General features: G+C 36.6%; 2 protein-coding genes across 2 annotated transcripts; both read right to left on the reverse strand.

Annotated features, from left to right (window-relative positions):
- Positions 1 to 21,224: 21,224 nt before the first annotated feature.
- Positions 21,225 to 57,750, reverse strand: LOC131159613 (patatin-like protein 1). Its single transcript, XM_058114652.1, has 7 exons — positions 57,707 to 57,750; positions 51,215 to 51,308; positions 50,924 to 51,105; positions 50,631 to 50,817; positions 22,146 to 22,307; positions 21,711 to 22,013; positions 21,225 to 21,404 (listed from the first exon to the last, which is right to left on the reverse strand). Exons 1-7 carry the CDS (start codon positions 57,748 to 57,750, stop codon positions 21,225 to 21,227), a joined length of 1,152 nt encoding a protein of 383 aa, XP_057970635.1.
- Positions 57,751 to 70,109: 12,359 nt separating this feature from the next.
- On the reverse strand, positions 70,110 to 92,776 carry LOC131151626 (patatin-like protein 1). The gene is made up of 7 exons (XM_058102938.1): positions 92,636 to 92,776; positions 92,345 to 92,526; positions 92,052 to 92,238; positions 71,239 to 71,400; positions 70,804 to 71,106; positions 70,322 to 70,497; positions 70,110 to 70,185 (listed from the first exon to the last, which is right to left on the reverse strand). The coding sequence occupies exons 1-7, from the start codon at positions 92,774 to 92,776 to the stop codon at positions 70,110 to 70,112; spliced, it is 1,227 nt and encodes a 408-aa protein (XP_057958921.1).
- Positions 92,777 to 144,179: the final 51,403 nt, after the last annotated feature.

The following is a 144,179-nucleotide window of genomic DNA, read 5'->3' on the forward strand; positions in this document are numbered from 1 at the left end:
CTCTTCATCACGACATCCTCATCTCCTTCAAGGTCATCCACTCTCACAAAGAGAGTCCAAAGTCTCCCTAGTGAAATCCAGGGCAATATTTTTTTCCATTCCATTAAAAAAATGAAACATCAAAATAATTTAGGGACTAGTATATTCTTCTTTTCAATTATGGTTTGGTCGACGCTCCATTAAAGTAGCTTGACTGGCACCCACTCTATCCTTATCTCAATGGCCTTTGGGTCCCACTTTGTCCTACATAAATTTCCCCAAAAGAGGCCTTCCTTCTCCTTTGGTATTTAGCCAGATCGTATCGTATTGGTATGGTCTTGCACAAGCCATGGACATATGCCTTTATTGCAAACCAAAGCCAAATGCCCTAAGAGTATATTTACCTGAAGGACTGGTTCCTTTTCTTCAAAACCGAAGAACGATGGGTTAGTTGGTTCAATTTCATGATAGGATTCTTACATATACTGGTCACCTTCAATCTTTGAGATAAGGCCCAAACTTAGGGAAAGGAGAGATATGTCAATATCTTCCCCATAAGTGGAAGGATAAAAAGTTTAAAAGAAAATACATTTGCAAATCCTCACTTATCAACATCTCATTGGGTTGAAACTAGGAAGAGCATGTGTTATTTCAATAATATTGACCCAGATAAACTACCATAGGACTTGTTCAACCCAGTGCACAACAAGGACGACGGAAGAACCAAGACATAAAACTTAAATAACAAACAGACTAGCGTTGTATTATGTGGACTAAACAAGTAATAATGGAACCATTGACGACCTGGAAGTTATGACCCTCTATCTAGTAGAGGATGAAGAAGTGTACAAAGCGAGATAAGGTCACTAAGATGTCGCGACAACACTGACTCATCTCTATTATTAACTTTTAATGTATTGTTATTGAAAGCTTTATCTTTTACTAAACTATCATTGTAAGCTTTATCAAAAGCCACACTAAAAAAGAAGGTTTAGATTTATGCCACATGTTTTGTAAGGAGTAAGATTAAAGAATGTGCCATAGTAAATGCCACAACATATTCCCTTACTCTACTCTATATAAAGGGTCCTCTAGTTTTCTAGAGTTTTCTAGCGTGTTTTGGTGGCTTTCTAGTCGAAAGGATCATTTAAGTCTATCAATATAGGTCATAGTTACTTGAACCATCATAAATTTCTCGTGTCTTTGTTTGTGTGTTTTAGTCAGGTGTTTGCATAAATAGTCTCATATATCATCTTTATTATTATACTTGAAATAAATTAAAACTTAGTCAAAATTTTATCACCCGATTCAACCCCACACATTGGCACCTATCAACTAGAAAAATTCCAAAACCATTAGGTATGTTTGCAGCAATATAATACATTAACCACCTTGGACTAAGACCAAAAAAAAGCTATGATGGAAAAATAATAATTTTGTTTAGCCCTATAATTGTAATATATATACCATCTTATTGGCATTAATATTTACAATCAAATTGATTTAGTGCATATTATACATTTGTTTAATTCGAGAATTCAATATACAATGGAATTTTGTCTAGTTCAATTATTTTATATCTTAAGAAGCTGTGGATTTGGATACGATGTAATATAAAATTATATTAAAATTTATTTAAACCCACTCAAATAAAAATCTAAGATGGGAACTCCAACATGTAGTGTTAATGTCCTCCACAAATAACTTGAAGAATCTAATTTACATTAAAAAATTAGTAGGCAAATACAAAATTATCATTAAATAACGAAATTAAAGAAATGATTAGCAAGTGGGCAAAGTAGGAATGAGAAACTAGAAGGTTGAAAAAAAAAATCAAGACATTATATTTCTAGAAGAAGCGACTAAAAAAATTATAGAAACCAAAAAAGGAAAAATAAGAACTTGAAGTTTGCAGTTTGAGAAATGGCTTAGAAATTTGCTTCTTCACCTCTTCACACACACACACACACACACACACAACATAAGAATTGTGGTGTGAAAATAGTAGAATTTTGCAATGAATAAGAATTTAATTTTTTAATCGTCACATTAAGTTTAATGAACCAATCAGTGTCAACTTAAGTTTATTTTATTTTGTTTTATTTTTTATTTTTCAATAAATTTTTTACCGACAAATTTAAGTAGTGAACCACTGATTGATCTAATTTAAATATGCAAGTTAACAACCAAATAGAATTTAGCTAAAAAAATTTAAAAATCGAAAAATTTTAAAAAGTAAGGATTTAGGAATTTAATTTTTTTAACTGCCACATTAAATTTTATTATTAATCAAACTTAATGGACAGATTAAAGTTAACTTCATTTATTTTTTTTTGCCAAGACATTTAAATAGTGAACCATTGGATTTCAGGATGTAATTTACAACCAATTAATTTTGCTAAAATCCAAAAATTTGAGAATTTAGGGTTGGGAATTCGGAGCCTCAACATTCTTCCCTTTTGATATTACTAGCATATGTATGAGAATTTAGGATTTAAAAATTTAATATTTTAATTGACACATTAAATTTCATTGTTCTTTAAGAAAAGGTAAATGCATTAGAAAAGAAAGGAACAAGTCTTGAACTTCCAAGAGAATACAACTCATAGAAAGTAGAATAAATCATCGTAAGGCCAACCTGCAGCCCCACTACTTGAACATTGGATATGCAAGCTTGCCTCAAAATTAAAGCCTACTAGGAGCTGTTAGGACCTTGTGAGCATCCAGAAGAGAATGACACCAAGAATTTTACGTGGTTCGGTCAAGAATGATCTACGTCCACGGAGCACACACTAACTATTCAATAACTCTCTCTCTCTCTCTCTCTCTCTTCCTCCCTTCTTCCTCTCAGCTCTCTCTACACTCTCTATGCTCTCTCTGCACTGCTGTGCTGTGCTGTGCTATATGTCTCACTTTCCACAGCCTCTTTATATAGGCTTGGATTTTACATTATAATTAAATGCGAATAAATACAAATTAATCAGATTTAATCACAAATTGGAAGTTAAAAGAAGAGATTAAATGGAGAATAAATTCCATGCGTTTTTTGACTCATCTCAACGCGTCTCCAGCTGTGTTTCTGGCTCCATCTCTAACAATCTCCCACTTGGAGATAGAGACACTTTCTCAACCAGTATCATGAATAAATGATGTGCTCATAATATGTGTCTTCAAGCATGAAGACCAACTGAAGTTGAACACAACTTCAGCTTCTCTGTAGTCACCACTTTAGTTAACATATCTGCCGGATTTTTGTTACCTTGGATTTTTTCAAGTATCAACACACCGTCCTCTATCAAAGATCCGACGAAGTGGTAACACAATCCAATATGCTTAGTTTTGGAATGAAATGCTGAATTCTTTGCTAGATGTATCGCACTCTGACTGTCACTGTACAAACATTCCTTTCCTGCTTTAATCCAAGCTCCGTTAACGAACCCTGAAGCCAAATCATCTCTTTACTGGCTTCTGTCACTACTACATACTCAGCTTCTGTAGTAGATAAGGCAACAATCTTTTGTATCTGCGACATCCAACTAACAGCTGTTGTGCCAACAATGAACACGTATCCTGTGGTGCTCCTGCGGTGATCTATTTCACCAGCAAAATCAGCATCTACATACCCTTTGACTTTCAAGTCTCCTTTGCCAAAACATAAGCACTTATCAATAGTGCCTCTGAGGTACTTGAAGATCCACTTCACTGCTTCCCAGTGGGTCTTCTCTGGATTAGACATGAATTTACTAACTGCTCCCACTGCTTGGCCAATGTTCGGTCTGGTACAAACCATGACATACATGAGACTTCCAATGGCTGAGGTGTAAGGAACCTTAGCCATGAAGTCCTTCTCTTCATCTGTCTTGGGAACCTGATCCTTGGAGAGGCGAAAGTGTCTTGCCAAAGGTGTATTTACTGCTTTGGCGTTGCTCATGTTAAACCTCTGTAGAACACGGCTAATGTACTTCGACTGGGATAACTGCAATATTCCCTGTCGCTTATCTCTGGAGATTCGCATCCCAAGTATCTGTTTCGCTGAGCCTAAGTCCTTCATGTCAAATTCCATTGACAATTGCTGCTTCAATTTTCTGATCTCTTCTATATCTGGTCCTGCGATCAACATGTCATCCACATATAACAACAGAATGATATAGCTATACTGATACCTCTTGAAGTAGCAACAGTGGTCGGCGTTACACTTTATAAAATCATTCCTGTGCATAAAGCCGTCAAATTTCTGGTACCATTGTCTGGGAGCTTGTTTGAGACCGTACAAGCTCTTTTTCAACCTGCACACTAGATTCTCTCTACCTTTATCTGAGAATCCTTCTGGTTGATGCATATAGATTTCCTCATCAAGATCACAGTGAAGAAACGCCGTCTTCACATCTAACTGTTTAGGATGTAAACCCTCTGAGGCAGCAATACTTAGAACAGATCTGATGGTTGTCAGCTTCACAACTGGTGCAAAAATGTCAGTGTAGTCAATTCCTTCCTTCTGCTCGAAGCCTTTAACTACCAACCGAGCCTTGTACCTCTTGGAGCCGTCATGCTCCTTTTTGATTCTATAAATCCATTTGTTGTGAAGAGCCTTCTTATCATTGGGCAACTTAGCTAGTTCCCATGTTTTGTTGGAGTTAAGAGACTTTATCTCATCCTTTATTGCAAGCTCCCACTTGCTCGCATCTCCTGCCTGACATGCTTCAACATAACATTCAGGTTCTTCTCCATCTGTAAGAAGTAAATGGTTTACATACCTCCTGTTTGGTATGTGTTGCCGAGAAGATCTCCTAATTTTTGGTGCTGGAGTAGGAGGTGGTGGTGCAACAATCTGCTCCACATGTTCCTCTGACTGAGGAATCTTGGTAGTTTGCTGAGGATTTTCTATGTTCTGCTAACGTGTCCTTACACCTTCTAAAACGTCATCCACATCTACAAAGGTTGTTTCAGACTCTGTAGACTCAGTTGTGTGTCTATCCTTGTACATCATCTTTTCATCAAAAATCACATCTCTGCTTCTGATCACCTTTTTGTTTTCATCATCCCAAATGTGATATCCAAATTCATCTCCACCATAACCGATGAAAGTGCATTTCCGGGATTTCGGATCCAACTTATTCCTGACATGATCATGTACATATACGACACAACCAAAAACTTTCAAATATGAAAGTCTTACCTCTTTGTTACTCCAAACTTCTTCAGGTAGACTATAGTTCAATGGTACTGAAGGACTTCTATTGATCAAATAAGTTGCTGTGTTGATTGCTTTTGCCCAAAACATTTTTGGCAGGCCTGACTGCATACGCATGCTTCTGGATTTCTCTGTCAACGCTCTGTTCATCCGCTCTACTATGCCGTTGTGTTGAGGCGTACCTAGCACAGTTCTTTCCATTATGATACCATGCTCATAGCAGAATTTTTTGAACTCGGTGTCAACATACTCTCCACCGTTATCTGTTCTCAGCTTTTTGATTTTCAAACCAGTTTCGTTTTCTACCATCGCTTTCCAAATTCTAAAAGCATTAAAAACATCAGATTTATACTTCAGGATGTAAACCCATACCTTCCGTGAATGATCATCAATAAACGTGACGAAGTAATGCTTTACTCCTATAGACGAAATGGTTGTTGGTCCCCATACATTTGAATGGACTAGCCCAAGTCTTTCTTTTTTCAGGGTACTGATATTTTTATGAAAACTAACTCTCTTCTGTTTCCCAAATAAGAAATCCTCACAAATGTCAATCTGCACCGACTGTAAATCACTCAACTTACCCTTTGAGTGCATTACCTTAAGTCCCTTCTCACTCAGGTGTCTGAGTCGTTGATGCCATAAGTTGCTATCATCATTTTCTATAGCAACTGTAATAGACAAACATGTATCAGAAGTTATATAAAGAGTACCACTTTTCTTACCTCGAGCAATTGTGAATGCACCCTTCGAAATCTTCCATTCATCACCCATGAAAGATGTGTTATAGCCTTCATCTGCCAATTGACCGACTGAGATCAAATTCTTCCTCAAGTCTGGAATATACCTGACATCCTTCAGCTTCCATACTGACCCGTTTATATTGATCTTCATAACTCCCTTGCTGATTACGTCGCAAGGTTGATCATTGCCCAGATAAACTTTACCGAAATTACCTGATGTATATCCCTCCAAGCAATCTCTGCTGCAAGTGGCATGAAATCAGGTTCCGGAGTCTATGACCCAAGACTCCTGCTTGCTCTCCAAAGAGCAGATTAACATCTCATCATTCTTGGAAGTAATATTTGCTTCTGTCTTTGCCCTCATCTTGAATTCTTTCTTTTGACTCCTACACTGGTTCCTGTAATGACCAGTCTTTCCAAGGTTCCAGCACTCAATAGCTTTAGTGCTCTGAGAACCTGTGTCCTGAGTACCTTTGGGATTTCTCGGCCTAGATCTGCCGCGGTTGTTTGATCGTCCATGCCTGTTTCCTCTGCCATGATTCTCCATGTTCAAGGCTTAACTCAAATTGGAGCTATGGTTCGGCTGCATTCTTATTTCCTCCATCAAAATCATGCTGACGACCTCATCGTATACAAGCTTCGATTTTCCTATGGAGCTACTGATGGTAGTGACGACACCATTCCAATTTTTAGGCAACTGACTGAGAATCAGTAGAGTCCGAATCTCATTATCAAACGTTATCCTGACTGAGGCGAGTTGATCAGACAACTCATTGAAGTTATTCAGATGCCTGCTGAAACTCTCACCTACAGACATATTCATCATAAATATTCTTTTCATGAGATGTACCTTGTTTGCGACTAAAGGCTGCTCGTACATATTTGAGAGCGCATCCATCAGAGACTTAGTGGATGTTATATGCTTGATATTGAACGCCACAAATTTCGACAATGTCATTCTGATGGCTCCGAGGGCTTTTTGATCAAGCAACTCCCACTCGTCCTCATTCATGGATGTTGGCTTACCCTTCAAGGGTAAGTGCAATTCCTTCCCAAACAAAAAGTCTTTTATCTGCATCTTCCAAAAAACAGAAATTGTTCCCATTGAACATTTCAATTTTTGAGCTCTTTTCATTTGAAATCTCGATTTACTAATCTAGAGATGGAATTAGCTCAAATGGATAGCACGGATGGATCCAGAATGATTGAAAACCCTAGAAATGGTTCGAGTTGCTCGAAAAACGGACCCAAAACGACCCTGAAAAGCTCAGTCAAAGTTTTCAGTCAAAACCAGTCAAACTGATGACGTGGCGTTGACGTGGCATCTGCTGAAGTGACAGTGGGGTCCACCTATTGACATGGCGGTGGGCTCGACCTACTGAAATGGCAGTGGAGTCCACCTACGACGTGGCGTTGACGTGGCTGTGGGACCCACTTGATGATGCGGCGCCTCTACCACGTGGCACTCTTGCTGACGTGGCCCAGCTAATGCGTGCACTGTATGAGCGTTGACGTGGCGCTGAGGTTAGGCCCGGGTAAGGAACCGGATCTCGGGTTCACCCGGATCTGAGTCACCTGCAGGGTCGGTTCGGGTTCTCTTTGGGTCGGGTTGAGGCAGAACAGGCGAAGAAGACGCGTGCGGTGCGTGTAGCACGTGAGGAGATGTTCGCTGGCGCATAGACTGCGCGTGAAGAGGCATCTTGCTCCAACAAGGAGCATGGGGGCTTGTCTAAACTCCGTTCGAGCTCCGGCGGGCACACTTCTCTTCGTCTCGGCGAGAATAATACGACGGTGGCCTCAAAAACACAGTTTTGATCTACTGGACAGAGTTCTGAATTTCTGGATTACTTCCGATCTGGATTTTCTGCTCCAATTGGGCTCTGATACCACTTGTTAGGACCCTGTGAGCATCCAGAAGAGAATGACACCAAGAATTTTACATGGTTCAGTCAAGAACTCGCTGGAAAAATGTTACAATTCTCTCTCTCTCTCTCTCTCTCTCTCTCTCTTTTCCTCCCTTCTTCCTCTCAGCTCTCTCTGCACTCTCTGTGCTCTCTCTGCACTCTCTGTTCTCTCTCTGCACTGTTGTGCTGTGCTGTGCTATATGTCTCACTTTCCACAGCCTCTTTATATAGGCTTGGATTTTACATTATAATTAAATGCGAATAAATACAAATTAATCAGATTTAATCACAAATTAGAAGTTAAAAGAAAAGATTAAATGGAAAATAAATTCCACGCGTTTTTTGACTCATCTCGACGAGTCTCCAGCTGTGTTTCTGGCTCCATCTCTAACAGGAGCCACCTTGATATGAGAAAAAAACATACAAAAGTCATCCTCACCCCCCGCAGAAGTCCAAAACGATAGACGTGAACTCTTCCCAGTTCAACGAGTTGAGACTAATTTTAGTCCGACTCCATTGGTGCAAATTTGACAAACAATTGTGTGAAACTAGAGAGACGTTGGAGTATTTATCCCAAAATATTCTCCCATTCATCTCATTCTATATTTCCCAACAAATGGCCACTGGGATCGCAAGTTTGAATTTCTAAGAAACCCCTTGATCTTGGAATAGTTTCAAGCGCAAAATAATGAAGACAACTCTTTAGGCATGACCTAATGAAAGTTCAACATTTGCCAAATTGTAGCCCAAATTTGTCTTCTGAAGGAGTAATGTAGGAAGAGATGATCCACTTTTTCATTTTCCTTCTTACATAGTAAATACATAAAAGCCAACATCCACATTTTTTATTTTTTATTTTTTATCACAAATTATTAGCTATAAAGATTTTGTTTTTAATTGCCAACCAAGAAAAGACACTGATCTTCAAAGGGATGAAGGGGTTCCACAAGTTTTAAAAGGAACAATTATCTTAATGTGAGAGTTTGATCTTATGAGAGAGGCAGTTGTACAAACTAGCCACTAAGAAGATCTGAGAACTGGAAAGGTCCCATATATATGCACGTGTCTGACTCCTTCCTATCAATATGAATATCGTATAAAAATCTGAATAACTTGATCATTTGATTGACTTCCTTACCTCTAACTTGGCTAACAAAGGACATATCCCAAAAAATGTTGTCATTGGAGACGCACATAACCTTAGCCACTTTAACTTCCTTCTAGCGAGCTAAACAAAAAAGATTCGGGTAAAGCTCTTTAAGAGATGATTTTGCAGCCCAATTGTCCAGCCAAAATTTTGTTTTTATCTTGCCTTCGATCTTAATCATGTGTGATCTTAGATTGATGTCTTTGGCTTGACAAAAATTTTCCACAAAGCCCCAACCTTGGTTGTCTAAAGGCACTGCTAGAGACCAGACAACATTGTTGTATCTGTATTTGATGCATATCACCGATTTACAAAGAACCTTGTCCTCCCTGCAAAATCTCCATAACCATTTCCCTATTAAAGCTTTGTTCATAAGCTCCAACCTTTTCATGCCCAATCCACCTTCAATTTTTAGTTGTGTAACCAAGTTCCAATTTGCAAGGGGCTATTTAAATTTCTCCGCTGAGCCTTTCGATAAGAAATTCCTCTGCAGCTTCTCTAACACATGTATACCTTTCTTTGGCATAGGTAATGAAATAGATGGGTTGATTGGAAATAACTAAATTAATAAGATTCAATTTACCTCCCATTGAAAGAAATTTTGTTTTACAAGTTTCCAGCTTGCGCTCCATTTTTTCCATGATTGGATACCAAATACATGGAGAGCTTGTTTTGACCTCAAAAGGGAGACCCAGGTATGAAGTGGGTAAAGAGCCCAATTTGCAATTTAGAATTTTGGCGATCTAATTAGTGCCATTTATTTCTCCGATCAGAAAGATGAGGCTCTTGGATAGATTGAATTTTAAACCTGTGACTGCTTCAAACCATATAAAATGGCTTGTAAATTCTTGAATTTAGATAAAGAGTTACTGCAAAAAAATCAAAGCGTCATATGCAAAGTAAAAGATGAGATACAATGATGGAATCTAAATGATTGTGAATGCTTACTCCCTTCAAAAGGTTTCTGCCAATTTCTTTGGTGATCAATTGCGAAAGCACCTTTATGACAATAACAAAGAGAAAAGGGGACAAAGGATCACCCTGCCTAAGGAGCCTAGAACTTTGAAAAATCCAGTAGGCTTTCCATTGACCAATATCGAGAAGGAAGCTATGGAGATGCACCATTTTTTCCATCTCCTCTATTTTGATCCCAACCCCATGATTTTCAAGATGTGGATAAGGTTGCTCCAATTCACATGATCAGATGCCTTTTCCAGATCAAGTTTGCAAATTAAGCTTCCACATTATTCCTCCTAAAAAAATCTATGCTTTCATTTGCAAGAAGGGATGCATCTAGAATTTATCTTCCTGTGATGAAAGCCAATTGCTAGTTGGATATGATCAAAGGTAGGATTTCTTTAAGTTTGCTCAAGAGAACCTTCACAAGAATTTTATAGAAGATGTCGACAAGACTAATGGCTCTGTAATCCTTAATATTCTCTGCCTCTCCTTTCTTTGGAATAATTATAATAAAATTGGCATTCAAGCTCCTTTTGAATCTTCCATTTGCATAGATTTCTTAAAAACCTGGGAGGAAGTCAAATTTCTTAATTTCCCAACACTTATGAATTAGGGCTACTATGAACCCATCCAGTCCAAGAGATTTGTCTACATTCATATAATTAATGACACTCCGAATTTAAGCCTCTGAGAAAGGGCTTTCAAGGTGCTTTCTACTGCTTTCAGGCAAGGTAGCAAAACCTTCAGCCTTCAATTTAGGTCGATTCCCAAGTGAAAGGTTCTTGGAGTATATCCTATAAAAATTTTGAGGCCTATTGGAATTGGTGTATTCCCAAGAGGGAGGGGGAGGGGTGAATTGGGTATTAAAAATTTCTTAGGTCAAATTTAAATCCACAAACAATATTTCATAGCTTAGGATCTTTCTATGCAATCCCAATTACCACAAAAATAAATTGAGCATATAATCAAAACGAAAAAAGCAGATATAGCATACTCAATATTTCTTAATCATTCATAAAATTTAAAACATGCACACATTCATAATAAATTTTACTATAAGCATACATGTGCAGGAATTTAAGCACGGAAAAAAATTAGTACAGGGAAAGAGAAAAGGACACAAAATATGATATCGAGGTTCGGCCAATACTGTTTACGTCCTTGCCTCAAGCTCACAAGTAAGATGATTCACTAAATGCTCACTTAATGGGTGGAACGATACCGATTACAGCCTCTCTTCCAAGGGGCGAGGTATACCCCTAACTCAAATTAGCGGAGCCAACCAATACACCTTACAGGGTGGTACACCTAATTCTCCTAACTGGGTTTGAACCAATCCAGTGCTCTCCTAACCAAGTTTGAGCAATTCGGGACTTTTCATAGGGTAAGTCTCCCTCTTCCGACCACACGTTGGGAATACAACATATATAAATATTTTCTACAAATAGGATGCTTCTACTACAAGTAGATGATGTACAATTTGAAGCACAAATGCACTTACAGATGATATGAAATTAAAGCTCAATGTGAGTATGTGTATTTTTCACTCAAAAATATTTCTTAATAAAAACCGATTGTAAAAAATAATTTTCTCACTAACAAAGAGTAAAGCAAAGATATTAAAAAAAAATAAAAATGCTTAGGGTACTCTTTTCAATATTCTAAGAATTTTCCTAAAACTAGTTTTTTCAAATAAAGCTTAGGGGATGCAAGGGCTTGTGCTCGAAAGATTTTTGCAAATGAAAGCAAATGAATGTGCAAAAGATTCACAAGCCTATAAAAACTTTCTCCAAAAAAATATTATCAAGAATGATTTTCAAAATTAAGGGTTTGATTGAGAGTAAATGCTTTTGGATAAATGAAATGCCCAAAATAAATAATTCTTTCAACAACTCTTAAGTGCAATGATTTTGCAAATGGAAGTAGTGTGAGAAAAAAATTAATCTCTCTAAAAAGAATTTTTCAAAGAAAAACAGAGAGAGTATGAAATTTTTAGCTTGAAAATGAAAGAATGGGAGTATAAAAATTTGAGAGAATTTCATAGTTTAATCTCTTGCTAATTATGTTTATCAAGGGGGTATATATAGAGTTGAGCAAAAATATGACTATTAGGGACACGCTAGTCATTTTTAAATTGTTTAATTAAAATTTTAAGCCGGTTTAGCACTTAAAAATGGTTTGACCCGAGAGGTTTGGTCGACCTAGGCACGGGTTGGTTGATCGAACCAGAGGCGGCACGGAACCCTTCGTGGGTTTGATTGACTGTGACAAAAGGCTGGTCGGCCACTCATAAGATTCGGTTGACCGTGGTTATTTTGAACTAAAAGACAGGTCAAAATGGGTCGGTCGACTAAGCCTTGGTCAACAAGTTGACACCGGGAAAATAGTGATTCGGTCGACCAATGGATTATAACACAAGATTGGTCGGTCGACTGAGGGCATAAAAAGTTACTATTTTGCCTTTAATTTGACCCAAAAAATCCAGCGTCGGTCGACCAAAGGTCGACCGAAGTCTTTATCAAGTTCATTAGTCCCTAGGGTTTGTCTATGGTCATTTGAACTTTCATTCATACCATGCATGCCACGCATTATTATAGACTAAAAATATAAAACTAAATTCTGTTACAATCAAATCAAATGTCTTCTTGTCTTTTGCTTTTTCGTCTTCTATGGAATGCGCCAGGTTGTATAAACTTCAAGTTCCTCCTCGCTTCCATGACCCTCTTCCATGTGTGTATTTTGAATTATTAACCTTTTCAAGTACTAGGCACACACATTAGTTTCAAGTGCTTTGTCAGCATCAAAATAGGAATCAAACTCAAAAGGTCAACAAGGCCTTTGATTTGATATCTTTAAGCTCTGTACAACCTTATTCTTTATAGTAAGCCTTGAAATAAAGTTCTTCCTTCTGTGCAAAGAAGCCACATCGTGAAAATAGCTTGTGTTCTTGTCTCCTTCCTTTAGCCATAACTCTTAGGATTTAAGTCTCAATAAAGCTTCTTAATAGTCCAATAATTGGAGAATATTTTTGTAGGCCTCTTATTTCAAGGCTTTATCTTGGTTGTATAAAGGGCATTTTTTTGCTTGATTGTTCCAAAAGTCTAACTCATTTAGTAAAACTTCTTTCTTCTACAACTCGTTAACTAAGTGTTCCTTTCTCCACTGCTTTAACTGAACGTTCAGAGCCTTCAATTTTTGAGCCAACACAAAAGTTGCCAAACCCTGAAATTCGAGAGACCCCCACCATTATTCAATCTTTCTTGCAAAAACTTCTATCATAAGTCAACTATTATCAAATCTGAATTAGGCTTTTCCTAATTTATTGCCTCCACAATCTAGCAATACAAGATTATGATCTAAAGTGCATCTAGTAAGAGTTTTTTGAAACATGTGAGGAAATTTAACCAGTCATTTGGTTGTAATGAGAAATCTATTTAGCCTTGACATAATTGGGATCTCATGGTTGTTGGACCAGGTGAGATCAGCCCCATTGAGGGGTAGATCCACTAAGTCCCACTTTGAGATGAAATTAGAGAAGGTGCTCATTGACTTATAAATTTTGGTACATCTCAAATCTTTTTTTTTCGGGAAATCTAATCTCATTATAGTCTCCACACACACACCATGTAAAGTTTAGCTTTTCCTTTACAAACAATAATTCAAGCAAGAAATTAGACTTATCCTATTTGCAAAGAAGCACTTATACTGTTGAGAGGAGCCAACCTCGACCCGTACGTGCATTCTAAAAAATTATAGAGATAGAAAAATTGTTGCTAATAGCATCCTAGTGCAAAAAATAATTTCTATGCTATCAAAATACTTCTAGGGCTCCATTTGGGCTTAAGCATTTCCACTCCATTTTCTTTAGCTTCCATACTGATTTCAATGTATTCTTTTCTACACTTTCCATTTTTGCTTCCTGAAAAAAAAAAAAGAAAAATGATGTCCAACATCCAAATCCCAACATTTGCTTAATCCTGCTTCTTGTAACTCTACAATTAAGACCCCTAACATTCCAACATATTATTTTGGGATACATGGATTGTTTTCAAGGGTATCTTGGGATACTCTTCCAGCTTCAATGCAGGTGAGTAAATTTTGTAGTTCTGCGTTGCAATCCTCTTAAACACAATCACCTTCATTGCTTTTTTTAAGGCCCTATCAATTACCCACCCATCGTTTCCTACTGGTTCGTTATTGAGCCTGAAACTAGAGAGGTCCACAAAATGTCCACAATTCCATTCATATAAATGACTTACCTAGCCGAAAGCTGAGTCTTTTGGGCTATCATTTCATGTCAGTAAATGGGGTGGGCTGGTTTCTTGAACCTTTAGATTCAAATTTGAATTTGAGTTTTTAGATGATAGAATGACAACTCGGCTGCCAAACCCCTTTTCCCGAGAGGGTTTGGAATTGTGTGAGATGATTCACTCCTTCTTGCTAATCCCTTCCAAATTTCTCCTAAGTTACCATGGTTCTCATACAACACCTCTTATTCTACATGCTCAATGAACAAACCAACCCATCTAAAAATTCAAACTCTGCACATACTGTAGGGTACTAACTAGTTTCTTCAAAAAATATATAAACTACCATAATAAATTCTAACAAATTATTGATAACAACAGATGAGAAATTGACAGCCTACAAGAATGTTTAAATTATTTCCCTAAAAGAATTGTTGACTTCTTGAGTCCGATCTCTGTTTTGATGTTGATAAAACACTCGTATCTCATGTGTGTATTTAGTGTTTTTGAATACGTTTATGATTCAGCACACACATGAGGTAAAAGAGAAATGGAAGTCCGAAAAACTTAAAGAACAAATTGTCCGGTGCATTCCATGAAAAACCAGAAGAACAAAAGAACAAGAAGAAGACATGATTTAATTTGTAAATGCATTTATTTTTTTATTATTTGGTCTGTAATAATGCACGTATTTGCATGATATGGATAAAATACTCAGAATGACCATAGACAGACCCTAGGGACCAACACACTTTACAGAAAACCTTTTCCTAAAAGACTAAAATCATACAAAAGGTTTAAAAATAATTTAGGGTCAACTTTAGGGCAAAAATAAACTTCGGTCGACCGACGTTGGTTTTTTGGGCTTAAAAAGCTCGGTCGACCGAATTCTTGGCAGTATAAATGCCTTGGTCGACCAAACCAATCCCGATCAATCAAAACCCTGGCGTTATAATTGCCATGGTCGACCGAACCGTTCGAAAGTCAACATTTTGACTTCGCACGGTCGACCGTTCAATTTTGAACGCATCTTCCACGGTTGATGGAACCAACACGTGTCTGACCCCCAACTGTTCGATCAACCAAATGTTTAGTTCATTTTGGCCATAGTCCACCGAATCTAGAAGAGTAGCCAACCAAACTTGTCTTGGTTGACCAAACCCATGAAGGGGTTCAAAATCGCTTTAAGACGGTCGACTAATCTGTAGTTCAAAATTGACATGATCGACCGAACTTAGCAATATGGTCCACCGAACCTCTCGGGTTCCAAATATTTTAAGGGCTTAAATGTAATTAAATTTTAATTAAATAATTTTAAAAATACCCAGTGTGTCCCCAATGGTCATAATTTTTACAAACTCTATATATACCCCATCATAAGCCAAGATTAGTAACTTTGATTAGTTCCAAAATTCTCTCAAATATTTTTTAATCAAAGTTCCCCCATTTGAAATTCTATTTCAAAAATTCCTTTTGGGGCTAAATTTTTATACTCTCCAAACTCTCTTTCATTTTTTCTTGAAAATTATTTTCTACACAAGAGTATTTTTATTTGGGCATTTATTTCATTCAAGAGTTTTACTCTCTCTTGCTTGCATGTTTGGGAAACATTTTTGAGAGTAAAGTTTTGGGATTTCTCCACATATTGCCCTGGTAAATATTTTTTTGGAGAAATATATCCTTGCTTTGATTTGCACATAAAGTTTTAAATGCTTGTATTTTGTTTTGTGTGTGCAAAGCTTTCGAAAGTAAAAACCTAGACTCTCCTATTTATTATTGCAAATATTTTTAGGGAAATATTTGATTTAAGGTTTAAATCTTTGAGGTCCTCATCATACATATGATTTTCAAAGATTACAAAAATTATTTTGAAAGCACCTTTACTCTACTGAGCATATTTCATATCATAAGAGAGTGCATGTTTTATGAGTTTAAAAGTGTACATCCTGGCTTATTGTTTGAATCATGTAATATATACAAAAATATTTTTAATGTATCAGTTAGGTTCAGTGAGGAATTGAACTAAGGAGTCTCATCCTCGTAAGTGAGACCGGTTGGGTTTAGCCTGGTAAATTGAATTGGGAAGTCTCAGCCCCGTAAGTGAGACAAGTTGGACTCAACCTTATAATTGAGCTGAGCTTTACCTCACCTGTAAGGAGAGGTTGTAACGGTTTCTGCTCCGTCCGTTTAAGTTAGCAGGGATAGTGGAATCCTTGGGGGGTATGCCCAAAGTGGGGATGTAGGTTGGTTTGGCTGAACCTCGATAACAAATATCGTCTGTTGTTCTCTCTCTCTCTCTCTCTCTCTCTCTCTCTCTCTCTCTCACATTTAATGACTGTACTTTAAATTTCCATATGTGTATGCTTGTTTATTCATAGTTCTAATTATTTGCATGCACACTTTTATTTAAATGAGTTATGCTTCACGTATATGTTTGAACATATAGCTTTATCATTTTTCATACACGCTATTATATTGAATGTGATATGATTTGTGGTGAATCAGCGAAATGCGTAAAATTGGCCAAAATGTTTTTGAAACCCAGTTCACCCCCTTCTTAGGATTACACAAATTCCAACAAGAATAAAGGATCATTTTTATTACATTTATTTACGCATGGATTTTTTTTCAAAACCCAGGGTTTGCAGAAGAAGAAGAAGAAGAAGAAGAAGAAGAAGAAGGAGGAGGAGGAGAAGAAGAAGAAGAAGGAGGAGGAGGAGGAAAGAAGAAGAAGAAGAAGAAGAAGAAGAAGAAGAAGGAGGAGGAGGAGCCAACGACATCGGCGGCGGCGGCGGCGGCGGAGGTGGGAAGAGGGAAGAACGGCGGAGGGGGTGGGATCAAGGAAGAAAGGAGGCGAGGGGTGGGAGGAGTGTTCGGTGTGTAGGGAGGAGGAGGGAAGAGGAGAGAATGGGGGAAAATGGGGGAAATCCGCGCAGGGTTAGGGATTTAACATTTTAGAGTATTAGTGACAATTTTAAAACCGTCACTAATACTTTGACAAACAGTCACTAATAGGTAAATAAATTTTTTTATATATTTTTTAATAAATAAAATACTATTAGTGGCAATTCTAATAAACTGTCATTAATAATGGACTATTAGTGATGATTTCTCTAAACTGTCACTAATTTCCATTTACAATCGAACATAAAAATTTTGTACTAATGACCAGTCTTGCAAAAAAATACTACTGCAATGTAACCTTGACAATAACTACATCACCCAAGCCCCATCGGCTTAAGAGCTATACAATTTAGTCAGCAAAATTCCAAACATAACAAATGTCAAACAAGTAGAACTTATGGTAAAACACCATCAAACTTCTAAACAAATATCAACAAACATGCCACAAGTAAATTTACCTATAGAATATTATTCTGTGAGATTTGTGCCCAATTGATCTCCTAAATGCTATTAATTCACCGAGAAAAAAATTGAAGTATAATTGAGGCAAAGGGGGGACAGAACAATACTAAACAATTGAATTGAGATAATCCTTTTATATTCTTATCGAATCATACCACCATGAATGGCACCCCTTTGGGGATCTTGAATCGACATATAAAAGTTAAGAGGATAATTTCTTCTCGGTAAGACTGCGCAGAGACGAGTCCTCTGTCCTTGGTAACCTCTTGACCTTTCTCCCTGTCAATAAGTGCATTATTAGTGACGATTTATGAGAACCGTCACTAGCTAATATGTAATAACCTGAACCGTGACATATGGGTTTAAATAATTAATAGAGGGGTGACAATTGGAATTTGAGGAGGCTTCGTTGACGAAGCCAGATCTCATTGACGAAGGCCTTGTATGTCTCGTTGACGAAGTGCAGAGGCTCATCAATGAGGAGAAGCCGAGAGATTTTAGAAAACTGGGAATCTTAGGCTCATCGACGAGGTCACCATTTCATGGACGAACTGTCTATATGACCTCGTCGACGAGGGCGGCTGAGTCAAGGGCTATAAATATCAATTTCTATTACTTCTCAACTAAGAAATCTAAATATCCTCTCTCTATCTCTCTAGGAACTCTCCATACACTTCCTCTCTCTAGATTTCTTTGCCATTTATTGTCTGATTCGATGATCCAAAGTTATCACGAGGATCAGTGAAGGATTCTCTACAAGTTCTGCGGATCGGAAACTCGTTTCAGAGATTTTTGGGTTTAAACATAAAATCAAAGTAAGGCTCGATTTTCATTTCCATTCCAGTAATTTTGTAGAGAATGGAGTCGTGAGTATATTCTGTACTGTTGGTTGTAGGTTTTGGAACTCGGTTTGCTGTTTAGGGGCCTTAGAGTTTGGAATTTGCCATTTAGGGGAAAGGTAAGGGGAATCTATTTATGTCGGTTATTTTCGAAATCGGACTTGGTAGAACTATGGTTCACGGTCTTGTTTGTGTTTTGGCTACTCATTTGGGGGGATCTAATGTGGAAAACTATGAATTTTTCATGATTACAATTTTGGGAAAAAGAGGGCGGCGAGCTGCATCCCTGGTTTTGTTGAAAACCGAATGTATATGTTGATTTGTACTGTGTTATAGGGATGACCGTGCCTTCACTTGTTTAAACTATATGTGTTTGGAAAATCATGATTTTAGATTACCAAATGGGTGTGGTTTGTTTGGTTATATGAGCAAGCATGTTTATATTGTGTTTGGTTGAAATGCGAGTAGGAACGGGGTTCTGAATTTGTTGTAGGTACTGAGAGTGTCTGGCTCTATATCTGAGGGCATATGAAATCATTGGCCATGTTTGGAAAGAGTGTTTGACTCTATATCCAAGGGCGTGAGCCTTACTGAGTGATCATCGAAGGGTGTGGATCCACCAGTTTAGTGCCGATACAATGCCATGGGAGTCTGGAACTAGCCATGTGCCGGTGGTGTCATGTTTGCAGGTTTGCTATGAGCCAACGCCGTATGTCGTGGGCCGGCTTCAAGCCGAAGGGTGTGATGACACCGGGATTGCTTGATCATGTGTGTGCGCATGTATGCACTGTTGTGAAATTAGTACTGAAACTGCATTTAACTATATATGTGTTGCGTCATGATAATATTCAAATGCCACACACCGATATAACCTGTATTCTTTCTTACTGAGAGGTGTCTCACCCCTGCTGTATGTACATATTTTTCAGGTCCTTCGAGTAACCGGAACTAACGTTCTTATGTTGGGAACATAGTGGCTGGTGTACCGCGGATAACGCTTGGGAAGTGCTAGGAAAACATTAATTACCTTGTATTTTTCATGCAAGACTCAACCTGCACATAAACTCGGAAAACATTAATTACCTTGTATTTTTCATTATCAAAAAATGAGATAGGACTCAAAAAGTCAACAAATAAAATATAATGGGAAAAACTTTAAGCTACTCTCCAAAAATCAATACACAACAAATGTGAGCGTGGGAGAGAGTTTAGCTCGCAAAAATGAATGTGAAGAACAAAATGATTTCCCTAAAAAATATGTGATTGAATGAGTATGAGAAAGAGATTTTAGCACTCTGCTTGTAAAAAATGGGAGTATGAAAGATTTAGCACAATAAATTTTCAAAGAAAAAATTTTCTAATCTATATGCTAATCTCATGCTAATTATGACAAATAAGAGGGTATATATAGAGTTAAGCAAAAATATAACCATTGGGGATATACATGGTATTTTTGAAATTGTTTAATTATGTTTAATGCAAATTAACCTTGATTTACTGCGGTAAAAATTTCACCAACCCAAGAGGTTTGGTCGACCATATTCAAGGTTCGATCGACCATGGCCATTTTGAACTGGAGATATGGTCGACCGTCTTAAGGTGATTTCCAACCCTTCGTAGGTTCGGTCGACCAAGGCAAGTTTTAAACTAATGGTTCAGTCGACCAAGTTGTTGGGGGTCAGACATGTGTCAGTTCGGTCGACTGTGGAAGACACGTTCATTTCAAAACGGTCGACCGTAAAGTTAACATTTTGACTTTTGGTCAGTTCAGTCAATAGAGGCTTTTATATAGCTTAGGGTTCGGTCGACCGAGACCGCTTACAATGTGTATTTAAGTCCTGTTTTTGTCTCTGTGCTTCATCAACCCGGTGTAAATAAGCAAAAGACATTTTAGGCTATATGGGTGATGATTCGTATGGTCATTCTAAGGCCTCTTGAACATATATACCCTATCATGCATGACATGCAAATATTATAGACCGTTATTAGAGACCATTATTAGTCCTGTTTACATGCTAAATACACACATAAGTTCACTGTATTTCATCAACATCAAAACAGAGATCAGACAAACAAGTCAACAGGTCTCTTGGAAAGTTCTACACAACCTATTCCATTGGAGCAAACTTCTTCCCTCCTTTGGAACACTGCAGTGGATAGATTTGCATTCCATCCTCTCTCTTGACAGCTAAAAGCTAGAGATAAGTTTCCAACTTTTGTTTATGTGCATGCCTTCGTTTAACTTGAAGGCTACTATTGTTTGTTCTGGCTCAAATCCTTTGCTTGAGCCTTTTACATTCATTTTCATTTGATTGGAATGGAATCTTAATTTTTTTTTTTTTAAATTCATACAAAATCAAATCTAAATTCTAAAATTAATACTCTTAAACATAAAGTAAGTGGAATTATGAGCTTAATGTTGACCTATCTACATCGAATGCTAAAACAATGTAATTGAATGCATTCAATCGTATCATGATTTCATTATGATCACTTATTTGATAATTAATTGTTCACGTTATTCAAGTGAAAAATACCAAACTCGATACACACATGCATATGTAAATTTATTTCGGCAAATAAATTGAAATATATTCGAAGGCAACGCGTGGACAATGAAGATGGAGCAGCAACTTCAAATTAGCTAGAACCATCACCAAGCTGCAGGGACTTCACTTCCCTGTGTCTCTTTTCAGCAGAAAGCAGCTTTGCAAACCTAAAAGTGTTAAGAAGAATATAAATCACTTTTAATTAGTGCTAATTATAGTTAAATTAAATGACAATCAACATCACTATTCTATTGCAATGCATGTACGTATAGATGGTGCGTAATTATATATTTGGTACGTTACTTTCTCAGTGCTTCTGCATTGGTGCCTCCATTCTCAACTGGTTCATAATGGTCCGTCTCAAAATTCACCCTCGAAACTGGTTTGTTTAGCAGCCTCTCGCCCACCTTTACAAGGTTCTCCAGATTCTCCTCTGTGGCTACATCCATTGAAGCCAGTGTCCCACTTAATGTGTCATCCTGCACGTTCCCCAAAATGCATGCATGCATGCAAATATATAAATAAAAGAAAGAAATTCATTTTTCAGTATTAAAAATAAAAAAATTATTCTAATCTGATAAAAAATTAATAAAAATCAAATCCTAAAGATGTATAAAACTAAAATCTTGTTCATTAATTTGCTATAATTTTTATTTTGTTTCTCATTTTTCTGGATAACCAAATATGAAAAAGGTGAAATCCTTCTTCTTTTTTTTCCTAATATTTTTCAGATTTTAAACGAATAATTAGGCAATATTGATTAATTAGAAGGATCAAGAAAATACATCGATTCTTAAGTTATTATCCTCAGAACGAAGAGCTTTAAAAACAACACTGTTGTGGTAGTCCACCATTTCAGCACTTGATTGGGTGAAAACATCTATCAATGGCGTGGAATGATCGTTGTACAGCCACCCCAAGCATCCCCATTTCGTTGCCATTTTGGCACTATACTTGAGATCCTTCTTTGACGAGCCCGTCCCTATGGAGATTACTAGGAAACGATGATAATCCATTGGCTTCATTGGGAAGAAATCTGGGTTATTCTTGAATGCCTGTTTGGTTACTTCCGTAATGGCAACTAATGTCTGCAAAATTTTATATTCATATATAGTGATGAGTCTGATATGATGCATGCATGCATTACGTACGTACTTCCAAAAATAACTACCAATATGATCAAACTAATTAACTATCTTTCGTAGTTAAAAGCAATTTACCGGATTATTAGCAGCAACGCCGCCATCAATAAGATTGAATTGCTTGAAGTTTCCATGTTGGTCTTGATTTTCGAAGAAATGGGCAGGAAGATAAGTGGGTGCTGCTGATGTGCCTATGCATATATCTGATAGGCGAGCATCTACCAATGGATTGGCTGCTGCCTGCATCATGTGGAAATTTTAAAATCATTATGTTGTTCGTATAAAACGAAGCTCACTTTTAAAATCCTTTGGGATTTGTACCTGTTAAAATAAATGTTGTATTACTCTTCCATAATGGTAAGTCTTTCAAATTTTATGGTAAAGTTATTGAAGTTCGTGGAGCCATCTAATAAGTTAACAGTGACAACTCCATTACTTTTAAGGGACAGTAAAATCAAGAAATTAATTAAAATGCATGTCGTCTTCAATCACTTTGCATCTTTTCTCAAACCTAGCTCCAGTTGGGTCCATACCCAATTACATTTGTATATTTAATGTAAGTGACAGATAAGATAAGGAAAAAGAAGTCAAGAGCAGCCGCTCCTTCAATATTTTTGGCGCCGACTACTGCTCCTTCAATCTTTTCAGCACCGGCTGTCCATATTGTGTGTGTGTGAGTGCGCGCGCGCGCGTGCGAGAGGAAAGATTGTAATAGAAGTCTATGTAAACAAGAGTGTGTGTGTGTGCCGTGAGTGGCTAGGCAGAGAGAAGATTGAGAGTTGAGTGAATCTGAGTCTGTATCTCTTCCTTCTTTGTTTTTAAGTAATTGTGAATCTCTCTCCCCAAGTAGTGTTTGGATGTAGGAAAAAATTTGCCGAACCATGTAACCCCAATATCAATAATTTTCTTTTGTGTGCTTGTTTATTTAAAGTTTGTGGACCAATAATCCCAACAACTCCTACCCTATTTTATCTGTTTTCAGGACCAACCCTAATACAAAAACAAGTGCAAACCAGAAGAAAATACTAACAATTTGATGATATTTGTGAGAACTTAAGCAAAAGGACATGATGCTATCTCTTTCTGGTTCAAACACTTAGAATAACTTTTTGATCCACAATTATTGTTGTTGTTGTTGTTGTTGTTATTATTATTATTATTATTATTATTATTATTATTATTATAGTAGAGATCCATAAGCCCAATATCTAGTCCAACATATCTATGAAAGCCCCCCAGAGAGCATATAATATAATCCTCCCTTGGAATAATTTCAAAGTATGTATGCATGGTGTGTTGGAGATATGGAATGGATCTTAATCTTACCAAACACACTCTTGAGGTTCTCTCAAGGAAACATTAGGCGCTTTATGGTTGTAAAAAATATGAAATAGGAAAGCAAAAGGCTTGTAAGACATGTTAACATATTGAAACATCCGTGAAGTTCAGCAGCTAACACGTAGAGTTGCAGTTTTAAGCTGATTCATAGATAAGACCATTGAGAGATTCTCTCTATTTATTTATTTAATATGCTCAAAGAGATCTTAGAATTTAGGCTAATAGTATCGAAGTGTCTTTAAGGAACTCAAAAACTTTCCTTAGTTCTCCGCCCCACTGGCTAAGCTTGGACTTGGTGAATGTATTTGCCTATACATATGGTAGTTTTATTCTTTGTTGTTAGTTTAGTTTTAATTAGGGAATAGGAGCTTTAGCATATGTTGGCCGCCTATTAAGAGGTCTATAGTAGTGATATTAATTAATGAGTGGAGAAAGTAGCCTATGCCTTCATTGTAAATTGAAACCCAATTTTGAACCCCGCACCATTGTATATTGAATTATAGTACCTACAAAAAAAAGTGTTGTAGTAGCCCAAAACATTGGCAAGATAGTTACTTGTACTTTGGATTTGAAATGAATTTTGTGTGTAGCACAAGCCTAGGCCAACAACATAAAATTAGGTCTTTGCTAACTTCCCAGCAGCGTGCACCATCCTATACAAGCTGGCAGCCTGCCTCAATGTCATCATACCCTCCACGATAGATGAGCATACCATCACGTCGGGGATGAAGATACAAAGCTGGGATAGCAAACTGTGTTGAAAAATTCATCTCGAGAAGTCTACATGTGCTCAGCAAAGTCTGAACGTCATCTTCATGTGCCACCCCATTAATTCTTCTCACCTGCTAGCTCGCTAACTATTTTGGCCATTCTGAACGCACTGATGCAATCGATTTTGGCAAAAAAGAGTCTCCAAGTTGCTATTTTATAATGGATAATAATTTATCTAAGTTTGGCATGGAGAAATATGAGGGCTGAAACAATTTTAGTTTATGGGAAAGCATACTTAAGGATATCTTGGTTCAACATGACTTGATCAAGTTGCTAATTGGAAAGAAGCTAGCTAATATCAAGTATGGTGCTTGGACAGGAATGGAAATGAAAACAGTTAGAAATATTCGTTTATGTTTGTCAAATGAAGTTAAATATTTCTGTGTTAGATGAATTATCACTTGTTGAGTTATAGAAGAAACTAAAATAGGAATACATAACAAAACCACTAACAAACAACTATTTCTGAAGAAAAAACTCTATTAGCTAAGAATAGAGGCAGGAGTCAATATTTTTTATTACATAAATGACTATAACAAGATCATGACCCAATTAATGAGTCTTGGTGTAAAAGTTGAAGAAGAAGATAAAACTCTTCTTCTCCTAGAATCTCTACGACCTTCTTATGATAGTCTTGTTACGGCGTTGCTTGTTGGGAAGGAAACCTTGAAATTAGAAGAAATGATGGCTTTGCTACATGATACAGACATCCTGAGAAAGCCAATCGTTAACTCCCAAGGGCGCGCCTTGGTCACACAAGGTGAGAAACTGACTAGGGTTAGAAACAAAAATAGAAATTTTTCTCATAGCTGTAGAAGATCAAGAAGCAGACGGTTCGAATCAAGAGCTTTAGGAAATTCCAACAACTCTCAGAGCAAAAGGCAGATTCTAGTATTGGAATTATGGCAAGACTGGACACTACAAAAATCAATGTCGATCCCAGAAGAAGGAGCCATAAAATAATACTAAATAAAATGTTGCCTCTTCTTTAGGAGAAGGAGATGTCTTGCTATGCTCTTTGAAAAGAAATGGAAAGTATTGGGCATTAGACTTCGGAACCTCATTTAACGCGACAGGCAATAAAGAAATGTTTGATAGGTATATACTTGGTAACCTTGGCAATGTTCATCTTGGTGTTGGCAAACCTTATGAAATTGCAGGAAAATGAGTAGTAAAAATAAATTTGGCAAGTACCGCTTAGAGGTTGACTGATGTCAGATATATATTCCAGATCTCAAGAAAAATTTAATCTTTATTGGACAGCTTGCAAGTGAAGGTTAGACTACAACCTTCTGTGGCAACAGTTGGAAAATTTCCATAGGCACAATGACATACTTGTGCAGTAAGAAAACATATACTTTTTATATGACCATAGATAATTGTGTGTCAATTTCAGTTGCTACAAGAAAAGAAGATTCAAACTTATGGCACTAAAGACTCAATCACCTGAGTGAAAAAGACTTAAAAATCATGAACTCAGAGGGAAAGATACTAGGTCTCCAGTAAGCTAATATCGACCAATGCGAGAGATGCATCCTCAGCAAATAGAAAAGAGTCAGTTTTCAGACAAGCAACAAAACTCCAAAGAAATAAAAATTGGAGTTGGTGCACACTGACGTTTGGGGATTGAGCCTAGTCTCATCCATTGGCGAAAAATCCTATTTCGTCATCTTCATTGATGACCATTCCAGGAAGGTATGAGTTTATTTCTTGAGACATAAATATGAAGTGTATGATATTTTCAGGGAATGGAAGGCCATGGTGGAAAATGAAACAGACTTGAAAATCAAAAAGTTGAGATCAGACAATAGTGGTGAATATGAAGACAAAGAATTCAAGAAGTTTTTCGACGAGCATAGGATCAGACTTGAAAGAATCCTGTCAGGTACACCCTAGCACAATGGAATAATAGAACGAATGAACATAACCTTGATTGAGAAAGCTAGAAGCATGCAATTACAAGCAGGTTTACCAAAGCAGTTTTGGGCAGAAGCGATTAGCACAACTGCTTATCTAATCAACCGAAGACCATTAGTATTATTGCAGTTCCAATTACTAGAAGAGGTATGAGGCAAAAAAGAGGTAAAACGTTCACATTTTAAAATTTTCAATTGTGTTGCTTATGTGCATATTAGTGATCAGGCTAGGGGTAGGCTTGACCCGAAATATCAAAAGTGCACACTCATTAGATATGGTGAAGATGAGTTTTGTTACTGCATCTGGGATGACCAAAAAAAGAAAATAATCAGAAGGCGAGATGTTGTTTTAATGAAAAGTTTGTGTCCAAAGAAGCAACATCATCAAGTAATCGCACAAAATGATCCCGATATTGTAGAGTTGGATGATACCACTGATAGCAATATGGCACAACATACAATTGCTAATTCGTAGACAGAGGAATCTATCATAGAGGGGTGCACTGAAGCTCCATAGATCCCTACTCTGACCTCGACTCTAGTACTTAGGCGGTCTTCCTAGCCTCATAATATATATTGAATAGGAGATATTTGGTTTACTTATTACTAACTAATGCAGGAGATCAATAGTGCTATGATGAAGTATATGCGGTGGATGAGGCTAGCTAGTGGGAACTTTCTATGAAAGATGAGATGAAATCTCTCACTGACAACAGTACTTGGGAGCTAGCTAGGTTACCTAAGGGAAAAGAAGCTCTTCAAAACAACTAAGTATACCATATAGAAGAAGAGCATGATGGTTCAAGAATATACAAAGCAAGTGTGACGCTGAGATTTTCCTATCGTTTTTTTTTTTACAATAATAAACAATAATCAATCATCTAACAAATATCTCTAATTCCATGACAACAATGTCAACCCGGTCCATAGTGGAATACCGGGGATATATCTGTTCATAAATACACACTATCCATGCGGCAGAATACATAAAGTGTTAGAGTCCCATATACAATACCAGAGTGCTATAACCTCCATACATATACATATACATCCTCAAAAATCCATAAAATACTCTAGGGGTCATACAAAACATACCTAACTCGAAATCACTTACCCTGAATACTAAAGTACTGGATCTCCTCTACCTCGGAACTCACTCCGCTTGTCTGACTTGATTCCCTCTAATGTTTAAATTCTGGGTAAGACACCTCTCAGTAAGATGGAATAAATTATTGACATCGTTTGGAAACATGAGTTTTGATATATCATAACACATTCGTTTAAATAATTATATCAAGTGAGAAAAACATATAGATATGTATTCATATTTATATATATAAACATAATTTCATATGCTTTCGTTTCTTATATTCAGGTTCTAACTCATGAGTATCCACCAGTATATAACATAATGCGTCTATAACTCATGGTTGTTCATTTTTCATTTCATTTCTCATATTCATATTTTAGCTTATGAGTATCCACCAGTATATAACACTACACGTTTGTAACTCATGGTTGTTCATATTTTATTTCACTTTTCATAAACATGTTCTAACTTATGAACATCCACCAATATATAACACGACATTTCTATAACTCATGGTTGTTTATCATATCTGTAACATAATTATTGCATCTATAATGAGGAACCATCCTAAGGACATTCATGTCACATCATCATGTATTCACCCCACAAGATCGGGTTGTGTGGCTCGAAGGAAGGACCTAACCATGGTTGGCCTACTAGGTTAGATCAAAACTGTACACCTCTATAGTACAATTGGCCTACCCAATCCTGGTCCGGACCTTAGGGGGCAACTCTATTCTACACAAGCCTAATCGACTATCTCTACTACACTCTATCTAAGACGTGTGGTTGCACTAGCACATATGCTAACAATGGTACCGTACTCTCTGTATATCACTGATCCATCAAGGTTTGCATTTCCATATTTCTGTATTCATATTTCATCTTGTTTGTATATCTCATATCATCATTTTTCAGTGTAATCATATATTTCAGTATAAATCACATCCCTAGTATAAAATTGTTATTCCATATTCCTTATGTCACACAATTTTTACTGATAATTATAATATAATAATCACAGGGAAAATACTCATATTATAGTTTTTCCAAAACCATATATCTTGTTCTCATTTTTTGCATACTTTAAGTCAAACAGTTAATTTCCCAAAAATATATGTTATAATTTATTCCCCTTGCCTGCTTGCTGAGAGGGTACCTGCTACGATCTCTAAACCCATGCCCACGGCGTTCGGAGCTCAAAACCTTGAAATCATTTTCCCCCAGTTCAATCAACTCAACCCCAGAATTATAATCATTTAAACATCCCTAGGCCCATACACTCCATTTAATAAATTAAATTCTAAGAAGATAACATAGTTATCATCCTTACCTCAACTTTGTAGTGGTACCTAGAAACCTCAAAATACAAAACTGCTCCAATCAAATGGCGGAGAATCGTCGCGGGGATCCTGAAATGACATTTTCCAACTGATTCGGGCTTGATTCGAGAGAGAAATCGAAGCGAGAAGGAGGAAGGGTCACAACCCTAGAGAGGGAAGGAGAGAAATATGATATTCTCCTGAAAATGTGACTTGAATTCTTTATAGCCCATTGATCTGCAGCAAAACCATCTATGGTTTTCCTGAAACTGTCGACGGTTTTCTGGCCTCTCACCAAACCATCAATGGTTTGGTCTACAGCAAACCATCTTCCATCTTTTCTTTGTTTTTCTTATTATTTAAATTTTTTGAGTCTCTACATCCTCCCCTCCCTACAAAAATTTTATCCTCAAAATTTGCTATCTATCACTAGTGTAGTGACCTGAAAGTTATTGTTCAATTTCTCTGATACCATTTGTAATATCCTAAAAATTTCATATTACAATAATAACCGATTAGGACAGCGGAGCTTGTTGAATGCCAATTACCAGAGTGCTAAATTATCCCAATATAACAATATCTTCTATTACCTCACAAATTAAATTCCTACTGCTCAGAAGTCATTAAAAAAAATAAAATAATTCAATTCTAAATAAGACCTTCTAACCTGACATAAACACAAACCTTGTAAGCTAGTAAATTTGCTTACATTTGCAATAACTATGAAATCTAAACCGAGTTCCACCCATGCTTCACTGCACTACTATGATTACTGCTATCCTTCATGCGAATCTGTAAAATGTTAGAATTCTCTTGGGGTGAGTCATCCCCTTCTAAGACGGAAAGGATTATTATCAATGTGTGACAGTTGAGTTTTATGTGACAAAATATATATATATATCCACTGATTACTAAACTTTACCTGAACTATCATTAATGTTGTAGTCGCACTTTATATATCTGAGAATACATATTTCCTTTTTAAAACATATTTTACCACAATATTTAATCTGTGTTCATAAATCTATGTACGTGGTTAAATAACTGTAATTCAGTATAAAATCATATTTCTATATGTATTCATACTTAGTATAGAATCATATTTCTGTATATATAATCATAACCCTATATAACAATATTGCACCATAATGCTGCATAAAATTATCGTAACACAATTCTATAATAATCTTTCATAACATAATACTGTATAGCTCTGTCTTATCATTATACTATATAGAATTGTCATATCATAATATTGTTTAGAATTGTCATATCATAACTTTATAATAATCTAATATACATATCCTCATGCTGACCTATATACGAGAAGGATAACCTCATGCTAGCCTATATACAAGGAGTGACTTTGCTATACTCATCCTCATGCTGACTCGTATACGCGGAAGATACAACCTCATGCTGGCCTGTATACGAGGAGGAACTCTGCTATACATATCCTTATGCTGACCTGTACATGAGGAGGATAACCTCATACTGTACTGTATACTAGAAGGGACTCTACTATACTTATCCTCATGCTGACTCAAATACGAGGAGGATACAACCTCATGCTGGCCCATATATGAGGAGGGACTCTTCTATACACATCCTTATGCTGACCTGTATACGAGGAGGATAACCTCATACTGGCTCATATACTAGGAGGGACTTTGCTATACTCATCCTCATGCTGACCCGTATACGAGGAGGATACAACCTTATATTGACTCGTATATAAGGAGAGATTCTGGTATACTCATCTACATAACTCTATATACATTGTCTTTCATAACTGATCATGGCATAAAGCCGGCTGAACTGACACAACTCTTGGCCTGCTCAATTGACATACCATAATTTCCATATTTCATGATTTCACAATACCCACAACTCTATTTATCTATATACTCTTAACCCTGTATAAAACACAATCTAATATATATATATTCATGATTCTGTATAAAATCACATCTCTAGGTAAAACTTTCATGTCATAATACTGTATGAATCTAAACTTTACTGTTCAAATCCGTAAAATATTCTAACAAGTTTAGTTATGTTATATCACATTTATTTACTCATGTAACACAACTTGAGTGATATTTCATGTATAATAAAATACCTGGAATAACTATACTCTTCTGCTAAAAATAATCATATACCCAAAACCAAAAACCAAAACCAAAAACACTCAGTGCCCTACACTGTACAAGTCATTAGACATACACTGTCATTTACTTTTACTCTTATTAGTTCAATTCTAAGGTTCTGCTGAACAAGTATGGATAATTATGACGCATCTTATCCTCCAATTCCTATGAAACTTCTTCAACTGCGTGATTGCGCCAGAGTACTTTTACTAGTGGAATCCTTTTTATTTTTTTGCATAATTCCTGTTCCTTTCGATCCAGAATCTGCACTGGCACTTCTTTATATGATAGAGTATCCTTAGGCTCTAGTGCCTTATAATTGATCACATGGGACGGATCTAGAACGTACTTCCTCAACATAGGTACGTGGAATACATCATGGATTTTGGATAGTACCGGTGGTAACACTAACCTGTAGGAAATTGGACCCACTCTTTCCAATATCTCAAATGGTCCAATAAACCTAAGGCTCAGCTTACCCTTTTCCCCAAACCTCATAACTCCTCTCATTGATGCAACTTTCAAGAATACATGATCCTCCGCACTAAACTTTAGCTTTCATTGGTGGGTGTCAGCATAACTTTTTTGTCGACACTGAGCTGTTTTGATCCTATCTCGGATAAGTCTAATTTTTTTAGAGGTCTGTTAAACAAATTCTGGCCCCAAAACCTGCCTTTCACTAATTTCATCCCAATATAATAGAGATGGACACCTTTGACCATACAATGCTTCATATGGTGGCATTCCGATGCTGGCCTAGTAGCTATTATTGTAAGAAAATTCAACCAATGGCATAAAATGTATCCAACTACCTCCAAAGTCCAGCACACAAGCTCGCAGTATATCCTCTAGTATCTATATGGTCCTTTTTGTCTATCCATCAGTTTGAGGATGAAATGTTGGGCTGAACATCAACTGATGTATGGTTTTTTCTGTCTGTCCATTGGTCTGAGGATGAAATGTTGTGCTGAACATTAGCTGAGAACCTATGGCTCTTTACAAACTCCTCCAGAAATGAGATGTGAACCGTGAGTCTCGGTCCGATGCAATGGACACCGGCACGCCATGCAGTCTAACTATCTCTTGTATGTACAATTCTACCAGTCTACTCATGGAGTGGTTAATTCTAAAGAAGAAAATGGGCAGTCTTCGTCAATCGGTCAACGACTACCCAAATGGTGCCCTATCCATGCAATGCCAGCAGTAACCCTGTGACAAAATCCATAGAAATATGCTCTCACTTCTATTTAGGAATGTGAAGAGGTTGCAATGATCTCTCTAGTCTCTAATGCTCAGTTTTCACCTGTTGGCATGTCAAAAAATGCTCTACAAATTCAGTGATTTCTTTCTTCATGTTACTTCATAAAAAAGAATCCCAAAAATCCCTATACATCTTAGTGCTTCTAGGGTGCATTGTAGAAAGGGGTTGATGCGCTTCCTCTAGGATAATTCTCTTAAACTCAACATTAGTAGGTACACACAATCTGGTACGAAACCTCAAAGCTCCATCATCTTTGATATTAAACTCTGCTCCCTAACCATTTTGCACTTTATCCATAATTTTCATTAATTCCACATCTTTCATCTGAGCAGATTTAATTCTTTCTTGTAAAGTGGGCTGAAGTACTAGATTAGTAATGAGTGCCTGGTGATTTCCCTTTACTAACTCCTCACCAAGCCTTTGTAAATCCATTCTGATTGGATGCTGAGTCACCATTGCTGATATGGAAGAACCTACTGATTTCTGGGTCAAAGCATCAGCTACCACATGAGCTTTTCTTGGGTGGTAACTGATGGTGCAGTTATAATCTTTAATCAGTTCTAGCCACCTCCTTTGCTTCATATTTAATTCTTTTTATGTGAAAAAGTACTTCAGGCTCTTATGATATGTAAAGATCTCACACCTACTCTCATACAAATAATGCCTCTATATTTTCAATGCATAAACCACTGTTGCTAACTCCAGATCATGGGTAGAGTAATTCTTTTCATATTCTTTAAGCTACATGGAAGAAAAAGCTATAACTTTCCTTTGTTGCAACAGCACACAGGCAAGCTCTTTGTGTGATGCATCATTGTAGATTACAAAACCCTTTTCTCCTAAAGGAATTGTTAGAACCGGTGCAGTGATGAGTCGTTGCTTTAACTTCAAAAAACTTTGTTCATACTCATATGTCCATTCAAACTTCACACTTTTCCTAGTCAATTTTGTCAAAGGGCCTGACAATTTAGAGAAGCCTTCTACAAATCGGCGATAGTATCCTGCCAATCCCAAGAAACTCCTAACCTCTTGCACATTTTTTAGTCTTTCCCAATCCACTACCATTCTTAGATCCACAAAAATCCCACCCCTAGATATCACGTGTCCAAGGAAAATGACTTGCTTCAACCATAACTCACACTTCTTGAATTTGGCATACAACCTTCTTTCTCTCAGTACCTGAAGAACTATTCTCAAATGTTCCTCGTGCTCCTTGGGGCTATTTGAATACACCAGAATATCATCAATAAAAACCACAACGAACTATCCAGGTATTGATGAAAAACTCTATTCATCAAATCCATGAATACCGCAGGAGCATTTGTTAGTACGAACGACATAACCAAGAACTCATAATGGCCATACTGAGTGTGGAATTCTGTTTTCAGAATATCCTCTGCCATGACCTTCACTTGGTGGTACTCGGATCATAGATGAATCTTGGAGAAAGTTTGTGTCCCCTATTTCTCTATAGTTGATACACATTCTCATTGAACCATCTTTATTTTTCAAAAAAAATACCAGCGCTCCCCAGGGTGACACGTTGGGCCTGATAAACCTCTTGTCTAACAATTCCTGTAGCTATTCTTTCAAATCTTTTAGTTCTACCGATGCCATTCTGTATGGCTCTTTAGAAATCGGTGTTGTTCCTGGATTTAGGTCAATAGAAAACTCCACTGCACGATCAAGAGGCAATCCTAGAAAATCCTCTGAAAACACATCAAGAAAATCCCTCACTATTGGGATATTTTTCAACTTTAATTCCCCTTTCGGCGCTTGCTTTACATACGCCAGGTACCCTTGGCATCCCTCCATAAGCAACCTCCTTGCCTGAATGGATGATAATACTTGTGGTGGGGCATGCACACATGTCCTCACAAATCTGTACTCCTGCTCTCCTAGAGATCTAAATAATACCTCTTTCTGATAGTAGTCAATATTGGCATAGTTGGCAGCTAACCAATCCATTCTAAAAATCACCTCAAAACCATGCATGTATAAAACTACCAAGTTAGCTGGAAAAGAACCTCCTATGAATACTGACTGGGCAGTCTTTGAGTACCTTCCTACACAAAACTACAATCCCGGTCGGCGTAGCCACGGATAAACTGACATCTAGTGGTTGAGTTTTTATTCCATAGAACTTGATAGATCCCCAGGCTATGAAGCAGTGAGTCACCCTTGAATCAAATAAAACAATAGCCTTATATGACAAAATAGTAATAATACTTGTCATTACATCATCGCCACCTCAACATCTCTTGGTGTTAGAGCATAGACCCACGTTGGGGCAGTATTCCTTTGCTCATCGCCTCGGGGTGTTTGGTTATCTCCTTGATAAGATCTAAGAGCAGGTGCATTGCCCAGTGATGCACTACAGTCTTGAGTTATGTGTCCGGGTCGGCTGCATTGATAAAAAATCACCTCTCTGACCCGACATTCTCCTGGATGTCTCCTGTCGCACTTAGGACAGGGGGCTGCAATGGTCTACCCTGTACAACTCGGTCTCTTATCCCCTGTCTCTGATTTCCTCTGCCACCATGCCTCTTCCAAGGCCCCTGACTGGTACCTACTTGCAAATATGGAGGCGTAGGTCTCTTCCTTTGCCTCTGTGCCCCAGCACCTCTCTGTAGGCTGGTTTCAATCACCGTGGCTTTATCTACTAGTTCTGAAAAAGTCTGGATCTGGAAAGCTACTATATGCTCATAATTGGCTTGCCTCAGGCTACTCTCAAATTTCCTCGCCTTCTTTTCCTCATATGGCACAATGTATGGGGCAAAAAGAGATAGCTCGATGAATTTAGTGGCTTACTGTTGTATCATCATGTGTCCCTAGGTCAAATTCAAAAATTCTTTTGCTTTAACATTTTGGGTAGTAGTGGGAAAATATGGTTCGAAAAATATCACCTTGAAGTGGCTCTAGGTCATAGCTATAGGCATAGACCTTTGCTCCTCTAGCAATCTTGCGGATCTTCACCAACATTTAGCCTCCCCTGTCAACTTAAATGTCGCAAATAGAACTTTCTGCTCATCGGTGCAAGGGAGAATGCTGGAGGATTCATATGTGTAAACTGTTTAATCTTGTAGTCCCATTTCCTTGAATTCCTAGCCATTTCTGCTATCACTTGCTGGGTGACACTACGTGGCACTGCAATAGAATCTCCGCCTCCCAAATTAGAAGGGCCTGCTTCATCACCATCGCCAACATTCGTATTGCTATTCCTAGGGTCCATCCCTGAAAATGGCACAAAATGGTCTTAGAACTCTATCACCATAACGCAGCTAATACACTACTCATACTAAGAACCATAAGATATTCTCCTATAATCATTCATCTTAACGTTCTCATTCCCAATTTAAGATTCAGTCTTCCAAGAACGGACGATAGTTTACCATGACTTTCCTGAAATTGTTACCCCAAGAAAATCACAGAAACCACCACGGAATTTCTTGCCTCCAGGTTGCATGATAGAACCCTAAATTCCAGTCTCATCCTCCAACAATGACTGACTCAAAAACCAGTCTACCCATCTCCTATTCTCATCAAAATTCGTTCTTATACTCTGGTACTGTATTCCGCTGAAGTCTGCAAAACCTAACAACTTAGGCTCTGATACCAAAATGTGATGCCCCCATTTTCCTACCATTTATTCTTAACAATAATAAACAATAATCAATCATCTATCAAACATCTATGATACCATGAAAACAATGTCAACCTGGTCCATAGTGGAATACTGGGGATATATTTGCTAAAAAATACACACTATCCATGCAGCGAAATACATAAAGTGTTTGAGTCCCATATACAATACTAAAGTTTTATAACCTCCACACATATACAGATACATCCTAAAAAATCCATAAAATATTCTAGGGGTTATACAAAACATTTTCCCAACTCAAAATCACTTACCCTGAATACTAGGGTACTAGATCTCCTTTACCTTGGAGCTCGCTCCGCTTATTTAACTTGATTTCCTGTAATGTTTAAATTCTAGGTGAGACACCTCTCATTAAGATGGAATAAATTATTGACAGTGTGTGGCAACATAAGTTTTGATATATCATAACACAGTTGTTTAAATAATTATATCAACTGAGAAAAACATACAGATATGTACTTATACATATATATATATATATATATATATATATATACATATATATAAACATAGTTTCATAAGTTTTCATTTCTAATATTCAGGTTCTAGCTCATGAGTATCCACCAGTATATAACACAACGCGTCTGTAACTCATGGTTGTTCATTTTTCATTTCACTTTTCATAACATGTTCTAACTCATGAGCATCCACTAGTATATAACACAATGCATCTGTAGCACATGGATGTTTATCATATATGTACCTTAATTATCACGTCCATAATGAGGAACCATCCTAAGGACATTCATGTCACATCATTATGTATTCACCCCACATGACCGGTTGTGCGGCTTGAAGGGGGGACTTAACTGTGGTTGGCCTACCAGGTTAGATAAAAAAATATACGTGTCTATAGTACGATTGGCCTACTTAATCTTAATCCTGACCACAGGGGGTAACTCTACTCTTCACATGCCCAATTGATTATCTCTACCACACTCTATCTAAGACGTGTGGTTGCATTAACATATATGCTAGCAACAGTACCGTGCTCTCTATATATCACTGATCCATCAGGTTTCTCGTTTCAACATTTTTGAATTCATATTTCATCATGTATGTATATTTCATATCATCATTTCTCAGTGTAAATCATATATTTCAGTATAAATCACATCCCCAATATAAAACTATTATTCCATATTCCTTACGCCACACAATTTTTGACTGATAATCATAGTATAATAATCACAAGGAAAATACCCATATCATAGTTTTTCCAAAACCATATACCATGTTCTCATTTTCACATACTTTAAGTCAACTGGTTAATTTCCCTAAAATATATGTTATAATTTATTCCCCTTACCTGCCTATTGAGAGGGTGCCTGCTAAGATCTCTAAACCCACGCCTGCAACGTTCGGAGTTCAAAACCCTGAAATTATTTTTCCCCACCTCAATCAACTCAACCCCAGAATTATAATCATTTAAATATCCCTAGGCCCATACACTGCATTTAATCAGTTAAATTCTAAGCAGATAACACAGTTATCATCCTTACCTCAACTTTGGAGTGGTGCCTGGAGACCCCAAATTACAAAACTACTTCAATCAAATGATGGAGAATCATCACTGAGATCTCAAAATGATATTTTCCAACTGATTTGGACTTGATTCGGGAGAGAAATCGAAGAGAGAAGGAGGGAGGGTCACAGCCCTAGAGAGAAAAGGAGAGAAATATGATTTTCTCCCAAAAATGTGACTTGAATTCCTTATATATCCCACTGACCTACAACAAAACCGTCGATGATTTTCTTGAAACCATAGATGGTTTGGTTTTTAACCAAACCTATTTTCACCATTTTACCTTTACCTGGTTGCGTAACTCGAAACTGTTGATGATTTTCTAACCTCACACCAAACCGTTGATAGTTTGCTCTACACCAAACCATCTTCCATCTTTTCTTTGTTTTTCTTATTATTTAAATTTTCTAGATCTCTACAACATGACTAGTGGTCAAAGGCTTCAAATAGATAAAAGGCATTAACTTCTTAGAAGTATTCTCACCGGTTTTGAAACACATGACCATTTGGTCAATTTTGAGCATTGTTGTAGCAAAGAATCTACACCTAGAGCAGTTAGATGTAAAAACTCCTTTCCTCCATGGTTGTAGTAACCGGGAAAAAAATAAAATTTAAAAAATAATAATAATAAAATAAAATTAATAAATTAAATTAACAAGTAAAATGAATAGTATGATAAGGAACAAATATATATATATATATATATATATATATATATATATAAAGTGTGAAAGCTTCTTCAAAAAGCTTTACTTTAATTAATGTTTACTATTATATATATATATAATAACACAAGCTTCTTCAAGAAGCTTTGAAAGTTAAAATCCAAATTGAATTGGATTTTTGGTGTGCGTAAGTGCACTCTCTCTCTCTCTCTCTCTCTCTCTCTCTCTCTCTCTCTCTCTCTCTCTCTCTCTCTCTCTCCAACGACTCTCTCTCTCTCTCTCATCGATACCTGGCTAGTATTACGCCGGATCGACAAACCGAAGCCACCACGATGCTCTTGGCAAAGTTCTCTACAAGTCCGTCGAAACGGATCGTCAGGGAAACGAAATTGGATTTCATCCCAAATCCAAGGTAAGGCTTTATATTCAATATTTGGATTTTTGACAGTTGAAGAAAGTGATATACGCGTAAAAATACTGAACTTTAATACTGAAAATTTTCAGTTCCAGGGTGTTGATTGGGAACGTTGGGAATCATCCCTAAGTTGAGGTAAAACTTTTTAAGTCGGATTTGACTTAGTGGTAGTTATAGAAAATGTTGTACGTACGAAAATACTAAACTTTAATTCTGCGAGTTTTCATTTTCAGGGTGTTGAGTTGAGAACCTTGTGGGTACGGGGAAAATTTTCTTAGGGGCTTTTCAGGAATCAGGTAAGGAAATAAACTAAGCTAGTTTTGTTTTGAGAAAATGTATGTATATATATGTAACATCTGGTTTCAGGAAAAATAAATATATTTATATATATGATTTATATTTGAAAAATACTGTTTAAATGATGATATGTTGAATACGTGGAAAATTTGTTTAGTGTGGCATGAGTATAAAAATGTTGTGAAATACTGTTTTTTGGGAATGGGGACGATATGGATTTCTATGATGGAAAACCGGCGTACGGGCTGAGATATATATATATATATATATGTGATTTGCCGGCGTACGGGCCGTGCTATGTGGATGAGATTTGCCAGCGTACGGGCTGTGCTACGTGATTTGCTGGCGTACGGGCCGAGCTATGTGATTTTCCAGCATACGGGCTGTGTTATGTGATTTTCTGGCGTACGGGCCGAGCTATGATAAAATGTGAAATACTGCCGTACGGGTCGATGATTTTCATGATATATGTATATGTGAAAAATAATATGAATGATTTGGTAATTAATGATATGAGTTATCCATGTATCACGATTTTAGTATATGTATATGATAGCAGAACCTGGTTGGCTTGGTTTAGGCTAGCACTTGCACGGTACCGTTGGTATGTGTCCATGGTCCTCGTGATCACGATATCTGTGTTAACGCCGCTGTACGGAGTGGTGTGAGATTGGATGGTCGATGTGATTATTTTCAAGAAGTGTGCTGTTATTGCTCCTAGTGTACGGACCAGTATGGGTAGAACCATCGGACCTACAGACTATTGTTTGACTTGGCAGTGGTCGGCCAACCATTGTCAGGTCTTGCTTTCGGGCTACACAACCCATTCATGTGGGGGTAATACATGACAACAGCTAACTAACCTACTAGGATTGTTTTATGTTATTATTAGTGTATAAGATGAGATATGTTTATGAAAATGCAGTATATTCTGCTATGTGTTGATATATATGTATGTTTTCCTAGATTTGATAAACAGTATTGAATATGTTATGTATGGTATATGTAGAACACATAAAACTCATGTTGCCACACACTGGTATTAGTTTATTTCCCTTACTGAGAGGTGTCTCACCCCTAAATCTTATTAACTTTTCAGGAGCTCCGGATAGGAGAGCGGGAAAAGCTCTGCTGATATAGTACGGTCTATCTACCCTTTTTGAAGGGTAAGTTTTGTAGGGACCGTTAGATTTTATGTGAAATGTCCCTAGGTTTTATTTTTGGGATGTATATATGAAAATACAGTGATTGTAGTAACTCTGGTATATTGTGGTATATGGTGTTGAGATGTACATGTTTGTATATTTTCTGCTGCTAGGGCTTCTGCTTTATGCTTTGATATATCCCTGGTGCCCACGGGCCCAGGTGGATTGTGACCTGCTGAGTTGGAATATATGATGTGATGATAATTTATTTATTAAAAAAAAAATATATGTGAAAAAGGAGCAGGTCGTTACAGTTGGTATCAGAGCCTAGGTTGCTAGGTTCTGTAGTCTTTAGAGTGCAGCAGGAACAACACCAGAGTTTAGGAAATGATTTGAGGTTTTGTTCTACGGTCTAGAGGCAGGACTTCCGTGGTAGTTTTTGTATTTTTCCTGGGGTGACGATTTCAGGAAAATCATAGTAAGCTATTGTTGGGTTGTGTTCCTAGAATGTAGGACTGGGGATTAACAATGAGTTAGAAATGTTGAGATGAGTGGTGAGGATAGGTGGGTAAATTATGAGGATAAGATTACTGAATTGCAACTGCTATTTTCCAGGATGGATCCAGAAGGAAATAGTGCCCATGCGAGTGGCAGTGATGGAGCAGGTCCATCAGGTGCAGCTAGGACCGACTCTGATGCGGTATTACGTAGCATGGCTCAGCAGGTTATGGCTGAGATTGCTAGGAGTTCGAGGGAGCAGAGTGGTCCATCTACAGGCCATGGGTGCACTATAGAGAAATTTACAAAGATGAATCCTCCGGCGTTCTCAGGTGGAGTTGATCCTATAGCTGCTGAGAACTGGATGCAGGAGATTGAGAAAATCTTGACTGTGCTGCAATGTACTGAGGACAGAGGGTCCTCTTTGCCACCTATAAATTGATAGGAGAGGCTGAGAGGTGGTGGACTGTGGTGAGACTATTAGAGCAGCAGAGGGTGACTCCAATAGCTATGACATGGGACCGGTTTAAAGATATGTTCTTTGACAAATATTTTCCAGCTACTTTGAGGGAGGCTAAGGTAGAAGAGTTCCTGAGTCTGAAGCAGGGATAACTATCCGTCCAGTAGTATGCAGCACGTTTTATCGAGCTCTCTCGATTCGCCCCATACATTGTTCCTGATGAGGTGAAGAAGGTGAGGCAGTTTGAGAGAGGCTTGAGGCGGAGTATATTTAGGCAGGTGGTGGTGTTGCAGATCCAGGACTTCGCTGAGTTGGTCGATAGGGTAGCCTTGGCAGAGATTGGTGAGCGTCTTGATGCTGATGAGCCGGGACAGAGGAAGAGATCTGCATCTACAAGCTACCAGCAGGGTCACAGGCCGGGTCAGTGGAGGAGAGGTAATCATGGTAGAGGGCGGAGACAGGAGACGGGAGGATGCCAGGTGCAGACAGGGCAGGGTCCTCTAGTTTGTCAGACTTGTGGTAGGAGGCACTGGGGAGAGTGTCGAGCTGGTGGTGTAGTGTGCTACTGCTGCTATAGATCGGGACATATAGTGCGAGATTGTCCTACCCCGCCAGATGCAGCTCCAGTGTGTTATCACTGCGGTAGATCGAGGCACATGGTACGAGACTGCCCTACTCCACTAGATGCAGTTCCAGCTCCTAGACCATACTGGGGAGGTTATCAGGCATCACGAGGGGGCCAACAGAGGAATAAGGCTCCAGCCAGGGTGTTTACTCTGACGCCGGGTGAGGCTGAGGCGTCAGGTGACGTGGTGATAGGTATGGTCATTATGCTTTCTTTTAAAGTTATTGCATTATTTGATTCAGGAGCTACACACTCGTTGTGTCCTTGGGGTGTATTAAATTATGTGAGGCTGAAACACAATCATTAGATGTTGAACTGTTGGTATCTACACCGACTGGGTCGGTAGTGAGGTGTGGTAGGGTGCTCCGCGATTGCCCAGTAGAGATTCAGGGGAAAACATTGTCTGCTGATTTGATAGTGTTAGACATGCATGAGTTTGACATTATATTTGGCATGGATTGGCTAGCAGCTAATTTTGCTAGCATAGATTGTTGTGCATGAGAGGTGATATTTAGACCCCCAGGGGAAGCAGAATTCAAGTTTGTAGGGTTGCGTGTACAATCCCCGCCTTAGCTAGTTTCAGCTATTCAGGCCAGGAGACTACTGCTGAGTGGTTGTCAGGGGTTTGTGGCGGTTGTGAAAGAGATGTCAGAGAATGAGTCGAAACTTGCTAGCACGCTTGTAGTGAAGGAGTTTGTGGATGTTTTTCCAGATGAGTTACCAGGCTTGCCACCCGACCGTGAGGTGGATTTCTCTATTGATCTACCTCCCGGTACAGCGCCAATTTCTTAAGTACCTTATCGAATGGCGCCAGTGGAGTTAGCAGAATTGAAGAATCAGTTGCAAGATTTGCTAGATAAGGGCTTCATACGGCCCAGTGTATCTTCGTGGGGAGCTCCAGTTTTATTTGTGAAAAAGAAAGATGGGACTATGAGGATGTGTATAGACTATAGGGAGATAAATAAAGTGACAATCAAGAATAGGTATCCTCTATCTCGTATCGATGATTTGTTTGACCAGCTCCAGGGTACACGGGTGTATTCGAAGATTGACCTCAGATCTGGCTACCATCAGGTGAAGGTGAAAGCAGAAGACGTCTCAAATACGGCCTTCAGGACTAGGTATGGGCATTACGAGTTTCTAGTGATGCCGTTTGGTTTGACGAATGCTCCTGCGGTATTTATGGACTTGATGAATAGAGTCTTCCACCAATACCTAGACCAGTTTGTTGTTATTTTTATTGATGATGTACTGGTCTATTCTAGGAACTATGAGTAGCATGAGACGCACTTGAGGCAGGTTTTGCAGACACTTCGGGAAAAGAAGTTGTACGCCAAGTTCAGTAAATGTGAATTTTGGCTGGAGAAGGTCGTGTTCTTGGGGCATGTTGTATTTGGAGACGATATTTCTGTGGATCCTAGCAAGATTGAGGCTGTAGTGAATTGGGCTAGACCGAGAAATGTCCATGAGATCAGGAGTTTCTTGGGGCTAGCAGGCTATTACCGTCGTTTTGTTGAGGGATTCTCAACTTTGTTAGGGCCCTTGACACGACCGACGAGGAAGAATGTTAGATTTGAGTGGGACGATAGTTGTGAGCAGAGTTTTCAGGAGCTGAAGCAGAGACTAGTCACAGCACCAGTGTTGATCATCCCATGTGGGGGTGAAGAGTTTACCATTTACAGTGATGCGTCCTTGAAGGGACTTGGCTGTGTATTAATGCAGCATGGCAGGGTAGTGGCGTATGCATCCAGACAATTAAAAGAATATGAGAAGAACTACCCTACCTATGATCTTGAGTTGGCTGCAGTGGTACATGCACTGAAGATTTGGAGGCATTACCTGTACGGTGAGCAGTGTGAGATCTTCTCCGACCATAAAAGTTTGAAGTATTTCTTTACGCAGAAAGAACTGAATATGAGGCAGAGAAGGTGGTTGGAGCTGATTAAGGATTTTGATTGTACCATTAGTTATCACCTAGGGAAAGCAAACGTGGTAGCTGATGCATTGAGCAGGAAATCCAGGGAGCCAGTGTTGGCAGCTATGGGGATCCAGCATCCGATCATAATGGATCTAGAGAGACTCGGCATAGAGTTGGTGAAGAGTGATCTCCCAGTATGTATTGCCAGCCTAGTGGTACATCCTATCCTACAAGAGAGAATTAAAGCTGCCCAGAAGGAAGATCCAGAGCTAGTGAAGGTGATAGACAGAGTACAGAGTGGGCAGGGGGAGGAGTTCAGTATCGCAGATGATGGAGCTTTGCGATTCCATTCCAGATTATGTGTTTCTGCCGATACTGAGATCAGGAAGACTATTCTAGAGGAGGCTCACAGATCTTTGTATACAGTTCATCCCGGTAGTACGAAGATGTACAGAGATCTGCGAGAGTCATACTGGTGGAGTGGTATGAAGAGAGAGATTGCCAAGTATGTAGTGCAGTGTTTGACGTGCCAGCAGGTAAAGGCTGAGCACAAGAGACCGGCAGGGCAGTTGCAGCTGTTATTCATCCCGGAGTGGAAGTAGGATCACATATCGATGGACTTCGTGTCAGGACTGCCGACGACGTTACATGGTCATATGCCATCTGGGTGATTGTTGATCGATTGACGAAGACTGCCCACTTTATTCCCATCAAGATCAGCTACTCCCTCAGCCGTTTAGCGGAGATTTACATTCAGGAGATAGTACGTTCTCATTGGGTACCTGTATCTATTGTGTTGGATCGAGACCCATGATTCACATCACGATTTTGGAGGAGTCTACAGGAGACTCTGGGGTCTCAGTTATCGTTTAGTACGGCATTTCATCCTCAGTCAGACGGGCAGACTGAGAGAACGATACAGATATTAGAGGACATGCTCAGAGCGTGTGTACTAGACTTTGGGGGTAGTTGGACCCAGTTCATGCCATTAGTAGAATTTGTGTATAATAACAGTTATCAGTCTAGCATTGGCATGGCACCATTTGGGGCTCTGTACGGTAAGAGATGCCGTTCTCCTTTGTTTTGGGATGAAGTGGGTGAGCGGCGAGTAGTGGGGCCAGAGCTGGTTCAGCAGGCGTGTGATAAAGTTCGTCTTATCAGGGACAGGATCAGTGCAGCTCAGAGTCGACAGAAGAGTTATGCCGACTATCGTTGCAGGAATTTAGAGTTTGACGTAGGTGATCACGTATTTTTGAAGATAGCTCCAATGAAAGGGGTTATGTGATTTGGGAGGAAGGGTAAACTTAGTCCTAGGTTTATCGGTCCATTTGAGATTCTAGATAAAGTGGGACTGCTAGCCTACAAGCTAGCTTTGCCACCTGTATTGTCCAGGATTCACAACGTATTTCATGTTGCTATGTTGAGGAAATACGTCCCAGACCCTTCTCATGTCATCAATTATGATGAGTTGGAGCTTAGTGATTCACTGGGATATGAGGAGGTACCAGTACAGATTATGGATAGGAAAGTGCAAGAGTTACGTAATAGGACGATTCCTCAAGTAAAAGTCTTGTGGAGGAATCATGCAGTAGAAGAGGCTTCTTGGGAGTCCGAGGAGTAGATGAAGCAGAGGTATCCGCATTTATTTCAAGAAGTCTGAGTGAATAAATGTAAATAGTTAAGTAGTTTTCTGTTGCAGGTACATGTAATGGTTGAATAGTGTAGTACTTTAGTTTTGGGAGAATGGTTTTCTTTTGTATATGTAATCTTCCAAGACTCGAAATGTAACCACGGTATTCCTCCGCCATAAGTGAGGGTAGGTAATAAAATGAGTAGACCCTTTTTCTTGATTAAAGGATGGCGAGTTACGGAAACAGTAAATTTCGAGGATGAAATTCTTTTAAAGGGGGAGGAATGTAGTAACTGGGAAAAAAATAAAATTTTTTTAAAAATAATAATAATAAAATAATAAAATAAAATTAATTAATTAAATTAACAAGTAAAATGAATAGTATGATAAGGAACAAATATATATATATATATATATATATATATATAAAGTGTGAAAGCTTCTTCAAGAAGCTTTACTTTAATTAATGTTTACTATTTTATATATATATATATATATATATATATATATATATATATATATATATAAAATAACACAAGCTTCTTCAAGAAGCTTTGAAAGTCAAAATCCAAATTGAATTGGATATTTGGTGTGCATGAGTGCACTCTCTCTCTCTCTCCTCTCTCTCTCTTTCTCTCTCTATCTATCTCTCTCTCTCTCTCTCTCTCTCTCTCCTACGACTCTCTCTCTCTTTGATTCCTGGCTAGTTTTACGCCGGATCGACAAACCGAAGCCACCACGATGCTCTTGGCGAAGTTCTCTACAAGTCTGCCGAAACGGATCGTCAGGAAAAAAACAAAGTTGGATTTCATCTAAAATCCAAGGTAAGGCTTTATATTCAATATTTGGATTTTTGACAGTTGAAGAAAGTGATATACGCATAAAAATACTGAACTTTAATACTGAAAATTTTCAGTTCTAGGGTGTTGATTGGGAACATTGGGAATCATCTCTAAGTTGAGGTAAAACTTTCTAAGTCGGATTTGACTTAGTGGTAGTTATAGAAAATGTTGTACGTACGAAAATACTAAACTTTAATTCTACAAGTTTTCATTTCAGGATGTTGAGTTGAGAACCTTGTGGGTACGGGGAAGATTTTCTTAGGGGCTTTTCAGGAATCAGGTAAGGGAATAAACTAAGCTAGTTTTGTTTTGAGAAAATGTATGTATATATATGTAGCATCTAGTTTCAGGAAAAATAAATATATTTATATATATGATTTATATTTGGAAAATACTGTTTAAATGATGATATGTTGAATACGTGGAAATTTTGTTTAGTGTGGCATGAGTATAAGAATGTTGTGAAATACTGTTTTCTGGGAATGGGGACGATATGGATTTCTATGATGGAAAACCGGCGTACGGGCTGAGATATATATATATATATATATATATGTGATTTGCCGGCGTATGGGCCGTGCGATGTGGATGAGATTTGCCAGCGTACGGGCTGTGCTATGTGATTTGCTGGCGTACGGGCAGAGCTATGTGATATGCCAGCATACGGGCTATGTTATGTGATTTGCCGGCGTACGGGCCGAGTTATGATAAAATGTCAAATACTGGCGTACGGGCCGATGATTTTCATGATATATGTATATGTGAAAAATGATATGAATGATTTGATAATTAATGATATGAGTTATCCATGTATCACGATTTTAGTATATGTATATGATATCAGAACCTAGTTGGCTTGATCTAGGCTAGCACTTGCACGGTACCGTTGCTATGTGTCCATGGTCCTCGTGATCATGATATCTATGTTAACGCCGCTGTACGGAGTGGTGTGAGATTGGATGGTCAATGTGGTTATTTTCAAGAAGTGTGCTGTTATCGCCCCTGGTGTACGGACCAGTCTGGGTAGACCCATTGAATTTACAGACTACTGTTTGACTTGGAAGTGGTTGGCCAACCATTGTCAGGTCCCGCCTTCGGGCCACACAACCCAGTCATGTAGGGGTAATACATGACAACAGCCAACTAACCTACCAGGATTGTTTTATGTTGTTATTATTGTATGAGATGAGATATGTTTATCAAAATGCAGTATATTCTGCTATGTGTTGATATATATGTATGTTTTCCTAGATTTGATAAACAGTATTGAATATGTTATGTATGGTGTATGTAGAACACAGAATACTCATGTTGCCACACACTGGTATTAGTTTATTTCCCTTACTGAGAGGTGTCTCACCCCTAAATCTTATTAACTTTTTAGGAGCCCCGGATAGGAGAGCGGGAAAAGCCCCGCTGATATAGTACGGTTTATCTGCCCTTTTTGAAGGGTGAGTTTTGTAGGGACAGTTAGATTTTGTGGGAAATGTCCCTAGGTTTTATTTTTGGGATGTATATATGAAAATACAGTGATTGTAGTAACTCTGGTATATTGTGGTATATGGTGTTGAGATGTACATGTTTGTATATTTTCTGCTGCTAGGATTTCTGCTTTATGCTTTGATATATATCCCTGGTGCCCACGGGCCTAGGTGGATTGTGACCTGCTGAGTTGGAATGTATGATGTGATGATAATTTATTTATTAAAAAAAATATATATGTGAAAAAGGAGCAGGTCGTTACAATGGTGATCTAGAGGAGGAGATATACATACATCAATTTGAAGGCTTTGTAGAGAAAGACAAAGAAAAACTTGTTCACAGGTTGAATAAGTGTATGTATGGTTTGAAATAGGGTCCAAGGCAGTGGTATAAGAAATTTGACGACTTCATGCAAAAGAAGGACTACCGAAAGTGCAATGTTGAGCATTGTTGCTACTTCAAGAGGTATAAATCAAGTTACATAATTCTTTTGCTTTATGTTGGTTACATACTAGTTAGAGGACCAGATATGGATGAGATCGAAAAATTAAAAAAGTAGTTGTCCACTGAATTTGAGATGAAATACTTGGGCCAACAAAGCAGATGCTTAGGATGAGAATCACTAGAGACAGAAAGGAGGGAATCCTAGAATTTTCCTTCGCCGAGTAAACTAGGTGGGTTCTCAGAATTTTCAATATATATAAGTGATTCTAAGGTAGTTAGCATACCATTAGCCAGCCATTTCAAATTATCAAAGACTTTGTCTCTAGAGTCAGAGGAAGAGAAGAAAGAAATGGGCAATATCTCATATGCTTTAGTTGTAGGTAGTTTGATGTACGCCATGGTTTACACGAGATCACATCTCAGTTATGAAGTGGGAATCGTCTGCAGATTCATGTCGAATCCAAGAAAAATTCATTGGGAAGTAGTCAAATGGATATTAAGATATCTTCGAGGTGCAATTAACAATTACTTATGCTTTGGTAAAAGTGATTTGACATTGAATGGATAAGTAGACACAGACTTTGCTAGCAAAATAGATCACTGAAGAAGTACTACTCAATATGTCTTCACAGTAGGTTCTTTTATCGTTAGTTGGGTATCATAAATACAGAAGATCATTGTTCTATCCACTACAGAGGTAGAGTATGTAGGCATGACAGAAGCCAGCAAAGAGATGATTTGACTACGAGATTTGTTGACAGAGTTGGGTTTCAAGTAGATGAAGAATGTTTTTCATAGTGACAATTAGAGCGTCATACACTTGGCGAAGAATTAAGCATTCCACTCAAAGACCAAGCTCATCGGACTCCGCGATCACTTCATTAAAACTTTTCTAGATGAAGTGGTGTTAGCAGTTAAAAAGATCCTTGACAGCAGAAGCTCGGCAGAAATATTGACAAAGATAGTGACTATAGAGAAATTGGACCTATGCTCAAATTTCCAAGGTTATTGAGTCTTTAAGATAAACGACATGGGGCTTGATGTAAAAAACTGTCTAGTAAGAGAACCTTCTAAGAGTTCATTTGTTTTGGTGGTGTAGTTAAATTAGATTAGATTATGCACACTTGGCCTATGTTTGGTGCAACACATACAAGCACGGGATAGGATTGACTTGCCAATGGTGAGGATTGTAAGACATTTACATGGTATAGGACTAGCCAGTCTCCCTTGAGGCCGAGAATGGCTAAGCAATCTTAGTAACCAAAAGTATTGGACTTATCTCCTTTCCTTTTTTTTCTTTTTCTTTGTCATGTTGTTCTTTCCATTAATTAGGTTATTTTGGTCAAATAAAAAATTATACTATCATTTATAAATGACAATCTATACATAGATAAGGATAAATATCATAAGCAATAAATCTAGTACTATAATTAGCCCAAACAATTCCTGCAAACCCTTGCCTTGGAACAAATGCACCCTAATCCCTAGTTTGCTTTACGGAATCAGGTTTGGAAAGAAATCAAATTTTAGGAATGGAATCGTACTTTTGCGTTTGGTTTGTAGAATTAAGAATGGCATCATATTCTGACCGGAATGCAATTCTTGCGAATGGGGGAATCATAATTCTTGCTCAAATAGGTCAGAATCGATCTTCATTTCATGGAATTAGACTCACTTTATAATAAAAAAAAATATCTTAAAACAACAATAATTGTTAATAATACTAATTATTATAACTGTTATTATAAAAATAATAACAACTATTGGTAATTGCACTAACAAGAAAATAAATTTTTATTATAAAGTAATAATAACAACAAGAAAAAAATTTAATACTAAAAAAGTCAAAATAGTAATTATTTTAATGATAATAATTATTATAAAAAAATAAAAAATAATAACAAATAATAATAACTACTATAAAAATAATATTTATTACTTTAAAATAATGATAACAACAAGAGCAATAATAATAAAAAGGAAAAACAATAATAATTATTTTAAGGATAATAACTATTATAAAAACAATTAAAATTGTAATTACACTAATAATAATCACTATCATAAAAATAATAAATAAAAAAAAACAACAATAAATAATAATACTAATTGTAATTATTATAAAAACAATAACAACTAATTATAATTATAATAACAATAATAATAACTAATAATAAATTAATTACAATTAAAATTATATTAACAACAAGAAGTCAATAACATTATAAATAATAAAAGAGGCCAAAATAATAATAATTATTTTTTTAGGCATAATAATTTTTATAAAAATAATAATAAATAATAACAACTAATAATAACTATGATAAGAATAATATCCATCATTGCAAAATAATAACAACTAGAACAATAACAATAAAAAATGAAAAAATATTTATTATTATTTTAAGTAAAATAATAATTATAAAAAAGGCGCAGCCTGGTGCACAAACAATAATAATAAAACAAAAACAACAACAATAACAATTAATAATAATAAAATTATAAAAAACTAATAATAATATTTATTACTATAAAATAGTAATAACAATGAGGAAGATAATGATAAAAAGTGCGAAAATAATAATTATTAGTATTTTAACGACAATAATTATTTAAAAAAATAATAAAATAATAAATTAACAATTAATAGTAATTATTGCAATAAAACAATAATAATAAGAAATAATAATAACTATTATTTGAAGGATAATAATTAGTAATAAAATAAAAATGACAAGAACAACAATAAAAATTAATATCCAAACAAATAAAAATCACTATTATAAAATAAAAAAATTAATAAAAAATTGAATAATTATGTATTAGGGTTTTTTTAATAAAAAATAACTTATTTTTCTTTTTATTATAGAAGTTATTGAAAAATACCAAATATTGGAAAGAAATAGAAACTGAATTAGTACAGTCATTTCATGTTACTAATCAAACGCTGTAATTGCATTCATTCAAAAGTAATTTCATTCCTCTCTCTCGATTCCTTTGTTGCGCGAGGGGAACTCTTTATGCCAAACAAGAAAAAAAAAAAAAAAAAACAAAACAAAAATTGAAAAAGCTAAAGGATATAGTGCGAAGGTTTAAAACAATTGCCTCGTAAGTGCTAAAGATTGTAGGCTGTAGGTGCTTGATGTCGAAGGTTGGGATGACCAGATTTGTTAAGGTCTGATGCAGCCTTGCATCCCCTAGTATATTCCTTATCAGCCTGTGAAGATATTTCCCGTCATATTTTGCTCCCACTGCAGCTTTTACTAGATTCACAACCTTGCCAACTATTCCCCTGCAGCTCATCATGGTTTAAAGAACAATAATGACGAGACTCCCAAGTTAACTAAATGTATTAATTCCGCATACAAATATCTATTTTCAATCAACTAAGCACGCACCTCTTCTGTGGAAAGATTCTGGGAGAATTCTCAAGGTAGAAAGGCTTGATGTCTTTGGCAGCAAACAGCGGGCGCTTGTCTTTGTTTTCTGCAGCTAACATGGCAGCAATGAGTCCCCCTGTGCTCGTGCCCGCAATCACGTCAAAGTAATCTGCAAGCCTTGCATCTTCACCATCTAGTTCCTGAAATAGGCCAGACTGGTTCAGCTTATGCTGTACATGTGTGCATCTGTTAATGTTATCTCAAAGTTAGCACATGTATAGATCGACACAAAAATTTCAGGTTAATTACCTGAAGTTCGGATTCGAGGAAAGCGAGGATAATCCCGGGGATGATTCCTCTAATTCCTCCTCCATCGATACTCAGAATGGTAACGAGATTTCCGTGAATGGGGGATTTTAGTTGGAGGGGCGATGTAGTTCTTTCACCCATAGGGAGGGACACTAATGTTTAAGCGGAGGTCAGAAAGAAAAGATGCAAAGGTCATATAGCAGCCAGTTAGCAAGCTACCTAGCTTGAGTTGAAAAGAGTTTTATAGACTGAAGTAGGTAGAGGCATTAATTCACGAATTGGAAGAAAACCATTTGTGTGACTGCTCCTATATATATATTTTGGCGACGAAGAGTTTACTGCAGCATTTATTATTTATGTTCATTTCGTTGCACCTAATTTGTTTAGGGACTTAATAGAAATGAAGATGCGTCGTGCACTTTTATAATCTCTTGATGACGTCTTCCCATCTCCCTGATCGTCAGTAAGTAAGCTTCCTCAGATAATCCAGCCAATTTATTATTATTATTTTTTGGGCTTACTTATGCTGCAAGTGCAAAATGTTGTGAAGATCTTGTATCAGAGAGGCAAGTGGTTTTCAAGAGCCTCTCATGTTCAAGTTTAGAAGCAACCAATATTCCTAAGTTTTTTTAAAATGACACTTCACTCTCTATGTTTTTAAAAACTACCAAACAATCTCTGAAGTTTAATTTTATTGAGAAAGTAAACTTTCAGTTAGTTGACAAAAAAAATAATATCAGCCATAATAAAATGATATTTTAAAAATGAAAGCTATTTTAAAAAATAAATTTTTAAAAAAATTATAAGCATAATGACTTGAAAACTAAGGATTTATTTGGTATCGGTGTTGTTTTCTATTTTCTATTTTGATTTCTTTATAGTGAAAAAAATTATAAAAATACATTTATTTTTGTTGTCAGTTTCAAATTTTTGCTGCCAGTTTCAGTAGTTTGCCAAAAAACTGAGATTAGATTTCATGATTTTCAGTTGTTTTGCTAAATTTGAATGTCTAGAAACAGTGTTTTTGAATTAAATTATTCATTTTTTATACTTTTGAATTAAAATCAAATTTAATTAATCATAAGAATTTAAATATAGTTAAAATATACATAAATCTAAAAATAATAATAAAATCAATTACAAAATACTTTTATTATTTTTTAATTAATTTTTTAATTTGTATTAGTTTTATAAATGCTAACCAAACAAGTTGCTAGTTTTTAGTTTTTAGTTTTTGATTTTTTGTTTTCGTGTTCAATTTTCATTTCTCTAATTTTTGCTAGTGATATCAAACAACCCCTAACTAAGCAACTTGAATACCTAGTTGATTATGAAATTATCTGGTCTATCCAATCTAATCGCTTTTGATCAACCAATTGATATCATCCTAGTGAAAAAAAATATTGTTTTAATTTTTTTAAAAAAAGATATGAAAAAAAATAAAATTACTGATAAATCAAAAAATACTTAGTGATTTTAATACTACAAAAAATTTTATTAGACATAATTTCTATAAAAATTAATGACTAAACACGTCATAAAACAAATAAAATGTTGTTCAAATTTTTTAAAGCCAAGTTAGTTATCAAACATAATGCTAAAAAAGATAAAATAAAATTTCAAAATTCATTCTTTGTAAATTAAAACTATAAAACAAAATGTTCATTCTTTTATGCGTGAAATATGAATGCGAAATGGATTAAAAAAAATTAAATTTATATTAATTGATTGACCATTGTTTGAGATAATTCACCTAACTATTCCTAATTTTATTCAAGTTTTTAAATTATTAAAAATGATATTTAGTCAAATCCAAAAGAAAAACAAGTCACAACTTGATCAATCGTCTAAATAAGATCAATTTTTTTGAACTATATTTTATTTGGTAAGGATATATTTAGTCATTTTATTTTCATGAGATGTGTATAGCAAATATTTTGTAACACTATAGTTATTTAAGTATTTTTTTTTGAATTATTAGTATTATTTACTTTTCAAAATTTTTTAAAATTTTTTTAAAAATAATAATTTAATTATATTTTCATGCTTATATCAACTGATTGGTTTAGCTTAATCCACAAATGTTCAAGTCACTTGTAATCTTAATTTTCAAAATATTTTGTAATTAACCAATCAATTTGTCCAACTTAATTGATTAAATTAATGTTATGTTCTTATTTTATTTTATGAAAATTAAGTGGAAGGGTAAAATTAGCATTTTATTAAGGATAAAATTTATTTATTTTATTATACATAATGGTTGGCTGGCCGTCAACTAACGGAATGTTCATTTTGTAAATAAAATTAAACCTTAGGGAAATTTTTTGATAGTTTCTAAAAACATAGGGAGTGGAGTGTCATTTTGAGAAAACTCATAGGGTATTGCTGGACTTTACCCAAAATTTAAATAAAAAAAATCAAATGCATTAATGGATATATGAATACAGACCCGGAAAATTATAACTATTAAAATAATTAGAAAAGATAATAAATAGAGTAGATAAATAAATAATAAGGGAAAAAGGGAAAATTTTGAAAGAAAGAACAATAGGCCTCGTCGACGAATCTCTTGTCTTCATCGACAAGTGTTCTTTTAGGGATCGTCGACGAAGTTTAGTCCCTCGTCGACGAAGAAATCCCGAGTGAGTGAATTTCATATTTTAAGTTTCGTCGACGAATGTATCCTCTTGTCAACTAATTCCCTTCTGTGGTTCATCGACGAATCCTGTCTTCTCGTCGACGATGCCACATGGCAACATCGTGTATAAAAGGATTGGAGGAAGCATCTTTGCAGAGAAATTCATTTCTTCTTCGTTTTCTCTCTCTAGAAACATTCTCTCTACCTTCTCTCTAGGATTTTGGCCCAGATTCTTCCCGAATCAACAAACAGAAACCGCTAGGGTGCTCTAGAGGAGATTCTCTACACATTTAGTAAAGCAAATTTATAAACTAGACTTTTTAGGAAACACTCTAAAGTTGAGGTAAGAGTTTGGATTCCTAGTTTTTGGGGTTTTAAATGTTTATTCGAGATTTATAGGTTGACAAAATGTTGAAATAATAGGTTATTTGGGGTTTATTTAATTAAACTAGGGTTTTTGATCAAGGGTTCGTGTGAGCACCACATGCATTATTTTGGGGTTCTTGTTGGCGTAGTTCAAGAAATCAGGTAAGGGGAATATATTAAATCAGGATTTTTGAGGAAATAACTGGTGAAAAATGGAAATATTATGTATATATGTATATGATTTTCATGTGGATTCTGAAATGCCAACTGTTTGAATTGTAAATTTCTAAGCTTAGGGCTGTGCTATTAGATATTATTTGTGAAAATGGAAAGTTAAAATGATAGATTTTCTAGTTAATTATGTAAGAAATTAAATGAATATTTTCAGTATATGAACGATGAATGTAGGTTGGCTATTTTATAGTAAACGTATGAACATATGTTGTTAAATTGTGTGGCATAAGTAAATGAAGTTTCTATGTTAAACTATGATATATGTATGAGATGTAGGAAATACTGGAAATGTATTGAGAATTAAAAAGGGATATGAAATATATTTGGCATGTGTTTGATAATGTTAAATTACAATGTATGGTTTGAGAACTCCGGTGGACCAGAAAAGGGCACAATACTGTTGCGGATATGTATTGTAGCGTTAGTGCACCCACACGTCTTAGATAGAGTGTGGAGACGGGATAGTCGATTGTGCTGGGGAAGGGTAGTGTCCATTTGGATATTAGACTAGTGTGGGAACAACCAATTGTACCTATACACTGTAGAATGTGGTTGATTTAACTATGGAAGGCCAACCAGGGTTAAGTCTAGCCTTTGGGCCGCACAACCCGTCATGGGGCGGAAGCATGATTAGGATTTATCACCAGTATAAAGGGTTCTAAACGCATAATTGTAAGTTTAACCATGGATAATATGGGAACAATGAATATGGAAATGGCAGTTGTGGAAGTAGTGGATATAAGATGAGTAGACGGAAATGACATGAAAACAGAATATGTGAAAATAGACATGAATATAGAAAAAGATGATGAATATGTGACACATGAATATAGAATATGAAAGTGAATGTAATGAATGACACAGTGATAACAACATAAAGGGTAATGTAGTAAGGTATTATCAGTATTAAATATACTAGTATTACTTGTATTTGGGGTGGGGTATACTCTTCGTCCTAGGGCTTGCGGAGAAAGGCGAGTGCCTTGATAGCTATCAAATGTAGCTATGGGCTGCATAACGTGTTAGGGCAGAGGGAAACTACTTGTATGGGCTGGTAATCTTTCCAATTCTGAAAAACTTCTGCTAGTAAACCTTTGTGTGAATGTGTAAGTTCGAGATAAACTAACCACCTGAGGGCTTACTAAGTAAGGTAAGCACCCTGATATGCTTCAGTTGTGACCATAGGTTGCTTAAGGTATCAGAGCAGAGGGGTGCTACTTGTGTGCATGGGTAATCACCCTTATCCTTGGAAACTCTTGTTGGTAAAATACCTTACACGTGTTTGAGTAGGAAGAAAGAATGATTTCTTAGTTATGGTTTCATTTGAAAATAACGAATATACATATATGTTGTACTTAAACCTCATGTTTGTCACATGTTGATTTAATGTATTCTATCCTTACTGGGATGTGTCTCACTCAATAGTTGAATTTCATCTTTTTCAGGACCTTCACGGGATTGAGCTTAGAGAGCTCGGGTTGTTGTAGCATTTAGAGAGAGAGAGAGAGAGAGAGAGAGAGAGAGAGAGAGAGAGAGAGAGAGAGAGAGAGAGAGAGAGAGAGGTATGGACTGTTGCATATGTATATTCTCTTTTGGGTCTATTTATGTTTTCAGAGATGTCTATGGATGTTTGTTAATACTGGATATTGGGTTATGTTTTTGAGATGTAAATAGATGCAGAAACTTTGGTATATTTTATTAAGGAGTTGTTATTATTTCCGTTGCATAATTGATATAGAGCGAGGAACAGGTAATAGAACATGTGGCACCCGGACCCCGCTTGGTGGGTTCGGGGCGTCACGAGGAGGTATCAAAGATTTATTTCAAATAACACTCCGGACCCTAGTTTCAGGTTCAGAGCGTTACAATGGGACTATATATTAAACATCTTGGATATATTATGCAAGTGGAAGAGTAAATTGAAATGTAATATATAGAATTAAAATAGAATAGATAAAATGGAGGAGTGCATCAAACATGTTATGTAATCATAGAATACCTTAAACTAAGAAAAGTTTTATAAGATAACTATAAGGTCAACTATACTTTATGATTCAAAATGTTGAACAACTAAACAATATGTACAAAAGTAAAAGTTGTCAAAATACGAATGTTGAGGTGAATGAGTGATATAAGATAAACTAAGGACGATCTTGAATGCAATAATTTAGGCATAGCACCGATCAAAGATAAAATAATAAGAGTAACTTAGATGGTTTTGAGCATTTGGAAGGCATACCTAATAAAGCATTTGTGAAGAGGAGTGAGTTAATTATTGTTTTTGACATAAAAAATGGGTAAGAGTAGATTTAAAATAACTTGACATGAGGTAGTGAGAAAAGATATAATTATCCTTAATCGATCTAATAGAATAATATGCTCTCTCTAGATGCCCCATTTTTTTCTAGGGGTTATATAACACAACAATTGGGCAAAATTCCAGAAAAGGAAAAAAATTGAATACATTAAAAAAAAAAAAATGAAAAGAGGAGGGGGGGGGGGGGGAGCAGAAAACCAATGGGGCCACAATTATATACCTATAAACATAAATGGAGAATGAAATTAGACATGTGGTGCACAATTAACATGTGAATAAAACGTGAGTTCAATGCAAGCATAATTCAAGAAATCAATTTAAATGGGAATAATCAGTTAGATACAGTGAGTATTGATTGAATTGGATCCCCCAGGCCTATAAATAGTAGGCTTCTAAGGGTGAAAACGAAACACGGACAGAGGAAACCAAGAGTTTGGTTTGCTGAGAGATTGAGTTGGCTAAGATCAAAGAAACCAAGGAAGATTGAAGATTCGAAGGGCAAGTTATAGCAAAAGAAATTTAGGAGGCATGGATAAAAGGAAGAATCGTGGAGTGAAGACTCATAATTGAAAAGGAAGAAACTAAAGGATTTGGAGGCCTAAATTACAGAAAGTGAAAGATTGGTCATAAAAGGGAATTCAGGAAGTTCAAGCAACAAGAAGAAAGAATTGCTTAGTGAAGAGCTCGAAAGAAAAGGTTAGTATTGGTTAATTTGACAATTTCTAGCAAAATGCTAAATTTTTGAATTCTGTAATTAATTTTTAAATAGAGTAAAAATAATTTGCTCAAAGTGTGTCAAGTAGGATTCAAAAGTTTGATCCGAAATTGGAATGCGCAGACCCAAATCTAGGAAACCATGGTTGATTACCCAAATTCGGATCTTGGTCAACTTAACCCGGATCTTAAATGATTGACCCAAAGCTCAAACAACCAAGTCCAATTTGGACCTAAGTCCCTTTTGGACTTGGGTCCATGATCCATTGACCTTTGACCCTGACCCGAAGCCCATTTGTCTTGGAATAGTTTAAGCCCAATATAGAATACCATTAAGCCCAAAGCCCAATCTAGAGTTGAGCCCAATCCAAAAGTTAAGTCCCAAAACTCAATTAGCCCCACAACCCATTTGGGTCTGTCTTCAGCCCAAATCTAGTTTAACCCAACCAAGTTAGCATTAACCCTAGTTAACCTAATCCAAATAAGAACCCCATCCCGTTTGGCTCGCAGGAAAATGTGAGAAAACCCAAGAGCATTCATTACATAAAAAAAAAGAAAGACAAAAAATTGGCAGGTACTCATCTTATGGGTTTAGATCTGTTGCTTTCTGCTACAGCATTTGAATTGATGCCTACAAAATAAAACAATCAAATGGAGAGTAAGAGACAGATCCACATAAGAGAAGAAATAACATAAAAAAAAATAGAGAGAAAGTGAGAAAAAGTGGGATCTATGTGAGAAAGAGAGTACAAACTGTAAAAGAAAGGGAGTAAAGAACAGAGAAAGAAAGAGAGGAATCTTCGAGAGAAAAAGATGGATAAGATAAAGAATGTTGACTTTACTGTAGTCCCAAGAGGGGGGGGGGAGTGAATTGGTATTTTAAAATTTTTCTCCCTTAGGTAAATTATCTAGCAACAGTATTACACAACTTAGGGTCAATTTAAAGCAGATAATGAAATGAATTTATAAACGCAGCTGAAATTTAAATTGTGTGTTAGAATTGGTGTATTCCCAAGAGGGGGGGGGGGTGAATTGGAATTTTAAAATTTATCTCCTAGGTTAAATGAAATATTCATAGTACAACCTAGGGTCTTTCTATGCAATTCCAAATGCGCTAATAATATAATGTGCGAAAATTTAAATAAAGCACGTCATTCACACCATAACATATATTAGCCGTAAATATAAAGTGCAGAAATATAAACAAGGCACACGATATGTTATCGGGGTTCAGCCAACTGTGCCTACGTCCCCGTCTCTAACTTGCAAACCCGAAGATTCCACTGAAGGCTCACTTAACGGGTGGAGCGGCATCGATTACAACCAGGTCAATTAGCACAAGGCTGACCTTAACCTTTACAATTAGGTAAATTAGTGGGGCTGACCTCATCCTACACCTTAACAGGATGGTGCACCTAACTTTCCTAACCGGGTCTAAGCCAATCCAGGACTATTTCATAAGACTAGTCTCCCTCTTCAGGTTTGTGCCTGGAAATACAACAGTATGTTCACAATCAATGAAGTCAGTACAATGATTATGCTTTCTTGAAAAACAAATATGTACCCAGTTATGTGCAATCACATACACCACCAAAAGATATAATAAGTAAGCTCAATGTGGTTTAATATGTACTCTCAAAAAAATATTTTCTATCAATGTAATCAGTGCGTGAGAGTGCAAACTAGTATACTCTTTGTAGTAACTGGAAAAAAAAAATTAAAAATAATAAATAAATAATAAAAATAATAAATAAATAAATAATAAAATAATAAAATAAAATAAATAAATTAAATTAAACAAGTAAAATGAATAGTATGATAAGGACAAAAAAAAATGTATATATATATATATATATATATATATATATATATATATATAATACCACAAGCTTCTTCAAGAAGCTTTGAAAGTCAAAAAAATCCAATTTGAATTGGATTTTTTTTGGTGTTGTGGTTAGTGCACTTTCACACACACACTCTCTCTCTCTCTCTCCTACGACTCTCTCTCTTCGATTTCGGGCCAGTTTTACGCCAGATCAACAAACCGAAGCCATCACGACGCTCCTGGCGAAATTCTCTACAAGTCTGTCGGAGCGGATCGTTAAGGAAACGAAGTTGGATTTCATCCCAAATCCAAGGTAAGGCTTTATACTCAATATTTGGATTTTTAACAGTTGAAGAAAGTGATATACGCATAAAAATACTGAATTTAATACTGAAAATTTTCATTTCCAGGGGTGTTGATTGGGAACGTTGGGAATCATCCCTAAGTTGAGGTAAGACTTTTTAAGCCGAATTTGACTTAGTGGTAGTTATAGAAAATGTTGTACGTATGAAAATACTAAACTTTAATTCTGCGAGTTTTTATTTTCAGGGTGTTGAGTTGAGAACCTTGTGGGTACGGGGAAGATTTTTTTAGGGGCTTTTCAGGAATCAGGTAAGGGGATAAACTAAGCTTGTTCTTTTTGAAATATGTATGTATATATTTATAACACTCATTTTCAGGAAAATACATATGTTTATGTATATGTTTTATATTTGAGAAAACCCTGTTGAAAATAATGATATGTTGTTTACGTGGAAAACTGGTTTAGTGTGGCATGAGTAGTAATGAGTGTGACATACTGTTGTTCTGGGAATGTGGTGATATGGTTTTATGATGGAAAACCGGCTTATGGGTCGAGATTTTTATGATGAGATTTTGTGTGATTTGCTGGCGTACGGGCTGTGCCATGTGATGTGAGTTGCCAGCGTACGGGCCGTGCTATGTGATGTGCTTTGCCGGTGTACGGGCCATGCTATGTGATGTGATTTTTTGGCGTACGGGCCGAGTTATGTGATGTGATTTGCCAGCGTACGGGCTGTGCTATATGTAGCTGGTGTACGGGCCGAGCTACGATATAACGTGTAATACCGGCGTACAGGCCAATAATTTTCATGATACACTTATATATGTACAATGATATGATTAATGTGAAAATGAAAGATATGATATATCTCTGTATCACAATTTCAGTATATGTATATGTTATCAGAACCTGGTTGGCTTGGTTTAGGCTAGCACTTGCACGGTACCGTTGCTATGTGTCCATGGTCCTCGTGATCATAATATCTGTGTTAACACCACTGTACGGAGTGGTGTGAGATTGGATGGTCGATGTGGTTATTTTCAAGAAGTGTGCTGTTATCGCCCCTGGTGTATGGACCAGTTTGGGTAGACCCATCGAACTTACAGACTACTGTTTGACTTTGGCAGTGGTCGGCCAACCATTGTCAGGTCCCGCCTTCGGGCCACACAACCCAGTCATATGGGGGTAATACATGACAACAGCCAGCTAACCTACCAGGATTGTTTTATGTTATTATTATTGTATGAGATGAGATATGTTTATGAAAATGCAGTATATTCTATTATGTGTTGATATATACGTATGTTTTCCCAGATTTGATAAATAGTATTGAATATGTTATGTATGGTGTATGTAGAACACAGAATACTCATGTTGTCACACACTGGTATTAGTTTATTTCCCTTATTGAGAGGTGTCTTACCCCTAAATCTTATTGACTTTTCAGGAGCCCCGGATAGGAGAATGGGAAAAGCCTAGCTGATATAGTACGATCTATCTGCCCTTTTTGAAGGGTAAGTTTTGTAGGGACAGTTAGATTTTGTGGGAAATGTCCCTAGGTTTTATTTTTGGGATGTATATATGAAAATACAGTGATTATAGTAACTCTGGTATATTGTGGTATATGGTATTGAGATGTACATGTTTGTATATTTTCTGCTACTAGGGCTTTTGCTTTATGTTCTGATATATCCTTGGTACCCACGGGCCCAGGTGGATTGTGACCTGCTGAGCTGGAATATGGGATATGTGAAATTGATATTATATAAAGAAAAAAAAATATATGGAAAAAAAAAAATGAGCAGGCCGTGACACTCTTTGTATCTCAAGATGTTCAATCTAAACGCTTAAACAAAGATATCAATCAACTCTCAAATATTTTGGTCAGCTGAATATTTTAATCATGTACATATCAAATAGTATATATGCTTGGTTTGCAAAAGATATTTAATCTTTGTATTCAGAAAATGATATGTAAGTCAATGAATATTGCAACAGAGATTAATATCACATAAACAAATATCTTTTCAAAAATATGTCAAGATAAATCACCCATGATATTTGAAAATGTTTTGAACAAGTTTTTGCAATCCAAAAACAAATACAAACTTCCCAAGATATTGCAACGAATATGCAATACTCAGAAGTTTAATACAAGTCTTTTTAGGAGAGACTTATTAACAAAGTCCCCTAAGAACACTTAGGTTTGACTCTCAAAAAAATCATTTCAATCAAACAAAGCAAGGAGAGCAAACCTTTCAAAGACAATCACTCAATTAACTTATAGAGAGTTTAAGCAATAATGGAAGGTAAGTATGAGTGAATGGAGTGTAAAAATGAGTAGTAGGATTTTTTAGAATGAGAGAGAATTTCTTAATTAGGTTTGCTAATCAAGTTGCTAATTAGTCCAAATGAATGGGTATATATAGACTTCCCTTGAATTATAACCGTTAGGCACAAGGGAAATATTTAGATTTAACTAGATGAGAAACCTAATTCCCTTAGTAGATACCCCCTAACTTGATTCTGATGGATGTCTTTTAATAAGCACTCATAGAATAGGGATATTTAAAAATCAGTGCATATGACCTGAGTGATAACTTAGATTTTGATTTAGGCTTTTCATATTAAAAAAAAAAGAGTTTAGGGTATAATGATAAATAATATAAGATGGATCCCTAAACCTCAATCTCATGCAATGGACAACAGTGGCTTAACTGAAGGTGTTATATTTAAACATCAGTTAATCATTTGAAATTAATTACTTGGAAAAGATGTCATGTCCAATTGGAAGTGGATGCAGATATTAGGTTTATATATTTTGGCCCCAAACCACTCCCTAAGCCTATAGTCATCACAACCCCTAAACCTATGAACTAAGGGAAGATTAAAATAATTAACATTAATTTAAATCCATTTTTTCCTTAGGTCCTACGGGAATCGCATTCGTGACAACCCATATCATTTCTTTTTCTAAGCCCTTGACACTTTTGGATGAGCAAGTAAATCGAATGTTCTTTTTTCTTTTACAATGTAAGCAAGTGTAAATACGTGAAAGATTATGCTTACAATTCTTATGATTGCTCGTTGAGGCATGACTGTGGGAATCATGTGATATTCCTAAATCCTTTTTGAAAAGATTTTTCTTCTTAATTTTTAAGGATTTATTATTTTTGAGTTTAAGAGTCCAATTCAATTTTGATAATGACCAATCACTTGGTATTTGATCTGTGCATTGAGTTTGTGAATAAGAACTATATTAAGCATGCACAGAAGGATAACGAGTCATGGAAGCCATAAAGTAAAGCTTACATATCTTGGCAAGATCCATGGAACTCAAAGAGTACGAGAATCAAGATGCAAGCGACAAAGTTCAAGACCGTCATGGGAGTGGGTACTTAGAACTCATGTATTTACATTTTCGTATGATTTAATTGGAGGCTCAACATATACCCTAGAATGACTTTAGGATTCATGCATTTCATGAACATCATTAGGGGACATTCATGGACTTAGAAATATTTTTAAAAACTTGGAAAATATTTTTATAAAAGACCCAAGAAGGAGAGCAAAACAGAATTTTGAACTAGGGAGAAAAAATTCATGAAATGACCACTTCGGTAGCCTGAACTCAACCTCAGACGCCTGAAAAATTTCTTCAAAAGCCTGAAGATTAAGTTCAGTAGCCTGAAAATTTAATGGTAAACACGAATTTTGGCCAAGGCACTTCGGTCGCCTGAACTTGGAACTTCAGGCGCCCGAACTTGGAACTTTAGGCACCTGAACTCGTCACTTCAGGAGCCTGAACCCTACTTGAGTTGTCTGACCATATATTCAAGTTGATTTTTTCGAAACTTTAAGGAACTTCGATCGCGTGGGCTTCTAACTCAGTCACCTGAACTTGCGAGAAAACTTAAAAAATTTAATTTTTATTAAGAGAAATCACGAGATATTTTTTAATCCAACAGTTTAGATCTATTCTAAGGGCAAGATCACTATATATACTAAATATCTAAACCCTAGGGCTTAAGCCAAGATCAAAGAGAAGAGAAGAGAACTTTGTTTTGAAAGAGAATTGAGAAATCTAAGCTTATTGCTATACGATTGCCTGCACTTCAACTTATACTCATCAAGTTTGGGAAAATCAACTCAGAATATCAAAGGGAACTCATTTACTCATCTTACTTTCATTCTAATATTGAGGTTTGGTAAATCAATCGTCTCGTTAAGAGTTATTTTCATAGAGTTTCATCGTTTAAACTGATTTTCTGATTGATATTCATTTTTCAAAGATCTTGGTATTACAAAATCCATTTTTGATTAAGTGTTAAGAGGTTGATCTTGAGTGTGCATATAGTAAATCATTTTTAAGAAGATTACCACTTGAGAAGAGCTTTAGTTATTGATTAAATACTTTTGGTTCAAGTGAGTGTTCATTCAAAAACTTGATAGTTTTAATATTACAAATCTACGTATTTGAATATTCTTAGTGTTCATAACGATATATTATTGAGGGATATACTCTGAAATATATTACATTAGGGCTTTGATCTTTGGCATACATATCGTATATATATTTGCATATTACAAAGATCGTGGTATGATTGAACATTTGAAAGAAAGTTTTTAATTTAGATCTTACACTATTCAAGACTCATCTTTTAATAAGATCATAGTTGATAATTGAGCATCGTGTCTTCAAAGCTATTACTCATACAAACATTTTGGGTGATTTGATTAGTAGGAATTTGTGTGTTGAAGCATATCATACATAAACGATTGTATCGTTTCATACATTCTAAGCTACAAGTTTCATCATTTGTTAATGTATTAGGAATTTGAATTGTACTCACTAGCTTTGTTGGAAGCAACTTTGAGTGTTTTATAGATTTCATTGTATTCACGGTTTGGGTTGTGAATCGGGTTTGAGGAGAGAGTTGTATCTCTTGTAAGCAGCGGAGTAGGAGGGAGCTATATCTCTTATAAACTGCGGATTGTAAGGGAAACTTCGTCCCAATTTAAGGAGTAGGGATTATAGTGGAATCCTTGAGTGGGTTGCTCAAGGCGAGGACATAGGTCGAGTTAGCTGAACCTCGTAAAATTACATTTGTCTTCTCTCTTCCCTTAACTCTTTGCTTTCTGCACTACATTTTATTATTCGTATTGCATGTGTATGTTGAACAACTCTACACACACTTAATTGAGTAAAAAGAACTCATTGATAAAATAGATTTAATTCAGTCATAAATCCCAACAATTGATTTGTTAAATATACAGATAGGGATTAAGTGGTAGATAGGTTTAAAGAATTTTTTAATTACCCAATTCACCTCCTCTCTTGGGATTACACCTAAATCAACAATTATGATTATTCTTATCATTTATAATTTTAAGTGTAGCTCTAGAATAACCATATATTTCTTTCTCTAAGCAGATAATTTTCGAAACTTTCTCTATCTTCTTCTCAATAATAGTATGATTATCTTTTAATTTGTCTAATTGTTTTGCTATCCTTTTATTCTCATTTTTGAAGACTGTTTTCTACTTAGATATCCTAACTAGAAGTTTATGCATTTTAAATAAAGTACATTCCAGTTCTTTGTTCAAGGGCATGCTTTCATCAAACACTCCAACATGTGATTCATTACAAGATTTTTCACAAAAAGCATCACATGAATCATTTACAGTATTATCACAAGGTTTGATAGATGATTCAACATACAATATATTGTAATATTTTTCACGAGAATCATCACATGCATCATTAACAAAATTATCATGAAATTCAACAGATGATTCAGCTTTGACATATCATAGCATTTAGCAATAGAATCATCTATAGAGGATAAGATAGGAACATATACCTCTCTATCTATTAATGCAATTTCCCTATTATTTACCACTTATTAAGTGGTGGTCTCATTCTCCTGGGATTCTCCATATTTTCTTTCAAGTTCATCCCAGACATCCTTAGCACTTGTATGTGCCATAATCTCAATAAGAATATTAGAATCTAAAGCACAATACAGTAAATCCATGACATGTGAATTTGCATGCATCAAATTAATATCATTTTCTACTAGCTTACAAATTCCTTTGGCAATCACTTGTTAGGCCCTCCTGTCCATTGATTTCATAAATATGCTTATTTTAATTTTTCAGGTGGTGTAATAAACACCATAAAATAATGGAGGACTGGAAGATGACCGTCCTTCTCCGAATAGGGATACACCAATTTGAGTCTTCTCGATCTTTAGCAAAAACGTTTAAGTCAATACCATGAGGCTCTGATACCAATTGTTGACTTTGGTGCAATCCCAAGAGGGGGTGACTTGGAGATTTAAAAATTCCTCCACTAGGTTCAACTAATCCAGCAACAGTATTACATAATCTAGGGTCTTTCTAAAATAAACTCAATTCCCCCAAGCAAATATGTATGCAAATATTTAAAGCAATTAAAACATTCACAACAGTTCAAGTACTAGCATACATGTGCGGAATTGAAAGTGCGGGAATTAAATAGAGAGCCGACACAAAATATGTTATCGGGGTTCAGCCAATACTGCCTACATCCTCGCTTTGGCTCACTAGCACAAGAATTCTACTACGGCTCACTTAATGGGTGGAGCGGCACCGATTACTACACCTTACCATGATGGTGCACCTAACTTTCCTAACCGGGTTAAAACCAATCCGGGACTTTTGACAGGGCAAGTCTCTCTCTTCAGGCCCATGTCTAGAATACAACCAAATCACAATACACGATGTGTACAAAATATATGCTTCTCAAGCAAGAAGATTTTTACCAGTATTAATCAATGCATACCAATAATGTAAGAACTATAAGCTCATATGCATATGTGTGCAAATAACACTCAGAGTAATGTCTATATTTAATTACGCACAAGAGTGTATTAACAAGCTAATCTTTGAAACTATGTATAAATGTATATGTCAATCACAGTTTAGGGTATCAAAGATTTCTACCAAGAGTATTCTAAATATCTCTAAAATTTATTTTCTCAATTTTCAGACACAAAGAGATATTCAAAAGATAGCATGTGAAAAGATTTTTGCACTCTAAAAAATACAAGCTCAATGAGTCTTGTAATGAAGATGCAAAGACTCACTAGCTACAAGATTTTTCCCACACATAGATTTATTAAATAAAATCGGGGGAAAAATCTTTGCTCAACTCTCAATATGAAAATCAAACAACAACAATGCAGTGAGAGTTTCTAGCAATGTGTAATCACTCAAATAACTCTTTCAAGGTTTGGTTTAGCAAAGGAATGAGTGTATGAAAGAGTATAGGATTTTTGTGAAAAATAAGCTTTGAAAAATTTCATAGGATTTTTCTACTAATCAAAATGTTAATCGATCCTTAATCTGATCAAATGAACTTGTATTTATAGACTTGACCAATTTATAACCGTTGGGGATAGGGGTGAGCATAATTCGGGGAAACCCGAATTAATCGAATTAACCGACCAATTTCGGTCAGTTCGGTTTGGTCAAGAAATAGGGTCGGTTCTGTTCGGTTACGATTTTACCAATTTTCGGTTAATCGGTTATCGGTTCAGTTAATATGAATTATCAATTCGGTTAATCGAATTAAACGAATTGATAATTAATGATTCTAGTGATTCTACTCTTATAGTTTAATACCAAAATATCTTTTTTATTAATAAAATTAATAGATGAGATGCTTAATTAAGCTCGAATTAGTAAAAAAGTTATAATTATATTCTGTTTTTAATAATTAATTTCAAATTATTTCGGTTAAATTCGGTTAACCGAACTACCCGAAAAGGTAATTCGGTCAGGTTCGGTTTGGTGAGCTTCCTTTGTTCGGTCGGTTCGGTTATCAGAAATCATTAACTAAAAATTTAGGTTAATTTGGTTAATTAACCGAATTTGGCCGAACCGACCGTTTGCTCACCCCTAGTTGGGGATACATAGGGAATTATTAAATTTGTTTAAAAAGAGTTTAAGAAAATTAAATTTGTTTAAGCTCATTTAACCTCGATAAAATTTAAGCCAGCCTGAGAGTTTCAGTCAACCGAGCCATAACTTTGGTAGCCCGAACAAACACAATAGAAAAAGTAAATTTTAAACCTTGGGTGCCTGAATAAGGGTTCGGTTTGCTGGCCAAGGCGATTTCCAATATGTCCAAGGTTCCGTCGCCTGGTCTCAAGTTTGGTCTATCGAACTTGAACATTCGGTCGCTCGGGGGTAATTTGAACATGAATTCCGAGCGCCTAAGTTGTTGGATAAAGTTAGGACTTGAGTTCGGTCAATCGTGGACACTCAGTTCATTTGAGTTCGGTCGCCCGAAGTCATGTCAACTTTTTGACCATTCAACAGTTCAGTTGATCAAGGTGTTTTGAATACCAAGATTTGATCGCTCGAAACCTTACTACTTTAGTCCTTTAAGTCCTATTTCAATTCAATTGTTTCCTCTAATAGTATATGTGATTTTGGGGACTAACTTAAGTTTAAGTGCAAGGACCAAGGGTCTTTTCTAAGAACTTTTCAAGTATGCCTAAAAACTTGGCGTTCGGTCGACCGAAGTCATCCCTAAAGTTATTTGATTAACCTACGGTCTATCTGTCTATGACATTACTGAGCTTGCAGATTTTACATGCATGATATGCACTAATTATTACATACCATGACATATTAAATATTATAGACCTGAATGAATGAAATATAAATTACAAACACTAAACAACTCGGTCTTCATTTTTCTTCGAGTTTCCATATATACCATATGATATTGTCAATTCATGCAAGACTCAACTTGTACACAAACTCGGCAAATATTAAATACCTTGTATTTGTCATTATCAAAAAACGAGATAGGACTAAAAAAGTTAACAAATAAAATATAATGGGAAAAACTTTAAGCTACTCTCCAAAAATCAATACACAACAAATGCAAGCGTGGGAGAGAGTTTAACTTGCAAAAATGAATGTGAAGAACAAAATAAAAAATGAATGTGAAGAACAAAATAATCTCTCTAAAAAATTTTCAGAGAAAAATTTTGCTAATCTATATGCTAATCTCATGCTAATTATGACAAATAAGGGGGTATATATAGAGTTGGGGAAAAATATAACCATTGGGGACATACAGGGTATTTTTAAAATTATTTAATTATGTTTAACACAAATTAACCCTGGTTTAGTGCGGTAAAAATTTCACCAACCCAAGAGGTTCGGTCGATCATATTCAAGGTTCGATCGACCATATTACTGAGTTCGGTCAACCGTGGCCATTTTGAACTACAGATATGGTCGACCGTCTCAAGGCGATTTCAAACCCTTCGTAGGTTCGGTTGACCAAGGCAAGTTTTGAACTAATGGTTCGGTCGACCAAGTTGTTGGGGGTCAGACACGTGTCAGTTTGGTCGACCATGGAAGACACCTTCATTTCAAAACGGTCGATCGTGAAGTCAACATTTTGACTTCTGGTGAGTTCGAACAACGGAGGCTTTTATATAGCTTAGGGTTCGGTCGACCGAGACGTGCATTTAAGTCATGTTTTGGTCTTTGTGCTTCGTCAACCCAGTGTAAATAAGCATAAGACATTTTAGGTTATATGGGTGATGATTCCTATGATCATTCTAAGGCCTCTTGAGCATATATACCCTATCATGTATGACATGCAAATATTACAGACCATTATTAAAGACCGACAAATTAACAAACGAAATGCAATACAATGAAATATCTTCTTCTTGACCTCTTGCTCTTCACTACATGGAGTACGCCAGATGTATGTATATTAAGATTCGTCTTGGCCTCCATTTTCCTTGTCCCTTATGTGTGGTCTCAAATATGGTCCTATTCACATGCTAAATACACACATAAGTTCATTGTATTTTGTCAGCATCAAAATAGAGATCGGACATACAAGACAACGGGTCTCCTGGAAAGTTCTACGCAACCTATTCCGTTGGATCAAACTTCTTCCCTCCTTTGGAACACTGCAGTGGACAAATTTGCATTCCATCCTCTCTCTTGACAGCTAAAAGCTAGAGATAAGTTTCCAACTTTTGTTTGTATGCATGCCTTTGTTTAACTTGCAAGCTACTATTGTTTGTTGTGGCTTAAATCCTTCGCTTGAGCCTTTTACATTCATTTTCATTTGATTGGAATGAAATCTTAATTTTTTTTTTAAAAAAATTCATACAAAATCAAATCTAAACTCCAAAATTTAAGCTCTTAAACATAAAATGAGTGGAATTATGAGCTTAATGTTGGCCGATACATCGAATGCTAAAATGATGTAATTGAATGCATGATTTCATTACGATCACTTATTTGATAATTAATTGTTCACATTATTCAAGTGAAAAATACCACTCTCCATACAAACATATACACACATGCATATGTAAATTTACACACCCATGCATTTATTTCGGCAAATAAATTGAAATATATTCGAAGGCAACGCGTGGACAATGAAGATGGAGCAGCAACTTCAAATTAGCTAGAACCATCACCGAGCTGCAGGGACTTCACTTCCCTGTGTCTCTTTTCAGCAGAAAGCAGCTTCGCAAACCTAAAAGTGTTAAGAAGAATATAAATCACTTTTAATTAGTGCTAATTATAGTTAAATTAAATGACAATCAACATCACTATTCTATTGCAATGCATGTACGTATAGATGGTGCGTAATTATATATTTGGTACGTTACTTTCTCAGTGCTTCTGCATTGGTGCCTCCATTCTCAACTGGTTCATAATGGTCCGTCTCAAAATTCACCCTCGAAACTGGTTTGTTTAGCAGCCTCTCGCCCACCTTTACAAGGTTCTCCAGATTCTCCTCTGTGGCTACATCCACTGAAGCCAGTGTCCCACTTAATGTGTCATCCTGCACGTTCCCCAAAATGCATGCATGCATGCAAAAATATAAAGAAAAGAAAGAAATTCATTTTTCAGTATTAAAAAAAAAAAAAATTATTCTAATCTGATAAAAAATTAATAAAAATCAAATCTTAAAGATGTATAAAACTAAAATCTTGTTCATTAATTTGCTATAATTTTTATTTTGTTTCTCATTTTTCTGGATAACCAAATATGAAAAAGGTGAAATCCTTCTTCTTTTTTTCCTAATATTTTTCAGATTTTAAACGAATAATTACGCAATATTGATTAATTAGAAGGATCAAGAAAATACATTGATTCTTAAGTAATTATCCTCAGAACGAAGAGCTTTAAAAACAACACTGTTGTGGTAGTCCACCATTTCAGCACTTGATTGGGTGAAAACATCTATCAATGGCGTGGAATGATCGTTGTACAGCCAGCCCAAGAATCCCCATTTCGCTGCCACTTTGGCACTATACTTGAGATCCTTCTTTGACGAGCCCGTCCCTATGGAGATTACTAGGAAACGATGATAATCCATTGGCTTCATTGGGAAGAAATCTGGGTTATTCTTGAACGGCTGTTTGGTTACTTCCGTAATGGCAACTAATGTCTGCAAAATTTTATATTCATATATAGTGATGAGTCTGATATGATGCATGCAAGCATTACGTACGTACTTCCAAAAATAACTACCAATATGATCAAACTAATTAACTATCTTTCGTAGTTAAAAGCACTTTACCGGATTATTAGCAGCAACTCCGCCATCAATAAGATTGAATTGCTTGAAGTTTCCATGTTGGTCTTGATTTTCGAAGAAATGGGCAGGAAGATAAGTGGGTGCTGCTGATGTGCCTATGCATATATCTGATAGGCGAGCATCTACCAATGGATTGACCGCTGCCTGCATCATGTGGAAATTTTAAAATCATTATGTTGTTAGTATAAAACGAAGCTCTATTACTTTTAAAATCCTTTGGGATTTGTACCTGTTAAAATAAGTGTTGTAATACTCTTCCATAATGGTAAGTCTTTCAAATTTTATGGTAAAGTTATTGAAGTTTGTGGAGCCGTCTAATAAGTCAACAGTGACACATGGGGGCGTAATCCATTTTAACAAAGAGTCAAACAAGCCAATAAGTTCACTATCAATGTTTGAGGCCTACATCTCCGGCTTTGATCCGTAGACAATACCACCCTAATTGCCCCAAGGGTACGAGTCCATTACTTTTAAGGGACAATAACATCAAGAAATTAATTAAAATGCATGCCGACTTCAATCACTTTGCACCTTTTCTCAAACCTAGCTCTTGTTGGGTCCATACCCAATCACATTTGAATATTTAATGTAAGTGACAGATAAGATAAGGAAAAAAAAGTCAGCTACTGCTCCTTCAATATTTTTGGCACCAGCTGTCCATATTGTCAAAAATTAGCCGCCTGCCAATTATAATTTGGTTTGATTGTTTGATCCTCTCCTTCCCTATGTATATGTGTCAGTGTGTGAGAGGAAAGATTGTAACAAAAGAAGTCTATGTAAATAAGAGTGTGCATGTGTGCGCCGCAAGTGGCTAGGCAGAGAGAAGATTGAGAGTTGAGTGAGTGTGTATCTCTTCCTCCTTTGTTTTTAAGAAATTGTAAATCTCTCTCTCCCTTGGACGTAGGAAAAAATTTGCCTAACCATGTAACTCCAATGTCAATATTTTTCTTTTGTGCGCTTGTTTATTTCAAGTTTGTGGACTGAAAAACCCAACAACTCCTACCCTATTTTATTTGTTTTCAGGACCAACCCTAATACAAAGACAAGTGCAAACGAGAAGAAAATACTAACAATTTGGTGACATTTGTGAGAACTTAAAGCAAAAGGACATGATTCTATCTCTTTCTCGTTCAAACACTTAGAATGAACCTAAAAGATGAGAATAACTTTCTGATCCACAATTATTGTTGTTGTTGTTGTTGTTGTTGTTCTTATTATTATTATTATTATTATTATTATTATTATTATTATAGTAGAGATCCATAAGCCCAATATCTAGTCCAACATATCTATAAAAGCCCCCCACAGCATATAATATAATTCTCGCTTGGAATAATTTCAAAGTATGTATGCATGGTGTGTTGGAGATATGGAATGAATCTTAATCTTGCCAAACGCATTCTTGAGGTTCTCTCAAGGAAACATTAGGGGCTTTATGGTTCTAAAAAATATGAAATAGGAAAGCAAAAGGCTTGCGAGACATGTTAACATATTGAAATATCAATGAAGTTCAACAGCTAACACGTAGAGTTGTAGTTTTAAGCTGATTCATAGATAAGACCATTGAGAGATTCCCTCTATTTATTTATTTATCTAATATGTTCGAAGAGATCTTAGAATTCAAGCTAATAGAATAGCATCGAAGTGTCTTTAAGGAACTCAACAACTTTCCTTAGTTCTCCGCCCTACTAGCTAAGCTTGGACTTGGTGAATGTATTTACCTATACATATAGCAGTTTTATTCTTTGTTGTTAGTTTACCTTTAATTGGGGAATAGGAGCTTTAGCATATGTTGGCCGCCAATTGAGAGGTCTATAGCAGTGATATTAATTAATGAGTGGAGAAAGTAGCCTATGCCCTCATTGTAAATTGAAACCTAATTTTGAACCCCGCACCATTGTTTATTGAATTATAGTACCTACAAATAAAAGTGTTGTAGGAGCCCAAAACATTGGCAAGATAGTTAATTGTTCTTTGGATTTGAAATGAATTTTGTGTGCAGTTCAAGCCTAGGCCAACAATAAAAAATTAGGTCTTTGCTAACTTCCCAGCAGCGTGCACCATCTTATACAAGCTGGCAGCCTGTGTCAATGTGGTCATACCCTCCACGATAGATGGGTGTACTGCAAAGAATGAATTACGAACTATGTTTTAAAAAAAAAAAAAAAAATTATACTTGAAGGTGACAAAGAATGAAGTTGAGTATGAAGTATAGAGAATTCCACTTGTCGGTTTATCTCAGATTGAAAAAATTAAGTGGATGATGGGTGCTTATATCCATGGTTGGGCTCAAGATTCAATAGGTTTAAGTTTTTTGGGTCAAGTTAGTATTCACTCATGGGTATCAGGCCCATCCATGGACTCCTTTGATGCTAACAAGTGGTATCAGAACATTTGGAAAGGGTAAGGAGTGTACACAGTGGTTTTTTGCGTAAAACCTAAACATTGCTAGTGAAAGTCCAAAATTTCAAAGTGCTTCGATTGCAAATCTTAGCATACCATCACATTGGGGACGAAGATACAAAGATGGGATAACAAACTATGTTGCGAAATTCATCCCGGGAAGTCTACATGTGCCCAGCAAAGTCTGACCGTCGTCTTCATGTGCCGCCTCATTAATTCTTCTCACCTGTTAGCTTGCTAGCTATTTTGGCCATTTCGAACACAGTGATGTGATCGTTTTTGCCAAAAAACAGTCTCCAAGTTGCTATTTTATAATGGATAATAATTTATCTAAGTTTGGCGTGGAGAAATATGAGGGTCAAAACAATTTTAGTTTATGGCAAAGCATAGTTAAGGATATCTTGGTTCAACATGATTTTATCAAACTGCTAATCAGAAAGAAGCTAGCTAATATCAAGGATGGTGCTTGGACAGGAATGGAAATGAAAACAGTTAGAATTATTCGTTTATGCTTGTCAAATGAAATTAAATATTTTTGTATTTGACGAATTATCACCTGTTGAGTTATAGAAGAAACTAAAATAGGAATACAGAACAAGATCACTAACAAAAAACTATTTTTGAAGAAAAAACTCTATCAACTAAGAATAGAGGAAGAAATCAATATTTTTTATCACATAAATGACTAACAAGATCATGACCCAATTAACGAGTCTTGGTGTAAAAGTTGAAGAAAAAGATAAAGCTCTTCTTCTCCTAGAATCTCTACCACCTTCTTATTATAGTCTTGTCACGGCGTTGCTTGTTGGGAAGGAAACCTTGAAATTAGAAGAAATGATGGCTTTGCTACATGATACAGACATCCTGAGAAAGCCAATTGTTAACTCCCAAGGGCGCGCCTTGGTCACATAAGGTGAGAAATTGACTAGTGGCAGGAAGGAAAAAAAAAAAAAATCCTCACATCTGTAGAATATCAAGAAGCAGATGGTTCAAATCAAGAGCTTTAGGAAATTCCAACAACTTTCACAGCAAAAGGCAGATTCTAGTGTTGGAATTATGGCAAGACTGGACACTACAAAATCAATGTCGATCCCAAAAGAAGGAGCCATAAAATAATACTAAAGAAAATGTCGCCTCTTCTTCAGGAGAAAGAGATGTATTGATATGCTCTTTGAAAAGAAATGGAAAGTCTTGGGTATTAGAATTTGGAGCCTCATTTCACGCAACAGGCAATAAAGATTTGTTTGATAGGTATATACATGGTAACCTTGGCAATGTTCATCTTGGTGTTGACAAACCTTATGAAATTGCAGGAAAATGAGAAGTAAAAATAAATTTGACAAGTACCACTTGGAGTTTGACTAATGTCAGATATATTCCAGATCTCAAGAAAAATTTAATCTTTATTGGACAACTTGCAAGTGAAGGTTACACTACAACCTTCTATGGCAACAATTGGAAATTTTCCAAAGGCGCAATGACATATCTACGCAGTAAGAAAACATGTACTCTTTATATGACCATAGATAATTGTGTGTCAATTTCAATTGCTGCAAGAAAAGAAGATTCAAACCTATGGCACTAGAGACTTGATCACCTGAGTGAAAAAGGCTTAAAAATCATGAACTCAGAGGGAAATATACCAGGTCTCCAGTAAGCTAATATCGACCAATAGGAGAGCTGCATCCTCAGCAAATAGAAAAGAGTCAGCTTTCAAACAAGCAACAAAACTCCAAAGATATAAAAATTGGAGTTGGTGCACACCGACGTTTGGGGACTGAGCCTAGTCTCATCCATTGGCGCGAAATCCTATTTCGTCACCTTCATTGACGACCATTCCAGGAAGGTATGAGTTTATTTCTTGAGATATAAATATGAAGTGTATGATATTTTTAGGGAATGGAAGGTAATGGTGGAAAATGAAGTAGGCTTGAAAATCAAAAAGTTGAGATCAGACAATAGTGGTGAATATGAAGACAAAGAATTAAAGAAGTTTTTCTACGAGCATAGGATCAGACTTGAAAGAATCGTACCAAATACACCCCAACACAATGGAATAGCAGAACGAATGAACATAACCTTGACTGAGAAAGCTAGAAGCATGCAATTACAAGTAGGTTTACCAAAGCAGTTTTGGGCAGAAGCGGTCAGCACAATTGCTTATCTAATCAACTGAAGTCCATCAATACTATTGCAATTCTAGTTACCAGAAGAGGTATGGGACAAAAAAGAGGTAAAACTTTCACATTTTAAAGTTTTCGATTGTGTTTCTTATGCGGATATTAGTGATCAGGCTAGGGGCAGGCTTGACCCGAAATATCAAAAGTGCACACTCATTGGATATGGTGAAGATGAGTTTTGTTACTGCATTTGGGATGACCAAAAAAAGAAAATAAGCAGAAGTTGAGATTTTGTTTTAATGAAAAGGTTGTGTCCAAAGAAGCAACATCTTCAAGTAATCTCGCACAAAATGATCCCGATATTGTAGAGTTGGATGATACCACTGATAACAATATGGCATAACAGACAATTGATAATTCGCAGATAGAGGAATCTATCATAGAGGGGTGCACTGAAGCTCCATAGACCCCTACTCCAACTACAACTTTAGTACTTAGGAGGTCTTCTTGACCTCATAATATATATTGAAAAGGAGATATTTGGTTTACTTATTACTAACTAATGCAAGTGAACAATAGTGCTATGATGAAGTATATGCAGTGGATGAGGCTAGCTAATGGGAACTTGCCATGAAAGATGAGATGAAATCTCTCACCGACAACAGGACTTGGGAGCTAGTTAGGTTACCTAAGGGAAAAGAAGCTCTTTAGAAAAACTGAGTGTACCGCACAAAAGAAGAGCATGATGGTTCAAGAATACACAAAGCAAGTGTGACAACCCGATTTTCCTACCATTTTTTTTACAATAATAAACAATAATCATTCATCTAACAAATATCTCTAATACCATGACAACAATGTCAACCCGGTCCATAGTTAAATACCGGGGATATATCTGTTCATAAATACACACTATCCATTCGGCGGAATACATAAAGTGTCTGAGTCCCATATACAATACCAAAGTGCTATAACCTCCACACATATACATATACATCCTCAAAAATCCATAAAATACTCTAGGGGTCATTTAGAACATATCCCTAACTCGAAATCACTTACCTTGAATACTAGGGTACTAGATCTCCTCTATCTCGGAACTCTCTTCGCTTTTCTGACTTGATTTCTTGTAATGTTTAAATTCTGGGTGAGACACCTCTCAGTAAGATGCAATAAATTATTGACAGTGTGTGACAACATGAATTTTGATATATCACAACACATTCGTTTAAATAATAATATCAACTGAGAAAAACATATAGATATGTATTCATATTTATATATATAAACATAATTTCATATGCTTTCATTTCTTATATTCGGGTTTTAGCTCATGAGTATCCACCAGTATATAACACAACGCGTCTATAACTCATGGATGTTCATTTTTCATTTCATTTCTCAAATTCATATTCTAGCTCATGAGTATCCATCAGTATATAACACTATGCATTTGTAACTCATGTCTGTTCATATTTTATTTCACTTTTTATAAACATGTTCTAACTCTAACTCATGAGCATCCACTAGTATATAACACGACGCGTCTATAACTCACGGTTGTTTCTTATATTTGTAACAAAATTATCGCATCTATAATGAGGAACCATCCTGAGGACATTCACGTCACATCGTCATGTATTCATCCCACATGACCGGGTTGTGCGACTCGAAGGCAGGACCTAAACATGGTTGGCCTACTAGGTTAGATCAAAACTATACGCATCTATAGTACAATTGGGCTACCAATCCTGGTCCAGATCCCAGGGGGTAACTCTACTCTACACAGGCCCAATCGACTGTCTCTGCAACACTCTATCTAAGACGTGTGGTTGCACTAGCACATATGCTAGCAATGGTACTGTGTTCTCTGTATATCATTGATCCATCAGGGTTCTCATTTCCATGTTTCTGTATTCATATTTCATCATGTTTGTATATCTCATATCATCATTTTTCAGTGTAAATCATATATTTCAGTATAAATCACATCCCTAGTATAAAATTGTTATTCCATATTCCTCATGCAACAAAATTTTTGACTGATAATCATAATATAATAGTCACAGGGAAAATACCTATATCATAGTTTTTCCAAAACCATATATCATGTTCTCATTTTTGCATAATTTAAGTCAAATAGTTAATTTCCCAAAAATATATGTTATAACTTATTCACCTTACCTGCTTACTGATAGGGTACCTGCTAAGATCTCTAAACCCGCGGCGTTTAGAGCTCAAAACCTTGAAATCATTTTTCTCTATTTCAATCAACTCAACTCCAGAATTATAATCAGTTAAACATCCCTAGGCCCGTACACTCCATTTAATCAGTTAAATTCTAAGAAGATAACACAGTTATCATCCTTACCTCAACTTTGGAGTGGTGCCTAGAAACCCTAAAACACAAAACTGCTCCAATCAAATGGCAGAGAATCGTCGCAGGGATCCAGAAATGACATTTTCCAACTAATTCGGGCTTGATTCGGGAGAGAAATAGAAGCGAGAAGGATGGAGGGTCGCAACCCTAGAGAGGGAAGGAGAGAAATATGATTTTCTCCCAAAAATGTGACTTGAATTCTTTATATAGCCCATTGACCCACAGGAAAACCATCTACGGTTTTCCTAAAACCGTCGACGGTTTCATTTTTTACCAAACCTATTTTCACCATTTTACCCTTACCTGATTGCGGTAACTCAAAACCGTCGACGGTTTTCTGGCCTCTCACCAAACCATCAACAATTTGGTCTACACCAAACCATCTTCCATCTTTTCTTTGTTTTCCTTATTATTTAAATTTTATAGGTCTTTACATCCTCCCCTCCTTACAAAAATTTCATCCTTGAAATTTTCTATCTATTACTGGTGTAGTGACTTGAAAATTTTCGTTCAATTTCTCTAATACCATTTGTAATATCCTAAAAATTTCATATTACAATAATAACTAATTAGGACAGTGGAGCTCGTCAAATGCCAATTACCAGAGTGCTAAATTATCCTAATATAACAATATCTTCTATTACCTCACAAATTAAATCCCTACTGCTCAGTAATCAATAAACATAATAAAATAATTCAGTTCTAAATAAGACCTTCTAACCTGACATAAACACAAACCTAGTAAACTAGTAAATTTGCTTACATTTGCAATAATTATGAAATTTAAACCGAGTTCCACCCACGCTTCATTGTGCTACTCTAATTACTGCTATCCTTCACGCGAATCTGTAAAATGTTAGAATTCTCATGGGGTGAGTCATCACCTAATAAGACGGAATAGATTATTATCAGTGTGTGGCAATTGAGTTTTATGTGACAAATAATATATATCCACTGATTACTAAACTTTACCTGAACTATCATTTAATGTTGTAGTCACACTTTATATATCTGAGAATACATATTTCCTTCGCAAAACATATTTTACCACAATATTTAATTTGTGTTCATAAATCTATGTACATGGTTAAATAACTGTAATTCGGTATAAAATCATATTTCTATATGTATTCATACTTAGTATAGAATCATATTTCTATATATATAATCATAACCTTATATAACACTGTTGCACCATATTGCTACATAAAATTATCGTAACACAATTCTATAATAATCTGTTATAACATAATACTGTATAGCTCTATCTTATCATAATACTATATGGAACGGTCATATCACAATACTATTTAGAATTGTCATATCATAACTTTCTAATAATCTTCTATACACATCCTCAAGCTGACTTGTATACGAGAAGGATAACCTCATGTTGGCCCATACACAAGGAGTGACACTACTATACTCATCCTCATGCTGACTCATATACGAGGAGGATACAACCTCATGTTGGCTTGTATACGAGGAGGAACTCTGCTATACACATCCTTATGCAGACTTGTATACGAGGAGGATAACCTCATACTGGACCATATACTGGGAGGGACTCTACTATGCTTATCCTCATGCTGACTCGTATATAAGGAAGATACAACCTCATGTTGGCCCGTATACGAGGAGGGACTCTGCTATACACATCCTCATGCTAACCTGTATACGAGGAGGATAACCCCATACTGGACCATATACTAGAAGGGACTCTGCTATACTCATCCTCATGCTGACCCGTATACGAGGAGGATACAACCTCATACTGACCCATATATGAGGAGAGATTCTGGTATACTCATCTACATAACTCTATATACACTATCTTTCATAACTGATCATGGCATAAAGCCGGCAGAACTGACGCGACTCTTGGCCGGCTGAATTGTCATACCATAATATCCATATTTCATGATTTCACAATACCGACTACTCTCTCTCTCTCTCTATATATATATATATATATATATATTCTTAACCCTGTATAAAAAAAAATCTTATATATATTCATGATTCTGTATAAAATCACATCTCTAGGTAAAACTGTTATGACATAATACTATATGAATCTATACTCTACTGTTCAAATCCATAAAATATGCTAATGAGTTTAGTTATGTTGTATCATATTTATTTACTCATGTCACACAACTTTAGTGATATTTCATGCATAATAATCTGCCTGGAATAACTATACTCTTCTGCTGAAAATAATCATATACCCAACTCTGAAGTCTTACTTAAATTCAACGACTGACTTTTCCCAAAACATACATATAATAATTAATTCAAACTTTCTATTACCATAAGCCTGATATTTCAGCAAAATCATATTTAATATTTCTGTAATCACATGCTCCATTTTAATCAGTTAAACTTGTGAAAATACCTGACATAATTTATTCCCCTTACGAATCTGATTGGGAGGCTTGCTTCCAATTCAACCCTCACGTCCTTGGCGTACCAACCTCAAAATCTTGCAATTACATATATGCAAATTTTCTAGTAAAACATCATACTCTTATTTCCTGAACCTGCCTACTTATAAATTCCTAAACTATAATTTACCTAGGTTCCTAGAAAAATATCTGTCGAGATCCTCTACTTATGCCTGCAAGGTCCCAAAAACACCCTAACCCTGAAATCATAACACCCTAATTTTACCCCACAAAACACAAGTATATTCTCATACAACACAAAATGTGAGTTCAGATAAACCAAATAATACTGTAAATACCTACATAATCTACTTAACCTGATTTTGGGATGGTGCCCAAGTTGCCTTAATCAACAATTTGTTCCAATAGACTTATAGAGAATCTCCCCATGATCAACGTGGTGGCTTCTGGTCATCAAAACGGGGAGAAATGGAGCGAAAAATGTAGAGAGGAGGAGAGAAGACCAAACAGGGGAGGGGGGGGGGAGAGAGAGAGAGAGAGAGAGAGAGAGAGAGAGAGGGAAAAAAGAATTCTCTCGTTGAAATGTCATTTTTGGCTTTTTATAGGCCTCTGGCCACGTGACCTCATCGACGAGTCCAAGAAGGAGGTTCGTTGACGAACACATAACTTTCGTCGACGAGTTTCAGGCCCTGAAATCAACCCTCTCGGTAAGTTCTCATCGACGAAACCAATCTTAAGGAAAAACACCAAAATTTTATTAATTACTCTCACTTATGGCAGAGGAATACTGTGGTTATAGAGGAGGATCATGGGGGATTACAATCAATTACATAGAAAGAAAACTCTCATAAAACTATTAATAACCAAAAGCAAAAACATTTACTACCCTACATTGTACAAGTCATTAGACATACACTGTCATTTACTTTTACTCTTATTAGTTCAATTCTAAGGTCTTGCTGAACAAGTATGGATAATTTCTGACGCATCTTATCCTCCAATTTCCATGAAACTTCTTCAACTGCGTGATTGTGCCAGAATACTTTTACTAGTGGAATCCTTTTTGTGCGTAATTCCTATTCCTTCGAATCCAGAATATGTACTGGTACTTCTTCATATGATAGAGTACCCTTAAGCTTCAGTGCCTTATAACTGATCACATGTAAAGGATCTGGAACGTACTTCCTCAACATAGATACGTGGAATACGTCATGGATTTTGGACAGTACTGGTGGTAACACTAACTTGTAGGGAACTGGACCCACTCTTTCCAATATCTTAAATGGTCCAATAAACCTAGGGCTCAGCTTACCCTTTTTCCCAAACCTCATAATTCCTCTTATCGGTGCAACTTTCAAGAATAAATGATCCCCAACACTAAACTCCAGCTTTCATCGGTGGGTATTAGAATAACTTTTATGTCGACTCTGAGCTGTTTTGATCCTATCTCGGATAAGTCTAATTTTCTTAGAGGTCTACTAAACAATTTCTGACCCCAAAACCTACCTTTTACTAATTTCATCCCAATATAACAGAGATCGGCACCTTTGACCATACAATGCTTCATACGGTGGCATTCCGATGCTGGCCTAGTAGCTGTTATTATAAGAAAATTCAACCAATGACATAAACTGTATCCAACTACCTCCAAAGTCCAACACACACACAGCATATCCTCTAGTATCTATATGGTCCTTTCTGTCTATCCATCGGTTTGAGGATGAAGTGTCGTGCTGAATGTCAGCTGATGTATGGTCCTTTATGGCTGTCCATCGGTCTGAGGATGAAATGTTGTGCTGAACATCAACTGAGAACCCATGGCTCTTTACAAACTCCTCCAGAAACGATATGTGAACAGTGGGTCTTGGTCCGATACAATGGATACCAGCACGCTATACAATCTAACTATCTCTTGTATGTACAACTCTACCAGTCTACTCATGGAGTGGTTAATTGTAATTGGAAGGAAATGGGCAGTTTTCGTCAATTGGTCAATGACTACCCAAATGGCGCCCTATCCATGCAATGCTAACGATAACCCTGTGACAAAATCCATAGAAATATGCTCTCACTTCCATTTAGGAATGTGAAGTGGTTGCAATGATCCTGCTGGTCTCTAATGCTCAGCTTTCACCTGCTGGCATGTCAAAAATTGATCTACAAATTCAGCGATTTCTTTCTTCATGTTACTCCATCAAAATGAGTCTCGAAGATCCCTGTACATCTTAGTGCTTCTAGGGTGCACTGTAGAAAGGGATCAATGCACTTCCTTTAGGATAATTCTCTTAATCTCAATATCAGTAGGTACACACAATCTAGTACAGAACCTTAAAGCTTCATCATTTGTGATATTAAACTCTGCTCCCTAACCATTTTGCACTTTATCCATAATTTTTATTAATTCCATATCTTTCATCTGAGCAGCTTTAATTCTTTCTTATAAAGTGGGATGAAGTACTAGATTAGCAATTAGTGCTTAGTGATTTCCCTCTACCAACACCACACCAAGCCTTTGTAAATCCATCCTGATTGGATGTTGAGTCACCATTGCTGATACGGATGTACCCACTAATTTATGGCTCAAAGCATTAGCTACCATATGAGCTTTTCCTGGGTGATAACTAATGGTGTAATTATAATCTTTAATCAGATCAAGCCACCTCCTCTGCCTTATATTTAATTCTTTTTGTGTGAAAAGCACTTTAGGCGCTCATGATATGTGAATATCTTACACCTACCCCTACACAAATAATGCCTTTATATTTTCAGCGCATAAACCACCGTTGCTAACTCTAGATCATGGATAGGGTAATTCTTTTCATATTCTTTGAGCTACAGTGAAGCATAAGCTATAACTTTCCCTTGTTGCATTAGCACACGACCGAACCCTTTGTGTGATGCATCACTGTAGATTACAAAACCCTCTTCTCCCGAAGGAATTGTTAGAACCGATGCAGTGATGAGTCGTTGCTTTAATTCCTAAAAACTATATTCATAATCATTTGTCCATTCAAACTTCACACTTTTCCTAGTCAATTTTGTCAAAGGGCCTGACAATTTAGAGAAGCCTTCTACAAATTAGCGATAGTATCTTGCCAATCCTGAGAAACTCCTGACCTCCTGCACATTTTTCAGTCTTTTCCAGTCCACCACTGCCTCAATCTTGCTCAGATCCATAGAAATCCTACCCCTGGATATCACGTGTCCAAGGAAAGTGACTTGCTTTAATCAGAACTCACACTTCTTGAATTTGGCATAGAATTTTCTTTCTCTCAGTACCTGAAGAACTATTCTCAAATGTTCCTCGTGCTCCTCAGGGCTCTTTGAATGCATTAGAATATCATTGATAAAAACCAGAACGAACTGTACAGGTATTGATGAAAAACTTCATTCATTAAATCCATGAATACCGTAGGAGCATTTGTCAGTCCGAATGACATAACCAAGAACTTATAATGGCCATATCAAGTTTGAAACGCTATTTTTGAAATATCCTCTGCCTTGACCTTCACTTGGTGGTACTCGGATCGTAGATGAATCTTGGAGAAAGTCTATGTCCTCAAAGCTGGTTAAATAAGTCATCAATGTGTGGAAGCGAGTATTTATTCTTAATGATCATTCTATTTATTTCTCTATAGTTAATACACATTCTTATTGACCCATCTTTGTTTTTCACAAACAATACTAGCGCTCACCAGGGTGACATGCTGGGCCTGATAAACCCTTTGTCTAACAATTCCTGTAGTTGTTTTTTCAACTCTTTTAGTTTTGCCGTTGCCATTTTGTACGGAGCTTTAGAAATCGACATTGTTCCTAGAGTTAGGTCAATAGAAAACTCCACTTTACAATCAGGAGGCAGTCCTGGCAAATCCTCCGAAAACACATAAGGAAAATCCATCATTATCAGGATATCTTTCAACTTTAATTCCCCTTTCGGCACTTCCTTTACATAGGCCAAGTACCATTGGCATCCCTACATAAGAAACCTCCTCGCCTGAATGGCTGATAATACTTGTGGTGGGGCATGCACACATGTCCTCACAAATCTATACTCATGCTCTCTTGGAGGTCTAAACAATACCTCTTTCTGATAGCAGTCAATATTGGCATAATTGGCAGCTAACCAGTCCATTTTGAAAATCACCTCAAAACCATGCATGTATAGAACTACCAAGTTAATTGGCAAGGACCTCCTCTGAATACTAACTGGACAGTCTTTGAGTACCTTCCTACACAACACTACAATCTCGGTCAGCGTAGCCACACTAATAAACTGACATCTAGTGGTTGAGTTTTTATTCCACAAAACTTGATAGAATCCCAGGCTATGAAGGAGTGAGTCACCCTTGAATCAAATAAAACAATAGCCTTATATGACAAAATAGTAATAATACTTGTCATTACATCGTCACCGCCTCAGCGTCTCTTGGTTTCAGAGCATAGACCTGCGTCAGGGTGGTATTCCTCTACTGACCGCCTTGGGGTGTCTGGTTATCTCCTCGGTATGGTCTAAGAGCAGGCGCATAGTCCAATGGTGCACAACAGTCTCAAGTTATGTGTTCGGGTTAACTGCATCGATAAAAAATCACCTCTCTGACCTGAAATTCTCCTAGATGATTCCTGTGACACCTAGGATAGGGAAGGTGCAATGTTCTACCCTGTACAGCTCAGTCTCCCATCCCCTATCTATGATCTCCTTTGCCACCATGCCTCCTCCAAGGCCCCTGACTGGTACCTACTTGAAAATCTGGAGGCGCAGGCCTCTTCCTTTGCTTCTGTGCCCCAGCACCTCTCTGTAGGCTAGTTTCAATCACTGTGGCTTTATCGACTAGTTCTGAAAAATTCTATATCAAGAAAGCCACTACCTGCTCATAAATGTCCTGCCTCAGGCTACTCTCAAATTTCCTCACCTTCTTTTCCTCATCTGGCACAATGTATAAGGAAAAATGAGACAACTCGATGAATCTAGCGATGTACTGTTGTATCATCACGTGTCCCTGGGTCAAATTCAAAAATTCTGTCGCTTTAGCATTTCAGGTAGCAGTGGGAAAATACCGCTAAAAAATATCACCTTAAAGCGGCTCCAGGTCATAGCTATAGGCATAGACCTCTGCTCCTCTAGCAATTTCGCTGATCTTTACCAGTGTTTAGCCTCCTCTGTCAACTTAAATGTCGTAAATAGAAATTTATGCTCATCGGTGCAAGGGAGAACTAACAATGTATCCTCAATCTCTTGGACCTAGTTCTCTGCCATGAACGGGTCGGTTCATTCTGAGAATGCTGGGGGATTCATACGTGTAAACTATTCAATTGTGCAGTCCCATTCCCATGAATTCCTAGCTATTTATGATATCACTTGCTGGGTGACACTACGTAGCACTGCATTAGAATCTCCACCACCTAAATTAAAAGGGCCTACTTCATCAACACCACCAGCATTCATATTGCTGTTCCCACGGTCCATCCCTAAAAATGGCACAAAATGGTCTTCAAACTCTATCATCATAACACAACTAATACATTCATCATACTAAGAACCATAAGATATTCTCCTATAATCATTCATCTTAACATTCTCATTCCCAATTTAAGATTCAGTCTTACCATTTAGAAACAAGACCCAGCGATAATTTACCATGACTTTCCTGAAATTGTCACCCCAGGAAAATCACATAAACCACCACGGAATTTCCTGCCTTCAGGTTGCAAGATAGAACCATAAATTCCCGTCTTATCCTCCAACAATGACTAACTCAAATACCAGTCTACCCATCTCCTACTATCATCAAAATCCATTCTTGTACTCTGGTATTGTATTCCATTGAAGTCTGCAAAACCTACCAACCTAGGCTTTGATACCAAACTATGACGCCCCCATTTTCCTACCATTTTTTTCTTAACAATAATAAACAATAATCAATTATCTATCAAATATATATGATACCATGATAACAATGTCAACCCGGTCCATAGTGGAATACCAGGGATATATCTGCTCGTAAATACACACTATCTATGCAACAAAATACATAAAGTGTCTGAGTCCCATATACAATACTAGAGTTCTAGAACCTCCACACATATATATATACATCCTCAAAAATCCATAAAATACTCTAGGGGTTATACAGAACATATCCCTAACTCGAAATCACTTTCCCTGAATACTAAAGTACTAAATCTCCTCTACCTCGAAGCTTGCTTCGCTTAGTTGACTTGAATTCCTGTAATGTTTAAATTCTAGCTGAGACACCTCTCAGTAAAATGGAATAAATTATTGACAGTGTGTGGTAACATGAGTTTTGATATATCATAACACAGTCATTTAAATAATTATATCAATTGATAAAAACATAAAGATATGTGCACACACACACACACACACACACACACACACACACACATATATATATATATATATATATATATATGTAAACATAGTTTCATAAGCTTTCATTTCTAACATTCAGGTTCTAGCTTATGAGTATCCACCAGTACATAACACAACGCTTCTGTAACTCATGGCTATTCATTTTTCATTTCATTTCTCATATCCATATTCTAACTCATGAGTATCCACCAGTATATAACACTATGTGTCTGTAACTCATAGTTGTTCATTTTTCATTTCACTTTTCATAAACATGTTCTACCTCATGAGCATCCACTAGTATATAACATGATGCATCTGTAGATCATGGATGTTTATCATACATGTAACTTAATTATCGTGTTTGTAATGAGGAACCATCATGAGGACATTCATGTCACATCATCATGTATTCACCCCACATGACCGGGTTGTGCGACTCAAAGGTAGGACCTAACTGTGGTTGGCCTACCAGGTTAGATCAAAATTGTATGCATCTATAGTACGATTGGCCTACTCAATCCTGATTCGGACCCCAGGGGATAACTCTACTCTTCACATGCCCAATCGACTATCTCTGCCACGTTCTATCTAAGACGTGTGGTTACACTAACACATATGCTTGCAACGATACCGTGCTCTCTGTATATCACTGATCCATCAAGGTTCTCGTTTCAACATTTTTGTATTCATATTTCATCATGTATATATATATATATATATATATATATCTCATATCATCATTTCTCAGAGTAACTCATATATTTCAGTATAAATCACATCCCCAATATAAAGCTGTTATTCTATATTCCTCATGCCACATAATTTTTGACTGATAATCATAATATAATAATCATAGGGAAAATACCCATATCATAGTTTTTCCAAAACCATATACCATGTTCTCATTTTCACATACTTTAAGTCAACCAGTTAATTTCCCTAAAATATATGTTATAATTTATTTCCTTTACCTGCTTGTTGAGAGGGTGCCTGCTAAGATCTCTAAACCCACGTTTGCGGTGTTCGGAGCTCAAAATCCTGAAATTATTTTTCCCAAGTTCAATCAACTCAACCCCATAAATATAATCATTTAAACATCCCTAGGTCCATACATTACATTTAATCAGTTAAATTCTAAGCAAATAACACAGTTATCATCCTTACCTCAACTTTGGAGTGGTGCTTGGAAACCCCAAAACACAAAACTACTTCGATCAAATGACGGAGAATCGCCACTAAAATCTCAAAATGATATTTTCTAACTAATTCGGGCTTGATTCAAGAGGGAAATCGAAGAGAGAGGGAGGGAGGGTCACAGCCCTAGAGAGAGAAGTAGAGAAATATGATTTTCTCCCAAAAATGTGACTTGAATTCCTTATATAGCCCACTGACCTGTAGCAAAACCATCGACGATTTTCCTAAAATCGTCGATGGTTTGGTTTCTAACCAAACCTATTTTCACCATTTTACCCTTACCTAGTTGCGTAACTCAAAACTGTAGACAATTTTCTGACCTCCCACCAAATCATCGACGGTTTGCTCTACACCAAACCATCTTCCATCTTTTCTTTGCTTTTATTATTATTTAAATTTTCTAGGTCTCTACAGCAAGACTTGTGGTCAAAGGCTTCCAACAGATAAAAGGCATTAACTACTTAGAAGTATTCTCACTCGTTTTTAAACACACAACATTTGATCAATTTTGAGCATTGTTGTAGCAAAGAATCTACACCTAGAGCAATTAGGTGTAAAAACTGCTTTCCTCCATGGTGATCTAGAGGAGGAGATATACATACATCAATTTGAAGGCTTTGCAGAGAAAGACAAAGAAAAACTTGTTTACAGGTTGAATAAGAGTATGTATAGTTTGAAATAGGCTCCAAGGCAGTGGTATAAGAAATTTGATGACTTCATGCAAAAGAAAGACTACCGCAAGTGCAATGCTGAGCATTGTTGCTACTTCAAGAGGTATAAATCAGGTTAAATAATTCTTTTACTTTATGTTGATTACATACTAGTCGTAGGACCAGATATGGATAAGATCGAAAAATTAAAAAAGTAGTTGTCCACTGAATTTGAGATGAAATACTTGGGTCAACAAAGGAGATGCTTAGGATGAGAATAAGTAGAGACAAAAAGGAGGGAATCCTACAATTTTCCCAGACCGAGTACATTAGGTGGGTTCTCAGAAGATTCAATATATATAAGTGATTCTAAGGCAGTTAGCATACCATTAGCCAACCATTTCAAATTATCGAAGACTCTGTCTTTAGAGTCATAGGAAGAGAAGAAAGAAATGGACAATATCTCATATGCTTCAGCTATAGGAAGTTTGATGTACGCCATGGTTTACATGTGATCAGATCTCGATTATACAGTGCGAACCGTCAATAGATTCATGTCAAATCCAGGAAAAATTCATTGGGAAGCGGTTAAATGGATATTAAGATATCTTCGAGGTGCAATTAAAAAATACTTATGCTTTGGAAAAAGTGATCTGACATTGCATGGATATGTAGATGCAGACTTTGCCAGCAAAATAGATCACCGAAGAAGCACTACTCAATATGTCCTCACAGTAGGTTTTATTGTCGTTAGTTGGGTATCACAAATACAGAAGATCATTGCTTTATCCACTACAAAGGCAGAGTATGTAGGCATGACAAAAGCCAGAAAAGAGATGATTTGGCTACAGGATTTGTTGACAAAGTTGGTTTTCAAGTAAATGAAGAATGTTTTTCATAGTGACAATTAGAGCGCCATACACTTGGCGAAGAATTCAGCATTCCACTCAAAGACCAAGCACATCGGACTCCGCGATCACTTCATCAAAACTCTTTTAGATAAAGGGGTGTTAGCAATTAAAAAGATCCTTGACAGCAAAAGCTCGACAGAAATATTGACAAAGACAGTGACTAAAGAGAAATTGGACCTATGCTCCAAGGGTATTGAGTCTTTAAGATAAAAGGTATTGGGCTTGATGTAAAAAACTATCTAGTAAGAGAACCTTCTAAGAGTTCATTTGTTTTGGTGGTGTAGTTAAATTAGGTTAGATTATGCGCACTTGGCCTATGTTTGGTGCAACACATACAAGCACGAGATAGAATTGACTTGCCAATGGTGAGGATCGTAAGACATTTACATGGTATAGGACTAGCCTGTCTCCCTTGAGGCCAACAATGGCTAAGCAATCTTAGTAACCAAAAGTATTGGACTCTCCTTGCCTTTTTTTTTTTTTCTTTGTCATGTTGTTCTTTCCATTAATTAGGTTATTTTGGTCAATTAAAAAATTATACTATCATTTATAAATGACAATCTATACATAGATCAGGATAAATATCATAAACAATAAATCTAGTACTATAATTAGTCCAAACAATTCCTGCAAACCCTTGCCTTGAAACAAATGTACCCTAATCCCTAGTTTGCTTTATGGAATCAGGTTTGGAATGAAATCAAATTTTAGGAATGAAATCGCAATTTTGCGTTTGGTTTGTAGAATTAAGAATGACATCATATTCTGACCGGAATGCAATTCTTGCGAATGGGGGAATCATAATTCTTGTTCATATAGGTCAGAATCGATCTTCATTTCATGGAATCAGACTCACTTTATAATAATAAAAAAAATCTTAAAACAACAATAAATGCTAATAATACTAATTATTATTACTGTTATTATAAAAATGATAACAACTATTGGTAATTGCAATAACAACAAATAATTTTTTTATTATAAAGTAATAATAACAACAAGAAAAAAATTTAATACTAAAAAAGTCAAAATAGTAATTATTTTAATTATAATAATTATTATAAAAATAATAAAAAAAATAATAACAAATAATAATACTACAATAAAAATAATATTTATTACTGTAAAATAAAGATAACAACAAGAGCAATAATAATAAAAAGGCAAAATAATAATAATTATTTTAAGGATAATTACTATTATAAAAACAATTAAAATAGTAATTACACTAATAATAATCACTATCATGAAAATAATAAAATAATAATTAAATAAAAACAACAATAAATAATAATACTAATTGTTATTGTTATAAAAACAATAACAACTAATTATAATTATAATAACAATAATATTAACTAATAATAAATTTATTACAATTAAAATAATATTAACAACAAGAAGTCAATAACATTATAAATAATAAAAGACGCCAAAATAATAAGAATTATTATTTTAAGGATAATAATTTTTTTAAAAATAATAATAAATAATAACTAATAATAACCATGATAAGAATAATATCCATCATCGCAAAATAATAACAACTAGAACAATAACAATAAAAAATGAAAAAATATTTATTATTATTTTAAGTAAAATAATTATTATAAAAATAATAAAAAATAATAATAAAAAAGGGGCACCCTGGTGCACAAACAATAATAATAAAACAAAAAACAACAACAATAATAATACAAAGTGTTATTATTGTTATAAAAACAATAATAATTAATAATAATGAAATTATAAAAACTAATAATAATATTTATTACTATAAAATAGTAATAACAACGAGGAAGATAATGATAAAGAGTGCAAAAATAATAATTATTAGTATTTTAAGGACAATAATTATTTAAAAAATAATAAAATAATAAATTAACAATTAATAATAATTATTGCTATAAAACAATAATAATAAGGAAAAATAATAACTATTATTTTAAGGATAATAATTAGTAATAAAATAAAAATAACAAGAACAACAATAAAAAATAATATCCAAACAAATTAAAATCACTATTATAAAATAAACAAAATTAATAAAAAATTGAATAATTATGTATTAGGGTTTTTTTAATAAAAAATAACTTATTTTTCTTTTAATTATAGAAGTTATTGAAAAATACCAAATATTGGAAAGAAATTGAAACTGAATTAGTACAGTCATTCCATGTTACTAATCAAACGCTGTAATTGCATTCATTCAAAAGTAATTTCATTCCTCTCTCGATTCCTTTGTTGTGCGAATTTCATTCCGCATTTATGCCAAACAAGAAAAAAATAAATAAAACAAAGCAAAACAAAAATTGAAAAAGCAAAAGGATATAGTGCGAAGGTCTAAAACAATTGCCTCGTAAGTGCTAAAGATTATAGGCTGTAGGTGCTTGATGTCAAAGGTTGGGATGACCAGATTTGTTAAGGTCTGATGCAGCCTTGCATCCCCTAGTATATGCCTTAACAGCCCGTGAAGATATTTCCCGTCATATTTTGCTCCCACTGCAGCTTTTACTAGATTCACAACCTCGCCAACTATTCCCCTGCAGCTCATCATGGTTTAAAGAACAATATTAACGAGACTCCCAAGTTAACTAAATATATTAATTCCACATACAAATATCTATTTTCAATCAACTAAGCACGCACCTCTTCTGTGGAAAGATTCTGGGAGAATTCTCAAGGTAGAAAGGCTTGATGTCTTTGGCAGCAAACAGCGGGCGCTTGTCTTTGTTTTCTGCAGCTAACATGGCAGCAATGAGTCCCCCTGTGCTCGTGCCCGCAATCACGTCAAAGTAATCTGCAAGCCTTGCATCTTCACCATCTAGTTCCTGAAATAGGCAAGACTGGTTCAGCTTATGCTGTACATGTGTGCTTATGTTAATGTTATCTCAAAGTTAGCACATGTATAGATCGACACAAAAATTTCAGGTTAATTACCTGAAGTTCGGATTCGAGGAAAGCGAGGATAATCCCGGGGATGATTCCTCTTATTCCCCCTCCATCAATACTCAGAATCGTAACGAGATTGCCGTGAATGGGGGACTTTATTTGGAGGGGTGATGTAGTTCTCTTACCCATAGGGAGCGACACTAATGTTCAAGCGGAGGTCAGAAAGAAAAGATGCAGAGGTCATATAGCAGCCAGTTAGCAAGCTACCTAGCTTGAGTTGAAAAGAGTTTTATAGACTGATGTAGGTATAGGCTTTAATTCACGAATTGGAAGAAAACCATTTGTGTTTGATCATTCCATTTGCCAATAAATGCGTGAGGGGGCAGTGCAAGGTTGTGCTGAGTCGTGGTACCAGGCATGTTCCCCACGAGGAGCTGGCAAGTGACAGCTCCTATATATATATTTTGGTGACGAAGGGTTGACTGCAGCATTTATTATTTATGTTCATTTCGTCGCACCTTAATTTGTTTAGGACTTTAATAGAAATGAAGATGCGTCGTGCATTTTTATAATCTCTTGATGACGTCTTCCCATCTCCCTGATGTCAGTAAGTAAGCTTCCTCAGATAATCCAGCCAATTTTTTATTATTATTTTTTGGGCTTACTTATGCTGCAAGTGCAATTTGTTGTCATGTATTATAGGATGAATCCAACCTGTTGTTAACAGCACCAAATTAAAAAATAAAAATAAAAATTAAGAAAAAATAATGTTGTGAAGATCTTGTATCAGAGAGGCAAGTGGTTTTCAAGATCTTGTATCAGCAATATTCCAAAGTTTTCTTAAAATGACACTTCACTATCATTATTTTTTAAAACTACCAAACAATTTATGAGGTTTAATTTTATTGAGATAGTGAACTTTCAGTTAATTGACAAAAAAAATTATATCAACCATAATAAAATGATATTTTAAAAATGAAACTTATTTTAAAAAAAATTATCAGCATAATGTCTTGAAAACTAAGGATTTGTTTGGTATTGTTGTTGTTTTCTATTTTCTATTTTGATTTCTTTAGAGTGAAAAAAAATTATAAAGACACATTTATTTTTGTTGTTAGTTTCAAATTTCTGTTGCCAGTTTTCAGCAGTTTGCTAAAAAATTCAGATCAGATTTCATGATTTTAAGTTGTTTTGCTAAATTTTAATGTCTAGAAACAGTTTTTTTGAATTAAATTATTCATTTTTTATACTTTTAAATTAAAATCAAATTTAAATAATCATATGAATTTAAATATAGTTTAAATATACATAAATCTAAAAATAATAATAAAATCAATTATAAAATACTTTTATTATTTTTTTAATTAAGTTTTTAATTTTTATTAGTTTTATAAATGTTAACCAAAGAGGTTGCTAGTTTTTAGTTTTTAGTTTTTGTTCTGATTTTTTGTTTTCGTGTTCGATTTTCATTTCTCTAATTTTTTGCACTGATATCAAAGAACCCCTAGCTAAGCAACTTGAATACCTAGTTGATTCTGAAATTAACTAGTCTATCCAATCTAATTGCTTTTGATCAACCAATTGATATCATCATAATGAAAAAAATTTATTATTTTAATTTTAAAAAAAGAGATATGATAAAAAATAAAATTATTAATAAATCATAAAATACCTAGTAATTTTAATACTACAAAAATTTGTATTAGATATAATTTCTATAAAAATTAATGACTAAACACATCATAAAACAAATATAACGTTGTTCAAAATTTTTAAATCCAAGTTAGTTATCAAACATAATGCTAAAAAAGATAAAATAAAATTTCAAAATTCATTCTTTATAAATTAAAACTATAAAACAAAATGTTAATTCTTTTATGTGTAAAACATGAATGCGAAATGGATTAAAAAATTAAATTTATATTAATTGGTTAACCAATGTTTGGGATAATTCACCTTACTTTTCTTGATTTTATTCAAGTTTATAAATTATTAAATATGATACTTAGTCAAATCCAAAAAAAAAAAAAAAAAAAAGTCACAACTTGATCAATCATCTAAATAAAATCAATTTTTTGAACTATATTTTATTTGGTAAGGATATATTTAGTCATTTTATTTTCATGAAATGTGTATAGCAAATATTTTGTAACACTATAGTTATTTAAGTATTTTCGTTTGAATTATTAGTATTATTTACTTTTCAAAATTTTTAAATTTTTTTAAAATTAATAATGTAATTGTCATGCTTATATCAACTAATTGGTTTAGCTTAATCCACAAATGTTCAAATCACTTGTAATCTTAATTTTCAAAATATATTGTAATTAACCGATCAATTTGTCCAACTTAATTGATTAAGTTAATGTTATGTTCTTATTTTATCTTATGAAAATTAAGTGGAAGGGTAAAATTACTATTTTATTAATGATAAATATATATTTTTTTTATTGTACATAATGGTTGATTGACAGTCAACTAACTGAATGTTCATTTTGTAAATAAAATTAAACCTTAGGGGATTTTTTTTGTAGTTTCTAAAAACATAGGGGGTGGAGTGTCATTTTGAGAAAACTCATAGGGTGTTGCTGGACTTTACCTAAAATTAAAAAAAAAACATATCAAATGCATTAATGGATATATGAATAGGTTGATTGTAGAGACCCAGAAAATTATAACTATTAAAGTAATTAGGAAAGATAATTAATAGAGTAGATAAATAAATAATAAGGGAAAAAGGGAAAATTTTGATAGAAAGAACAGTAGGCCTCGTCGACGAATCTCTTATCTTCGTCAACGAGTGTTCTTTTAGGGATCGTCGACGAAGTTCAGTCCCTCGTTGATGAAGAGATCCCGAGTGAGTGAATTTCAGATTTTAAGTTTTGTCGACGAATGTGTCTTCTCTTCGACGAATTCCCTTCTGTGGTTCGTCGATGAATCCTATCTTCTCATCGAAGAAGCCACGTGGCAACATCGTGTATAAAAGGATTGGAGGAAGCTTCTTTGCGAAGAAATTCAATTCTTCTTCATTTTCTCTCTCTTAAAAACATTCTCTTTGCCTTCTCTCGAAGATTCTAGCCTGGATTCTACCTGAATCAACAAACGGAAACAGATGGGGTGTTTTAGGGGAGATTCTCTACAAATCTAGTATAGAAGATTTCTAAACTAAGCTTTTCAGGAAATGCTCTAAAGTTGAGGTAAGGGTTTGGATTCCTAATTTTAGGAGTTTTAAATGTTTATTCGAGATTTATAGGTTGAGAAAATGTTGAAATAGTAGGTTATTTGGGGTTTTTTTTATTAAACTAGGGTTTTTGATTCAGGATTCGGGTGAGCGCCATAGGCATCATTTCGGGGTTCCTGTTGCTATAGTTCTAGAAATCAGGTAAAATGAATATATTAAATCAAGATTTTTAAGGAAATAACCGGTGAAAAATGGAAATATTATGTATATAAATACATGATTTTCATGTGGATTCTGAAATGCCAACCGTTTGAATTGTAAATTTCTAAGCATATGGTTGTGCTATTAGATATTATTTGTGAAAATGGAGAGTTAAAACGATAGATTTTTTAGTTAATTTTGTAAGAAATTAAATGTATATTTTTAGTATATGAACGATGAATGTAGGTTGGCTATTTTATAGTAAACGTATGAACATATGTTGTTAAATTGTGTGGCATGAGTAAATGAAGTTTCTATATTAAACTATGATATATGTATGAGATGCAGGAAATACTAGAAATGTATTGAGAATTGAAAGGGGATATGAAATATATTTTGCATGTGTTTGATAATGTTAAATTACAATGTATGGTTTGAGAACTCCGGTGGACTAGAAAAGGGAACAATACTGTTGCGGATATGTATGGTATAGCTAGTGCACCCACACGTCTTAGATAGAGTGTGCAGACGGGATGGTCGATTGTGCTGGGGAAGGGCAGTGTTCCTCTGGAGTCTAGACTAGTGTGGAAACAACCAATCATACCTATATACTGTAGAATGTGGTTGATTTTGTAACGACCTCCTTATAAAATAAATTGTCTACTATTTTAAATTAAAACAATTTCCTACATAGCAGAAAGCAAATAACATGAAACACAATCTCATATATATATATATATATATATATATATATATATACACAATACCAGAGTGTCTAGATATTCCACAAATATTACATATTTGACTGTACTCTTAAGAACTACTCTTACTAATACCAGGGCTAACAAAATTGAACCCCAAAACACTCACCCTCAAAAAGGGCAGACTAACAGCTCCTCTATTGGCGAGCCTGCTCCGCTCGCCCAGCTGGTTCACTTGAAAAATAATTCAACACTTAGATGAGCCAAAGTTCAGTAAGGCGAAACATACTATCACTAGTGTGTGGCTACTGAGATGTAGGTCTATAAAAATTAATCCGAGTTAAGAATAGTACAAATAACTAAAACTGAAAATGCTGATACTACATAACATATTATAACCCTTTAACAACATAATTTAACATGTCAAACTACATGAAGTTACTTTTCATAAAAATACTACTATTTTAGAAAGTTTGATAATACTATAATATCTGAGAAAATTTTCCTAGATGGTTGTATGTCATGATTTAACTCCTCATGACAGGGTTGTGCGGCCCGAAAGCTAGATCTATCCTGGCTAGCCGACTAGGGTAAACCACTCTACTCCTCGGTCAGATCGGCCCTCCTCAACCCATATCTGATGGGGAGCCTGTCTACAACTAGGCACGATCAACCTCATACCACTTACTATCTGAGTTAAGTGGTTGCACTCTGAATTGAATACCTGTATATCTGTAGCTACGATACCGTGCTCTATTGTCTGATCCATCAGGGTCAGATACTATATAATATGTTTCTATATACAACAAACTGTTTTATCATGATTCTATAATAACTGTATAAACCATGATGCTGTAATAATCTGTAATTATATCAACTGTATTTTTCTGAAATAACTGTGAATCTACCTATTATAGCGTTGTAAAACTGTAAAATCATGGTATTTTGAAAAATGGTGTAAATGCATTTTATTACCTATATATTCTGTAAAACATATTCCTAAAAAATACTGTATAAACATGTTTCCATACGATATTTATACTCTCATGCCACACAATATTTTAAAACACTTTAATCTCAATAATAATTTGTAGAAATTTCTACTCTGAATAATAATCTAGTAAAAACATAAACTTCATACTAAAATCATATTAGGTTTTCCTAGCATAGCATGTTTCCCTTACCTAACTGTTGAAAAGCACCTATCGTATACTGGTCCTACACCTGCAGGGCATCCTATTCTACACCTTGAAAACCACATTTGTCAGAACAGAATATCAATATTTCTTGGCCTACATCATTTCCTACGACTGTCAGAAGGCCAAAAACTGAATAAAAAACCTTACCCTGATTCTGGGGAGAAATTTGACTTAATCCCACCGACAATCTGCCCTGGCAGATTTAAAGAGAACTCCACCAGGAGCGTCGTGGTGGCCTCAGATCATCGATCCGGTAACTGACAGGGTTGAAATCGAAGAGAGGTGGAGGAAGAACCGTCCAAAAGAGAGAGAGAGAGAGAGAGAGAGAGAGAGAGAGAGAGAGAGAGAGAGAGAGAGAGAGAGAGAGAGAGAGAGAGGAGAGATTGACGTTGAAAATAACGCGAAAAAACCAAGTTTAGGCTATTTATATTGCGGCCTTTGTCGACAATCCATGTCATCTCGTTGACGAGGTCAAGAGACAATTCGTCGACAAACCCTAACCTTCGTCGACAAAATTTAGAGTCGCCCAAACATCGTCTCGGTATTTTCTAATCGACGAAACTTGCCCTCGTCGATGAGGTCCTGTTATACCCTAGTTGACAAATCCCCTGTATTCATTGATGAGGACCAAGGAAAATTTTTTCATTATTACCCCCAAAGTGCAATGTCGTTGACTTCCTTCTGTTACTATTTCCATTTCTCTCCCTCTTTATTATTTAAATAACATTATTCTTCAAGTCATTACATTCTCCTCTCCTTATAAAATTTCGTCCTCGAAATTTACTTATTCACATGATCCTTCCTTTTCAAAGGTAAATGGTCTACTTATTTTATTACCTGCCCTCACTTATGGCGGAGGAATACCGTGGTTACATGGGTAGTCCTGGGAGATTACAACCATAAAAGAAAATTTCCCCCAAAATCAAAATACTACCTAACCTATACTCTACATTACAATTACACTGAACTCAAAAAAATAAAATTACCATCCTAGAATATACATCGATACTATAATTCATCGAACAAGTGGGGATATTTCTGTATGATTTCATCTTTAAGCTCCCATGTTGCTTCCTCAATCGCGTGGATTCTCCATGGAACTTTTACTAGTGGTATCTTCTTGTTGCGCAGTTCTTGTTCTTTTTTATCTAAAATCTGTACTGGAGCTTCTTCATATGCTAAAGCCTCACTGACTTCCAGTTTTGCATGGCTGATGATATGGGAAGGATCTAGGACGTATTTCCTTAGCATAGAAACATGAAATATGTCATGAACTCGAAATAGAGATGGCAATAAAAGTAGATGATAAGCTACTGACCCAATCTTATCAAGTATCTCAAATTGGCCAATAAACCTAGGACTCAACTTACCCTTCTTCCCAAATCTCAAGATCCCCTTCAGTGGAGTTATTCTCAGAAATACATGATCACCCACTTCAAATTCTAATTTTTGCCGGCAAGTATCCACGTAGCTTTTCTACCGACTCTGCGCTGCATTGATCCTGTCTCAAATAAGTCAGACTTTATCACATGCTTGCTGAATTATCTCTGGACCCAAAACTCACCTTTCACCTACTTCATCTTAGAAAAAAAGAGATCGGCATCTCCTACTATATAATGCCTCGTAGGGTGCCATGCCGATGCTAGTCTGATAATTGTTATTATAAGCAAATTCAACAAGCGGAAAAAACTAAATCCAGCTACCTCCAAGGTCTAGCACAAAGGCATGAAGTATATCTTCTAATACTTGGATGGTTCTCTTAGTTTGACCATTGGTTTGAGGGTGGAAAGCAATGCTGAATGCTTACCGAATCCCCAAAGCCTCCTGCAGACTCTTTCAAAATCGTGATGTAAAATGAGGGTCACGGTCTAAGACTATGGATACCGGCACTCCATAGGGTCGAACAATCTCTGGTATATAAGTCTCTGCCAACCTGTTCATAGAGTAGCTGACTTTAATAGGCAGAAAGTGCATTGTCTTCATCAACCTATCAACCACCACCCAAATAGCATTCCAACCATGCGGCGTTGGTGACAGCCCAGTAATCCATGGATACGTGGTCTCACTTCCACTCAGGAATGAAAAGTGACTGCAACTAACCAGCCGGTCTCTAATGCTCAGCCTTAACCTGCTGGCATGTCAAACACTGCTGCACAAATTCTGCTATTTCCCTCTTCATGCCATTCCACCAGAAATAATCCCGTAGATCCCTATACATTTTCGTACTACCAGGATGAATAGTGTATAGAGATCTGTGTGCCTCTTCTAGAATCCTTCTTCTGATACTGACATCTGCAGGCACACACAATCTGGTGCGAAATTTAAGGGCCCTATCATCGACACTACTGAATTCCTTTCCCAGACCATCTTGTATTCTGGCAAGCACCTCCACTAACTCTGGATCATCTCTCTGAGTAGCTTTAATTCTTTCATACAGTGTAGAATGTATCACTAAATTGGAAATAAGCACCTGAGGATCATTTTTCACTAATTCCACACCGAGCCTTTCCAAGTCCATTTGAATCAGGTGTTGAATTGCTACCGCTAACTGCGCTGTATCCTTTGACTTATGATTCAAAGCATCAGCCACCACATTTGCTTTATTTGGGTGGTAACTGATGGTACAGTCGTAATTCTTGATAAGTTCCAACAACCTCCTCGGTTGCATGTTCAACTCTTTTTGTGTGAAGAAATACTTTAGGCTCTTATGTTCAGAGAATATTTCACATTTCTCACCATATAAGTAATGTCTCCAGATCTTCAGTGCATGTACAACCGCAGCTAATTCCAGATCATGAGTAAGGTAGTTCTTTTCATACTCTTTCAATTGCTTGGACACATACGCCACGACCCTACCATGCTGCATTGGTACACAACAAAACCCTTTCAAAGACACGTCACTGTAAATCACATACCCATCACTTCCTGATGGAATGGTCAGTACTGGTGCAGTGACGAGCCGCTGCTTTAGTTCCTTGAAATTTACTATCCATATGATTCACCATCCCTTAAAGAAACATGGCCTACTTATTTTATTACTAACCCTCACTTGTGGCGAAGAATACCATGGTTACATTTTGAGTTCTGGGAGATTACAAATATACCCATAAAAGAAAATTTTCCCAAAACTAAAAACTCTACTTATCCTATACTCTACATTACAATTACACCTTTATTGCACTATACTAAACAAAATAAATTATCATTACTTTAATTTACAAATTACTGTTGTATCCCACTAAATAGGTGTGGGTATTTTTTTTTTATTTCCTCCTCAAGCTCTGAAGAAGCTTTTTCTATCGCGTGATTCCTCTACAGGACTTTTACTAGTGGTATCTTCTTACTACGCAATTCCTGTTCCTTCCTGTCTAAAATTTGTATTGGAGCTTCCTCATATGCTAGAGCATCATTGAATTCTAATTCTACAATTACACCTTTATTGCACTATACTAAACAAAATAAAATTATCATTACTTTAATTTACAAATTACTATTGTATCCCACTAAATAGGTGTGGGTATTTTTTTTTGATTTCCTCCTCAAGCTCCGAAGAAGCTTCTTCTACCGCGTGATTCCTCCATAAGACTTTTACTAGTGGTATCTTCTTATTGCGCAATTTTTGTTCCTTCCTGTCTAAAATTTGTATTAGAGCTTCCTTATATGCTAAAGCATCATTGAATTCTAATTCTGCGTAACTGATAATTTGGGAAGGATCTGGAAGGTATTTCCTTAACATAAAAACATGAAATACGTCATGTATTCTATATAGAGTTGGTGGTAAAGCTATCTGATAGGCAACTGATCCAATCTTCTCAAGTATTTCAAATGGGCCAATAAACCTAGGGCTCAACTTACCTCTCTTCCCAAATTTCATGACTCCTTTCAATGATGCTATTTTCAAAAACACATGGTCACTCACTTCAAATTTCAATTTCCGGCGGCAAGTATTTGTATAGCTTTTCTGCTTACTCTGTGTTGCACTGAATCTATCTTGAATAATTCGGACTTTATCGTCCGCTTGCTACACTATTTCTGGCTCAAAAACTCACCTCTCACCTAGCTCATCCCAGTATAGAGGAGAACGAAACCTCCTACCATAAAACGCTTCATAAGGTGTCATTCCTATGCAGGCCTAATAGCTATTGTTGTAAGTAAACTCAACTAGCGGCAAATATTGGGTCCAGTTTCCCCCAAAATCCAATACACACGCTCGCAGCATATCCTCAAGTACTTGGATCGTTCTCTCTGTCTAACCATCTATCTGAGGATGAAAAGCGGTGCTGAATGCTAACTGAAACCCCAAAGCCTCCTGCAAACTCTTCCAGAACCGTGATGTAAAGCATGGATCACGGTCTGAGACTATAGATACCGGTATTCCATGGGGTCGAACAATCTCTTGAATGTAAATCTCTGCCAATCTGTTCATAGGGTAGCTAACTTTAATAGGTAAAAAGTGGGTTGTTTTCCTCAATCGATCAACAACTATCCAGATGAAATTCTGACTATGCGGCGCTGGCATGTTAAGCATTGCTGCACAAATTCGGCAATCTCCCTCTTCAGGCCACTCCACCAGAAATACTCTCGTAGATCCGTATACATTTTAGTACTGCTAGGATGAATCGTGTATAGAGATCTATGAGCCTCCTTTAAAATCGTTCTCCTAATATTGGCATCTGCAGGCACACACAATCTGGAAGGGAACCTTAATGCCCCATCATCAGAAATGCTGAACTCCTCTCCCTGACCATCCTGTACTTTGGCTATCACCTCTACTAATTCTAGGTCATTTTCCTGAGCGGCCTTAATCTTTTCATATAGCGTAAGTTGCACAAAAAGTCTAGCTATAAATGCTTGAGGATAATCCTCCACTAACTCCACGCTAATGCTTTCCAAGTCCATCAAAAATGGCTGATGAATTACTGCTGCTAACTGTGTTGTACCCTTTGATTTATGGCTCAATGCATCAACCACCACATTTGCTTTATATGGGTGGTAGCTGACGGTGCAATCGTAATCCTTGATAAGTTCTAGTCATCTCCCTTGCCGCATATTCAACTCTTTTTGCATGAAAAAGTACTTTAAACTTGTTGGCCTTAGAAGGCTTAAAATCTTGTTATCTTGTTTTGATGCTAACAAACAAGTGAAATTTAATGTATTTGTATGAGTAATGATATTTTAGGGTTCATATATGTGAAAGTAAGGTCAAAGTGCCCACAAGGATCATATATGATGGAAGCAAGGTCAAAGTGCTCACAAGAATCAAATGAAGCTTAAATGAGCCAAGGCATGAATTACTTGTTGAAGAATATGAGGACATGAATGAGTTGTTGAAAGCCAAGGCATATTAAATTCAAAAGAGCCAAAGAAAGGCAAAGTAAGAAAGCTCAAAGAATATGGAAGTTTGAAGAAAATATGGATTCAATCCAAGGACAAAGCATGAAGACTCAAGAACTTAAAATGTTAATATTTTAGAAGTCTCATGTAAGTGCTTTAATGTTTAAAATATCGTTTAAAATATTTTGAAACTCTTAGGTTAACTTCTTAGACCTAGATACTTTTTAAAATACCTGAAAAAATATTTTTATAAGGTCAAAAATTATTTAAAAAAGTTTAGAATCATTTTTGGAATAAAAAGCACCAAAAAGGGTTTTTCCCAAATGCTGTTAGTTTTTATACAGTCACATTAAGGTGAATTTTTCTCTATCAAAAACTTATTATTTTAAAGAGTGGTCAACATGGAAGTTGTATTATTTTCTCTTAGCTTTCTTTTGACACCAAGAACATCTAATTTGGAGTTATACAGAAAAATTTATGGCCAAAATACTGAAATAGGGTCATTGTTGTCAAACATTTAAACACTGTTCAACGGGCAAATTTTTAAAATTCTAATGTTTTAAATTATAGCCGTTTGAACCTTAAATATTCTAATAAATAGGGAAACTCTTTAAGAAAATATTTCACGTTTGAAAACCTATAAATACATGGTGTTGCAAATCAAAATATACCCAAGAATTGAAAAATCTATTTTGAGAAGCTGAAAGTACTCTTGTTCTTCCTAAGTTCTCTTGCTCACTCATTGAAAAATTATTTTACTGAAAACTTTGAAGTGCTGATCCTTATTCCTTTTAATTCCTACTTCTAATCCTATTCTAAGAAGGATATTGATGAATTCTACACTTGAGCTTCATTCTATTTCCTATTGATATTTTACATTGAAGTATATAGTGCTGAAATTGTACTAACTTGCTCTTTGAGAGAGTATACTTGTACGCAGATTTTATCTTATGTTTCTTGTAGTTCATTGACGTTCCAAGGTGTTTGGATCATTGGCTAAGCAAGGGGATATTGCTTAGAGAGGCGGACTCTAGCCTATGTAAGGAGTGACCGAATAAGGGAATATCGTTTGGAGAAGCCAGGCTCTAGCCTTAACCAAGGAATATTGTAATTGGTTTTGTTCCACCTATCAATGGAACAGGTTTAGTGAATCCTTTGGTGATTTGCCAAAGGCGAGGACATAGGCTAGGTATAAGCCGAACCTCGTAAAAATCTCCGTCTCACTCTCTCTTTCCCTATTCTTTATTTTCAATTCATATACTACTGCGTGGATGATTTAAATATCTAAATCATACATACTATGCATATTTGGAAATCAAGTAAACTTAAAATCTAATTTTGATTTAGGTTGCGGAAACCGAAAAGGAGTACATTGGTTACACCATATCTTGCGGAAACCATACGGGAGTACGTTACTTGGTTAACACCCCAAAGATAAATTTATCAAGAGTTTATTTGAATTCTAAATATTTGGAAAGAGTAATTGGATTTATTTATACAAGGCTTTACTTCAGTAAGCATAAATTATAATTCATAATCACAGGGCTTATATATAACAAACAAACTATTTCAAGATCTTATATTACCAAAGTGCTGAATACTTTATATCTTGGTTTGGTTGTTTGTTGTTTAACTTGTACTTGGCAAATAAATTGATTGTTTGGTTTGAAGATTATGTTTAATTGATTGGATAAAAGAACTAAGTTCTTGATTGATTAAGAAATTAAAAAAAAAAGTCAAGAATTGGTTAAAAGAAATAAAAGAAGTTTAAGGTATTTTAAAAGGAATCAAAAGAAGTTTTTAGAATCCAATTCACCCCCCCTCTTGGGAAGCTATTCCCAATTTCAAAACTTTTATGGTTAGAAAATATTTCACATCTCTCACCATACAAGTAATGCTTCCAAATCTTTAGTGCATGTACCACTGCAGCCAATTCTAGATCATGAGTAGGGTAGTCCTTTCCATACTCTTTTAACTTATAGGAAGCATAAGCTACAACCCTACCATGCTGCATCAACACACAACTAAGCCCTTTCAAAGACGCATCACTGGAAATTACATAGCCATCACCTCCAAATGAAATCGTTAGTACTAGTGCAGTGACGAGTCGCTGCTTTAATTCCTGAAAACTCTGCTCGCATTCATCATCCCATGCAAATATGGAAATTTTCTTGGTCAAACGCGTGAGAGGCCCTCATAAGGCTGAAAATCCCTCAACAAATCAATAGTAATAACCTGTCAATCCCAAGAAACTTCTGATTTCCTAAACGTTCTTCGGCCTGACCCAATTCACCACTGCATCAATTTTACTAGGATCTACAGAAATACCATCCTTTGAGATCACGTGACCTAAAAACGACACTTTCTCTAGCCAAAATTCACATTTACTAAATTTTTCATACAACTTCTTCTGCCTAAGCGTATGTAGTACCTGTCTCAAGTGCGTCTCATGGTCCTCAAAATTCCTTGAATATACCAGTATATCATCAATAAAAACCACAAAAAACTGGTCTAAATACTGGTGAAAGACTCTATTCATCAAGTCCATGAACACAACTAGAGCATTCGTCAGACCAAATTGCAAAACGAGAAATTCTTAATGCCCATACCTGGTCCTGAAGGTTGTCTTCGAAACATCCTCTGCCTTTACCTTTACCTGATGATAGTCTGATCTGAGGTTAATCTTGGAATACACTCGTGTACCTTGGAGCTGATCAAACAAATCATCTACATGGGGTAGAGGATATATGTTCTTAATAGTTACCTGGTTTATCTCCCTGTAATCAATACACATCCTCATAGACCCGTCTTTCTTCTTTACGAACAACACTGGAGCTCCCCACGGTGATACATTGGGTCATATAAATCCCTTATCCAGCAAGTCTTGCAATTGATCCTTTAATTCTCCCAATTTAGCTGGAGTCATATGGTAAGGAACCTTAGAGATCGGCGCTGTCCCTGGAGGTAAATCTATAACAAAATCTACCTCGCGATCAGAAGGCAACCCAGGTAGCTCTTCTGGAAATACATCTGGAAATTCTCTTACCACTGGTGTACTGTCAAGCTTCAATTCATTTTCTGACATCTACTTTACAAAAGCCATGAACCCCTAAATTCCATCTAGGAGTAATCTGCTCGCCTGCACGGCTGACACTAATTGCGATGAAGCATGTACACGTGAACCTGCAAATCTGAATTCTTGCTCACCCGGGGGTCTAAAAATTATTTCTTTCTAATGACAATCAATATTGGTATGATTAACTACCAACTAATCAATACCCAATATTACATCAAACTCATACATATCTAATACGATCAGTTTAGCTGGTAACACTCTCCCCTGAATTTCTATTGGGTAACCTCTGAGCACTCTTCGACACCTCGCCACTGACCCTGATGGTGTAGCTACTGACAATTCTACATCTAATAACAGGTTCTCATTTCCAGAAAATTTAACATAGGTTGTAGAGACAAAGGAATGAGTAACATCTCAATCAAATAAAACAATAACTTGACATGGTAGAATAGTAAAAGTACCTGTCACCACATCTACAGCAGTATCAGCATCACCCGACATCAAAGCATAAACCCTTGCTAAGGCTACATTCCTCTGCTAGCCTCCACGTGGCGCCTGATAACTTTCTTGATAGGGTTTAGGAGCTAGGACCTGGATCGGCTATCCTAGGCATGCCCTATCCACGACCTCCGTAAATGTCTGAGCCCGAAAACCAATAATTTGCTTAAACAAGTTCTGCTTCAAACCTTCTTCGAAATTCCTTGCCTTTTTCTCTTCATCTGGTGCCAAAAGCGGGGTGAACCGAGACAACTCAATAAATCGAGTTGCGTATTGTAATACTGTCATTTGCCCCTATACGAAGTGCACAAACTCAGCTGCCTTTGCACTCCGAATGATAGCAGGGAAATATCGCTCGAAAACTAGCTCCTTAAATCGACTTGATGTCACCGGCACTAGATTTGGCCTCTGCTCCTCAATCAGTCGCACTGATCTCCACCAGCACTTTGCCTCTCCTGTCAACTTAAACGACGCAAATACCACCTTCTGTTCATTCGTACATGGAAGAACTGTCAACTTATCCTGAATGTCCTGGACCCAATTTTGAGCAATAATCAAGTCAACTCCTCTAACAAAATATGAGGGCTTCATCTGCGTAAACTGCTCGATCGTGCTGTTATGCTCCCCTGAGCTCCTGGTCATCTCAACCATTACCTTCTGGGTGACACTGCAATACTGCATTAGTATCTCCACCACCAATGCTGGATGGTCCTAGTCTATCTCTCCCAGTGTTCGTACCACTGCTTCTTGGGTCCATCCTGAAAAGAAAAGAAAGAACACACTTTAAAGACCCTATCTCTTGTGCAGAACCCATTCTATTTTATTCAACTGAAATCCTATCTCCACGCTTAACTACCTTTCCTAATCTTAATTCAAAATCCAATTCTACAATTTGGACACATGACCCGATGATAGTTTAATATGACTTTCCTGAAATCGTCAACCCAGGAAATTCAGGAAAGACATAGAAACCACCATGGAAATCCTATACCTATATCACAGAAAAAAACCTCAATCCTTTCCTATACTTTGATATTGCTTTCACTGCATTATAAAGTCTACAAAACCTAGCAACCTAGGCTCTGATACCAAACTATAATGACCTGCTTTTTCCTTTCTATTTTTTTTCCTATAAGCACACACACACACACACACACACACACACACACACACACACATATATATATATATATATATATATATACTGTGAAATTTCACTGCTCTGATACCTTTTAATATAAATCAAAGCCTCATTATCGTCCAGATAGGACCCATGGAATCGAAGGCACAATAAACAACCTAAGTAGCGAGAAGCTAAATTCATAAAACCATAACCATATATATATATATATATACAATATCAGAGTGTCAGAATATTCCTTAAAATATACATAGACAACTATTCCCAAAAATACCCTCAACTGAAACTAGGGCTATCCAAAAATAATCTCCCAAAAATACTCATCCTACAGGCAGGGCAGTACTGTAGCCCCCCTCTATCTGCGAGCCTAACCTGCTCGCCTACTTGGATCACCTGAAAAATTTTAAATCACTAGAATAAGACAACGCTCAGTAAGACGAAATATGCTGTTGCTAGTGTGTGGCAAATGAGTTATATATTGTGTAATATGATTTAGAAAAATACCACAAATAACTGAATTTGCGAAAGTATGTATAAATGTCGTATACTATATCTTATACCTATGTTACTTAACATAACTATCTTATGCATTTTCTATTCACAATACTTCTAATATTCATAGATACGTCTACTGATACAGGAAATCTAATTATACATATAATAACTGGAAAAATCTCCCTGGATAGATAACTGTATGTCATGATTTAACCCCTTATGACTGAGTTGTGCAGCTCGTAGGCGGGACCTATCACTGGCTGGCCTACTAGGATAAGTCACTATGCTTCAAAAGTCGGATCGGCCTCATCAACCCTAACTGACGGTGAACCTGTCCACTATATAGGCACGATCGACTGCTGTAAATCCACATACTATATGAGTTATGTGGTTGCACTCTAAACTGTAAATAGCTACGGTACCGTACTCTATAAACTGAACTGTAATGATCCATCAGGGTCTGATACTATATAAAACATTTCTATATAGAATCTATCTGTTTTACCATGATTATATATCAACTGTATTAACCATGACGCTATATTAAACTATATTCCTGTATCAACTGTATTTCTGTATCAATTGTATTTTTGTATGTCATGATTCTATAAAACTATATAATCATGGTACTATTAAACTGTAAAAACATCTTCCTATCTGTATATACTGTAGATCATGGTCCTGAAAATAATGTAAAAACATATATATACTGTAAAACATGATTCTATAGAAACTGTACAATTGTAATTATGTAAAAAGCTGTATAATTTTCCTACTCGGAAAACCCATAAACATATACTATATTTTATTGGTAAAAATCTCTATTTTAACCGGGATAGCATATTTTCCTTACCTAATTTCTGAAAAGCCCCGACGATGTCTAGTCTTACACCCGTAGGGTTCCCCGTTCAACACCTTAAAAACAACATTTCCTAGAAAAAAACTTCATTATTCCTTTGACTACTACATCTTCTATAACTGTAAGTAAGCCAAATACTGAATTAAAAGTCTTACCCTAAATTTGGAATGAAATTCAAGTTAACCCCACCAACGATCCACTCCAGCAAACTTGAAGAGAACTTCCTTCGGAGTGTTGTGGTGGCCTCGGATCGTCGATCCAGCGAAGAATCGACTCAAAATGTTAGAGAGAAGGGGAAAGGGATGAAAGGAGAGAGAGAGAGAGAGAGAGAGAGAGAATTTCCTCACATGATTTCTACTGAAAAATCCGATTTTAACATACTTATACACTGGCCTTCGTCAATGAGACACGTCACATCGTCAACGAGGTCACGAAGGAAGTTTGTTGACGATGCTTATTCTTCGTTAACAAAATTCAGAGCTGAGCAATAACCTCTTGGTATCTTCTCGTCGACGAAACACACCCTCGTTGATGAGCCCAATAAGCCACGCGTTCATCGACTAGGCCCCTGTTGAATTTCATTTACAATTTCTTTTCTCTCCTTCTTATATTATTTACATATCATAATTATTTAGGTCATTACATTACTTGTATTTAGGGCAGGGTATACTCTTCACCCGAGGGTTTGTTGAGAAAGGTGAGTGCCCTGATAGGTATCAGATGTAGCCATGGGCTACCTAACTTGTTAAGGCAGAGGGAAGCTACTTGTGTGTGCGGATAATCTTCCCTATTCTCGAGAGCTTCTACCAGTAAACCTTTGTGTAAACATGTAAGTACGATATAAACTAACCACCTGAGGGCTTACTGAGTAAGGTAAGTGCCCTGATATGCTTTAGTTGTGACCCTAGGTTGTTTAAGGTATCAAAGTTGAGGGGTGCTACTTGTATGGGTGGGTAATCACTCTTATCCTTGGAAACTCTTGTTGGTAAAATACCTTACATGTGTTTTAGTAGGAACAGAGAATGATTTCTTAGTTATGGTTTCATTTGAAAATAATGAATATACACATATGTTGTACTTAAACCTCATGTTTGTCGCACGCTGATTTAATGTATTCCATCCTTACAGAGATGTGTCTCACCCGATAGTTGAATTTCATATTTTTAGGACCTTTGTGGAATAGAGCTTAGAGAGCTCGGGTTGTTGTAGCATTTTGAGAGAGAGAGAGAGAGAGAGAGAGAGAGAGAGAGAGAGAGAGAGAGAGAGAGAGAGAGAGAGAGAGAGAGAGAGAGGGAGGGAGGGTATGGACTATTGCATATGTATATTCTATTTTGGGTCTGTTTATGTTTTCATAGATGTTTATGGATGTTTGTTAATACTGGATATTAGGTTATGTTTTTGAGATCTAAAAAGATGTAGAAACTCTGGTATATTTTATTGAGGAGTTGTTATAATTTCCAATTCATAACTGATATAGAGTCAGGTATAGGTAATTGAACACGTGGCACCCAGGCCCCGCTTGGTGGGTTCGGGGCGTCACAAGGAGGTATCAAAGATTTATTTCAAATAACACTCCGGACCCTAGTTTCAGGTTCAGAGCGTTACAATGGGACTATATATTAAAAATCTTGGATATATTATGCAAGTGGAAGAGTAAATTGAAATGTAATACATAGAATTAAAATAGATTAGATAAAATGGAGGAGTGCATCAAACGTGTTATGTAATCATAGAATACCTTAAACTAAGAAAAGTTTTATAAGATAACTATAAGGTCAACTATACTTTATGATTCAAAATGTTGAACAATGAAACAATATGTACGAAAGTAAAAGTTGTCAAAATACGAATGTTGAGGTGAATGAGTAATATAAGATAAACTAAGGAACGATCATGAACGCAATAATCCGTTGGACTAAGTCCATTTTGGTTGAGTTGACCTAGATATGAATTTAGGTAATCAGCCATGGTTTCCTAGATTTGGGTTAACATTTTGGGTCCATGCATTCCAAATTTGGCTGACCTCAAGTTAAAGCAAGGCTGACCTCAACCTTTACAATCAATCATTTCGGGTTGGATTAACACCCCTTCAGGCGACACCTAAAATATTGCAAGTAATCAATACAAATTTCGTGTACAAAAATATGTGCTTCTCCAATAAGCAGATTTGTACCAGTATAACCAATACACTACAAGATGACAGGATATGATAAGCTCAATGTAGATTAAATAACGACTCTCAACAAAATGCAAGTATAGAGATCAAAATGTGAGAGTGTATGTGTTAGGATCTTTGAATCAAGATAACAATATCAATCATAAGATGCAGTATTAAAGATCTTAAGCACACAAACAAATATCTCAAAAATGTTTTTCTCAAAAATCAAGCACAAGAGATATTTAAAATCAGTTTGTAAAAATATTTCACAAACAAACACAATACAAGCTCTTGAGTTTTGCAACAATAATGCAAGACTCACAAGCTCTAGAGAGTTTTCCTAAAGATGACTTATGAACGAAATCACAAAGGAAAACTCAAAGCTTACTCTCAATAAAATCAATCTCAATCAAATTTAAGCAATGAGAGTGTAAGCTTATAGCATGATCTCTAAAACACTCTTACTAAATGATTTTCAGCAAGGAGGATGAGTAAGAATGGAAGTAGTGAGCTTGTATGTGAAAAATGGGTATTTGAAAATTCAAAGAATATATTGCTAGTGATGTTTGCTAATTAGTTGCTAATCAAACCAAATGAAGGAGTATATATAGACACTCCAAAAAATAAAATCGTTTAGGACTCATTCGGTATTTTTGAGAAAGTTTAGGTAAGGTTAATAAAAAATAACCACGGTTTAACCTCGATAAAAATTGAGCAACCCGAGACTTTCGGTTGATCGTACTAAGGGTTCAGTCGACCACTTTATGAGCTTCGGTCGATCGTGGAGCTTTTCAATAGAGAATATGGTCGACCGTATTCAGCAAATTTTGAACCGTTCGTGGTTTGGTCGACCAACAAAGAGTTCAGTCGGCTATTCATACAATTCGGTCGATCGTGTCCAAATAGAACTGAAAATTTGGTTGACCGAATAGTTGGGGTGTTAAGCACGTGGTAGTTCAATCAACCATTGATGGCCTATTAAAAAATTGTTAGGTCGACTGTGCAGAGTCAAATTGTTGACTTTCGTACTGTTCGGTCAACCAAATTAGTTACACTACAAAGGTTCGGTCTATCGAGGCACTGTCAATGTTCATTTAAGGTCCTGATTTTTATTAGAAATCACCCCTATTCATATGAGTATAACTTTTAAGTTATGAAGGAATTTTTATGTAATGTTTAGGGACATAAAGTAAATTTATGGCCTTGAGCATTAAGTTCAAGAAATCCGACGTCAGTCGACCAAAAGTGATCCCAACGGTCCTATGGTTCCCTATGGTCAAACTATGGTCATTGAGCTTATCTATCCTATTATGCATGCAATGTATTAATTATTATAGACTATGATTAATATTACAGACCCAAATTGAATGAAATATAAATTACAACAAATAAATATGTTGGGTCTTCATTTTCTTCAAGTCACCACTTGCTTTCATAAAACTTTGCCAATATGATCTTGCACACAAACTCGACAAACATTAAATACCAAAGTATTTGTCATAATCAAAACGAGATATGACCCATAAGGTTAACAAAGAAGAAAGAGAGAGAAAAGGATCTATGAGAAAGATAGAAGCAGGAAAGAAAGAGAAAACAAAAAAGAAGAAGAAAGAGAAGAGAAATAGGAGAGAAGAGAAAGGAGAGAGAAATAGAGTAAAGAACAAAAGGAAATCAGAGAGAGAAAGAAAGAAGAGTACTAGTGTGCTAGAGAAGAAGAAAGAGATAGAGAAAAAAGAAAAGAAGAGAGAGAGAAAACAAAATTTATATATGAGTGTGTGGTGACAAGTAGCACAACTAGGACTGCGCCTTCGAAAGGCGACATGGCGCAATCTTGGCCATCTAGTTTGTGTTTTTTTTTGGATTGCCGAGACGGTGGCAAACACTGAGAGCCAATTAGGAATTGCCACATAGTAGGTGACGTCACATACTACGGTAAATATATATATATATATATATATATATATATTAAAACAAACAATAAATAAAGCAGTACCACGTGTCGTCATGTTTGGCTCACACATGGCCCACTCATCTTAACCAGGTCAAACTCGGTTCAAGGCCAGTTTAATCGGTCTTATTCTTGAATCATCGATTCATTTATTTTATTTCAAAAATAATTTTTAATTTTTAAAAATTTGGAAAAATAGTTTAAAAATTAGGAAAAATTATAAAAAAAATATTTGAAAATTAAGTAAATGTAAATTAAATTTATTTGACTAATTTTAACTTAAATAAAAATAAATAAATAAGCTAAAAAATTATGAGGAAAAGTCTTTAAAAATCTCAAAAAATTTTCAAAAAATGTTGAAAACTTTTTTTTTTTAAAAATTCTATACATTTTTTAGAAAAATTTGGGAATATTTTAAAGACTCTTTTTACTCAAATTTGATGATTTTATTTGATTATTTTCTGTGTATATTTTATTTTTGTGTGTATGCGTTTCAATGATCTAACAAAGGCTGAAGAGGTATTTAACCTCGCCTATATTAGTTATGATGGGAGTTTATCTAAAAAAATCTCCTCCTTTTGAGATCTTATTAGATATTTCCAAATCGCACTTTATTTTTCATTTTTCCTTTAGATTTTTATTTATTTATTTATTTATTTATTTTAAGGAGTTAATTAATGACTATTGGATATAGTTTATGGATAATTCATAATTAATTAGGCATCATTCATAGCACGAGTGTGTAGGGGGTGTTAGTGCACCTTCCCTTCGTATAACTGAACTCTTGATTCCAATTCTAGTTATTGTAGACTAAGACTACTGGTTCTTTGGTCTAGGATTAGTCTAAAGATAAATCAAAGAATATTAATTAGGTGAACTAACCGTGCCTAAATAAATAACAGGTTAGTAGCGACTCTTTTGAACTTTCAATGTTATTATTTCTTGCCATTCCAAACCTTTTTCCTGGGACGTTGTGACACTCTTGATCGAATAAATTGATAAAAAATGATTCATATAACCGATCTCATCTAATGAAACTTAAGATTTATTATTGTTACTTCTGCTAGTTTTAGGTTCGTTATTGGAAGATTTTTGTACAATATTTAAATGAAAAAAATATATGGCCAATCAATAAAATTATAAAGATTAATTCTATTCCATCTATCCTACAAAATAGAATCACAAAGAATTAAATTAAATATTTCACTTAATTTTATCATGTCTCCGTTTTAAATTTTTATTTTATTTATTTTTTAACACCCACTATATTTTATAGACCAAGCATGGATGGTCACAATTTATGCATACAAATTGAAAATTATTAGATAAGTCTCGAAAATTGCGTGTGTATTTATTTTAATTAGATTAAATAAATTTTTTATACATAATAAAATTAACTTATAGATAAGTAGAAATAAGAAATATTATATGTAATATAATTTCAGTAATGATTGGAGAAATATCGGAAATAAAGTTAAACTTGATAATGAAAAAATAAATAACACTTGTAGATTTCGATACCTTGAATTTATCATGCAAGCTTAAGAAGAAATTGAAAATGATGTGATACATAAAGTTAAAAGTAGGTTGGGTAAAATAGGGAAGTGTTTCAGGTATGATTTGTGATCGTATAATACTTTTAAAATTAAAAAGGAAGTTTTATATGACGACTATAAGACCAAGTATGCTATATGGATAAGAATTTTGGACGACGAAAAAATAAAATATCCAAAATATAAAAGTTGTCAAGATGAAAATGCTTAGATGGATGACTGGTATAATATTGAAAAATAAATTAAAGAATGAACATATTCATTATAAGTTAGGTGTAACTCATATGGAAAATAAGATAAGGGAGACACGACTCAGATGATTTGGTCACTTACAACGTAAGTCACATAGTGTGTTAGTGAGTAAGAACGAGTTAGTTACTGTAAGGGGTATGTAGACACCCCAATTTTATGTTGAAGAGTAAACTTGACGATGACAGCAAAATTTGACGACGGCTGCCGCACTAATATAGTTGTTTCGTATTTTAGAGTAATATTTGACATAATCATATTTAGTGATTTCTTACATATCATACACAATCACAGCGTTTACGCCGGCATAATTCATGATGTAACAATTATTAAATTCTTGCACTGCTTAACATAATATTCTAAAACCATAGTTCCTATACTGTTTTAATAATTTTTTCTGAAAACTATTATAACATGTTTATCTTGGGAAAATCATAATATTTTAATTTAACATAATTTTTATGAAAATTATTCTCATGCCACACAAATGAAAGTAACCTTCTAAACTCATAATTTGTTCTGAAATTACATCTTCTTATAAAATATGTTAAAATCATTTCCATGTTCATAACAACATTCCCAAATATAGTTCTATAACATACATATTTTTCGGAAAATAAATGTTGTATAACAATAAATAATTTCATGAAAAATACTAACTTAATTTATCCTTACCTGACTTACTAAGAAGCCCACAAATTACTCCAAACATACACCCATGGTGTTCCCAGCTCAACACCTTGAAATTTATATTTTTCCCAACAAAACTTCAGTATTATTCCATCTACTATACTTTCCTCAGTATAGAAATACTAAACACCTTATAAAATTTAAAATAACCAATTTACCCAGATTTTGGGATGGCGTCCAAGGTTGCCTAACTAACGAATTACTCTAGCAGACTTGAAGAGAATCTTCCTAGAAGTAACGTGGTAGCTTCCGATTGTCAAACCGGCGAAGGATGAAGCCGAAAATCTAGAAAGAAGGAGGGGAAGATGAAACCTAGAGAGAGAGAGAGAGAGAGAGAGAGAGACTTGATGCAAAAATTCTCGCTGAAACCCTGAGTTTAGGATATTTATGAAATGTGGATTCATAGACGAGACATGTCACCTCGTCGACGGGTTTATGAAGGGAGTTTGTCGATGAATTACTACCCTCGTTAACGAAATTCAGGCTCCACTAAACCCCTCTCGGTAAGTTCTCATCAACGAGATACAAGTTCACATCGATGAACCCAAGAAGGCGGCTTGTCGACGAGCGCTCTACGTTCATCGACGAGACCCAGCTGAATCCCTTTTGAAAAATCATTTTCTCTCATTTCTTTTATTTACTTAATTTCTATAATATTTTGGGTCTTTACACTACGTACTTTCGCCTAGATTCTTACATTCAGTGCAAGTCATCCTTGTGTACATCGGCCTAGATTCGTACATTCAGTGCAAGTCAATCCTACGTACTTCTGCCTAGATTCTTACATTCAGTACAAATCATCCTTGTGTACCTCCGTCAGGATTCTTATATTCAGTGCAAGTCAACCCTGCATACTTCCTCCTGGATTCTTACATTCAGTGTAAGTCATCCCTGTGTACCTCAGTCTTGATTCTTATATTCAGTGCAGGTCAACCCTATGTACTTTTGCTTGGATTCTTACATTCAGTGCAAATCATCCCTGGTTGGCAGAGGCAAACAATGCTTGATTAACCTGAAGGCCTTAGGCAATTGTTTGGCTTAGTTAAAATAGATGTCTTTTATCTTTATAAGCTTGTTGCAATGGATAACGTAGGAGAGATCCTACTGCTACTTCAAAATAACAAAGCCAATAAAGAGGGATAGCTATAGACACCCTAATTTTAACCAATCCTTTTTTAGAAAACTTGGCATACTTAAAAGTTGACTTTTTATCCTGGGAATTAGAGGACCTGACCGAGCCCTAGTATTTTAAATCGAGTCCCAGTATTTTTTTTAAAAAAAAAAGGAAAAAAATGAAAAAAAAATTTTGAATCTTTTATTTTTAGAGGCTTTCAAAATTTTTATTGAGTCCCGGGATTTTTAGATCGAGTCTTTGTTTTTATTTTTATTTTTGGGCTTTATGTGTGCGAGAAAATAAAAAGAAAATAAAGAAAAATAATAAAAAAGAAAAAAGAGGGGGAGCTTAGGGTTTTAGATATTTAGGAATTTTTTTTTTTTATAAATAAGAAAAAAAAAAAGGCACGACTGTTGAGGGGGGCAAACTCACGCACACGGCTCTCTCTCACTCTCTCCATTCTCTCACTCTCCACTCACCATCTACCGCCATTGGGGGAAGCCACAACAAAAGCCCTCACACCATCATCTTCTTCCCTTTCCCCTCCTGCACATAGAGCCGACAACTCTCTCTCCCACACAGCTCACCCTCTCACGGAGCTCTCTATCTCTCCATCACTCTCCTTCTCGACTCACCTATACAACTCACAGTTTAGCCCCTTCACACAACCACAATAGCCAGCAATAGCGACAGTCGGCAATAGCATTAGTCGCAACAAAGAAGAGAACCAGCCTGCCTCAATTTCAGTCATCGTCGCAATACCGGCACGATGCACCCACAATAGCCAAGCCTCGCCATCACCGTCTTCTCAAACCTCTACAACCCCAGCAACCCATCTCTGTCGCCATCATCCTCGCCCCTCACCGTCGCCGTCGCCCACGCCGTTCGTCTTCGTCGCCGTCGCCCACGCCATTGGTCTTCGTCGCCGTCACCCCACTCCACTTGCCGTCGTCATCGCCCTCTGACATCACCTGCAGACAAGCACGAGCAGCAGCCTACCTCCTCATGGCTAGCCCCTCCCAGAAGCTCTCGGACCTCTCCATCATCCATCTACGCACTCTGTTTCACCCCAACCAAGCCACACCACACCAAAGATCACCCTCACGACTCGCCCAGCAACAACAATAGCTCTGGCGACCTTCCGTCCGGCATCATTATTACGACATCCACACCTCAAGCACGGCCAGCATCCTCCCTCACCAACTGCTGCAGCAGTAGCATGCAACCCAGTAGCTCCGTCATCATCCTTGCTATCACTGTTGCCCCTCACCCTCGCCGCTGCAGTTGGTTCCCGGCAGCCCTCCACGGTTTCCTCTCTCCGAACCCACAAATTAAGAATCACAAAAAAAAAAATTAGTATACAAAGGGAGAATAGAATGGAGAGCTGGCGCTCAGTATAATCAGGAAGAAAAATATAGAGAGTACGACATAGAATAATTTTCAACCCTAAACGAATAACTAAAATGAATGTGAATAACATACGTATGAATATATACAGTTGCATGCATCAAACCATGCATGTAAAAACTTTAACTCGTTCTCAAAATAGAGTATCCCTCACAGTGGACAAATGATAATGCTTATTTATAGTTAAATATGTCATGTATGCTAATAGATGCAAATTTAAGACTTAATGAAATGACTTTTCGTTTAACTTTCACTCATCATTTCAAAAATATTTTAACATTTATTTTATCATAATTATCTTTGTATGTGGTTTTTTTTTTTTTTTTTTTGAAAAATTTTAATGAAATTTTGGTAGTATACCGTCTGTAAATTGTACATTTTCCTATAAAACTTGTACCTGAAACATGATTGTTTTCACAAAATAAAAAGTTTGAGTATGTGAGAACCTAAATTCACTACCAGCATGCAATTCACAATGTACTGTCAGTCATGCAGTTGGCGTTCAATACTAGCATGTATTCTAGTATTTCAATATACAATTCAAATAACATAATACCATCCATCAACAAAATATAACGAGGAAAGCGTTAAAACATAATTTATTATTGCTCGTAAGACTTGCACATCTAATGAAAAAATGCATCTAATGATGTCGATGCATACTAAGAATCTAATAAAGGATATAAATATCACCATTTAACAAAATTTATTCATTTTTTTAAGCACACACAACATATTTGAAATGGAGTTTTTTTTTTTTTTTTTTCTAATATCACTTTTCAAGGACACACATACAAGCATACCCATGTATTTCATGTATAAGTTTGAAGCTCCTTGTCGTAAAATAGTTAAAAGTTCAAGGTCGTTTCTACAAGTATATATATATATATATATGCACACATACACTATACAAATAAATTATGTGTACTGTGATTCCAAATCTTTATGTGATGATGAATATATTTATGTATAGTGAGATCCTAATTAATGTGCAAGAGAATATACAGCAACATGCATACAAAATTAAGTTAATTTTTGAAATTAATATGCAGCAAGAATATGCTATATATCATGAAATAAACTTTTTTTACCTATCAGTTCAAACATGCTTCTGGACAGATTTACCTATTAGTTCAAACATCCATGTATTAGAGTATTATCTAAAAATTCCTACTTTATGAGGTGTAGATGTTGAATTTTCAATGCACATGAATAGAACAATGACATACCTTCTAATGAGAGGAGCCACCTGCATCATCTGATCGAGATTGGCGCATCATTTCTTTGAACTGCGTTTGCTTGTTCATCATAGTTACAAGCGTGGCTTCAAAGGTGGAAACATTTTCTTTCAAACTCTGGTTCTCCAATGTGACATTAGACACCAAGTGTCTCAGCTCCTAGTTCTCCAGCTCCACTGTTTGCACCTGCTGATCCATCTCGTCTGCCTGAGCTTTGGCCTGTCAATGTGCTCGTTCTAGGTTAACACGAGCCACCGCATCCATTGAAAATGATGTCGTGGGGACAATGTATCCACTTCCAAGCCCTTTCACCTAGCCCCCCGCTCGTTCCCTAAGCACCTGAGCGGTTATCTGGTAATCCGTCATTTACTATCTCTCCTTTTCAACAAGTGCATCTCTCAGCTCAACCATTTTCACTTATTTTCAGTCATGAAAATGATAAAAAAAGAAAAGAAATGAGAATACAACTTCGATGTTTTAAATCAAATTATAAATTACATATTTAATTTGACTTACATGTTTGCTCTGCGCATCGTCGCACCGCTCCCCCAATCGCTGTTGGTGCGTTCTCTGATAAAGATCTGGCAGCGGCTCCTCGGTGCCAATCGCAAGATCACGCTACATTATCATATAAAACATCATTAATATTAATGGCATACGTATTCATCAGATAGTGTTATATATAGCAATTACCCATTGATGATTGATGAATAACCTCAACCCACCATAATGCGTCGTCGGGAGTTTGCTACAGTTCGTAGCATTTTTTTCACATACAACCTACAAAAAAAGATGTCAAGACTTCTTATTAGCCATAGTAAAGCTTAAAGTAGATATTATAATACAAACACATCACCTAATAGTGTGGGTCACGGAAATGGCGACGCACCACCTCCCAATCCTCTTGGGATATCTTATCGTATAGGTGGGTCTTTGCTTCATCTCCCATCGCTCGAAAATGTTCATGCATATTCGCATGATAGGACTTAAATTTATTTCAAAGTTCTACGTCCACGGCCCTCTTCACATGGTCCACGTGGAGAACGTCCATATTGAACTCCTCCTACATAGGTAATACATTTAGAATGTAAGACAGTGTTTGGTTAGTATATTAAAAGTTATAAAAGAAAAAAGAACGTTTGGGATTACTTACCAAGATATGCATGTAAAGAACCATGCGCTGCGCTTCAGTCACCTGCGGCCAGCTGAAGGTGGTGACTGGAGCATACTATTGGCATATAATGTTGAGCTCTCGCGTCCACGCTGGACACCAATCGTCACACGGGGCGGTGAAGCTTGGAGGAATGTCGATCCTAATGCGTTACCCCGTCCTTTGTAGGTGCTTCTTCAACACCATGTTCTTCGTGACACCACGGCTTGACCTAGCTGTGGATGTCAAAGCTAAAATAAGAGTCAAATTACGAACAATATTTTAATCATACATGTGAATAAAAATCAATAGTTTATATCGAAATAAATAAAAGAAAACCTTACCAACACTGCTGATCATGGCGGGCAACTCACCCTGCGTGTCATCCCGAGCTGAGGTATCCACATCTGGTCGAGGTGCCGATGGCTCAGACAATGGTGCTGCTCATCAGGACCGATGGGCTCCGCCGGTTTTGAGGATGTCGGATCATCCTCATTCGATGTAGTGGAGTGCCTGGAAGGAAGTCGGCCAAGTTGACCTCCTGGTGCCATGTCTGCAAAATATTAGACAAGTAAATATAAGAAGTACGAATATTAGATGGATGCATAATACATATATTTTTAGTTATTTACACATGTCAGATACATAGTGACAAACATAAAATGCTTACCCCCCTCTAGGTCCTCCATATTGGTATCATCCTCACTTTCTAAAGTGTCTTCCTCTTCACTATAGTACTCGACCTTTGTTTCATCTTGCCCATTAGTTTCCTCATTGTCAATGAAGTGAATGTCTATAGAAGGTTCAATTGTAATGTCAGCTACGTGTTCTGCCGTGGCACCATCCCTATTCAATGGTATAGGATCGGCTCCTTCGTCGACAACATTGAAAGCAGATTACACTACTGCATTGATAGATGGCTCATATTCTTGGAATGTAGCCTTATTGGCACTATTCTCCCCATCTACAACTTTTGTAATAGTATACAAACTTTGAGGAGGAATCTTTTGGGCCACTTTCCATTTACCCTTCAATTTGGTGTCTTTAAGTAAAAACACTTGTTCTACCTGCATCGCTAGCACAAAAGGGTCATTTTGGTACTAGGTCTTACTAAAATTGACACTGGTATGTTTATCCCAGTTTTTTTATTGTCAATGTCCCACCAGGTACACTTGAACAGGTGGACGAATTTGTTGGCTCCATAGCTAAGCTCTATAATATCATCTAAGACACCAAAGTAGTCAATTTATTTATCTCCTTCCATGCCTAGCACCGAAACCTCAGAATTTTGAGTTCTTCTATTCAGTTTCGAGGGACTTTGTATGAAATCGTAACTTGTTGACAATGCAACCGCTGTAGCAGTTAACTCGTTGATCGGGGCCACATGCCAACACGTACAAATCTTTACTTGCCGCTGGTTCTTTATTGTAATACATGACTTTCATCTATTAAATAAACAGGAGTTTAGATGAGTAAACCATCAACATTGAAAATGTACATTGCTTCATACTTAGGCAGTATTTGTAAGAACCTGAACCGTGTGAGGTGGGTTTATATGTAAAAGAGGGATGGAAAATGGAATTCTACAGACTTCGTCAATGAGGCCATAATTCGTTGACGAAGGTAGAAGAATTTTTGTCGACGAAATTCAGAGGTTCGTCGACGAAAAAAAGTCGAGGGGTACAGGAAAATTTAAATATCAAGGTTCATCGACGAAATCCCTGAAGACCTCATCGACGAGGACACCTTTTCTTCGACAAAGTCCCTCGGGTCAAAGGCTTATAAAAGATCTTTGGGGGTTTCTTTGGGGCTAAATTTTCCCAAAAGCTCTCTTTCTCTCTCTCTCTCTCTCTCTCTCTCTCTCTCTCTCTCTCTCTCTCTCTCTCTCTCTCTCTAAAACTCTCCCTACTCCTTCTCTCTAGATTCCTTCACCGATCATTGCTAGAATCGAGAAACGGAAGTTACCACAAGGATCACAGAAGGATTCTCTACAACTTCTACGGATCAGAATCTCGTTTCGAGCGTTTTCAGGTTTCAGGCTAAAATCGAGGTAAGTCTCAATTTTCATTTATGATTCGGTATATGTATAGTAGTACAAATTGTAAGTATGTTTTGTATTATGGTTTGTAGGTTTTGGGTTCTCGGTTCATAGTTTTGAGGGCCGTAGAGTTCGTAGTTGGTTTTCGGGTTAAGGTAAGGGAATTCTGTTTATATCAGTTCATTTTTTAAATCGGGATCGGAAAGCTTATAGTCTACGATCGTATGTATGTTTTGACTACTTATTTGGGAAAATCTATTGGATAAAAACACGGGATTTCGGGTTACAGTTTTTGAAAAAAATTGAGGATTTCGAGTATCATCTCTACTTTGTTTGGAAAACTGTTGGTTGCATTAAAACTGTATTATTAAGGTGACCATAATCCATATTTGCATAAACTGTATACTTGAATTTGTAAACTATATGATTTGCCGTAAACCAAATAAGTGTGGTATGATTGTATGTGTATTTTGTTCTAGATATTTATGAAACAGTTATGTGGTGGCTAATTACCGTACGCTAAAATGTATAGGTACGTGAGTTCCAAAATGATTCCAGGAGTTTGTAAAAACAGGCATGTATTGGTTAACTATAGTGGGCGAGAGTGGCCAGCTTTATATCCAAGGTGTGAAATATCACCAATATGTTTCGGCTGGTCATCGAAGGGTGTGTTCTATACCGTATGTAGCAATGGACTCACAGTAGGCCTAGGTCGTCGTAGTGTAGTTGTACATGTGGCAATGTAATTAAGGTGAGACTAGGTGACCTTGTGTAGTTGCGTATGTAGCAATGGATTCACTATTGGGCCCTCATAGATCTTCGTAGTTGCATGTGTAGTAATGTAATCGCTGTGAGACTAGGTGACCTAGTGTAGTTGTGTATGAGGCAATGGATTCACCATTGGGCCTTGATCGTCGCAGTGTAGTTGCGTATGTAGCAATGTAATCACTGTGAGACAAGGTGACCTGGTGTAGTTGCGAACTAGTGGGACGACACTGACCGTATGTATGTATGTATGTTGGGTATTGTATGAACTGGAATGGTTTTCTGAAAATAAGGGAACTATATGGAATTGTATAAAACTATACGAATTGTTTCAAACTGTATCATATGTATAGTGTTATGAAGTATGTAAAATGACACTGGTATGCCACACACTAATATAAACTGTTTTCTTCCTTACTGAGAAGTGTCTCACCCCTAATTGTACGTACAATATTTTCAGGGCCTTCAGGTAGCGGTAAGTAGCATCTTAGCGTCCGAAAGCAAGGGGTGTTGTAGCTACTGCTAGTACCTTTTAGGTACGAGTTTTGGTATCCAGGTTATCAGTATAGTTTTGTGGACACTTGGGGTATGTGTTGTAATTATGGGAATGTATATCCTAGTTGTGTAGACTCTGGTATGATACTGTTATTGCATAAAAGACCGTATTCTATTGTGTATTATGGATGAGTATGGATGATTGTGCGTATGTATGTGGGCATCTGTTTACCCCATGGGGTTGAACCCTTTGATGTATTGTATCATGTATGTTTAAATTGATACAGAGGCAAGTTAGGTTACTTAAATTCACACCTGGGACCCACCTGTGGGTTCGGAGCGTGACAGCTTGGTATTAGAGTTAACTAGGTTGTTAGGTCTTGCAGACTTGGTTAGGAGTAATGATGTGTACATACAAGAGTATAGGATGTAGGAAATGGGTTGTGTTGGTCGAGGGTTGTTCTGTTGCTAGATTGGGATTTGTTGGTGGTATTCCGTGTTTTTCCTGGGATGACGATTTCAGTAAAGGCAGGCCAAACCATTGACGACTTTCGTGTCGGTGTGACGGGACAGGCTTAGACCTATGAGAGTAATAGTTGACATGATTAGGTGTATGATTGTGTTAACTGTGTATGATATAAGAATTCTAACTGATTCCTATTCTGTTTTCAGAATGGAGCCCAAGGATAATAACTTGGAAAGTGGCTCTGAGGAGATGGCAAGCGATGAGTCTCCTTCTGTGTCTCGTGGTTTGTCGAGATAGGTGATTCGAGAGATTGGGCGGAGTGTTAGGAGACGTGAGAGCTCTCCTACTGATGCGGGGTGTACCATTAGGAGGTTCACACGCATGCACCCTCTGACGTTTATAGGAGGACCTGATCCGATAGTGGCGGAGGACTAGATTGAGAAGATCGAGAGGATTTTGGGAGTCCTCCATTGCACTGAGAAGTAGAAGGTCTTGTACGCTACCTTCCAGTTGACTAGGGAGGTAGGACGATGGTGGACGGCAGTGAGCCTGCTTGAGAGGCAGAGAGCTGGTCCATCTGATATGATGTAGGGCCATTTCAAGGAAGTATTTTTCGAGAGATACTTTTCGGTCTCCACTCGAGATGCGAAGCCGATGAGTTTTCGGGCCTGATACAGGGTACTTTGACGATGCAGAAATATGCTTCCAGATATACCGAGTTATCTCGATTTGCACCATACTTAGTTCCGAATAAGCACGAGAAGGCTTGGAGGTTCGAAAGGGGTCTAAAGAAAGACATCTGCCTTCTTGTAGGGATGCTGCAGATCCATGAGTTCTCTGTCCTAGTGGATAAAGCCACCATAGTTGAGATCGACCTTTGGGAAGCTGAGGTAGTGCAGGCTCATAGGAAGAGGCCAGTATCTTCTGGTCGTCATAGTGGACCTCGACAAAGTTAGTGGAAGAAAAAGAAGAATTACAGCTTTGGTTATTGGCAGAACACCGAGTGGCATAGTTCTTAGGGGGATCCATCCTCCGCACCGTGCACCAAGTGCCATAAATGGCAAAATGGTGAGTGTCTGCCATTCTGGGGTGTTTGCTACAACTATGACAAGGCGGGCCACATGGTGAAGAGCTGCCAAGAACTGAGGAAGGATATGCCTGCACAAAGCCAGAGTCGTGGGAGTAATCAGATGCCTCAATGGAACTACCAGGCCACCACGGCTCCGGCGAGAGTATACTCACTTACTCCAAAAGATGCAGAACACGCTGGAAATGTGGTGACAGGTACCAAGTTATTGCTTTCGAATAGAGCTATTGTTTTGTTTGATTCGGGGGCAACCCATTGTTCATATCTGCTAGTTATGTGAAATTATGTGGGGTGGAAACTTGTGTGATGAATGAGATGTTGTCTGTGATTACGCCGACTAGGAGTGTAACGACGTGTAGTAAGATGTTAAGAAACTGCCCAGTTGTAATTCATGAGAGATTGCTACTGGCAAATCTTGTAGTATACGACATGTCGGGCTTCGACATCATATTGGGAATGGATTGGTTGTTCTCCAGTTATGCGGTAATGATTGTCGTAGGAAGGTAGTAGTGTTCAGACCTCCTAGGAAGCAAGAGTTTGAGTTTGTGGGAACGTGTGTGCGTTCGACACCACAGATTTTATCGGCACTACAGGCGAGGAGGTTACTCTTGGGTGGTTGTCAGGGGTACCTAGCTTGTATGAAGGAACCGTCGCGGGATGAGTTGAGACTCGAGGATATTCGGGTGGTCGATGAGTTTCCAGATGTGTTTCCTGAAGAACTACCTGGTTTACCTCCTGATCGTGAGGTGAAGTTTGAGATAGAATTGCTGTCTAGTAAGGCACTGATCTCTAAAGCTCCATACCGGATGGCTCTAGCAAAACTTCGAGAGTTGAAGGAGCAGTTGCAGGAATTACTGGACCAGGGTTTTATTTGACTAAATGTTTCACCCTAGGGAGCTCTAGTATTATTTGTGCAGAAGAAGGACGGGTCGATGCGTATGCGTATTGACTACCATGAGATCAACAAAGTGACGGTGAAGAACCATTACCCTTTGCCTCGTATAAATGATCTTTTAAACCAACTGCAGGGAACGTAGGTCTTTTCAAAGATCAATCTATGGTTAGGGTATCATCAGGTGAAGGTTAGATCTGAGGGTGTAGCGAAGACTCCTTTCCGAACCATATACGGCCAATATAAATTCTTGGTTATGCCATTTGGGCTGACCAATGCGCTGGCAGTGTTCATGGATTTGATGAACAAGGTTTTCCATGAGTACTTAGATCGATTTGTAGTGGTATTCATTGATGACATTCTGGTATACTCGAGGAGTACAGAAGAACATGTGGAACATTTGAGGTTAGTGTTACAAATTCTGTAGGAGAAGAAGTTGTATGCTAAGCTGAAGAAGTGTGAGTTTTGGTTAAATCAGGTCGCGTTCTTAGGCCATGTGATGTCTGAGGGCGGTATCTCTGTTGATCCTAGCAAGATTGAAGTTGTGGTTGACTGGACTAGACTGAAGAGTGTGCAGGAGGGTCGGAGTTTTCTAGGACTGGCAGGTTACTATCGTCGGTTCGTAGAGGGATTCTCTAAATTATCTAGACCTTTGACACGATTGACTAAGAAGGGAGTGAAATTTGACTGGACTAGTCATTGCGAGCAGTGTTTTCTTGGGTTGAAGCACCACATGATTACTGCTCCAGTATTGACCATTCCTTCGGGGGATGGGGATTTTGTGATTTACAGCGACGCATCCCTGAAGGGTTTGGGATGTGTGCTTATGCAATAGGGTAAGGTGGTAGCTTATACTTCTCGGCAACTTAAGGAGTATGAGAAGAATTGCCCTACGCATGATCTGGAATTGGCTGCTATAGTATATGCTTAAAAGATCTGGAGACACTACCTGTATGGTGTTCAGTGTGAGATTTTCATTGACCACAAGAGCCTCAGGTACTTTTTCACGCAGAAATAGCTGAATATAAGGCAGAGGCGGTGGCTAGAGTTGATTAAGGAATACGATTACATGATCAATTATCACCCGGGAAAGGCTAATGTGGTAGCAGATGCGTTGAGTTGGAAGTCAGAACATGCAGCAGTATCTGCAGTTGTAGCTCAGCATCATATCATACGGGATCTGGAAAGCCTTGGCGTGGGGTTGGTATCTGGTGATCATCAAGCTTTCATTGCTAGTTTGGTGATCCGACCGACCTTGTTTGAGCATATTAAAGCTGCGCAGGCTAGTGATGATGAGTTAGCTGAGATTGTAGAGAAGGTGCAGCAGGGTTTGATTGCAGATTTTAACATCTCTGACAGAGTTGTGTTGAGGTTTGGGACCAGACTTTGTGTTCCAAAGGACGAGGAGATTAGAAAGACGATCTTGGAGGAAGCGTACCGTTCTCCGTATACGGTACATCCGGGTGGTACGAAGATGTATCAGGATTTGCGCGAGTCATTCTGGTGGAGTGGTATAGAGAGAGATATTGCTCGTTTTGTGGAGCAGTGTTTGACGTGTCAGTAGGTGAAAGTTGAACATCAGAGGCCGGTAGGGCCGTTGTAGCCTTTGCCTATTCCGGTGTGGAAATGGGAACACATTTCCATGGACTTTGTTACTGGATTACCGATAGAGCTTCACGAGAAGAATGCTATTGGGTAATTGTGGACAGGTTGACAAAATCTGCTCACTTTATACTGATGAAGGTTAGCTATCCTTTGAGTAGGCTAGCTGATATGAACGTGCATGAGATTGTGCGAATGAACGGAGTACCGGTGTCCATTGTTTCTGATCAAGATCCAAGGTTTATTTCTCGATTTTGGAAAAGCTTGCAGGAAGCATTGGGGATGAAGCTTACTTTCAGTACAATGTTCCACCCCCAGACTGATGGACAGTTGGAGAGAACAATACAGATCTTGGAGGATATGTTACGGGCTTGTGTAGTGGACTTCGGTGGTAGTTGGATTTGGTTTCTGCCACTAGTGGAGTTTGCCTATAACAATAACTTCCAGGCTATTATAGGGATGGCACCGTTTGAGGCTTTGTATGGTCAGAGGTGTTGGTCTCCGTTGTATAGGGATGAGGTTGGTGAATGTCAGGTTTTAGGACCTGAACTTGTGCAGCAGGCATCTGAGATAGTAGGTTAGATCCGAGAGAGGATTAGATCGGCTTAGAGTCGGCAAAAGAGTTATGCGGATGTTCGTCGCCGTGAGTTGGAGTTCGAGGTGGTGGGTAAGGTATTCCTTAGAATCGCTTCGATGAAAGGAGTGATGAGATTTAGAAGGAAGGGCAAGTTGAGCTCGAGGTATATCGAACCATTCGAGGTACTTGAGCGAGTGGGTCTGGTAGCCTACAGAGTTGCACTACTCGCAGCACTCTTGAGGGTCCATGATGAATTTCACGTATCCATGTTGAGGAGGTACATGTTGGATCTGTCACTTGTTATCAGTTACGAGTCTTTGGGACTTGAGGATACTTTAGCATATGAGGAGATACCTGTTCAGGTTTTGGACCATAAAGTTCAGAAGCTTTGTACCAAAGAAATACCATTGGTGAAGGTATTATGGTGAAACCATAAGGTTGAGGAAGCTTCTTGGGAACTGGAAACGGAAATACATCAGAATTATCCACAGTTGTTTTGAGTAGTACTTGGATAGCAGGGTGGTATGAGTATGTATGTATGTATGTAAACCTCTGTTATCATATTGTATTTAGTGGTTAATCTCTAGGAGAGTCTTGTGGTATTGTAAGCTCCTGAGACCGTGTATATATGTAACCACGGTATTCCTCCGCCATAAGTGAGGGAATGTATGTATGTATCGTAATAGGGCTGCGTATAAATGGCCGTCGTATTCTCTAGAGCATGTACATATGTATCGTAATGGGGTTGCGTATAAATGGCCGCCTTATTCTCTAGAGCATGTATGTATGTATCGTAATGAGGCTGCATATAAATGGCCGCCGCATTCTCTAGAGCATGTATGTATGTATCATAACGAGGATGCATATAAATGGCCGTCGTATTCTCTAGAGTATGTATGTATGTATCGTAATAGGGCTGCGTATAAATGGCCGTCGTATTCTCTAGAGTAGGTATGTATGTATCGTGACAGCTAGCTAGTATGTAGGTGGTAGTATGAATGTGGATGTAAAAAGAGATTGCAAATTTCGAGGACGAAATTTTTGTAAGGAGGGGGGATTGTAAGAACCTGAACCATGTGAGGTGGGTTTATATGTAAAAGAGGGATGGAAAAGGGAATTCTGCAGACTTTGTCGATGAGGCCATAATTCGTCGATGAAGGTAGAAGGATTTTTGTCAACTAAATCGCTGCCTCGTCGACGAAATCCCTAAAGACCTTATCAACAAGGACACCTTTTCGTCGACGAAGTCCCTTAGATCAAAGGCTAAAAAAGATATTTGGGGGTTGCTTTGGGGCTAAGTTTTCCCAAAAGCTCTATATATATATATATATATATATATATATATATATATATATATCTTTAAAACTCTCCCTACTCCTTCTATCTAGATTCCTTCACTGATCATTGCTAGAATCGGGAAACGGAAGTTACCATAAGGATCGTAGAAGGATTCTCTACAACTTCTACGGATCAGAATCTCGTTTCGAGCGTTTTTGGGTTTCGGGCTAAAATCGAGGTAAGCCTTGGTTTCATTTCTGATTCGGTATATGTATAGTAGTACAGATTGTAAGTATGCTTTGTACTATGGTTGTAGGTTTCAGGTTCTCGGTTCATAGTTTTAAGGGCTGTAGAGTTTGTAGTTGGTTTTCGGGTTAAGGTAAGGGGATTCTGTTTATATTAGTTCTTTTTTGAAATCGGGATTGGTAAGCCTGTAGGCTACAATCGTATGTATGTTTTGACTACTTATTTGGGAAAATCTATCGGATAAAAACACGGGATTTTCGGGTTACAGTTTTCGGGAAGATTGGGGATTTCAGGTATCATCTCTGCTTTGTTTGGAAAACTGTTGGTTGCATTAAAACTGTATTATTAAGGTGACCGTAATCCATATTTGCATAAACTGTATACTTGAATTTGTAAACGATATGATTTTCCGTAAACCAAATAAGTGTTGTATGATTGTATGTGTGTATTTTGATCTAGATATTTGTGAAACAGTTATGTGGCGGCTAATTATCGTACGCTGAAATGTATAGGAATGTGAGTTCCAAAATGATTCCAAGAGTTTGTAAAAACAACCATGTATCGGTTAACTATCGTGGGCGAGAGTGGCCGGCTCTATATCTGAGGTGTGAAATATCACCGGTATGTTTCGGCTGGTCACCGAAGGGTGTGTTCTACACCGTATGTAGTAATGGATTCATAGTAGGCCTAGGTTGTCGTAGCGTAGTTGTAAATGTGACAATGTAATCGGGGTGAGACTAGGTGACCTTGTGTAGTTGCGTATGTAGCAATGGATTCACTATTGGGCCTAAGTCGTAGATCTTCGTAGTTACATGTGTAGTAATGTAATCGCTGTGAGATTAGGTGACCTAGTGTAGTTGCGTATGAGGCAATGGATTCACCATTGGGCCTTGATCATTGTAGCGTAGTTGCGTATGTAGCAATGTAATCGTTGTGAGACGAGGTGACCTGGTGTAGTTGCGAACTAGTGTGATGACACTGACTGTATGTATGTATGTTGGGTATTGTATGAACTAGAATGGTTTTCTGAAAATACTAGAACTTTATGAAATTGTATGAAACTGTACGAATTTTTTCAAACTGTATCGTATGTATAGTGTTATGAAGTATGTAAAATGACACTAGTATGCCACACAATGATATAAATTTTTTTCTTCCTTACTAAGAAGTGTCTCATCCCCAATTGTACGTACAATATTTTCAGGACCTTCAGGTAGCGGTAAGTAGCATCCTAGCGTCCAAAAGCAAGGGGTGTTGTAGCTACTGCTAGTACCTTTTAGGTACGAATTTTGGTATCCAGGTTGTTAGTATAGTTTTGTGGACACTTGGAGTATGTGTTGTAATTATGGGAATGTATATCCTAATTGTGTAGACTCTGGTATGATATTGTTATTGTATAAAAGAATGTATTCCGCTGCATATTATGGATGAGTATGGATGATTGTGCGTATGTATGTGGGTATCCATTTACCCCACGGGGTTGGACTCCTTTATGTATTGTATCATGTATGTTTAAATTGATACAGAGACAGGTTAGGTTACTTAAATTCACACCTAGGACCCACCTGCGGGTTTGGGGCATGACTGTATTTGTTACTTACACGGCTCCCAAACCAATTGACAAATTCCTTCCTATGTCTGTCGTCGACATTCCGTTCATGTTGGGCCTTAAATTCAGCTTTATGTTCGCTACATGCATCAATAGTACATGTTAATGTCAAGTAAGTATATAAATATGCATATGTAAATACATTGCAAAGTAAGAAGTATCGAATCACGTACTCGATATATGGAACAGTTCCATCATAATTATTGAGGATGTGAAAATAAGCCTTTTGTAAGTCAGACATATCCATGAAATCGTAAACCTGTGCACCGAACAGTTGAACATTTTCTTGAAATATAGAGCTCATCAGTTCTTCATCTTCGGCATTAATAGCATGAATGTCTGCATTTCACTCCTCGCGAGTGAACCTTGTGTTAATGTCATGTAGATACATTGAGCAAAATACAAGACATTCACTATCAATGTATGCCTCAATGATTGAACCTTTCGGTCGTGCCTTATTGCGCGTATACCCCTTCAAAGTGGATAAGAACCTGTGCATTTTACGTAGCATTATTGACTTGTAGATATAAAAAGGGAAAAAAAAAAGAAGAGGAAATCACGTGACCATTACAGAAGAAATTTAGAATTTACCTCTCAATAGGATACATCCAACGATATTGGACTAGTCCTCCAACTATGGCCTCCCTTGGTAAATGGACGGCTAGGTGGACCATCACATCAAAGAATGCTGGAAAAAATATTTTCTCCAGCTTGCATAGTATGATCACAATGTCATCCTATAACCGTTCAAGTACGTTTACGCTCAATTTTTTAGAACACAATTGTCGAAAAAAGATCCCCAGGTTAATTAGCACCGAGTGAACATCTTCGATCAAGTGCCTATGAAGGAAAACGGGTAGAACTTGTTGTAGAAGGACGTGACAGTCATGACTTTTCATTCCTAACATTTTCCATTCCTTCGTGTTTATGCATCAAGCTATGTTCGATGCATATCCATCAGGGAACTTCACTGATTTCAACCATTTGAATAATTTATTCTTCTCATCCTTCGAAAATGTGTAACAAGATTATGGCATAAGAAGTTTGTCCCCATCACGAAACAGGTGCAACTCAAGCCGTATTCCCATATCTTCCATATCCTGGTGAGCATTTGCGGTGTCCTTTGTCTTCCCATTTATATCCAACAATGTACAAATGATATTCTCACAAATGTTATTTTCGATGTGCATGACATTCAAGTTGTGGCGTAGTGGAAGATCTTTCTAGTATGGCAACTCGAAGAAGATGCTTCTCTTTGTCCAATTCAACTCCCACTCAGTACGTTTTCTTTTTCTACTGGTTGGTGGTTTCCCAAATTTCACATCTCCGATCAACCCGAGCTGGTTTAATATCTCTTCCCCACTTAATCGTTTTGCCTACAACCTTCGTTCAGGTTTTCCATTAAAGTTTTTGACGCCACGAGTCCTCCAAGGATATCCAGGTCATAGAAAATGATGATGACACATAGAGCATAACTTGCATCCATGCTTCAAGGATAATGACCCAGCATCCTTATTACATACTAGGCATGCTAAGTAACCTTTTGTGCTCTAATCCGACAGGTTGTCGTAAGCGGGAAAATCATTAATTGTCCACAACACTGTAGCATGCATCCAAAAGGTCGTCTTGCTTTTTACATTGAATGTCTCCACTCCTTTTTCCCATATTTCTATCAACTTGTCAATTAACAAACGCAGGTACACATCAATATCATTACCAAGTGCCCTCGGTCTGGAAATAAGCAGCAACATATAAATGAAGGATTCTTTCATACATCGCAATGGCAGCATATTGTATGACATCATCATAACTGGCCACATGTCATACGGGTTGTTCATGTTACTAAAAGGATTGAATCCATCTGAAGTAAGGTCAAGTTTGATGTTGCGAGGATCACTAGCAAACCACGGATGCATTTTTTCAAAATCGGCCTAAGCTTCAGAGTCCGTTGGATGGCTAAGGGTGTTTCCATCTTAAAGACATTTCTCTTGATGCCATCTCATATCGGCAGTAGTCTTTCTACACATATACAATCGTTGCAGTCGTGGGATTAATGGACAATATCGCAACACTTTTTAAGGAATCTTTTTACCTTTCTTCTGATTAGTTGTATACTCGGTTCACCACATTCTAGGCACTCGTTCGCATTTTCATATTCACTATAAAAGAGTGCACAATCATACCTACACGCATGTATTGGAGTGTAACTGAGACCCAATTCACACATATATGTCTTCACTTTATAAAAAGATTTCGGAATTGTTTCACCATTGGGTAGTACCACCTTAATAAGGCTTAAATGCATGTTCAATGCACTCTGAAATAAGCCATGCATTGTACTTGCATGAAGCAATTTTATCAGAAACTCTAATTTTGAGAATTTTTTATAGTTTGGATATAGGGAACCTGTGCATCCCTCACGAGATTAGCAAATGGTTTACCGAGTCGATTCAACATACTAGGATAGCAAGGTATGGTACCTGCTGAAGTAGATTCATCACCAGTACACGACACTTTGAGATTGTTCGTGTCCACTGCAATCCCCCTTTGCAAGTCACCTAACATTTCGATTAACCCTTCCAAACGTGCATCACCACCTACTATATTTGCCACCTCATCTTCATCATCATCATCATCGCTCTAAATTGCGTTATCTTCACCGTGGAACACCCATCTTGTATACCTTTTCTCCATTCCAAAGTCTAATAAATGTGAATGGACCAGATCAATGTGTTTGAATGTTATGTTTTGACATTTCTTGCAAGGAGACCTTATTCTACTAGCTTTGTCTGCATGACGACGCGTGAACTCTATGAAATCATGTATCCCTTTCACGTATTCTGGAAAAAACCTACCCTGAGCGTATGGATCCTATCCCATTTAGGAATGTTGCATTTACGTTGCGATCAATCGCTCAAATTCCTTTGTCGTAGTCACTATAAATTTCGGTAGCATCTTCCCATGGCTCTCCAAGTACACGAGATGGAGGAAGTGAACATGTTGCTAGTTTTCCATCACTAACAAATTGTCACGACACCCCACTATGCATCCAAAGAACACAAGTAGAGATGCACTCGAAATATATAATGACAATTGAAAAAGCATGAACGATGACAACAACATAAATATAACTTCCTAAACTGTCCACGATGGACAATCCAAGAATGGTTGAAATACAAACATTACTAATCGTATGTGAAACAAATAATTAACATGTTCAATTGATTATTAGTCAAAATAGTATGACTAATAATCAATTTAATTTCAATAATTACTTTGTCTCACATGTACGATGAGACATGAATGTATAGTAACCATTATTGAACGGGTCTAAGTTTCAATGAATATAAAAAATGACAATAATTAATTTGGCAGTTTACTTCATATGGCATTTAGTTCTTGGCCTTTCACTATATTTTATACATTGTTGTTCCAAAGATTTTCTAACCATGTTCTAGCTCAAATGAATGCACAATAAAGATAAAAAAAATGAGCACTTATCTGCCTACCTTATCTGTGTAAGAAACATCCACATAAATTCAAAAAAGGGCTACAAAAACATAATGATATTGTGAAACACAAAATACGGGTAGAAACCAAAAGCTCAATGTATTTTCACTAATTTCAGAGGCCTTATAATGTAGATAGACACATTGAAGCACGCGTACAACCATTCAAAAGCATGGTAAAATAGAATACAATAAAAAATAAATAAATAAAAAAAGAAATAAAATAAAAGCAAAGGGTGCATAACCACAGTACATAAGCAAAAGAGAAAGCGCATAAAAAATCCCAAGCATCTAATCTATCCTAATCAGAGTCAGAATCAGAATCGGAACTACACAAGCAACAAGATGAGGCTACTACTCTAGCGGCGTCTCGATCGCGTGCCATTTCCTCCAGAAGACGACACAATTTAGGGGTAAGAGGGGAGGGTAGTGGTTCCCTGTATGGGCGTGGGTTGAGGGCCCAAGGTAGAAAATGGTCAGGAATGTCCGTTGGAGGTGGATTATCGTAATCATACGGCATGGTCGACCTAATCATACGAAACAGTACCAGATGAACCGGCATGTCCTCTGTTAGCCTTGGGGTAACATTGGAGGGCTGCTCTTTAATGGGAGGCACATCAGAACGTGCCAGGGGCAACTGCACATCCTCAAGAGTCACCCTTGGTGCTCTCATCTCATCCAAAATCCTTTCGTGCTCACTCAGTACAGCTTGACCCCTGGAAAAAGACTCTCCCCTTGGCAAGTCCTGAACCCTCTGCTGCTTTGAGGCTGCCCGAGGATTCCTTCGCGGAAGCATTGGCCAGTAAAGAAGAAACCCTACTATTTAAGTTCAATTTTTTTTTTTTTCAGAGGGGCATACTTAAGATTGGATTCTCTTGATATTTTTTTATTTATTTTTATAATCAAAGAAAGTAGCATAAATATGTGCTCATAGATTAGTAATCACCTATTAGCTTTAAGTATGATAAAAATAATAACTAGAAATAATAAAATTTATAAATTTAAAAATTTTTAATTGTTATAGTATAACAAGAGTAAACAATATTTAAGCTTTGATAGCTTGAAGTTTTAATGGATATTGAAAGCATGTGTGAATGTATATCCTTCAGTAAAAAATATATACTAAAACACACAATTAATAACATTTTAATTTTACTTATCCTTGGCATTTTAATATATAGGGCATTAATAGTTAACAAACACACTGCACATATCAACCTAATCTATTGGGGAAAAAAATGAAGCTTTCGATTATGAATTTTGACAGGTGAAATCAAAAAGCAATTGCCACAATCAAAATAATCACATCAATAACTGCATCCCTTGGATTGTTTTACTTTTCTACATTTCCTTCCATGATGAAATAATGCTAATATACTACTAATAAAAAAGTTATTTTTCATAAAAATTACATTCTTAATAATTATCCCAATCAATTTTATCCTGTACCAGATAATGCCTAAATAAATTAAACAAAACTACTAAGAGAATGCTACTAATTACAACTCAATTCACCTAATGTTAAGAGCAACCTGAGATGAACCTTTTTAAATATTTGACCATTCTCAATCAAATCTATTTCCCAAATCAATCAACGAAACAAAAAACTTATGATTCCACAATCCACCAAGAAGATATTAATTGGAAAACCGAGGTTGTTTGGCATATGTTGGAAATTCTAGCTTATTAGGAGTACGCATAATCGATTAATTAACACATTGTACGCATCATATATACAGTTAGATTTTTGCAATTAGTATCTAAGATAAAAGTACTATGATTAATCCCAATGCAGTCCCTCAAGGATATGCAACACTGACGATAAAAGTAGAAGGTTTGTACATATTTGCAACCTCCAAATTTGTAATGGATTTATCTATGAGTATTCTATTATTTTTATTGCTAAAGATACAAGGCACTTTCCATAAAGTTCTGATCCACAATCAATACAAAAATATGTGAATGTAACACACATGCACACAGTCACATGCGCGCACATATCCACACACATGCACACAGTCACACTCGTACATTGGTTTGCAGAAGAAGAAGAAGAAGAAGAAAACTTGCTCGTTCGCTTCATGACAGTGGCGGCGGCAGCGGTGGGAGGAGCGAATGGCGACAAGCGAATGACACATGCACAAATGCACACAACACACACACACACACACACACACACACACACACACACAGAGGTTTGCAAAATAAGATCAAGAAGAAGATGAAAACCTGGGAGGAGCCAGCGGCGGCGGCAGGAAGAGTGAACAGTGACGGGCGAGAGGAGGGGAGGAGGGAAAAAGATTAGGGAAATGAGGGAGAGATTAGGAGAAACTAGGAAAATAAAAGAGGTATTAGTGATGGTTCCCAAATCCATCACTAATAAGGGCTAATAGTGACAGATCTTCAAATTCATCACTAATACTCTGAAATAAATTTTTTTTTTCTTTTTCTTTTTCTTTGTTTTAAATAAAAGAGGTATTAGTGACAGTTCCCAAATCCATCACTAACAAGCGACTAACAGTGACGAATCTTCAAATTCATCAGTAATACTCTGAAATAATTTTTTTTTTTTTAAATAAAAAGAGGTATTCGTGATGGTTCCTAAATTCGTCACTAATAAGGGGCTAATATTGATTGATCTTTAAATTCGTCACTAATACTCAGAAATAAATTTTTTTAAAATAAAAAAGGTGTTAGCGATAGTTCCCAAATCTATCATTAATAAGGGACTAATAGTGACGAATCTTCAAATTCGTCACTAATACTATGAAAAAAAAAAAAAATTTAATAAAGGAGGTAGTAGTGACGGTTCCTAAAACCATCACTAATAAGGGGCTAATAGTGATGGATCCTCAAAATCGTCACTAATACTCTGAAATAAAATTTTTTATTTATTTTTAAATAAAAGAGGTATTAGTGACAGTTTCCAAATCTATCACTAATGAGGGCCTCATAGTGACAAATCTTCAAATTCGTCACTAATACTCTAAAATAAAATATTTTCATTTTTTTTTTTAAATAGAGGAGGTATTAGTGACGATTCTCAAATCGTTCACTAATAAGGGTCTAATAGTGACGGATCTTCAAATTCGTCACTAATAATCTAAAATAATTTTTAAATAATAGTATTGATGGTTATTTAATCGTCACTAATAAGAGTCTTTTAGTGACGAATTAATACCGTAGAAATTGTCGCTAATATTTTTTCGGGATAATTTTTGTTTTAAAAATTTTTTCCTATGATTTTTTTCCTAGTTTTAATGACGAAAATATTAGTGATGGTTTCAAATCCATCACTAATAGTGTCGTATTAGTGACGGTTGATAAAACCGTCACTAATACCTACTTTTAGTGACGAAATTGTATCTGTCAATAATAGTTTCGTCACTAAAAATAAGTTTTTTTGTAGTGTATGAACTGGGTGACCAAACCTCGAGCGCTTGGAAAATCGCCTTGGGCCAGGCACCCAAACCTTCACTCGGGCACCCAAAGTTAGAAAGTAAATTTTTCTAACTGTGTCTGTTTGGGCGACCGACCCTAAGGGCCGGGCGACTGAATCTCTCTGGTTTTCATATTTTTAATCACGGTAATTGGCTTTAAATAGAGGTTAATTATTAATTAAACTTTTCAAAAATTCTCTCCATGTCCCCAACGGTCTAAAATTATGGGGATTCTATATATACTCCTCATTTGTCTAGATTAGCATAAGATTAGCAAATAGATTAGTAAAAATTCTCTTTGATTTTTCTTGAAGTCTCATTGCATATACTTCATATTTTCAAGCCTATATTTCATACTCTCATATATCCTTGCTCAAAAAATCTTTTCAAAACCAAAGAGTATTATTTACTTACTCCTTTCTTACAAACTAATTGCAAGTTAGAGGGAGTTTGTTTTTAACTTACTGTGTGCTTCATACATTATCTTAAAGCTAGTATACTCTCTCATTCATTATTGTTGAAATTATTTTTAGAGAGTTAGCTTGAGTTGATCCTAGATTATTTCATTGATAAATATTATCTTGGGATAACTCTTTTCAGCATGCGGATCTTTGCATCTTTGTTGTAAGATTCAAAGGCTAGATTTTGTGCTTATGGCAAAATATTTTTTAGAAGCTAATTTTGACTATCTCCTAATTTTTTTGTTGAAAAATATTATTGAGGTATTTTCTTAATGTTATTTAGATTCTGTGATTGCTTACATTGTGAATACATATTCTAGAATCAAAGACTTTACTCACTCACACATATACTTTGATACATATCTTGTTGTGAGTAGATACACTGTTTAGAAAAAATCTCACTTGAGCATTAATTATCTATCATACGTGAGTGCATTGTTTACTGTGCTGAATTGTAGTACGTATCTGCTTGTGTAGAAGCATTTGAATTATATGGAATTTTACATTCATTGTTGTAATTCAGGCATGGCCTGAGGTGGGTCTTCTCTGCCCTGTTAAGGAGAGGTTGTAAAGGTTGAGGTCAACTCTGGTAATTTGACCTAGTTTTGTATCCAGTGCCGCTCCACCCATTAAGTGACCATTAGTGGAATCTTTGGGCTTGCGAGCTTAGGCGAGGACGTAAGCAGTATTGGTCTAACCCCAATAACATACTATGTGTGCACTTTATATTTTCGCAATTTATTGACTGCACATATATGTTATTTTCAATAGACTGTGAATGTTGCGCATGATTTAATTCTGCACATTATTTTAATCTATGCATTTGGGATTGTATAGACAAACCTTAGGTTGTAAAATATTGTTGTTTGTATAAATTGACATAGGAAAGTTTAAAACTCCAATTCACCCCCTCTTGGAAGTACACCAATTCCAACAAAGTTTTAATCTTTTTTTATGTTAATATTTTGTATTATTTCATTATACACTGGTTGTTTATTCATTGAATGTAAATTCATGCTGATTATTGTGATATATTGGTCATTTATTCATTTAGAATGATTTGTATATTCATTACTTGCTTATTTAGGGTTTTGGTTATTTCATATTGTGGGAGTGGGGCATGAAACAGTAACGGGGAGGAGAGGTGGTTAAAGAGAGAGAGATGAGAGAAAGAAAGGCGAGAATGGTGGTGGTGATGTGAACTTGCTACCAGGTTTGCATGGAGGTGTTCGAAAGAGGGGCTGGTCATGAACAGTGTTCACGGCTGTGGTTGGGGAGTGGCTAGGTGAGCTTGTTGGCGGTGTGGACCTAGAGGAGGATGGCTGGAAGAGTGCCAAATAGAGTGGTGAACTCGTGGGTATGGTCATTAGTTATACGCGTATGATGATGGTGGCTCTGGATCGAGGAGATGGAGGTTACGGGAGCTACGGAATGGTGAGGACATGAGGATGGCCGTGGCTTAGAGTGTAAGAACCCGAACCGTGATAACTAGGTTTAAATAAATAAGAGAGGGGCAAATTGGGAATTTGGCATATTTCATTGACGAAGCTAGTATTCGTCGACGAGGTACAAGTAAGTCTCGTCGACGAAGTTCAGAGACTCGTCGACAAGGAGAAGCCGAGGAATTTTGGAAAATTGGGGGTATCAGGGTTCATCAACGAATCCTCCGTCTCGTCAACGAGAGGACTACAGAGCCTCGTCGATGAGGACACCATCTCGTCAATGAATTTGCCCAAGTCAAAGGTGCTTTAAATAAAAATTTCATTGCTTAACCATTAAGAAACTCAAATATCTTCTCTCTCTCTTTCTAGAACTCTCCTTACTCTCTATCTCTCTAGATTTCTTCACTGTTCATCGCTAGAAACGTGAATCTGAAGTTACCATGAAGATCGTGGAAGGATTCTCTACAAGTTCTACGGATCAGAATCTCATTTAAGAGATTTTCGGGTTTCATCATAAAATTAAAGTAAGCCTCGATTTTCAATTCAGATCCTATAGTTTTTGTAGGAAAAAGTCTTGTGAGTATATTCTCTACTGTGAATTGTAGGTTTTGGAACTCGGTTCGCTGTTTAGGGACCTTGGAGTTCGGGATTTGCTATTCGGGGAAAAGGTAAAAGGAACTGTGTTTATATTGGTTATTTTTTAAATTGGACTTGGTGAAACTGTGGTTCACGGTCCTATTTGTGTTTTGGCTACTCATTTGGGGGGATCTAACGGGGAAAACTATGGGTTTTTTATTATTACAGTTTTTGGAAAAAGGGGGCGACGAGCTACATCCCTGGTTTTGTTGAAAACCGAGGGTATATGTTGATTTATACTATGTTATTAGGATGGCTGTGCCTTGACTTTGTTTAAACAGTATTTGTTTAGAAAACCACGATTTAGATTACCAAATGGGTGTGGTTTGTTTGGTTATATGAGCATGCATGTGTGTGGGACTGTTGAAATGCTTGTAGGAACGGGGTTCCGAATTGTTCCAGGTACTGAGAGTGTCCGGCTCTATATCCAAAGGCTTGTGTTTATTGCCTACCACATAGGCAAGAGTGTCCAGCTTTATATCCGAGGGCGTGAGCCTATACAGGCAAATCAAGCCGAAGGGTGTGGATCCACCAATTAGCGCTGGTACGATGCCATGGGAGTTAGGGACTAGCCATGTGTCGATGGTGCCGTGTTCGCGAGTTGGCTATAGGCCAATGCCGTATGTCGCGAGCCGGCTTTAGGCTAAAGGGCTTGACAACACCAGGATTTCTGATCATGTGTATGTGTATGTGTGTGTGTAAAGCACTGTGGAAACTAGTATTGGACTGCATCTAACTGCATGTATGTTGCATCATGATAACACTCAAATGCCACCCACTGATATAACCTGTGTTCTTCCTTACTGAGAGGTGTCTCACCCCTGCTGTACGTACATTTTTACAGGTCCTTCGAGTAACCGAAACTAACGTCCTAGTGTAGGGTGAGTAGTGGCCGGTGTACTACGGTTAGCGCTTGGATAAGTGCTAGGACTGTATTTTGGCAGGTTTCCATTTTGAGATGTGTTTGGGCATCTGTTTGTACGTTTGATGGAGCCTTGTGTCAGCTCTTGTATAGAATCTGGTATGGTACTGCATATATATATATATATATAATGACCTTTTTCCGCTGCGTATATCGTGTTTGGATGTGTTTAGGGTGCCTGGGAACCCCACGGGGTCGGACCCTCATCCTTTGTACTGTATTGGTGGATGATTTGTGTGATACAGGGACAAGTTAGGTTACATTTTCACCCCTGAGTACCATTTCAGGGTTCGGGGCGTGACAGCTTGGTATCAGAGCTAACTAGGTTACTAGATCTTGTAGACTTGGTTAGGCTTAGTTGTGAGTACATACCAGAGTATAGGATGTGGATATAGGTAGAGTTGGTTGAGGGTTGTTCAGTTTCTAGACTGAGATTTGTCGACGGTATTCTGTGTTTTTTCTGGGATGACGATTCCAATAAAAGTAGGGCAGATCATTGACGACTTTCATGTTAGTGCGATAGGAAAGACCTAGACTTGGCAGGGAGTAGTTAACACGATTGGTGTAGATTATTGTGTTAACTATATGTGTTATGGGGATACTAATAGATTCCTATTGTGCTGCAGAATGAAGCCTAAGGATAATGACCTAGGAAGTGGCTCCGAGGAGACTGCGAGTGATGAGTCTCCTTCTGTGCCTCAAGGTTTGACGAGGGAGGTATTACGGGAGGTCGGGCAGAGTGTGAGGAGACGCGAGCGCTCTCCTGATGCTACGAGTGCACCATTTAGAGGTTCACATGCATGCATCCTCCGACGTTCTCTAGAGGACCTGACCCAACGATAACAGAGGACTGGATGGAGAAGACTGAGAGGATTCTGAGAGTCCTACATTGCACGGATAGGCAGCAAGTTCTCTATGCTACTTTCCAGCTGTCTAGGGAGGCAGGTCGATGGTGGACTACGGAGAGTGTGCTGGAGAAGCAGAGAGCCGATCCTGAGGAGATGTCGTGGAGCCGATTTAAGGAGGTGTTCTTTGATAGATACTTTTTGGCTTTTGTACATGATGCAAAAGCAGATGAGTTTTCTGCTCTGACTCAAGGGAGTATGATGGTGTAGGGATATGCGGCTCGGTATGTAGAGCTGTCCCGGTTTGCACCCTATTTGATCTCGAGTGAGTACGAGAAGACTCGGAGGTTCGAGAAAGGTTTGAGGAAGGATATTCGCAGACTAGTGGGTATGCTTCAGATCCGCGAGTTCTCAGTGTTGGTGGATAAGGCCACGGTGATTGAGACCGGTATCCAAGAGGACGAGGTGGATCAGGAATCAAGGAAGAGGACAGTACCTTCTAGTTCTCATACAGGATCTCATCAGCGATCGTGGAAGAAGAGGAACAAGGGCTCGAGCTATCGCAAGAATACCAAGGCCCAGGATTCTTAAGGGAACGAGACTAGTAGTCGTTGTACCAGGTGCTTTAGATGACACGAGGGTGAGTGTCGGTCTTTTAAAGGTAACTGCTATAGCTGTGGTCGGCCTGATCACATGGCTTGTGATTGTTGTGCACCAAAGTGAGACGTGCCTGCATTCAGTGGGTACCAAGGAAGCAATCAGATACCTCAAGGAACCATTCAGACGAATACAGCTCTGACCAAAGTATACTCTCTTACTCCAGCGGATGCTCAGCATGCAGATAACGTGGTGAAAAGTACCTTATTATTGCTCTCGGCTAAGGCTTCTGTTTTGTTTGATTCAGGTGGAACCCATTCTTTTGTATCTGTAAATTTTGTGGGACGGTGTGGGTTTGAGACCCGAGACATGGATGAGGTATTATCTGTTACTACGCCAGCTGGGAGTGTATCACTCTGTAGGAAGATGTTGGTAGACTGCCCAGTGGAAATTCAGGGGAAGCTACTACCGGTGAATCTTGTAGTATAGGACA

Source organism: Malania oleifera, chromosome 1 (genome assembly GCF_029873635.1).
Source record: "Malania oleifera isolate guangnan ecotype guangnan chromosome 1, ASM2987363v1, whole genome shotgun sequence".
Taxonomy (NCBI): Eukaryota; Viridiplantae; Streptophyta; class Magnoliopsida; order Santalales; family Ximeniaceae; genus Malania; species Malania oleifera.

Coding starts and splice junctions, on each gene's coding strand:
- LOC131159613 (XM_058114652.1), bottom strand. CDS start 57,750: ATGGATCATGGACCCAAGTCCAAAAGGGACTTAGGTCCAAATTG. Junction 51,309..57,706: donor AGGGACTTAGGTCCAAATTG/GACTTGGTTGTT, acceptor ATCCCCCATTCA/CGGAAATCTCGTTACCATTC. Junction 22,014..22,145: donor GCGTTGCTGCTAATAATCCG/GTAAATTGCTTT, acceptor AAAATTTTGCAG/ACATTAGTTGCCATTACGGA.
- LOC131151626 (XM_058102938.1), bottom strand. CDS start 92,776: ATGGGTAAGAGAACTACATCACCCCTCCAAATAAAGTCCCCCATTCAC. Junction 70,498..70,803: donor ATAATTACTTAAGAATCAAT/GTATTTTCTTGA, acceptor GGGAACGTGCAG/GATGACACATTAAGTGGGAC. Junction 70,186..70,321: donor AATGCAGAAGCACTGAGAAA/GTAACGTACCAA, acceptor TAACACTTTTAG/GTTTGCGAAGCTGCTTTCTG.